Source organism: Malus sylvestris, chromosome 6 (genome assembly GCF_916048215.2).
Source record: "Malus sylvestris chromosome 6, drMalSylv7.2, whole genome shotgun sequence".
NCBI lineage: Eukaryota > Viridiplantae > Streptophyta > Magnoliopsida > Rosales > Rosaceae > Malus > Malus sylvestris.
This window is the reverse complement of record NC_062265.1, coordinates 581,662-696,593: the sequence shown is the minus strand read 5'-3', so window position 1 is coordinate 696,593 and position 114,932 is coordinate 581,662. Positions and strand designations below refer to the sequence as shown.

The window sequence follows — 114,932 nt, the reverse complement described above, 5'->3', positions numbered from 1 at the left end:
TCTAGACACCCAAGGACATAGAAGGAGAATATGCTCCATGGTCTCCACACATTCATTACAAACTGGGTAAAGGGGGGAAGTGGCACACCTACGTCGAAACAAATTGGAGTTAGTAGCACAAGCCTCCTTAAGAGCTCGCCAAAGAAAGTTCTTCATCTTAGGGGTAGCCTTACAACTCCATAGCCAAACCCAAATCTGATGATGAACACTACGTGAGGAGGACGGGCGATCAAGGTTTATGCATGGGTGTCTATTGTGATTTCTCCAATATCCGGACTTCACTGAAAAAGAACCATTTCTCTCATAAGGCCAGACAAGCTTATCAGGACTTAAAAGCGGCCCCACATAGATTTTAGAGATGGTATCGCTCTCTGAATCCGAGATAAAGTTTGAGAGAAGGTTCAAGTTCCAAGTCCTCGAACTCGGATCAATGAACTCCGCAACTTTGCACTCCCTATTGATGACCGAAGGATTAAGAGGAGTAGGGTGCCCCCCCCCCCGTTATTCCCGGGATCCAATTATCTTGCCAAAACCGAACCTTCATCCCTTCCATAATCTGCCATCTAGCATCCCTTAGAATAAGATCCATCCCCTCCAATAAACTCGCCCAAGCCCAAGAGGCCCTCCCACCCTTCTTAGCCTCCAAGAAGAAAGAATTCGGGAAGTATCGTGCTTTCAAAACACAAGCCCATAAAGAGTCCGGGTCATGAATCAATCGCCAACATTGTTTGGCTAGAAGAGCAATATTAAAATCATTGAGATTGCGGAAGCCCAAACCCCCTTCCTTTTTTGGCCGACTCAAGTCATTCCATTTAAGCCAATGTACTCCACGATCCCGATCCGCTCTCGCCCACCAAAACCTCGCCACAACTGCATCAACATCCTTGCAAAAACTCACAGGCAATCGAAACACATACATTGTGTACAGAGGAATAGTTTGGATCACTGCTTTTATGAGAACTTCCTTTCCCGCTTGAGATAGAAAACGTCGTTTTCAGCCCGTAATCTTCGACAAGATCCGCTCCTTAATAAACTGTAAAGCCTCTTTCTTCGACCTCCCCCAAATTGATGGTAAACCCATATATTTTCCTGGGTCTTCCACCTTGGGCATATCTAAGATATTACAAAGCTCCGAAGATAAATGGGCAGGAGTATTTGCCACAAAATAAACCACCGATTTCTGAAGGCTAATTTGTTGCCCGGACGCTCTGCAATAAGCATTAAGAAGGGAAGAAAGATTCCTGCAATTCTGGTTGGTAGCCACTAGAAAAATTAGAATGTCATCAGCAAACAATAAGTGAGAGAGCATAAGCCCCTAAGTAGATAATTTAATGCCCTCCAAATACCCCTACTGAACCGCCCTACTGATTAACAACGAAAGAACCTCACTGATAAGAAGGAACAAGTAGGGTGATAGGGGATCCCCCTGTCGAAGTCCCCTTGTAGGTTTAAAGGTTCGCCCCGGCCTCCCATTGATTAAAATAGAAAATTCCACAGTTTTAACACACTTCATAACCATAGCAATCCACATTTATTGGAAACCAAGATGCACCATAACTGCCTCCAGAAAGTCCCATTCAACCCGATCATAAGCCTTATTCATATCTAGCTTAATCCCCATTTCGAATTTTGTCTTTGTTCTTCTCATCTTAAGGAAATGAAAAATTTCATGAGCCAAGATAATATTCTCTTGAATTTGTCTTCCTTTGATGAACGCATTTTGATTCAGAGAAATAATTTGATCCAGCAAGGGCTTCAACCTATTCGCCAAAATCTTAGATAGAACCTTATAAGAATAATTACAAAGGCTTATGGGCCTAAACTGATTTACCCCTTCCAGGTTTGGAACCTTTGAGATCAAAGCAATATTAGTAGAGTTGATAACAGAAGGGTAGCCATCACCCCTAAGACAGTCAGTAACAATGCCATGTACCTCAGTTGCAATAATGTCCCAGTATGATTGAAAAAACAGACCTTGAAACCCATCAGGTCCAGGTGCCTTCGATCCTTCCATATTAAACACAACATCTTTAATCTCCTCATCAGAGATGGGGCTACATAAAGTCTCATTCATGTCATTTGTTACAACCGGATCCAAGCAGTAGAGAATATCCCCCCAATCTCGATTGCCATTCGACGTAAAAAGCCTTTGAAAATGATATTCCACCGTTAGTCTGACTCTAGCCGGATTTTCCTGCCAACCACCTTTCTCATTCCTGATTCGGGCTAATTTGTTTCGTCTACGCCTTTGGATTGTAGATTGGTGAAAAAAAAACAGTGTTTGAGTCGCCAGCTTGCAACCACCGAATGCAAGATCTTGACGCCCAGTATGATTCCTTTTGTGCCTCAAGCCGATTAATAATTGCAGTAACCTCATTGATTTTTTCCTTATTTTCCTCCCATTGCCGTTGCAGATTCCCCAAATGAGAGTTTAACCGTTGGAGCTCAAACTTTCTGGCTTTGAACTTGCCCGAACTCCAGCTAATCAATCCTCTTCTAGTGGCGTTAATCTTCCATTGCCACGTAGCGACCCCTCCACCAGCACTTCCCACATTCCAGCATCATGTTATGGTCTCCCTGCATCCCTCCTCTTTGCACCAAAAAGCCTCAAATCTGAACATAGGTTTACACTTGGGGGCCAGCGGGTTAGTATTTAATATCAGCGGGTAGTGATCGGAAGCCCTAACATTTTCATGAATAATCACCGAGTTTGGCCACCGAGTCTGCCAGCTTCCGTTAATTAAATCCATGTCTAACCTTTCCTGCACCAAGCTGCCATTTCTGGTCCCTCTCCAAGTAAATTTTGGCCCTGAGAATCCAAGGTCCACCAATTCCATACAATTTAAGAAGGACTGTAAAAATGGAATAGTCGACCAATGCCAAGGACTCCTTCCCGATTTTTCATCTTCAGATAATATCTCATTAAAGTCGCCCGCACAAAACCAAGGGGCACGCGTCGGGCTCAGCTCTTCCGTAATCCACTGCCAAAACTTAATTTTCTCATTTCTATATGGAGTGTCATAAACCCATGAAGCATTAAACCACTCATCCTAAAAAAATCACATCTCAGTATGGATCAAGTTCCTGTTGGATGATATAACATTGACCTCCAAACTGTCATCCCACCACAAGCTCAGACCACCCGCTGATCCAACCGGAGGAACATCCCACCCATTCACAAAACCCATCCTCCTACGAACTCCCACTATTCTATGGTTTTACATCTTAGTCTCCATTAAAAATACCACAAAGGGTCTATATTTTCGAATAAGCCCATGTAGGGCTCGAACTACCATGTCCGACCCAAGACCACGGCAGTTCCAAATCAGGTCTATCATGGTTGACTTGCGGCTGTATCAGGCCAGCCGCTACCGCCACCTTGATTGCTTCTTAATCGCTGACTCCGTATAGTTTCCTCCTCATTCACAATGTCCTCCAGATGAGGCCATAAATTCTCATCTGATACTGGAACCTCCAGTAGATTTTCCTCATAGGCTTCATTCGTCTCACTATGTCCAGATACACATCTTGTATGCCCACCTTTCCTAGCTCGTCCCCTTGAAGTAGCTTGTCATTTTGCTCTCTTTATCGGTCTTGAGGTTCTTTTGCTACTTCCTTCCCCAGCATTCCTCTTTAGGCCAATTCGTTGAAAAATGCTTATGTCCTCCAGATGGCCTAGAACAGAGTTATTCGGTTGCATTCCTTTGAGCAGATTCTGGTTCATCAGCTGCTCAGTTTGACTATACTGACTTCCATGATCTACCATCCCCGTGGGATATTGTGAGTTGCTCTCTACCCCTTTCACCCTTCTCTTCGCCTCTGCCTCAACCTGTCTTCTTCTGATATTCACCCGACGAGTACCAAGAGCCCTTCCTGATTGCCCTCATTCCTCAATTACACCCATACTCATTATAGGCAGCCCAACAGTGTTATGCCCATCCATCCCTTCCATATAGCCGTGAGCATGATCAGTGACCGTATTCGTAGCGCCCACAGTTGGATTAGCTGTCTCTCGTGAGCTAACTTGGGTAATTAGCGTATTCACAACCCCAATATGTCTCACACTTCCTCTATTGACTGTCACACTGCCCTCTTCTTCCCCATTATTATTTCCCCCCTCTCGTTGACTCAAAATCCCTTTCACCCTGTTGACTCCCGCCTGCCTCCTTTTGCCTTGAGCCGTATTAATCACCCTCGAAGCCTCTGGAAAATCCCTGATCATTTTCGTTCTAGTCCACTCCCCGTATCCTGCCCCCTCTCATCTCCTTGCTGGCGCAGAGCATTCAATACTAGGATGACCAATGATACCACAATTATAGCAGAAATTCTGCAACCGCTCGTACTGAAATTCAACCCAGGATTCCTTGTTTCCTACCCTGGTAACCCAGCACCCCGTTACTAGAGGTTTCGTGGTATCCACCATAATTCGGATTCGAAGGAAACCCCTAGCTTTGGTGATATCCTCAACCTCCAGTAAATCCCCACATTTATTTGCCAGGCGGTTTAAATTACCCTCAGAGCACAAACACGGAGGGATACCTTTCATCTGCACCCAGAAGAGCACCATGTGCATCGGGATTTCTTCCATTGCAAGATCTTCTGTCCACCTTTTCACAGAGAGGTTTTGTTTCATCACCCCCCAAGGCACCTGTTCCAGTAAACGTGTTGCAATATTCTCGTCTCGAACCAGGATCACATACAGGTTGTCTTGCACCCAGTTAATTTGAATCTCCCCAAACTCTTTCCACGCACTCTTCAAAATGTTTCTCACACCCCATTTGTTAAGCTCTTGATCCACCAGAACCTTTGCTATGAGTTTCACTCCAAATTCCATGTTCGAGAGCTCCATTCCACTTTCTAGTTGCACAACCAATTCCTCCACAGCATTCGCCATTTTCTCTTTAAACTTCTTAACTGTTCTTCTGTTTCTCTCCTCTCTATTATTTCTCTGTCTGCCTCCCCAATTGAAAGAGCAATAATCTTTTTTCCGACTGTATAAAGCAGAGAAAAAGTACCCAATGACGTTCAGACTGGTAGGAACAAAGTGAATGCTCTTTCTAATGTTTACTGCAGATCCACCCCCCGATTATGTACTCTTTTCGTTAGTCTCCACCATACAGCTTTAAACCAAGCATCTACCCCCTGATCAATTTTTGGCAGTTGAGACTCCATTAAAAGATCCAGACGTGTCTTGGGTTCCATTAATTTCCTTATTAAAGATCCATAAATAACCCCCAAGACCACAGAGATGGAAGTCCCATCCATATCGCCACCCTAAAGCCTGCTACTAATCTGTCTCCAAGTATTAAAACCAACTTGAGATCCAGACCCCAGTAACAACCAACTGTGTAGGAATAAATTCTATAGGAATCAAACCACCAATATCCCAAATTCTTGCAAATCCACCTACCTTCTAGGACAAGACCAAACAAAACGGAATACCTGTTGCCCCTTATGGGAAGATCGCCTCGCTCTGATTACATCCTCGCACAATCCGCGATGCCGCTTGGGATAGAGACAGCTCGAGTGAGAGAAAACTTGAATTAACTGCAAAACCCACCAACCGCATAGAAAAGCATTAATACCCAGATCCAAGTTTACAAGCCCATGGAGCCAGGGTTAACATCAACCAAATCCCTAAACCAAGAACGAAAAGCAAACAAATCCAAAACCCCAAACCGACAAAGAATAAAAGCAAGGGAACGAGATCAGTAGGATCACTGAGAAAAACTCTCATAGAGGAGAGAGAGCACTCACGGAGGAGAGAAAAGTATCTTACAGCATACCTAACCGCAAGATTGGGAGTTTTAGGTACTTAATCCAATTGCAAAAATCTTACTATATAGTTTGAACGAGTCATGGTGGACTCAGCAAAGTGACGATACACAAACAAAACTCCAACTACAAAATTTGGGAAGGAGACTGGTTCAAATAACAAAACAGGTCTACTCATGAAATATTCTTCATCACTTCGGTAGTTTCTGATAACGCTGATAACAAACTATGAAGAAGAACTTATGAAGAACTCAAGAAAGCTTTCGACGAGAGAGAATGTAGAGAGAGAAACTGTATTATCATTATATCAAACTATTACATCATACATCCTTATAAATACAATGACACATAACTGACTTCTAGAGTTCCCAATACAATTGTGACACCTGGCAATGTAAAACAATACTAATCTTTTATCCTAACATTCCCCCTCAATTTTATGCTGGGCATTGGCTAGCATAAGATTGTTACAATGAGAACTAAACAAAGGAAAACAGAGACCCTTTGTAAGAATATCAGCAAACTGTTTAGATGAGTTAACAAACTGCAACATAATGGTGCCTTGCTGCACTCTTTCCCGCACAAAATGACAGTCTATTTCTATGTGTTTAGCTTTAGAATGGAGAATGGGATTGGTTGCTAAAGCCATGGCTGATATATTGTCACAATGGAGTAAAGGAGTTGTGGAAGGAGATAAAGATAGATCCTGAAGTAACTGCTGAATCCACACAACTTCAGCAGTGGTAGTTGCCATTGCGCGATATTCTGCCTCAGTTGAAGAACGACTAACTGTATGCTGTTTCTTGGAACTCCAGGAAATTGGATTATCACCTAAAAACACAACAAAACCAGTGGTTGACCGTCGATCATTGGGATCCCCAGCCCAATCAGCATCTGTGTAAGCTCTTATATCCAAATTACCAGGTTGAAAACACAAACCAAGATGCAGAGAACCTTTGAGATACCGCAGTATGCGTTTGACAGCAACAAAGTGACTGTCAAGAGGAGAATGCATAAACTGACATACCTGATTGACAGAATATGCTATATCAGGGCGAGTGAAAGTCAAATACTGTAATGCCCCGACGATACTTCTATAAAGACCGGGATCATGGAATGGAGGACTACCATGATTTAAGAGCTTTTGATGTGGATGACAGGGAGTGGTACATGGCTTACTGTCAAACATATGTACCTTATGCAGCAAGTCCCTGATATATTTGGACTGATGAACTAACAATCCCTGAGGTTGATACTCAATTTGCAGCCCAAGAAAGTAGTGGAGGACCCCTAAGTCCTTCATATCGAACTCCCTGGTTAATTGACTGATCACAGACTGAACATGTACATCATCATCACCACTGAGTATAATATCGTCAACATATAACAGCAACACAACAAGGGAAGGACCATCACGTTTTACATATAAGGAAGGATCGGCATAAGAGGATGTGAAGCCCAAACTGAGAAGGAAGCTCGAGAACCTTGCATTCCAAGCACGAGGGGCTTGTTTGAGGCCATACAAAGACCTTTCTAATTTGCAAACAAAATCTGGATGATCCTTGTCAATAAACCCTTGTGGTTGAGACATATACACTTCTTCATCTAGAAAACCATGCAGAAACGCATTTTTAACATTTAACTGCTTAAGTTTCCAGCCCTTTGTTGCAGCCAATGAGAGCATTAACCTAACAGTAGTAGGCTTAACCACGGGGCTGAACGTTTCATAGTAATCAAGGCCGGCTTCTTGAGAGAACCCCTTGGCCACTAAACGAGCCTTATACCGAGCCACAGATCCATCAGGATTTCTTTTGACTTTATATATCCATTTACAACCCACCAAGTTCTTATGAGATGGGAGAGGAACAAGAGTCCATGTATGCTGTTTAATAAGAGCATCCATCTCTTCTGTCATTGCTTGTCTCCACTGAGATGATCGAGCAGCAATACTAAAAGACTGAGGTTCCTTGACATCTTCGTGAACAACAGCAGAAAAAACCTTCTTTTTGAAAATCCCTGACTTGGACCTTGTTTGCATAGGATGAGTATTAGAACTGACTACAGAAACATGTTGCAAATCTGGAACTTGAGAACTTGTTACATCAGGATGAGACTCGGACAGCAACAATGAAGATGCAGAACGTGAAGCAGAATTGCCTCCAGTAGGACCAAGATCACCAAGTTGCTGAAAATCGGACTGAGTAACTGATGGGTGAGAAGATATGTGTGGAAATGGTATTGGAATAAATGGAGGATGAGAAAAGGTAGTAGGAGGAGCTAGTGAAACTGGAATTGATGCAGAAGAGACAGTAGAACTGAAGGATGAAGAAGACAGACCATATGTACTAGGGAAGACAGATTCATCAAACAAAACATGCCTAGAGAAAATTAGTTTATTATCACTTATAGCATAACAAATATACCCCTTATATTGAGCAGCATACCCCAAAAATATACACCTAGTGGTCTTAGGATCAAGTTTATTGGTTCGATAAGGTTTTAAGGAAGGGTAACAAGCACAACCAAAAACCCTCAAGTGATCAAGTGTAGGTGGGGATTTATACAACACTTCAAATGGAGAGTGCATCTTCAACACGGAAGTAGGTAGTCTATTAACAAGATATGTACTTGTGGCACATGCATGAAACCAAAACTTAGATGAAAGAGAGGCTTTTTGAAGTAATGTAACAGCAGTTTCAACAAGATGCCTATTTTTCCTTTCGGCTAAACCATTTTGCTCAGGAGTGTATGGACAAGATTTTTGATGGACAATGCCTTTGGTGGTGAGAAAGTTTTGAAATCGAGTACTAACATATTCCCCTCCCCCATCACTTTGCAAAACTTTGACAGTTGCAGAAAAATAATTTTGAATATAGGCATGAAACTGAACAAAAATCTCAAAGACAGCAGCTTTATTATTCATGGGAAAAATCCATGTATATCTGGTACATTCGTCAATAAACGACACATAATAGCTATACCCTTCTATAGACTTGGTAGGAGATGGACCCCATACATCCGTGTGAATGACCTCAAGTGGAACAAAAGATTTGGAAGCCATTACAGGAAAAGGTAACTTTGTGAACTTGCCTTGGAGACAAGCAGTACAAGTTTGAGATGGGGAATTACAAGAGGAAGTAATAGCTGACTTACTAAGAGCTACTTGTATAACAGAATTGGTGGGATGACCCAATCGACAATGCCAAAGAGAATCATTTATTTTCTGTCCAAGAAAAGCTGCAGGATTAGTCTTTGGTGGTTTGAGAAGTGGAAGAGGATAGACAGCTTGGTTACTCAGTCCTTGATAGAGAACCTTGTTGGTGACCTTGTCCTGTATACACACAGAAAACTCATCAACAATACACCTACAATTGTTGTCTTTGCATAATTGATACATAGACAGTAAGTGCTGTGACAATTGTGGAACATGTAACACAGAATTTAACTCGAGTGTATGAGAAGGAGTGGATAAGCAAGCTTGACCAATATGAGAAATTTGTAAACCTTCACCATTAGCACCAGTCACAGTTTCTGATGAAGCATATGGAGTAGCAGCTTGCAGATTTGACAAATCAGATGTCATATGATTAGTTGCTCTTGAATCCAGCAACCAATACTCATGTGTGGGGGCGGATGGTGAGAAATTAGTGCGTGCAGTAAAAGCAGCCTGCGAATTATTGGGAGGAGACATCATTCCATTAGGATACTGTGATGAAGACATCATAGTAGGATGCTACATGGGAGATGAAAATGAAGGTGAAGAGTGAGGATGGGGCTGCAACTGTGAAGAATTCTGAGAATATGAATGCTGCGGAAACATCATAGGAGATGAGGAGAAAGTAGACATAGGCAGAGATCCAGTATTGTTCCTGTCAAAGCAAGTGGCAGCTGTGTGCCCTTTTCTGTGGCAGATTTGGCAGCCATTCTGAAAGCAGTTCAAAGCTACATGGCCCTTTTTATCACATATTTGACAAATCAGCAGTGGTTGAAAAGATTGTCCCGAAGCCATTTGAGATCCAGAATTCTGAAACTGAGACTGTGACGGAAGAGAGGGTTGAGCAAAGTGTTGATGTCCAGAAGGTTGTTGAAAACCAGTGTTAAACCTTTTCCCTTTACCCTTGTTTCGATAGTTAGTCCCCCTGAAATTGTTGTAAGTTCCAGAACCAGTCTGAGAAACAAAAGCAACATGACCATTGGGAAATGGCAATTGTTGAAACTGAGCCATTGGTGAAAATGAAGAACCACCAGTATATGGACCAGTATGAGAACCCAGATCAAAGTTTCCAGTATATGGACGAGAATTAGAAGATCCACCAGTTTCATAAGTTGTGTTGGAAGCATTAGCAAACATAGCTGCCATTAAATGTGGTTGTTTAAGACATTCTTCCAAAGTAGACTCCTCTGCCTTCAATTGAGACCGAAGTTCCTTCAAGGAGACCAAACTTTCTCTGCCCCGAATCACATACTTAATGGTATTGTAGTCTGTATGTAATCCTCTTAAAGCCACAATCACAATATCTTCATCAGAAATCACAACACCAGCAATAGCTAACTGATCCCTACATTCTTTAATCCTCTGCAAGTAAGCATCAATCGATTCTGACCCCTTCTTAATGTTCTGCATATCAATCTTCAGTTGAACAATACTAGTGCGAGACATATGAGCAAATCTTTCTTTCAAATGATTCCACATATCACTGGAGCTTCGACATCCAATAACACAAGATAAAGCAGCAGTAGATAGTGTGGCAGTTATCAAGGTCATAAGAGCTTTATCATGAATTTGCCAAACTTGATAGGCATCAGTCAGTGGAGAATTATGTACAATCGACTCATCATCAGACTCCAACTCAGTATATTTCTGAGGACAAGGAATGGTGCCATCAAGAAATCCCATAATTCCATTCCCTTCTAGTAACAAAGAAATCTAGAAATTCCAAGTAACATAATTGGAATCATCCAATTTCACAGTCACCGTGTTTCCAACACTAGGTATAAGTGACGAAATTGGAGATTGAGTGAGGGCTAATTGTGCAGCCGTAACCATAATGCAAGAACAAGAATCAATAGATCAAGAAAGCAACAGAGAAACACCTCAAGAATCACTCAGCAAGAAGTACCACATAGCAATAATTGTGATAGACAAAATCTTGCAAATATCAATACGGAGAAATCGAAAGAAAACACCTCAAGATGATCACGACGGCAGCTGCAAAGATCAACGAACAAATCAACCGTTGACGACTATAGAACAAACAACCAACAAGAAGAAACTCCACCGACTTAGAGCACCAGACTACACGAATCACGGCACGGCAGTAGCTGCACAGAACGACGAAAAGATCAACAGTCTCCAATGGCAGAACGAACAACCGACAAGAAGAAATGCCACCGACTTAGGGTTTGAGAAATCAACACTTCTCTGAAATTGCGAACAACCAGCAAGGATCCGATCTCGGTCACCGGAACAACCACGACCACGACGACTACGACTACGACGACGACGACGACGAGCGGAAGCACAGGAATCGTTAATCACAGGTGTTAACCATGGTAGGCGAAGATACCATGATAACGCTGATAACAAACTATGAAGAAGAACTTATGAAGAACTCAAGAAAGCTTTCGACGAGAGAGAATGTAGAGAGAGAAACTGTATTATCATTATATCCAACTATTACATCATACATCCTTATAAATACAATGACACATAACTGACTTCTAGAGTTCCCAATACAATTGTGACACCTGGCAATGTAAAACAATACTAATCTTTTATCCTAACAGTTTCGAAGTTCTAAAACCATCATCCATCAAGAACGAAGAAAATGGAAAAGAAAAAATACTCGTTATACATAACCATTAATTAAATAATTGAACGAAGGAAACACTGTGAACAATTATAATTACGCTTGCGTTCTTCCTTTGGAGGAATGAGCTGACTTTCAAATAACATATCTTTTTCGTGAAAACTTTATAATCACCGATCAATTTCTTAATTTTGATTGGAAGATTACAAAAAATCATTCAAATCAAAGTTCGTTTAGTCATCCAAATATATCAAATAAATAAATGATTATTAATAAATATGTTAATTGGTACATATATTGTTGATGTATATGATACACTTTGAATGACCAAACGAACTCCGATTCATATATTTTTTTTGTAAGAATGATCTTTTAATGAAAATTAAATATTTGGACAACTTCAATTATAAAATTCTATAGAAAAGATGCATTATTTGAAAGTAGTGGAGTGAGCCCATTCCCCCAATGGGGAAATGCAAGCATTTTCTAGAAAGTTATACATTGGTAACCTTTTATATATATGTTGTGACTATGTTAAATGACTAAAAATGATATAGTATTTAATATGATATAATAATTGTCAAAAAGAATAATGTAGGGGCAAATGTTATAATTTTGTAAATTATGTGAGGGTATACTTGTCATTTGAAAATTTCATTAAATAGGCACTGAACACTATGTTTTGAAAGCAAAAACATTTTTTTTAGAAGTATGATATACACCGCTTTTGCTTTTTTATGCTTTTCTACTGTCATTGACAGCAATTAATTGTTTTACCAAATACATTTTATGTTCCAAATTTTTTAATAAGCTGTTTTTTTTTTTAAATACCACAATCCCAAACCAACCTTTACTTCAATACTCCTTAAGTGTCGCATTTTTAGATTATGCTGAATTCATTTGTTTCTAATTAAGTGCTTGCAATAAGATATACTTTTGCTATTGTGAGTTGCCTACACATGCATATAAGCGCAATCTAACAATTAATTAGTGCATTGTAAGTTTATATACTCATTAGATTTTTTTTAGTTTATATTATAAAAAAATAATAATACAAGTAGATGAACACTTGAAAAAAAAATTCTCTACTTATAATATGATATGTGTTGTATCAACTCATGTTCCGAAAACATAAAAATTTAGAAATATCTCTCCGCCATGTCACTTACATTCTTTGAGCAATTTTAAGAAATCTTTTTAATTGAAAATGAAACTAATAGGTTTTGGTTTTATAAGTGTTTGTACCATACTTAGGGCTTCCGTATTTAGATCTCATATAAATACTAGGGGGACTTAAATGTAATTATGTAATAAATGAATGAGCAAATATGTAATAAGTAAGGAGCCTTTATTCTATAAAATGACTCCTCACTCTCCTCATTAAGGGAGGCTCTCATATTCAGACCAAGCCCCCTCCCCCTCTCAAAGCCTCACTCACATTACAGAGGCTCTCTCCCTCACAATCCTCTCAGAGAAATACAATATCAGTGTGGACGTAGCCCAAACATTGGGGTGAACCACGATACATCTTGTGTTATTTACATTTCTTGTAGATTCACGATCGGATTTACGTTGTTCCAAGACCCCTCCGGTTTTGTGCATCAACATTGGGCGCCGTCTGTGGGAAACGATACGAAAAGCTATGTCGGTCCTCTCTCAATTTTTCACCTCCGACGTGAATCTGCAGAAACCCAACGCCCACATTCAGAGACACACCCATTCAATCTATAGAGAGAAACTCGGATGCATCTCTTTTGAATCAGCTGACCAATAGTCTCCAATTCCACAAGCAAATCACAGAGACAGACAGAGCCTTATCTTTAGAGGATAGAGAGAGTAGTAGTAGCTACTAGCTGCGACTGAAATCTTTTCCCTTGAGATTTCTATCCATTAATTTCCCATCACCACCCACATTGGAGCTTTCCACTCTTGTAAACCCAATTATTCAAAGTACCATTCTTTTGCTCTGCACAACCACTCAAAGACTCAGAGACTCAGATATTCAGAGACCGAGTGAAGTACCTCCTCTGCTTCCATCGTCGATCCAAACTCGGAGTACAAGTACCTCATTTTTCTCCCTTTTTATTATTTAAATCCTGATTGGATTTCGGAACAAAAGATGAATGGGTGCGTCTCCAATTTCGAAATGGACGACGATTACTCACTTCCCACTTCCTCTGCTCTCAACTGACCAAAAAAATCAACCACTTTCGAGCTCCAGCAGCTGTAGGTTTCAGCACCGGCCCCCGCTTCGAGGCTGCCGATCCATACGCCGAGGAGGACCGAGGTCCAGAACTTTCTGCACTTCGCCAGGCCCAACAACAACAACGCCAGGAGGCTCCAGCATGTGAGATGTCGCTGACGTCATCGCCAAGAAGCTCTAGCGCGAGATTTCACAAGTGGTTTACAGGGGGTGAAGAAATAGGGGAGTGGCTTAAGAATCTTAACTACGGAGTGTTTGACCTTGGAAACAGACAAGATGAGCATTTCAATAAGGTTGTCATGGTTGTGGATGAGATCCTCGCTGCACAGGCTCGCTAGCCTGGAGTAGTAACAAACCCATCAGAACTGCCGAAGTGGAACTACGACGGCTCAAGCACAGACCAAGCCCATGCCATCCTGTCCATCCATCAGCTTGTCAAAAGAAACAGAAACAAAAGCAAAAGCAAAGAGAAGAGAAAAGAAGATGTCTGCCACCTGCTGGAAAAAGAAAAAAAAGAAAAAGAAAAGAAGATGTCTGCCACCTGCTAAAAAAAAAAAAAGAAAAAAGAAAAAGGGAGGCTCTCCTCGAGAACACATGGGGGACAACGCAAAAGAAAAAGAAAAAGGGAGATTTTGCTAAAGCCAAAGAAGATGCCCACACTTTCATCATGCATGTTCCTATTTTCTGAGAAAGCTAAGGGAAGACCTAGGAGAAAGATAAGGGTTCCTTACTTTAAAGTGATGTGATTTATTTTTCTTATCTTTCGAAGACATCTGTATAAACCCCATCAGAGAGTAATAAAAAAATTAAAAAAAAAAAGGGCAAAGCCCAAAATAATGGGCTGGAATGTTATGTGGAAGGCGAAGGCCTATATGCCCAAAAGAGTCAGAACCTCTATTATCACCAACCAGGTGATCAAAAGTATGCCCAATACTCCAAAAATTATTCGGCAACCTACCTCTATTATCACCAACCAGGTGATCAAAAGTACGCCCAGTACTCCAAAAATTATTCGGCAACCTACTTCTATTATCACCAACCAGGTGATCAAAAGTACGTCTAGTACTCCAAAATTATACATGAGTATCACTCATGTCATTCATACATAAACATTCATAAGCATCACTAATAACAATCATACATAAACATTCATGACCATCATTCATGAGCATCACTCATGAGCATCATTCATGTCAACATCCATGAGCATCACTCATGTCAATCAATATAAACATTCATGAGCATCACTCATGACAATCTAGCTTCAAAAGCTTCATTTACAGAGCTCCAACTTCAAAAGCTTCATTTACAAAAACTCCAGCTTCAAAGTTTCACTTGCAAAGCTTCACCTACAAAGCTTCAGTGTAGGGTATACAAATACCGCATCCGAACAACCGCCACTTCGGCCCATACATGGATTCAATTTGAAGTCTCCAGCCAACAGACTATATTGATCGAAGACTTGGGGGACTACATTATGTACCATATATTGGGCCTCAACTGGGCCTTATGAAAAACACTTGGGGGACTTAGCCCATTATTTATGTACTGAGGAGTGAGCCCTTATTCTATAAAAGGAACTCTCTCACTTTCATTAAAGAGCGCCCATTCTTCATGTACTGAGGAGCGAGCCTTTATTTTATAAAAGGGACTCCCTCACTTTCATTAGAGAGCATCGCCTCCAGTTGAGCAACCGCATCGCCACGAACATCACTCCTAACCCATCATTCATGTATTGAGGAGCGCGCCCTTATTCTATAAAGGGGACTCCCTCACCATCATTAGAGAGCATCAACTCTAGCCCATCACTTATGTATTGAGGAGCGAGCTCTTATTCTATAAAAGGGACTCCCTCACCTTCAACGCCACAAGCCGAGCCAACCAAGGCAACATAAAACAGAGCAACCTCGCAATATGTGCTACTTCTAGTTGAGCATTATTTCAGATTGGGCACCGCCTCATATCGAGTATCAGTCCTAAACGACATCTAGTTACTTCGGCCTACACATGGACTGAATTTCAAATCTCCAGCCAAAAGACTCTCTTGACTGAAGACTTGGGGGACTACTGTTTGTACCATACTTACGGCCTCCGTATTTAGATCTCATATAAATACTCGGGAACTTAAATGTAATTATGTAATAAATGAAGGGGCAAATATATAATAAGTGAGGAGCCCTTATTCTATAAAAGGACTCATCACTCTCCTCATTAAGGGAGGCTCTCATATTCAGAGCAAGCCCCATTCCCCTCTCAAAGCCTCACTCACATTACAGAGGCTCTCTCCCTCACAATCCTCTCAGAGAAATACAATATCAGTGTGGACGTAGCCCAAACATTGGGGTGAACCACGATATATCTTGTGTTATTTACATTTCTTGCAGATTCATGATCGGATTTACGTTGTTCTAAGACCCCTCATGTTTTCTGCATCAACAATAAGCAACATATATCATAGGGATACGTGTATTCTACTTTCTTTTTTATCTTTTTTTTTTATGAGAGGCAACGATATACATATTTATACTAAGACGTGTGGGTCTAAATTCGTATTAAAATTGATCGTTATTCAAGAGATTCGAACCTACCTCTTAAGATGAAGATAAATATCAGTAGACTATAATACTAAGTGAAGATAAATGTCATGCATGCATTCTCCTTTTGGCTCCAATAGCCGGCCGGCAATATTTTAAATTGTTCCATATTTACAATTAATTTGACATTTAAAACTATGAAGTGGATTGTTCCACAACCGGACTATTGATAACCTACCATTTAGGACAAGGCACAAACAAACATTAAGCATGTGACAAGTTTATATAGCTTGGGATTGATTCTATACATATTGAATTAACCAAAATGAGCTACACATATGTTGTATCACACTAAGTTGGCTTATTTAATTCGTAAGCTAACAAAGCACATATAGATTTACAAAGCGATCTCTCTCACTCTCTCTCTCCCTAACCTAGGTAAAGGAAATCTGTCCCTGAAATTTGAACTGGTCGTTTTGCTAGCTAGTATATATATACTAACATTCATTCTCCTTAAGCTGGCTAGAGAGGATTAATTAGTTTGATCATTCAAGTGTAAGTATTGCTGTTTTATAACGGGATTGAGATCGAGTACATACTCAAACGCTTCTTAAGGCAGCCATGGCAGCAGCAGCTGCGGGAGAAAGAAGTTTAAAACAGACGCCAACATGGGCTGTTGCCATCGCCTGTGCAGTTTTCATAGTTATTTCTATTATCATAGAACAAGCAATTCATGCTCTTGGAAAGGTATGTACCTACATATGTATATACGTCACGTGCAGTATATGCCAGAAATATTTCTTACTATTAGTTATTTACTAATATATGGTCATGGATAACTGTATATAAAATTTAATTTTACAATGACAGTGGTTCCAGAAACGCAATAAGAAAGCTATGCTTGAAGCTTTGGAGAAAATAAAAGCTGGTCAGTTCAAATTTAATTACTATCGTTAGATACACTATGCTAATTACAGTTGTTTTTTTTCTTCCGTATGTCGTATGTCTTCTCTGTCTAGACGCCACACCCACACCCCACACGCCCACTCACATGTTTATATATATTCTAACAAGAATTTAAAATTAATAGAAAACTTCATTTTAATTCTTGACAAAAATGATTTTTAGATTAAAACGATAAGTAATATCAAAATCTAATTTTATTCCCTTGATACATTAATAACCTCATTTATTAATTATATTTTTATTTTTTAATTATTTCTCTTTTTCTTCCTAATTTATAATGTATTAATTTCATTTCATTATATTTTTCATTTTCATTTCATTTATCCTAATATATTTTATTGTAAACATTTAGATAAAATAAATTTTGTTATACAATATATTTCAATTAATGTACTTTGTCTTCTTCATTTAGGTACATTAATTTCATTATAATAGATTTCAGTGCATACATTTATGTACATACATTTCGATACAGACATTTAGGTATATTAATTCAATATCATACATTTTGGTACTAACATTTCGGTACACACATTTAGGTACATTAATTTAATATAATACATTTCGGTGCATATATTTCGGTACATACATTTCAGTACTAACATTTAAATACATCAGTTCAATATAATACATTTTGGTACACACATTTCATTACTAACATTTAAGTACATTAATTGAGTCTTTCAAGTTTAAAGAATGTTAAATGAAATTAATAAATTAAAAAACTTGTTTTAGTTAAAAACTAACACTAGGTTTATTTTAAATTTAAATCTTCTTGAAGGATTAAAGTTAAAAAGCCCCTTTAATTACTTACATAATCTGATGACATGTTGTGATATGTGATGATATCTCTGTTAGAAACTGAAAATATTTGCCTATATGTATATTGTGTGTCCATGCAGAGCTAATGCTTTTGGGCTTCATATCTCTACTGCTTACTGTTGGAACACGATTTCTTCCAAAAATATGCATCTCAACCAAGTATGGTGACACCATGCTTCCATGTCAGTTAAACGAGTCTAAGTATAGTGAGGGCGGCAAGGATGAAGGTAATAAAGGAGGAGGCGACGAGGATCGACGACGAAAGTTACTGTCACATGCTGAAAACATGATCTGGCGTCGAGTTTTAGCCTCTAGTGCTGGAGATTCATCTTCTTGCGCAGGAGTATGTCATTAATTACATATTAACACAACTCGTAATGAATCATTCTTAGTTGCTATATAATGTGTACTCTTCAATTAATTTTTAAATATAATTTCCATATTGATTTGTCAATGCATGTACTGTGCAGGGCAAAGTACCTTTGATATCTGCATCTGGGATGCACCAATTGCATGTATTCATCTTCGTGCTTGCTGTTTTTCATGTTTTCTACAGTGTCGTCACTATGGCACTTGCGCAGGCCAAAGTAAGTTCCATCATATATGCATCACTTATTGGTGTGGTTATATACCCAGGTATTCGGTAAAAGAAACTTTTTTTTTTTTTTACGCGTAAGTGTCTAAATCTTTTATCTATATCTACTAATTAATAAAACACTCATTGTCAACCAAAATTCTATGAAATTACCAGTTTAACCTTCTAATTAAAAAGAAAATGAATAAGAAATATGGGGCAGAAATGTAATTTCATACAACCAAATTTTGATGTTTTTTTAAAACCTCACTTACATGTAATCCTAACAATCTCTAATTAAAAAAAAAAAACATCCCACTCCAACATTCTCTATCACTCTCTTCCTCTCTCCTTCTATTTCAAAAACAAAGATAAAAAAATTTCTCACACACTTTGTGTGTACCCATATGCTAGTAAAAGTATAAAGAGAATTCTCCTTAGCAATAAAAAAGAGTTAAATGTATATTATAACATATAATTAACGGATCGAGTTTTAGTTTTTTATATTTAAAAAACAAGGGTACTTACTCAATTTCAACTTTACTTCACGTTTTTCCCCGACTGTTTTTCTCACTTATTCTCTACTACAGAAGTTGTACCTTACACATGCATAACATATTTGGAAGCTGCTAGTTGTAACTTGCATAAAGAAATATGTTCTTTTACCAAAGTGCCAACCTAATTGCTGTTTAAATTCTCATTAATGATGTTAATTGTTTCCTGGAGATATATATGGTCCAAGTTCACTCGCAATATAAAGATTGGTCTGTCAGACAAATATAGCAAGAGGATGGAGGTAGTCTAACTTGCAAGTTTAAAAATACTTGATTAGCATATTAATTTTAAAAAAATTAAAATCTTATTTAATTAGCCTATATATTAATATTGTAAAGTAGTTGAATGGGATCATATAATATGGAATCATGTATGTCAAAACATTTTTACATTTGGCCTTTTCTATATTCTGTGGCTTGGTATCCGGCCAGCCGGCCAGTACTCCACCCGTATAAATTAATGGAAATCGTGATATGAGATGAGGACAACCTACCTCAAAAAGAAGATGAAAAAGAAACGATAAAGCAAGCGTTAATTACAATTATATATTTCTTAATTAATTAATTAATCAAAATCAAATCAACTAATCAGCTTTAACAATGCTCTTACTGTATGAGTGCCGACCAGATGAAGAAATGGAAAGCTTGGGAATCAGAGACATCGTCCTTGGAATATCAGTTTACAAATGGTATCAATATTTTAATATTTTATTTCTTCGCTTATTGTGCTTGCCAAGATATATATATATATATTTTTTTTTGGTGGTCTACTCTATAGGCCTTCTGGCCACAAAGAATATTAGAACATTTAACAATATTAATTACTGTAAACTAATGTGAGCAGATCCTTCAAGATTCAGGTTTACTCGACAAACTTCGTTTGTGAAGCGTCACTCTGGCTTTTCTACAATGCCTGGAATAAGATGGATTGTGAGTTGATTCACGTGTATAATATTTGAGTAATGTTATTTGGATACACTTGTTGAGAAAATCGTCCTAAATTACTACACACGCCCACCAAAAATCAAACGGAAAAACAAAAAGAAGAAAAAACCTTGATCAAAGCTTCACCCTTATGAGAGCCTCTTTCGTGCATTGTAGGTGGCATTCTTCAGGCAATTCTTTGGTTCAGTAACAAGGGTGGACTATTTGACCATGCGCCACGGATTTATTAATGTAAGTAATAATTAGAAGTTAAATGTAACATGGACACAGCTTGGAGAGACTTTTCAGTGTTTTTGGAATATGGGTCAGTATATTATGTGTCAAAATATAAGTGTAGTAGAGTTTTTTCTTTCTTTCAAGTGTTCCTCCCCTTTTATTATGATACGTGATGTTCCGATCCATATTCTGGATACTCTAAAACATTTCTCTACAGCTTGGCACCTTCCATGTAACTGAAGTGTCATTTCAACTTAATATAACAATGTGCCATCATTTATTATACAAACATCAAAATTTCAATTGTTCAATTCTTATCATTATCTAAAGATCATTTTAAGAAAATTTCATTTAATTTGTAGACCGTTTACTCATCCATATGGATCAAACAAAGTTGACAGTTAATCATGAGGGATATTATACTTGTTCCCATAGCCACCAATTTGTTCGACACATATTGATAGCTAAACGGTCTCCACATTACTTTTACCATATTAGACCTATGTGTGTTGGTAGGTATGGAAAAGGATCATCGCCGGATCCTTTTCTTGGGGATCCCATGATCGTGTGGCCGTTCATCGTACATCGTACGATCAGTTTTCGTTAGGTACTATTTATATTTAATTTTAAATTTCAAATGATTTCTAACCGCACGATATACGATGAAAGGCCACGATCACGGGATCTCCGGGATCCCCAAGAAAAGGATACGGCGAGGATCCTTTCCGGTAGGTTTTACCTCTATTAGAGAGATGATACCAAAAAAAAAAATTATATAAAAAAAATATGTTAAGTGTAGCATTATTATTATTATTATTATTATTATTATTTAGTATGAGCTCATTTGTCGAACCATGCTCTCTCTTTCTGGCATTAGCAGTATGCACTCATTTGTCGAACCTTGCTCTCTCTCTTTCTGGCATTAATAGGCTAGCTAATGCATGCATGCAGGCACATTTTGCTCCAAATAGCAAATTTGACTTCCATAAGTATATTAAGAGATCCATGGAAGATGACTTTAAGGTCGTCGTGGGAATCAGGTCTCTCTCTAAATATACGACGTCGTGTTTGTTAACTTTTTGATAATGTTCTTATGCTAATAACAATGATTTAATTTCTTTATTTTGCATGCAGTTTACCACTATGGATTTTTGCCGTCGTTTTTTTGCTTCTAAACGTTTACAGTAATCTCTCTCCCTCTCTATCTCTCTAAGCTTCTCTTTAGCACACACAGACCATGATCACGACCCGCACATTTTAATTTCTTATTGGCCATGAAAATCGAATATCGTTAAATACTGATCAATTGGTATCTTGTTCTACTTTGTTAATGCAACAGAATGGTACACGCTCAATTGGTTGTCGTTGGCTCCTCTTATTGTAAGACAATGATATCATCACATTAGCAATGATCGAGTTAATATATACTACATGTTGTTTGGTATTCAATTTGAAAATGATTTATATATATTTTCAAAAAAGATAAATGCGATTAAACTATGTTGTAATCACTAGTTCCAAGAAAGATACCAAACAACCCCTTAATTTTTCAAAAGCGGAAGTACAAAGCTCTATAGTGTGCTAGCTGCAAGTTCCTGTGCATATTCTCATTTTTTATATATGGAGATGATCTTATTAATAATTATTTAATTTTGTCCGTGCAGATTCTTCTTCTGGTGGGTACAAAGCTTGAGCTTATCATCGTGGAGATGGCTCAAGAAATGCATGATCGGAATACAGTTGTTAAAGGCGCTCCCGTTGTGGAGCCAAACAACAAGTACTTTTGGTTTAACCGACCGGAGTGGACTCTTCTCTTAATTCATTTTACATTATTTCAGGTAAGCTTAAAGTTGGTTATTTTTTCTTGTCAACATTACCTATCATCTTCTTTTAGGCAAATTATCATACAAAATTAAGTTTCTTAGGCATATCTAATGGAAGACCCTAAAGTAATAGGGTCTGTATCACTACTTTAAAAGACTATTTTAGGTTGTGGGAATCTTAGGGGTCCTAAAAGTATAACTGCTTCAATTGAAGAATTAGAATCTCTATAAGAATTAAATGAAAAAAAGAATGAAATTTTGAAAAGCGGTTGTTGGATCTCCAACAACAAAATATTCAGTCATCAAACAATAACATAAGAATTTTGACAAAAAAAAAAAACATAAGAATGCTCTTCTAAATTCGTGATGTGGTTTAATAATTGGAACAATTTAGTTTTTGGATTCTCTTTTAAAAGAAATATCCATGCCAGAAAGCGATTAAATCAATAATTGTTTAGTTGTTTGATTGCATACATTTCAATTCAATTTTATTTAATGAACCAAGATTTTTTGCTTGTTTAGTTTTTGGATGTGTCTAATTTTTTGCAAAAATGAGCTATGAATATGTACTATGATATGGACAATTCGATCGTTGAAATATATTACAAAGTGCAAAAATGATCTATGAATATGAATATGTACTAAGATATGGACAATTTGGATTGTTGAAATTCATTACAAAGTGAGGCGACAAAATTTGTGTCAAAATGTGTCAAAAGCTTGTGTCCTTCAATCTAACCCCATATGTATATAGTCGTATCAGAAGCTACCGCCCAATAAGATTTCTAAGAATTCATTTTTTGTTGCACAGAACGCATTCCAAATGGCATACTTCGTCTGGATATCTGTAAGTTACCACAATCCCATATAAAATTATGTTTATATCTTATTGCACCTCCCAACTACGTATACTATAACTAATATTTATATATGTATGGATGCAGTCTGAATTTGGGTTCACATCATGCTTCCACGACAACTTGCCTCTGATATTGACAAGGGTTTTCCTTGGAGTAGCCCTACAGATCCTATGCAGTTACATTACCTTCCCTCTTTATTGTTTGATTACACAAGTGAGTTAACTGCCCTTTTGTAACATTTCTTCATGCTTTGATTCGACCATATATTACCCTCTAAATTTGAGGAATTTGATTAAAAGTTTCAACTTTAATTTCAAAAGGAAAAAAAAAAAAAAAGACGTTTCTTTTTGCCCTTTATTGTTCAAAATTAAGAATTTTATTTGAGAAATTTACTATATAATATCTAGTAACCTATGTTTATGCATGCATGCATATTATGTTAAATTGCAGATGGGATCTCATATGAAGAAAGCAATTTTTGAGGAGCAAACGGCAAAGGCTCTTAAGAACTGGCAAAAGGCTGCAAAGCAAAGAAAGAAGTTGAGGAATACTAAAGGAGATGCTTCTTCCTCAGGATTTGTAAGCGGGGAAAATACGCCAAGTCGGGGTACATCACCCTTGCATCTGCTTCACAACCAAAAGCTCAGGTCCAATCAATCCGACCTTGAAAGCGTCCTCAATTCCCCAAGATCTTACCAATCTGACGCCGAGCTCTCGGAGATGGAAGGCTCCGCACATGACGGGAATGGTTTTAGAAGACTAGGAGACCAACCTGCAACAGCAATAGAAATGAAAGAAGGATCACATACTGTTGATTTTACATTTGCTAGTCGACCTTGATATTTTTGTCCTTAAAACTATGAATAATTAAGTACTCTTCAAATTTTATACAAAAGAGGATAGAGCGGATGTGAACATTCGAACTTTAACTTTGAGTTTATGAGTAAATACTCCAAGTCATTTTGATCGACAATATACTTGTTGATCAACCCTTAAAATTAGATGATGTTCAAAAGAACTTGTTTGTATAACTATATATATTAGACTTTGCATGTAGTTTAATATCCTAATGGATAGTTAGCTTTTTATATTTATTCTTGGCGTATTTACATATCGATCGATGTTCCATAGAATAATAAGGTAGTGATATTGACTATGAAAATGGTTACTATGAAAGGGTATGCGAAGGAAGGAGGGGAAGGGATGAGGAGGACTACAGAAGCAAACGGGCTTCACATTGCTAGGTTTTAGGGTTTCTTTTTATTTTTATTTTTTTTTGGGTTCTTAATTTCTAATTAAATTGAAAAATCGATTGTTTTAAATAATGTGGCTATCCATCTAAAGTTCCACATTGGATGCCATCTAAGATTATAAAACTATGGTACAAACTAATGAAAAGAATTTGAAAACTTTGAGTTTTAACGATAATGATAAAATAAAAGGTAAAATGAATATTACCAGGATTGACTTTTTAATATAAAAATGTGGTACCAGTTGATTTTCGTTAAAGTTCCATTTAATTTTTTGTAAGAAATTTTTGTCATATCTACTCGATCGTAGGTCCAAGAGACTAGCAGGCCGAAAGTAAATCACATGGGCACAATGACGAAACAAATTCACAATAGACTCTGAAGCACTTCCACGAAACAAATAAAAGAGCAGTATTGACATTGCATCAATGAACTCTACTAAAAACCTTTGTTTCCTATCCGATCCGTCCAAAAGTCACCGCGACGAATTTCAACTTCACCGGTGTTTTTACCCGGTCATAACAGTATAGGTCATAACAAAAAAAACCAAACCCAGCCCATAAAATAAAATTGAATGCAACAGCCCATAGCCCAACTTCAAAGCCAACCCCCGGCCCATCCGTGAGACCCAGAGCCCAACCGCGTGTAAACTCTTTAACAGCCCTCTCCTCTCCTCCTCGTCCTACTCCTCCATTCCTCCTTTTGATTTGCTCTTCTCCTCCCCCTTCAATTCAATAGAATCAGTGTTTTGAATTCTTGTCTTTCACTTCTTCTTCTTCCTTGCTTTTGATTTCTTCTGTTCAGTTCTTCACCAGCGAGCTGTGGGACCCAGTTGCGCAGCCGGCCGGCCGCCCTCCCTCCTTCTCTTCTTCTTCTTCGATAGTCGATGCTTGATTGATGTGGCTGTAAATATCAACATTTGCTGAATTGAAGAGGTAAATCCGTTGTAGGTCCAATTCAATTGCTTCGTTGCTTGTCTTTTTATGACCATCTTATTCTCGATAACGCCTTTGCTTTTTCTTCTTCTAAATCTACAGGTTGCCTTTGTGGCCGTGCTCGATTGCCTTCACAGTGCTAACAGCATATATATATATATATATATATAGAGAGAGAGAGAGAGAGAGAGAGAGAGAGGTTTTGATTCTTTGACTAGTGGGGAACCAGCGGCATATATCCTAATCGCATCATGGACCCCTCCATTATGAAGAAGCTGCTCGAAGACGATGAGGTTCTCTTCTCTCTCTCTGTCTCTGTCACATCTGTAGCTCTTAATTTAAGTCTCCACATATGTTAAATTCTGAAGCTTTTTATTTTTTTTTCTTTTTCTGGTTTGAATTGTGCGAAGGACGAAACCATGCATTCGGGGGCGGATGTGGAGGCCTTCCAGGCTGCCCTCAATAGGGACATTGAAGGAGATGCATCTGCTTCCCAGCCATCTGATTCCGACTCCGGTATCCTCCTTAACCTTATTTCTCACTCAAACACCTTAATCATACACCTTTTGCTGATTACTCTCAACACTTTGTTACAATTTTATTGCTTTTCATAATTTGTTAGCTTTGGTGTTCGTCTTTTGGAAAGCACGAGTATCTTGGATTGGATAGAAAAGCTTCAATTTTCCGCTTGATTTTTGTTTTGATTCTTATATCTCTTGGAACAAAATTTAGGTCAGATTTTCCGCTCTAATTGATCCTGCTTGCATGGTTCTTTTTATGTTAATAGTGTTCGGCACGAGTTATTCAAATATGATCTTAGGAAGGATAGTATTCATTTCCATTTTTTATTTTGTGCAGACCCCATAAATTGTAGACCGAAACTTGGGTCTGTATTTGTTAGGAATTTGTTTCGTGAATGTTAGTGTCCTAATTTGTTTAGGATTGTATTAGGGAAGCTAGGTGCAGAGATTCTTGTCCTAAAAGATTTAGGAAAGATTAAGTTTCCTTGTACAATATAGATTAGGAATTTGGATGACAGTAGAGTGAAACACTTTGAGAGAGTGTGAGGGGTGAGATATGTTAAGACCTGGATTTGTGACAGCAAATGGGGTTTTTTCTTGTAAACCAAAGGGGCTTTCATACTAGTGGAGTATCTCAGTAATCACCGGAGTGGACATAGGCAAGTTTAGGCCGAACCACTATAATTCTGTGTTCATGGTGTGTACCTTTTCTTTTGTGTGTGGTGTTTTGGTTGTTTGTTTATTCTTTGTGCTTGGTTAATTGTGAGTCATGATAGTCTATCGAAAACAAGGTCCTGGAGAAAGCATTTTTTTACAACAGAGTTGAGTTAAAGTTACTCTTCTCCCTCATTCTACCTTTGCTATTTGGCGTAACTTGCCATCTTTACTTCTACTTGGATCCTTGGTTCTTCTACAGTAAGTGGTTATCAATTGAAAATTGAAACCAAACATCTTCATCTTTCTGTCAGTGTCCAATAAGGTCAATACCTTGGAATTCTCATCTTGTACTCCTCTCAGCAATGCCTCTCAAATTTTCTTCTATATCTCACTTTTACTCCTGGAACTTAAACTTATGACAACTTATTTTGAATTAGTATGTTTTGGATTATCTAGGGCCCTATGTAATTGGCCAGACATTAAGGTGCATATTTTATAGATTTCATACCCAGTTGTTGATTAAAACACTTTCGTTTTTTAGAGCTTCCACCTTTTATTTATTTATTTATTTTTCCGAAACACCATATCCATGTTGGAATTATGACTTTTCTTATGGGTTGCACTTGCATGGAAGGATCGAATCATATTTTGAATAAATGATGCAGATTTTCTCTGGATTGGTCAAGATAGTTCTTTTAACCTAACTTCAAATATAAAAATAAGTTTTGTTTTTCTTTTCTAAAAGATGAAATGAAAAAAAGACAAACTTTTAATGAAGTTGTCTTAAGAATATAAAAGTAATCAGCTAAAGTAATTCATTCTTTAGTTACTTCCAAAGATCCAAAAGACCTTGAAGTTAAGCCGCTTTGAGTGAAAGTATGATTCTTTTTCACTTTTGTTTTAGGGTGATGTTATTGGCATTCCAAAAAACTCATGCACTCCTCATAAGTGTACTTTTTCTTCCTAGATATAGAAAGTTTGGTGTGCACTGTGAGATTTTTGGAGTGCCAATAACAACACCCTTGTTTTATAATCATCAAATGAAAAATCCAGAACAAGGTTCTTTTTCTTTAAGCCAATCAACATTCTTGGAAAAACACCGGAAATTTTTACTCATAATAACATGAATGCACTATATAACATAAAGAAAAGAACAGAACAAATCTGCATTACCCAACACACTACTTGAAAGAATACTAGTAATCAGCAAACATAAATGAGCTTGGACAAGTTAAAGCACTATAATCCAAAGTGGTATCAGGGCAAAGCTTAGGAGTCATAAATGAGCTTGGACAGAGAGACTTTTTTCATGGGAGAGAGTATTATCCAGCAATAAAATAAGGGAAATGATTTCTGCACTCCCCTTTTCTCTTTCTGCACACACTTGGTTATATTTGCCCCTTGATTCACCTTTGTTTTATTTGGTCCAAACGCCACAAATAAGCAGGGTGTTCATGGGGAGAAAAGGGGTGTGTTAAATTTATTTCCCTAAAATAAAGTAAGTTGCTATAGTTTGAACTTTGCCTCTACAGTGGCCATACCAAATGTTTTATTTACATTGATTGGCCCAAAGATTATGAGATCATAGCTTTTAGAAGTTCATTCGTCATGTTTCAAATTTTGAACAGATAGTTCAAAAACGATGATGGAACAACGTTCTTAGGGATTCCAGTAGTTTCTGTAGTATTAATGTGTTGTTTTTCACTTAAAAGTTAATGTTCTTTTAAAAAGGATGGTGATGAAAAAAATTACATGAAAAAATTGGGGATGTCTTAAGATAACACCATGCAAGGTAAAATGTTGACTTCTATTACTTTTTTATAGACCTAAAGAAACATTTTCTGAATAACAAGGGTTACCATTGTTCGTTGTATTTGTCTTAAATCATGTAAAGTTCATATATATGCATCTAAATGTTTGGGTAAAAATTATAGATAACTAATTAGGTAAGCATCATTTGATTCTTTATTTTAAATGTCCACAGGTTTTTAATAATATCTGTTAGTTCTCTCTTGATGATTCATGATGTCAATATTTCAGTGTAGAACCTTCAATATTTCCATTGACACTGATATTAATGTACCTTGACCATTAGTTCTATTTTGTCAATCTATTCAACTTCTACTTATTACATCATTAGCAATTTATTTTGGGCATTTTCTGACCCTAAAATATCAGAAGTGATTTGAAAAGTTTGTTCAACTGTTGTGCCTGTAATCTCTAGTTAATTGTCATGGAGTTTGCATATGTTCATACCCAGAATAATGTGTGCAACTGAATAATGCAGCGATTTTGTCTCAAGGAAGCAATAATACTTCTAGTCAGCCATTACCACAGTTCCAAACAACTGGTCAGGATGAAAGTACAGCATGCGAAATGCAACATGACCAAAAAATTGCACAACCGCGAGAACTGCATTCATATGAAATGGAGCTAAAGCAACAAGGATCTGTTGCTGAAAATATGCAGCTAAAAAGTGATGCCTCACAGGAACTTAGTCACTTTTCTTTGTCCCAGAAGCAACCCCAAGGTGATCTTCAACAAGGGCAAGCAGAACAAAAATCCCTCCAGGTACCTGAAACAACTGGCACGCCGATTTCTGGAAAAATTCCCGTCTCCAATCAGGAGCAGGACATTACACCTACTCCGCAAAGCGAATCTCAGTACTTAAAGCTTCAGAGGATGAGCAGTCAACAGGCAATGATCACTGAGCAGCCAAGCAACCCAATGAATCGTAGTAAACAAGTACCGTTTGGCCTGTTACTACCTGTCCTATTGCCCCAGCTTGATAAAGACAGGGCCATGCAACTTAATACTCTATTTGGCAAACTCAAGGTTGGTCCTACACTTCTATATCAAGGTGTTGGGTGTTTTATTAAACCTTCTGGTTTCTGACTGTGTCTCTATTCTAGAATAATGAAATCTCAAAAGACGCTTTTGTTCGGCACATTCGAAGTGTTGTTGGGGACCAGATGCTCAAATTGGCAGTAATGAAAGTACAATCGCAGGTAAGTGTATAATGGGTTTAATTAATATAATTTGAATTAAGTTATAATGTATCCTTTTTTGATAAACTGAAAACCAGCATACAAAAACTTTGCAGCCAGGTCCTAAACACCAGTTACTGCCTCAGGCTTCAGTGCAGCAACAGTCTCCTAAGATGCCATCCGCAACTGCAGGTTCCACACAGTTCCCTGATCCCCGTTCATTTGCACTTAATCAGAGAGGCACCAACTCTCCGACAGACCCATCGCACATTCCATCTTCAACAGTTCAACTGCAGTCTGATTCAAGCCATTCAGTCCTTGAAAACAGTGCTAAAAAACTGCGGGAGGCAGAACGTCAGTCAGACTCTCATGGAATGCAAGTCAGCCAAATGTCTTCTTCTAGTGTGGTAGCTGGGAATCAAGAAAGGGAGCGCTCATCTGGTCCTATGCAAATACTTAATAAGCAGCAACAACCGTTGCAGTATCCACAATCATCCTATTCCATGTATGGAAGTACTGGTGGTAATTATCACCCATATACGGGGACAAGTATCAATACATTGCCTCTCAAACAGCAACCTCATGATTCACAACTTAGGCAAATACCACAACATCAAAGCATGGGTTCAGCTCAGTCAGGTGGGGAAGCAAAGGGAGGGAACGTCATGGGTGTGTCCAATTTGGAGAGGCAAAATTTGATGAAGGACCCTAGTAGACTGCAGGGTGGATCTCTTTCGCACTTTACAAATAATTCAAATTTACAACAGAATATAGCTCCTTGGCAATCCTCAAATAAAGAGCCACATTCTGGTCCTTTGTCATCAATGCCTTTTGTAAAACAGGAACTGACTGATCAGACTGCTGAGCAGCAGCACAAACCCCCATTGTCTAATTCACAGGAATTGACTTCTGCTGCGAAACTTGAGCAGGGGAATGGGTCACCTGGAATTTCAATGGACGAGCCGTTAGATAAGCAATCTTCAAGAATGGGGTTTCCAGCATCTGTAAGCATTGGGGCTTCATCTTCTACAAGCACAGTGCCCCCGAATTCTGTTTCTTCTTCCATGACAACGCAAGCTGATCCCAACGTCTTGGTACTTTCATTCTTCTCATCTATGGTTCTCTGCTAAATATGCATTGTTATGGTGTGTTGCCGACTTATTATGTTTTTAATGATGTGTTTTCTGTAAAGTAGTACTCTATTTAAAACTAATTGTGGAAAAACAAGAGTTAATCTATTTTGTTACCGTGTCTTGTAATTTATCCACTTGTGCAGGCTTTGTTATATGTTAATCCATAACAATATGCTTTGTGGCCACATTATTTTGTTTTATTGTGCCTCTCTGATGCTGGACGAGTTAGGGAATTGAAATGGGATTGTTTTAACTTCATTTTCTATATTATTTAGTTTCCAGTTTGTAATAGCATTAAGATTACTTTCCTGTTCCTAGTAGATTTAGGATTACGTTATTAATGTGCTTTGTAGTTCTATAGACAGACTTGAATGATTGATTAAACAAATTTTCTCCCCAAGTATCTTGATCTCTGAGTCTTTTCCATCTTGATCTTCTTCTCAACAGTTCTGTTTCTAATCCTGTATCTTTTTTCTGGATTCTTGTCGGCCTATCTATTTCTTTCTGTCTTCTAGTCTTAAAGTTCCTGTGTTTCTCATATGATCGTATCTTGAATCATAGTTCTAGTTCTGTTCTGGAATCCCTGTCTATATTCTAAATTCTGGTTACTTGTTCTACTTCTACATCACAATCAGTCCCAGCCTTAAATGTAACATGAAAAAATGGTTGGATGGACTAATTTCATGTTGAATCCATTTTTGCCTCATTTGCTTTGTGCTGAAATGTATGTATTTTTTAAAATCATGCGTTACTTGATATGTTGATTGGCTTTTCATTTTTGTACTTATCTATTTATGCCAGTTAGGCCATCGAATACCCTCTGGAACTTCTCCTGCTGGGATTAGTAATAGAGCACCTCCAAAAAAGCCTTCTGTTGGCCAAAAGAAGCCTCTTGAAGCACTTGGTTCTTCACCACCTCCGTCTAGGTAAAATAAATCCATATTGTTGTGTCGTATCTTGTGGATGATTGATTTCATTGCTTCTTCAACATAACTTTCTGTTAAACCCTTTCACATTTGGATCTCTTTCAGTAAGAAGCAAAAGGTATCCGGGAACTTTTTGGATCAAAGCATTGAACAACTGAATGATGTGACTGCTGTTAGTGGAGTTAATCTTAGGGTACAGTATTGTGTCCTTTCAAATCATCTTACTATGGAGGATAAGCTAATTAAATGAACAGTTTCCATCTTTAAGTAACATGCTCAGAACCTTTTGAATTCTTGATTTAAACAGGAAGAGGAAGAGCAGCTGTTTTCTGGGCCCAAGGAGGATAGTCGAGCTTCAGAAGCATCTCGAAAGTTTGTGCAAGAAGAAGAAGAGAGGCTGATTTTGCAGAAGGATCCCTTGCAGAAAAAGTTGGCAGAAATTAGTTAATACACTATCTATCTTTTTATCATTGAGACGTTGAAAGGGCGCTTGGCACACCAAAAAGTCATTATGCACTTTTTATATTTGTATAAGGCATATTTTACCTTTTTGGAGTGCCAATTACAGTTCCCATGTTAAAATTCCATATTTGTTCCTATAACGAAGGAAATTGATCTGGAATTTATGCTGGTGGGTCTTGCAGTGATCAAATGTGGATTGAAAAGTGTAAGCTATGATGTGGAGCGGTGCTTGTCACTGGTGAGGTGCTAGCAGCTATATTCTTTTCTATTGTGATAAACTTCCATGTTATCTAATTCTAAGACAAATGAATCTTCAGTGTGTGGAGGAAAGAATGAGGGGACTAATAAATAATCTGATCAGACTGTCAAAGCAGGTTTGTTTTTTTATTTTTTCCTTCTGCTGAACACGAATTCTCTTGCATCATAATAATTCCTGACTTTGAGTGAATCTCCTTCCACTAGAGAGTTGATGCTGAGAAGCCAAGACACCGCACTATTATTACCTCTGATGTTCGGCAGCAAGTTATGAATCTCAACCAGAATGCCAGGGAAGAATTTGAAAAAAAGCAGGCCGAGGCAGAAAAACTTCGAAAGCTTAATGAAGTGAGTATCTTGTATGCATCCTACATTGCTATTCTAACTAGGCAACCATGGTGTAAACTGCTAGTGTGCTAAACACACACACAAAATATTTTTTTATGTGTAGGTGTGTTTTATTTTTCTTAAGTATTTAATATGACTACATACAGCCTGAGGTTAGCAATGGAGTTGATGGTGATAAGGACAAAGATGAGGGTCGTTCGAAATCATTTAAGGTATTAAAATCCTGCGCAGCATTTATATGTTTACCTCTACAATAAATAGAGAGATTAAAGAGAGATTAATCTTCTGTAACTTTCTATTTGATAGCCAAACAAAGAGGAAGATGACAAAATGAGGACAACAGCAGCAAATGTTGCTGCCCGAGCTGCTGTTGGAGGAGATGACATGTTGTCAAAATGGCAACTTATGGCTGAGCAAGCCCGGCAAAAACGTGAAGGTGGGATTGATGTAGCATCTGGGTCCCAGCCAGGTAAAGATGTAAACCGCAAGCCTACATTATCAGCAGGAAGAACTATGAAGGACAATCAAGAAGCAGAGAAAAGGAGCGGTGGAACTCCTGTTGCTTCAGCTGGTAAGTTTCATTAAGCTTGAACATATGTCTGATCTTGATTTTATAGTTTGTAGCATCCATAGTCATTACCTGGGATACTGCTGCATCAAACAAGATTCAAAGTACTATAGAGTATGCCACCATAGTTGGTACTGTACTACTGTGTCAGTGCTAATACGAGTTATATTGGCAAAGGTCATGAGATTGATGCTAGTAGAGAATGCCAACACCTTGTGATGCAGGAGCGTCTAAAAGGCTTTACAAGACTGCTAATAGGGCCAGCTAGCCAACTAGGCTAGGGTTCTAATTAGTTTGGGATTTTAGTTATTTTCTTCTCTTTTTCACTTCTTAGCCTCTTGTGTTTTGGTAGATGATAAGGAATGGGTACCATTCTTGTTCGTGTGTTTATTAACAACCACCGGAATGAAAAAAGTAGGTGGGTCCCATTTATTTTGGGTATGACAATATCTGAAAAATGAAGGTATGCAATAACCAAGGGGGGTTTCTTCATCCCATGCCATTCCTTCTCATACCCATTCCTTCGTTAAAACATACCCTAAGTTATATCCCTTATCCTTCTCATGGGTCATGTGACATTTTAAATACTTTGGAGGGGTAGGATTTATTAGGTGTTTTGGTTATTGCCCTAGTATAACTAATCTATTAAGACACTTTGTACATGCAGTTTTTATAAGTTTATTCCAGAAAATCATATTAAAAAATCTTTTCGGTCCCGTTTGCCCTAGAACTCAAGTATCTTCATTCCAACTTCAGTTTTGCCTTCTATCTCTATTTTTCTATTTATTGCCTGAATTTTTCCTCTGTGATTTGACACCACTACAACAGATGGCCATTAGCTTAACGCTTTTGCCCTGCGTCACCTTGGTTCTGCACAAGTAACATAATTTAAATAGTCATTGTATGTAAGTGCCTTAGTTAGCATATCCTGAGTTGCATTTACAAGCATATCCCTAGGTTTGAAATAATCAAAATACAAAAGCATATAAAGTGCTATATGCCCATTAAATTTTGAACACTGTGGAGGCTGTGGACAGGATATCACGGAAGCTTGAGGCTGGCGGTGTTTCTCTTCTAACTTGAGACCTTCTGCATTCTCTTTGCTAATTATATGTTCTTTCTATTCTTTCTTCTTTTTATATTTTGGACAATTATTCTCATTAGGCATGTGTGAGCTATATATTAATTTATTTAAATTATTTTCCGTAGCCGGGACTATTAGAAAATGTGGAAAGAACCAAGTTAATGTGCCTCAAACGAAGGTGGCTCGTAGTATATCTGTTAAGGATGTGATTGCTGTCCTAGAGAGAGAACCTCAGATGTCGAGATCTACTATGATATATCGCTTGTTTGAGAGAGTTCAATCTAACACCACTGGTGAATAAAGGTACAAGTTTGAAACCTTGTAGCAAAATGATTGGAAGGAAACCAAGTCTCTTTGAACCAACCCCGTCTATCAGAATGCAGCGGAACCTTGTGCTTTACGGAGTTGTTATTCTTCCCATTCATTTGGTTGTAAATGTAATTCTGCTGGTGTTGGTAAGTTTGCTGTACCATAAGCTTTTATTGTTGTTGGCAAAGCTGGCCGATGATGGTTTTACTATTCTTCCCTTTATTTGTGTTATTTTATCATGCTGTTCCAATACGTAACCCTCGTTTCATCTTCTGGGTTTCATCCAATTCGTGTTTAATTCAAGCTTTGATTAGTTTATTGGGTTTGGATCTGGAAATTGTGGAATACGAAAAATCTTATTTGAACAAATTTGGATTATTGCCCCGATACCATGATTCGAGTCGAAGAGCTGTGGAGTTGTGCTGGAGGTTTGATCGATGCGACTACTTTTACGAAGACGAGGTTGCACCTGTTTACAAATTGGAAGAGGGTATAGGCCTATAGGGTGCCTTATAATTTTCCCGAAACGACCGATAGTAGAGGCCCCGTAAATATAACAAACCAACGTATTCTGTGTTGTGTAGCAACAGTGGGGGGACTCACATCGGAATGTATTAACTCAAATGGTTGTGTTATTTTATTGAAACTTAACTAGTACGAAGCACGATGGCTCTTAGTTAAATACAATCACTACATTTAAGTGCATAGTCTGAAACATCACTAAATAATGACGAAAGTAACTTCCTTAAATAACCAGAAGATGCATGTCTCAATCGATGATGCCATATCCCAATTGTCTTGACTCTTGATCTTGTTCCTGTCACCACTACGAAGCCGATTGACACGCCCTGATGCCAAATCATCCACGTAGTACAATTGTACAAGAACCCACTCCGGGAAACCAGGGAGTTTGAAGCATGTTTCTTCTGTATGCCTTTTCAATGAGGGAATAACAAGAAGCTGTAGCGGACGTGTCTTAGGCCCTGTTTGGCACATCGTATAAGGCACCAGATAGTTCTAATAATACGTTATACGATGTTTGGTGGCTGTTTGGATTATATAGGCACTGGATTAAATAGTCTGGGCCTACCTTTTTTATCCGGTGTTTACCTGCTTGCTTATACTGTCCAAATTCACGGTATAATTTAGTCGGCCTTGCTCTCACTCTCTGCTCCCGAACTCGACCCCCTCTCTCTTGCCTTCTCTTGGCGTCGTCGTCCTCCCCATCACCTTCTCTCGCCATCGTCGTCCTCACTGTTGCCTTATCTCACCGTTGCTTTCTCTTGCCATCTTTGCTCTCCTAGTCCTCGTTGCCTTCCTCATCACCTACTCGCCGTCCTCCCCTGCAACTGGGTTTTCTGCAGTCGGGTTTTTTGCTGTCGTTTTCTGCGGCGGAGAGATGATGTCAATTTGCTGTTTGAATTTATTTAGGATTCTTCTGCAGTCGGGGAAGAAGAAGAAGAAGAGAGAGAGAGGGAGGGAGGGAGTTTGGGGGTGTGGCGAAGAGATCTGGGGAACAATTATTTGGGATTCTTCTCTGGTCGGGGAAGAAGAAGGGAGAGAGAGGGAGGGAGTTTGGGGAGTGCGGAGAGATCTGGAACAAGATTTCGGTTTTTTATTTTTTTATTTTAAGTTTAATTTTATTTTAAGTGTGATTCCTCCTATCCGATATAATACCAAACACAGTATAAATAATATGATCATTAATCCGATACTGCATCAAACGCCCGATTAATTTTGTCAGTACTATCCGGTGACTATTTATTCTATCTAACAAAAATAGTCAGTATAGTCCGAGCTGCCAAATAAGGCCTTAGAGACCATGTCCCATTGCCAAAGCTTTGGTTCCAAGCATAGTGACTTGTCGTTGGGCTTCGCATCGGATTATGTTGTAGCATTTTTCAATCCCAGGCACTGGTGTCGTCCTAAGAATGTCACTACTAAAACAACACAGGATCAAGTCCAGCAAGAAAACAACTTACGGTTGTGCTGTTGTAAGATAGTCAAACAGACCATTCTCTAGCCTCACCACATCGCCACTAGAGCAGAAAGCTTCAAACATAGATCAGTTCAATCCCATTTATCAGTCATCAACAGATCAATCTCCGCGGTCAGCAAAACAAAGCAATGGGAATGGAAACATAGGACAATTTCCTATGAAAAAGGGGAACTTGAGTCTTGCGAAAAAAGCGAGATCTTAGTCTTTTGGGATCAGCTTGTCTCATCTTCCAGATCAGCTGGTTCCTCTTCTCAGATTTCTGGAGCAGAGCTCACGTACACAGGACAATCCATATATTTTTGGGGGCCTGTTCTGTTCTGAATGAACAGCCAAGCAGAGGAACAAGGAATATCAGTTCATTGGCTTCTGGTCTGGAGAGGGGATCTACACATCAGCAGGGTAGAGCATAGCGGGGTCGCCAGCTTCCTCTCTTTGTCCCAAGCGATTCACAACAAACCAGTTTTCTGCTTCTTCAAGATTGGTTTGACTTTTGAGTACACCTTTTTTATTCATGCATAGAGTTTGGACCCAGGATTTTTCTTCGTTTTTCGATTTTCGTTTCACATCATCTATCATGTACAGTGCATCGTTTGCATCATGTTGTACTAAGTTAATGAACACATCTATTCAAAAAGATGCAAAGAATATGTGCAGAAATCACAATTGCGTGACAGGCGGGATTACTTACCAGTATACTACAACGACCTTGTTGCTTTACTAGTTAGTTGAAAGTTTTTAAATAAAAAACAAGTAACCATTTATGGCTAATTTATTGGTGGCTAATTTAACACCTAATGTAACAAAAATTTATCGTTCAACAAAAGAAAAAGGACGAAAGTTTTTAAATAAATACAATGCTTTTCTTTTACTTTTTTTTTTTGTTATTTATCTATTTAGCGACAATGGATCAAATCCAAATTTCGAGGTCGAAGAAATTAAAAATATCAAGACAAAATCATCGAGAATTATTAAAAAATAACACATACATGACCTAAGCAAGAAGAAATGTGGGCACCTCTTCAATCTTCACACAAAAATAGCAACACAAAATTCTCTTTCAATAAGAAATAGTCATGCAAACAACTATAAACACCCTTTCCACTCTTAAATGTTGTTGACCTTAGTTGCGAGCTTTCTTTATCTTTTGTTTCTTCCATCGATTCAATTGTTGGGACAAATTAAGACGAATTGATTCCGCGACACATTCGTTTAGCGGACGTTTACACCTTATATGAGGTTAGGAGCATCCCTAATTCAGTGGTCGTGTACACTCTAAACTGAAATTTATTGAACTATATATAGAGATCATATAACTATCCAATGCCATTTCTCGCGACCTTAAATTACTGTTAAAATTAGCGAGGTATTTTAAAGAGTTTACAGATAACAACCCACTCTTTAGCGTTATTCCAAATTGATATCAATCTTTTAAATACTTCAAATAACAATCCAATGGTTTGAAAATTCGATTTCAATTAGGTCATTAGCGTTAAGTAATGACATGGATAATAGATTGAAATCGGTTTTCAGGCTCACGTCATCTATGAAGTTAGCATAGACATGAATTTAACCAAGTTGGCTAGAGTAGTGTTCTCTATCATCTGCTTTCAAATTAAAATCTCCCTACTCGTAATAATTTAGATGAATTACGTGTATTATCCCCAACCCTAAATATAGTGTAACGATCCTGTTGTTTAAATGATTTTATAGGAGGATGGCATAAGTCAGCATTGCCACTTGGTTTTTTGTTGTTTGATTACCGACCATTGACTTGTGGTTCTCGTGGCAGGGTCTCGGCCTCAAAAGATTTTAAGGCAAAGAATCCCAATTTACGCGCCACACCGTCATGCGTTGCGCCAGTTGAGTAAAGGCCAGCCTTCCGTACATTTCCTCCCCGGTTCAAGACCGTTAGAAGCCTGTCTTGTACCTCTGCTGATGGTGACGACCATATTACATAATCTTTCTTCTTCTTCTTTTCCTAATTCCTTCCTTCTCAGGTCATATTCTTAGCTTTATATATAGGCGTTTTAATTCGTGACCTGAATTAATTTTGTATTATATATGTATATGGAGATAAAGAGAGAGCCAGTTTTGATTTTCCGATCCTTTGTTCATAATTTTTGATAATATAACAGTAGTTATATTAACAAATCCTCCGGGTTTGGTTGTTGTTTGAATTAACAAGAGATTAAATAATTAAGGTCACAATTCAAGGCAAGCTAGGTACCGCGGCGTAGGGTTGAGTTTGAAATGGCGGGTGGAGGAGGGGGTAATGCCGGCAGAGAGCTCGATCAGACGCCAACATGGGCTCTGGCCGCCGTCTGCTTCATTATCATTATTATTTCTATTGTTTTGGAAAAGGTTCTTCACATGGTTGGAGAGGTACGTACCATGCATGCATGCATGCATCCATATATATACACATACATATATGCAATTATTAAATTGTCATTTAATTTAATCATTTCAGTTTAAAATATCTTCATCTTCATTGTTAATTCCAACTTTGTATTAACGCAAGGACTCGATCGAGGTTCAAACAGCGCGGTTGATTTTATATTTCAATTTAATTTCTTATTCAAACGTTTTAAGGGTTTCATGCATGTACTTATCCCGTCTTTCAATTGCAGTTTTTTCATCATAAAAAGAAGGTGGGTTTGCTTGAAGCTCTTGAGAAAGTGAAAGGGGGTATGTAATACGTATATTTGATAATGTTTAATTTCTTGCCATTCTGACAATATAAACATCTTATGCTTTCATTTCACCTATTATGTATATATATGTGTTTGTAATTAAGTCCTGAATGAAATAATCAGTAATCTAATTTCGTTCATTTTGTTTCTGATTTGTCCTCTATTTTCATCAAGCAGAGCTTATGGTTTTGGGATTTATATCTCTGTTATTGACATTTGGGCAAAAGTATATATCTCAAGTGTGTATTCCCATAGAGGCTGCAGACACAATGTTGCCTTGCCCGTACAGAGACCCTGACGAAGAAGCAGGTGGTGGTGGGGGTGGGGGTGACCATCGTCGTAGGCTTTTATGGTATGAACGCAGATATTTAGCTGGTGGTAGCGCAGGTCCTGGCTGCAAAGCGGTAACACACCAAATCTATATTACTCATTTCTTTTTCTTTCTCCTCCTTTCATTTCAATTTAATAAGTTTATTACCCCAACAATTGATAAAACAATTTCTTCATAACAAATGAATACCTTCTTATACTCGAAATACACATATTTTACTTGAAATATGCTCAAAACATGCACATATTTGAATCCTTACCTTTGTTTATAACAGTATGTACAGCATAAGTGACACCCAATCTCTAATTTATTGAACAAGGTCACGAGATAAAATTTAACACACAACATTTTGTCGATAAAAAATGATAAACATAATAACGCTACTGCTAAATGTAATGCACTCATTTCTTCTACCTAATCGAAATGTTGGATATTTTTTTTGTGATGCAGGGAAAAGTGCCATTGATATCTTTAAATGGATTACACCAACTGCACATCTTCATATTCTTTTTGGCAATATTTCACGTTGTTTACGGTGCGTTAACAATGACCCTTGGAAGATTAAAGGTGGGTATATACATTTACCTTTCTATCTATATTTGAAATTTTCCTTACAAGAAAATTTTTGTTTTTCTGAAGATATGTTCATCAGATATTTAAAGTCATAACTTTTTGTTTGGAAGTTTTACTACTAAAATCCAAAATAGAATTAGTTTGAACCGTCATATTTCTAATGGACATGAAGATAGAGTTGAATATCAATCCTAATTAAATTCCGACAGATAGAAGTTAGGGCTTGTTTGGTATAGAGAAATTGACTGGAATAGAATATTTTTAAATTCCAGACAGCTTGAAGGTAAAGTAAAATGATTTAGTGCAAGGGGGCACAAATTTCGTATACATATTGAGAATCAAACTTCCCTTGAAAATAGATATAGTACAAGGGGGCACAAATTAAGTTCTTCTCTGATCCCTGGGATTATCGAATATGATTTCCAGATGATGCTGGAGATTGTATCACTTGATTGTTATTCAGTTCCTTTTTATTTTTTGAGGGAATTATATTGAATTCTTGTATATTTTCAGGAGTAGTATAATTCTGAATCTCCTTAACTTCTGCAGATTCGTGCTTGGAAGGTGTGGGAACGAGAGATGGAAAATGATAATGAATTCAATGGTAAATCATTCCACAACACAACCTCTACTAATTACAATTAAATGTCTTCCATAATTTGCTATAAATCATTATTATTCATATTTCTGACTACTCTGTGTTGAGTTCTAAAATTGGAACTTTATGTTTTAATCAGATCCTACAAAATTCAGGCTCACTCACGAGACATCGTTTGTGAGAGACCACACCAAGTGTTGGACTAAAACACCATTCACCTTCTATCTTGTAAGAATAGTTTACTAACTCCTCTTTTCAGAATTCTTTTCATGGAAACCGAATTTCAGTAATGAAATTAAGGGCTTACAATCATACGATTACGTATACCCTTTGATATAGGAAGTTTCAAGTATTCCAGCTTGCAATCTAATGATTAGAACCGTTTGTATTTTAGGCTCTCCTTCATGGATCATCATCCATCTAATGAGTCCTTGAAATGAGAAATCATTTAGGCTTTTAGCTATTTGATTATCATACTTGTCATTTCATTTTTCCGGCAAACTAGTTTTTGGATGACCAAATAGTTTCCGACATGAAATTCTTTTCATCCATAGATATGTGATCTTTGAAGAGAATTATTTTAACATAGACGGCTCCGACTACTGAACTGCATTTGAAGTAGCTCTAGGGAGGATGTGCGCATTTGTTTTTAAATGATGACAACTTTCTCCCACTTTTATGTAATCAACGCAGGAAGGAGCTTCAATATAACTTAATTTGGTTTGTTGTTTAACAAGATCATAACATACTCTTGACTATTGGGTGGTTCTTGAATATTGAATTTGTTCAGGTAAGCTTTTTCAGACAATTCTTTAGGTCTGTTCGTAGGGCTGACTACTTGACCATGCGACATGGGTTCATCGCTGTAAGCTTCTTTACTCTTAATTAGTATTAATTAGATTAATGCTTTTGATTATTTGAAATTAAGAATTTTGCACTTGAAATACTGTATTAAGCTTTAACAATTAAGGTGACTGGCTGCTGGTCTGTTGTTATAGGTTCATTTAGCACCTGGAAGTAAGTTTGACTTTCAAAAATATATCAAAAGGTCATTAGAAGATGACTTTAAGGTGGTTGTGGGAATCACGTAAGAAAATTACTACTAAAATTTCTTAATTTCTTCAAATTTGTGCAATTAATCTCAAATGTTTTCTTTCTTAACTATATATGTTCTCTTGACGCTGACAGTCCACTCTTATGGACTACAATGACTCTCTACTTGCTTCTCAATGTTCATGGTAAGTTATTCATATTGTGTGTGTATATATATATATATATATGTATGTATGTATGTATGTATGTCTCTTTCTTCTTTCTTCTTTTAGGTAATTAACTGAGTTTGCCTTTTCTTTGTTTCAGGATGGGAAGCTATGTTTGTGCTATCCATACTTCCTCTAATTGTAAGTATTCTTTAATATAGATGATTTCATTAAAATATTCATCCTTGCAACACAAGTAAAATATGAACTATTATTGGCACTTCAAAAAAGCTATCTCGGACAAATTGTCTTTGGATCGAGGAATATTTATGATGACTTGTTCTTTATGGGAGGTAATTGCCCTCTAAAAAGATAAAAAACTGACTAACTATTTGATTGGTTGAAGATAATCTTAGCTGTTGGAACAAAGCTGCAAGCAATTATAACACAAATGGCACTTGAAATCCAAGAAAGGCATGCGGTAGTCCAAGGAATACCTCTGGTGCAAGTCTCAGACGAGCATTTTTGGTTCGGCTGGCCTCAGTTAGTTCTTCATCTGATCCATTTTGTCCTCTTTCAGGTACATTTTGTATATGTCCTAAGTCTCTGCAAATTCTTTGTGGGTTAATTTTTCATAATAAAGATTTCTAATTTTGCATTATACTTGTGCAGAATGCATTTGAGATTACATATTTTTTCTGGATATGGGTAATAATCAAGCTAATCGCCCCTTTCTGTATTTTGGTTGTTTGTATATATATATTATATTATATTATATATGTCACCAACGACATTCTAAATTAAAAGCTTTCTCTTGAATCCTAATGCAGTACGAGTTTGGGCTGAGATCTTGTTTCCATGATAATTTCGTTCTCACAGCACTTAGAGTTGCACTTGGGTACGTCGACCTTCTCTCTTTTTTCTTCCTCGTTTCTAATTCTACAGCGAGAATGCACCAAACGAAGAATATCCCTTGATCATAAACTTCTTGCAATACATTATATATTTAGAGTAACTCGCACCTAACATATGCTTATATTGTTTGACTGTGAATCTAAAGAACATATTCTGGACAAACTAATTTGAAAAGAGAACATTTATGATTATCCTCAACATGTTCTATCCACGGTGCTATGGCGATATCTTATTCATTTCATGTGTAGAGCGCAGAATATCATTTGAATTAATTTGTAGTGAACAAAGAGAGTATCTTTACGTATACAAAATAATGAATAATGAACGGTATGTGAGCAGGGTAGCAGTTCAGTTTATGTGCAGCTACATCACACTTCCCCTATATGCATTGGTTACGCAGGTACAATCACTAATCATTGATTCCTCTCCGTGCCGTTTTTACTTTTTTTTTATGATTCTTCATGTGGAATTCAACTTATACCAAGACGTTACAATTGCATTCGCAGATGGGGTCAACAATGAAGAAGTCGATCTTTGATGAACAAACTAACAAGGCTTTAAAGATATGGCAAAAAAATGCTGCTGCAAAGAAGGCTGGTGGGAAGTCGGTAGGTAAAGCATCTTCGGGTGGCGACTCAGTAACAAAACCACCACCAAAGGCTAAGATGGACAAAAACGCATCAACTCCTGAACAGACAGCAAACATCACGGCCAGCGTAGATATTCAAGGCAACAACACTGACCTCCTATCAGGACCGTGATTTTCGCGATTGTGGCGGTGAATGTGGGAGAAATAAAACATTGAAAAAGTTGAGGCTCCGGCAAGCAACTTAAGGCCGGCAAGAATACCAAATATCCCTATTGTTTATGAGTGACTGTGCATATGATTTGTCACATCATGACATCTTGCAAATTCTCCAAAGTTAACATGAACTTAATCTTGTACAAGTAGCAGGCCAGAACAATCCATCAGCTCAAGACTTATGTGGTGAAAAGATCCCCTTCTCTTTCTATGTAATATTATTTCTTCATTCAATGTTTTGTTTTAAAACCAAAAGTATCAATCAACTACATTGATTTCGTGTTCTTTAAATTTTAGAGTTATTAACACAAACACCTGCAATTTGGCATGTTCTATTTTAGATCTTGTACTTTAAGAATTTACACGAATGATCCCTAATAAAGTTTTAAATATAGTAATTTAAATTGTCCGTTAGCTAGTGTTCTATGAATCATTTTCTAACATCAAGTTTAAAGAAAAAAGAAACGGTCACTCACATGTCACGTTACATTGGGCAAAAAATACATTAAGAGTAGAGGATAATGTGAGACTCGCAAACCTGACTTAAGGGGGTTTAAAGTTAGAGTAATTTTCAGGAGATGAAAGTCAGATTTATACCATCATTTAAAAGATAACAAATGTTGTAAGAATTGACGTCATATGAGTCTTCACTATTCACTGAAGTCTTTTGCACATGATGAGATAGTTTTCACTATTTTACTCCAACAAGTTTGGTGTATGGTTGTGTAAGTTTGTTTATGTTTTGTTAGTGAACTTTTCTATATGAAGGGGTAACTTTGAGACCCCAAACACGATTGAAAAGCCAACTCTACTTTTTCCTTTGTGAGCACAAAGCGCAAACAACAAATCATATAAGTTTTTTTCATTTTTTTTTCCTTTGTATCCATCTTCCATATTCAAAACAAGTAAAAATAGTAAGACGATGTGATATGATCTTGTTCCACTCCAACCCCTCCCCAACAAAGGTTCTCTTTCGCTTTTGCCTATTTAATAAAACAAAATATTTCATCCCATATTCTTTTGCCAAATAAAGAAAGAGTGTAGTATGGGTATTATGGTAAATTGAAGAAAAATAGGATATGGATATGGTATAGAAAGGGCGGTTGAAAAAACAGGTATATTTCCAACGGCCATGGCATCAGTAAGGTGCTTGACCGTTAATCAGCGTCTCAGTCGTCATCACTCTCATTCAAAAGGTGGCAGCGGCGGCAGCGGCAGCAGTACTAAAGGGCAAGTGGAACAAGTTTCAGTAGTACAAAAAGTGCTGCCCATTTCCTCGTCATTGATTTCTTGTTCAAGAAGATGTGCTGCCATTCTCATTAGTACTTGGCTGCCTATCACCCTCATTTCAGCCGCGTCTCCTCCTCCGCCTTCACTGGCGAGAGAGCGACGCAACAGGAAAATCATCCCCCTTGAAGACTACCGCACAACCCGTAAGTTACTTAGTTACTCACTTTCTCATATCTAACTGTTTCAATTTCTTAAATTTTGTTGTTGATTTTGAAGGATAATTATGTACGAAGTTGTATTTATCCATTGGTAAAATTGGTTGTATATATTTAGGTGCAATGGTGAACCCACAATTTATTCCGCACTATGAAAATTGCAAACTGAAAACAGTTACGAAACAAGTTTAACCCATCTTTGCTTGCTTGATTTCTTGTTCCTTCAGCAGCTGATGGATTAAAATATTATGATTTGGTTGAGGGAAGGGGTCCAGTAGCTGAGAAAGGATCAACAGTTGAGGTACATACATGCATTTGTGTTTCTAATTTAAGTAGATTGATTGATGTTAATTTTCTTATTTAATGAAGTACCTGAATGCAGGTCCACTTTGACTGCTTGTATCGGGGGATTACAGCCGTGTCAAGCAGGGAATCTAAACTCTTGGCCGGAAATCGTAGTATCGCGCAGGTTCTCAACTCTATTCTTTGTTTTGTGGGTGTGTTGTGTGTGTTCATATCATGCACTGCCTCTTTTTGAATGAATTACCAACGCGTAATTCCTTGTTTTGTACTAGCCATACGTGTTCAAAGTTGGAGCTACTCCGGGGAAAGAACGAAAGCGTGAGTTTGTGGACAATGCCAATGGTCTATTTTCTGCACAAGCTGCACCAAAACCCCCTCAAGCAATGTACTCGGTAACTGAGGGGATGAAAGTCGGGGGAAAGGTGATGGAATCCTCCTTTTATGCTTAAATACAACATATATATGTGGTACTTATTCCATCTAGTTTCATCGTTTCCATGCCTTCTTTTCTCACCTTTTAACTTAGAAGACTTTTTGTCATTGTTTTCTGGTATCCTTGCAGCGAACTGTGATTGTTCCTCCAGAGGCTGGCTACGGCCAAAGGGGCATGAATGAGATCCCTGTAAGCGCCTCTAAACATCGATCATTTGTTCCGCTTATTAGTCTTGACAGTTGACTCCAAGACCTTACCCTAGGGCTAGGCATCACAACATCTATCATTCTATTATTCATTCATGAGAGCATTTTCGTACTGCAGTGCTATATCGTTATTGTTTAATACACTGCTTAACTCCAATCTTTGTTAATTTTGGACAAAATCTTCAAAAAATTTGAAGCGTTGTTTGTTTCTTAGACAGTCCTGATCGATCATGTTAAAAGTGTACTAGCTAGCTTATAGTGCGACGTACATGTGCAAGTCACTTGCTGTATATAACAAAAATGTTGAGCATACGATATGGAATTTGACAATGAATGTTTTCCACACAAATCTGCAGCCTGGTGCAACGTTTGAGCTAAATCTGGAGCTTTTGCAAGTAATTCCGCCTGACGGAAAGTGAGCCCGGCATAGGTTGATTACGGTAGTTTATTTTCGCTCGACGATCTCCCGTCTCATGTTTCGGTGGGAGGATGGGGATGAGCTGGAAGTTGAAACCGCCATCTTCAAAGAGTAGGGATAAACTTGAGAGAGACTTGCGTACGCAACGGAAAGTTTGTAAAGGTCTTATGGCTCATATCATTGAATCTGCATTTTCTGTACGTAATCTGGACGACTTTAGCAATTTGTCATTGCTGTATGAAACTGGCTCGTTTGGTTAAAATGGTAACGCAAATTTGTGTCGATTAACTGTCAAAAATAAGCTCGGTCGACTCAACTGAGCTTTGCAGAAACCTACACCTTAAAAACATGCAGACATTTCGAGTTGCTAACAGAACAACTTAGTTTGAACTTCATCGTACCGAATCATTCGTGTTCTAACTTACGCGAATAAATATGATCAAGCTAAATTTAATCAAGTCCATCGCACTCGTAATACAATGCGTTTTCAAAACAAAACTACAAGCAACTAGTCTTGTGTTTCACTCACTTTAAAGTTCCGGAGAATATTATAACAAGCGCAAAATATGCCTATTTCTTATATCTCGTCAATAAAATCCAGAAGATCGTCAACCTCCTGCCTCAAGGCGGCAATTTTCTGCAGATGTGAAGCAACCCGGCTCTCGATTTCCCTTCCGCCATACTTCTTCTCATAGCAATCCACAACTGTAGAGTGTTTCACCATTAACCTTTCTTCTAAATCTTTCTCCTTCACAACTAGCTCCTCCACCTGTATGAGCAACCAAATAATAAATGCTATAATTAAAAGATGCACAGCAATACTGTGATAACACTCTGCATGCCATGAAAACCCGGTGTATCGACAAGTGTTCCAATTAATTCAGTGGTTGGCAGTACATAAACAAAAAGATATTATAATTACAACTAAAAGGCGAACCAACCTTGGGTAGTATCTGTGCAGCCTGGTGAGAAGATTGCAAGAATGCCAACAAGGGCTTCATCTCTTTTGAAAGCTCTTTCAACGAACCGTCAGCTGCTTTCCGAGCAGCTTTACAAGCTTGGACATCCCCTGTCCGGGAAAGATCACGTAATGATGCTTCCAGCTTATCATGTATAAGGAGGCATCGGTTGATGATATTTTGGATCTTCTGAATTGCTGCTTGCACCTAGAACAAGACAGTAATTACTGTTTTCTTATTGTAAATTATTTAAGAAAGAAATATACAAGACAAAAACTTACTTCATCCCACTGCAGTTTGGCCAAATAAGCCGGAGAAGACTTGGAGATTGACATGTCCACATGCATGTATACAATGCCAGCAATGAAAAGAAAGAAAAATCCAGAAATCAACATCAAGGGTTCAGTAAGCATTGCGAGGCTGTTGAATTTGTAATAGACCTGCAAAGGAAGGATAATAAAGTTGAGAGAAAATTGAGGACAAAGTCCTAACACATGTACGGAGATTCACTTCACTCTTAATTTCAGAAAAGAAGCATGAAAAATTATTATTAGACAGTCCAACATAATACATCATGCGGAAATTACAAAATCTATGAATTAAGATCTCAACATTTACGGAAATGATATATTACTAGGAACCTCAAAAGAGTAGCAGGATAACAGTGGGAAGACAGGGAAGATGACACACTACATGATAGGCAACACAGCAGCTGACCAACATTTTTATTTTTGACAACTTTTGCGATAAAGTGGATAAATAAACTATTAAAATGTTGATTGATTATACATCCTAATTACTAAAGAGAGGGTATCAGGCACCTAAAACAGAAACTAAATCTGACAAAGATGAAGCAGAAAGCTTGGAAAATATCCGCAACTGATACCACTACAAGCATCGCTAGACACTTACAATCTCATTTAAGCAATACTGGAAACTTAAATATCACGTCTTGTTTTCTATAGACCGCTAGAAATGTACATTGGTGTCGAAAACAATCAACATTAGAAACTAAGTAAATGTAATATTTTAGCAAAACAAAAATTAAAAAAACATTCAAATTTGATGTTCTCATAGTCATCTCCTGTTTTATGAGAAAATGTAATATAGTTACCTGGAATTTCTGATTATGCTCAGGCACAGCATTAGTCTTTTCGAGTACAACCACTGGTCTCCCAACAAGATCCAAGTGGGAAAATTTTGTCTGTAAGAGTCGTACACATATTTAATCAGAAACAAAAAAAGGAAAATGAAGCTTTTTTCCAAATAGAAAAAAAAAAAAAAAAAAAAAAAGATGAGGCAAAAGAGAAATAATAAATTATAACTTGGTCTATAATAGCAATAATACCTCTCGCCCTTGTTTCAGAGGAAATGGAGCAGATACAGATATATCTCTAGAGCCCTCAGGTAGAACAACCTGCAGTTCACAGTCAAAAATATAAAAAAAAAATGCAGGAAATTAATTCTTTTCACATAATCTGACTCTAAATCATGCTTTTTAAACTTTCTTCTGATATACCACATCCTACACATTAAAAGGAAGTAATATGAAAGCAACTCAGTATGACTGTCTAACAAATAAGTACACAAGTTGAAGAAAAAAGAATTAAAGGGTCAAAGGACATAGTATCAATAAATCATCACATTACCAACCTTCACAATGAGGGTGTCAATGACCACCTCATTCACGGGGCAACCAAAACTAATATTAAGGACACGTTTTCCATCTGATTCAAACAGATATTCATGAAGCGGCAAGCCATATCCGATGGTAAAAGCAGTTCTCCAACCACCAAACATAGGGTATCTAGGTTCGATTTCCAGTTCTGTCTGCAATCATACATACAAGTTGAGTACAATCAGGAATAACAACTGGGAATATTAGTCCATGCGAGGTAAAAAAGTTACCTTCTTAGAATCACTCCATAAGTTGGATGTTGAAACATTGCCTATTTCATCCCTATAGTAAACAGAATGAGCTCTTGGTGGCAATTTCGCAACAAGACGCCTAATGGCTGATTGACCTCTGACATGAGGTCTGGCTTGATAATCAAGTCTGCAGAAGAAATGAACAAAAATTAAATTTAAGCTCCCGAATGGCACAACACCAAATGACCAACAAGACAATTAAAAGTAAAAGAAAAAGGGACCTTGAGAATTCTCCCTTGCTTTGAGCACCTCCATGGACAAGCTTGTAATGCTCTGTTACTTGAATATTACCCCAATGGGAAATCTCTATCTCTCGCACCAACTCTTCAGCAACAGCAAAAGGTTGATTGCTCTCAAAATGAACAACTATAGGTGAGAAGGAAAGGGGAGAAAGATTCTCGTAAGGACCATATTTGATCTCTGAACCAACATTCTTTGTATTTTCTACTTTTGTATAAGACTCAATTCTCGCATCAGGTAATTTAACACTGAGTGTTTGCACCTTGACCGCATAAGGAGAGAGATAGTATGCGCTTTCCTGAAACACTAGGAGTTGAATGTCAGCCTGAGTAACTTTCTCTGGAAACGGCTTCAATGCATGGGTGAAAACAGCCAATACATCAAAAGTGAAGCTGTCCCCCTTGCCCAGTCCCTTTGGTAAAGCAACAGAATAAAATGTCAAGGCAGGAGGCATGTCTTTCGGATGAACGTTTTGAACTGGGTAACCAATACTAGAACCTTTCGCTTTTCCTTTGCCTTCGGTGGGGGTTGCCGTCAGATGTGCCAAAAGTTTAGCCTGCTTCTCGGGAAAGGCCAACAAAACTTCTGAAACCAAACTGCTTCCCTCATTCACCACCTGCAGAGCATGAAGGGCACACAATTCAAATTCAAGATATATGCAAACATGGTTTCTTATCTGTTATTCATTTTTTGAACAAGCAAAACTTTCCAAACATTCTTGGCGTGATTCCTACTAAACGTCGAATCGAGAATTCAAAATCTGAGAAACTAATTTCATTAAGTCTCAAATAAATTCAAGAACAATCGATCAAATGTTAACAATTCAATTAATGAAAAGGGTAGTGATGGGGCACCTTCAGCGTGGAAGTGATCCGCGCAATTTGTGATGTCAAATCAATCTGCAACCAACCAACCAACAACCAAAGCTCAATGTCAAATTCAAACACGAAGGAAGACCAAATACAACCTTAGAAAAAACAAACTTACTTTGATGAATGAAAACTAGAATTTTCGATTTAAAACGTGAAACAATAAATGAGAAGCTGGAGATCTCCAACAACATTGATCAGACAAACAGTAAAAACACAATCCAATTCATGGAATCAGGGAGGGAGACGAGACTTACGCGTCGGTCAACCTTGGAGATGACCAGATCCGACAACACAGGCGCCCACACGACGGCGAGTACCAGCAGAAACACATCCACTCTCAAACCCATTTCTCGCATCTCTCTCTTCTCTCTCTCTCTGCAAAGCAAATGCAGCAGCTGTTCGCAGAGGCTTTGGGTTTCTTCAGTCTCCAAACTACGATATTTCCGAGGGTGGGAGAATAGATGAAGGAATCCTCAAACCAGTTGAGCCCAACTCACTTGCACAAGGCCCAATTGGCCCAATTTTGAAGCAGAACACGTGCTGAAATCTGACGTGGCCGTCAATGATTGGGTGATGAAACGAAAAACGCACGTGATGGTCTTCTCTCCAAAATCCTAAGATAACGGGGAGGCGTAGGGAGGGTTGTGCAAGTGGGTGACTGTCCTTCTCTCTTCACTTGTCTTCTCCGCCATATCCTGCTAGGGTTTTGGGTTTTGGTTTCGGATTACGGTGGTGAAATGGAGACCTCTCTGAGATATGGCGGCGATGCCAAAGCTTTGAGAATCCACGCCAAGCAGAAGCTCCCCCTCGATTCCAAAACCCACTTGCAGGTCCTCTCTTCTCCCGATTTTCTTCAATTTTTAATCTCTCTCTGTTTTGCTTTCTTGGTTGATTGCTGTGCTGTTGAAATTTTCATGCATTTTTCTGTGGTCACTGAATATTAGTAAATTTCCCAGTTTGAAGCCATTCGAGTTGTAATACCATGTTGGGGAATTCAATTCAGTGCTCAAATGCTTGACCTTTTTTTTCTGTGTGTGTCAGGTTCATGGAGAGCTAGATACTAGATTTGGAGTTCCAACATTTTTTAGAGCGGTAGTGAGGCGCTTCTACCCCGATGTATGTCAATTTTTCCAATATCCAAGTTCTGGTTACAGCAATTTATTTAGAATTGCAGCTCAAGAACAATCAAATAGAATTATCTATTTGTGCAATTTATGGCCAGGCGAGGCTAACATCGATGTTGTTCCTTTTTTGAAATTTAATCATTAATAATTGATAATTGATATGCGTGGCGAATTGGCAATGACAATGCAATCAATTGTAGTTTTCAGCAAGCCTTGGAGTGGGATTGCAATATGATAAGCGCGAGAAACTGCATTACACTGTCCGTGCGAAGAAGTCATTCCCTGTGACAACAGATGGCCTGTTCAGCTTCAATGTTAAGGGAAGATGTCATCTTGACAAAGAATTTAAAGAGGTTGGTACTAGTTCAATTGCTTTTATTTTGACCTTTGCAAACACTTGTGCGGTTGTGCCCATTTCTTATATAATTGCTGAATCAAAACACACGTTCTCTTGAGACCGGCAAAATAAAATATATGCTCTCTATTCTCTATCTCTGCTCTCGAGCGTGTTTGTTATCCCTTCTTAGAGTTGGAAATTAGAACCTTTGTATGTTGATGTTGGCTCTAATTCTTCCACAGAGAAACTCCACAGGAGCTGCTGAATTTTCGTGGTGCATTTTGAACTTTCAAAAGGACCAAGATGTCCGGCTCAAACTTGGTTATGACTTGTTGGACAAGGTATTGTTACTTAGATCAAACTTGGTTATGACTTGTTGTGCCGGTCTTGTTTACGTTGTTGGAATCATTTCATATGAACTCATATATTCAACAATATATTGTTTCTTATCAATAGATCTTCTATTGAATAGATAATTACTAATATCATAAGACAACAGCTACGAATTTTACGTTTATGCTAGAAGATTAGCATCTTCTCTTTGTATTGCACTTTTGGTGGACTGAATGAAATAATGGAGCTAATTTGATCAATCTCAGTTCCCAATATCGAATACCCATCCCTGTAGTTTAGATGAATTTAATTAATTATCCTATTGTTTGTCAAAAAACTCAGTTCCAGTTTTGAATCATTTCCTTGTAAATTGTAGTTAAAGGCGACATTGAACTTTCCACTTAGTATTTATTATTTTTCCGCCTTTTTCAGGTTCCATATATGCAGATCAGGGAAAACAATTGGACATTCAATGCCAATGGTAATGGTAAATGGAATGTGAGGTTTGACTTGTGAGAAGGGGGAACTTTTGTAGGTCAGATGTGTTGTTGCAAAACGTTGTTGTACTGTATTTACTTATAATTGGCAGGCCATTGTGCTAAAACTTAACATTGAAAAGCAAAGTGCAACATTTAGTGGTCAATTATCCGATTCTTTTGGCTTATATTTTTTATATTCATAGCTTTTGCCATACCATAGTTGCTGAAAGTTCAATTGAGTTACCATACTGGAATCCACTGATGGTCAAAGCGCTAAACCAAAGAATCGGTTCGGTCTCAACAGGGATCAGACTGTATTTCGGACCGATTAGGTTGGGATTCGGCTGAGAGTTTCAATTTGGTGCAGGCAACTCAACCGGATTGTGAGTTTGGGCTAGGATTGAAAATTTGATTTGTAGCTGTATCCTAGGAAATAGAATGGTCTGGCTGGCGATGAAGTTTCCATTTTAATGTTTGGTGACGGAGTTTCAATTTGATTCTTCATACTTTCTGTTTGATTCGATTTCACCTCCATTTTGGAAGGGATGGGTTAGTGTTGGAGTGATAAGATGGGAAGTCTTGTCCTGCGTTTGGTGCACACAGGTACTGAGGTCATGTGTAACTCCCTAAAAGTCAATTAGTATTACCGTCATGTGGTATTATTCTTCACTTATACGTAAAAGATATTAAGTTCGATTATTGCCAAAGGCAATTCGAACTAAATTATTATGGTTATCTGATTGTAAGGTTAAGCCCACTTCCTCAACCCTTAATGTAAATAATATCATATATGGTAATAAAGAAATTCAAAATCTCGAAACTCATTGTTTCAAATTTTCAATTGAATCAATTGCCAAATCGACTGCAATCGCCATCCATTCGACTCAAGTGGATGAGAGAGAGTGGGACTTTAACAAACCAAATAACATCTCCAATATTCTAGTCGATTTCAATTTCTCTAATCATATCATATTCGTGCTGGAAATATTTTTGTGCATTATCCTGTTAATTATTATTGGATGAGTTCAATTTAATCTATCTATTTTTTATAAAGAGTACAGTATTAATTGATATAATATAGAAGTCGTACATATGGTAGGATAGGGTGCATATTTACTAGGCCTCGATAAAAACTCTGTCGAAGATTTCAACTCGGACAAAATTGTACATTAGGCAGTTCCTCGAACCAAACTCGTCTTTGATCTAGAGTAGATCGCAACTGCGCCAATCTGTGAGCAACCTTTTTCGACCCTCTCCACATATGCTTGATTCTGGTTTGTGGAATGGAGTGTAGGTAATAACGTGTCTCCTGAATTATAGCTCCCCACAAAGACATATCATCATCCTTTTGAAGAGAGAGCGCAGCAACAACCAAGGCTGCGTCTCCCTCCAATTCGAGCTGATTTTTTCTTTTTTTTGGATAAGTAAAATATATCGATGAGAAAAAGAGAATACAAGTAGCAAAGAGTAGCTAAAAATACAAACAAGCAACAAATAGCTGTCGCAATAAGAAAAACAGACAACAAAGCTAACATCTAAGCAGCAATAACAAGCACTAACTATTCATAATCATATTTCAATTCGAGCTGATTTGTACCCAGCTCTTGGGCCATCATAAATGCAGCACATTTATAATTTAGGGTAGTGAGCAAATTTTAAAATTTAAACTAATATGATGATAATTAGTATAATAATAAGCATTACCACCATTTATAATTTAGGGTAGTGACCAAAAATGCACTTATTCATGCCACCAAACCGTCCAAAGGATCCCAAATGGTTTTGAACCAAACTGCACTCCTAATTGAGCACATTTAACGGTCCAGCTGCATTCCAAACCACTTTGGGATACAAAGACGAATCATATCATACTATTGTCCACTTCCCGAACACCAGGGAAGGGGAGGGATAGTGGAGAAGCCTTGTCTTGTCTTTTTCTTGTATACAAAACAAATACATTCTCCTTTTATAATTATCCGGTACCATTAACTCTGTACGTAATATAATTAAATTAATAAGTGAGATAAAAGGATAGAATGCTAGTGGAGACTGGGGAGGAGATAGTGTTCTCTTGTATACAAAATAGCTCACGTAAGAAATCCACATATTTGAAGTATAAAATGAATAAAAACGTGCTTAGTTCATTTGGAAAGTGATCAAGTCATTGAATACACTGAAATAGTTGACCCCAACATGTTACAATATTTATACTTTGTGAATGACGTAGTCTTATCGTAAAAATTTCATTATCAGAACTGTTTAATTTCTTAATCTTCATTTAAAGATCATTTGTGTTCTCTTGTATACAAAATAGCTCACGTAAGAAATCCACATATTTGAAGTATAAAATGAATAAAAATGTGCTTAGTTCATTTGGAAAATGATCAAGTCATTGAATACACTGAAATAGTTGACACCGACATGTTACAATATTTATACTTTGTGAATGACGTAAAAATTTCATTATTGAAACTGTTTTATTTCTTAATCTTCATTTAAAGATCGTTCATATAAAAAATAAGTCAATTTGAATCTAATATCATTTAGCCATCTAAATATATTAAACAAATTGATGGTTGAATAGCATATTCACCCTTTGGCAAATAACTTGTTTTTACAGTCGTGGTTTCATAATTGTAAATTTTCAGTTGTTAATCATTATCTAAATATATCAAACAAATGAACGGTTCATTGAGAGTATGTTATTTGGCACTAACACCGTTATTTTGTTCTATATATTTGGAAGACTGCATATCTATGGTTCGAATATTTTCTTTTGTAGGGATCATCTATAAATGATGATAAGAAATTGAACAGTTCTGATTATATTTTAGTATCATGTATAGTTTGATATATCATTTGCTATGGTTTTTCAACCGAAATTAATAAATATTAACTCCAAATCGGCTTGGTTCATCCATTTATATGATTCTTCGATTAGAAATTTAGAAATGTCGAATTCTATTTTGATGTTATCATTGTGTGTCTGAACAACATTACTCGCTAATAAAATCGGAAGACAGCCCTGTAACTAGTGCATAGTTAGAAGCAGTAAAGAGTGATATCAAAAATATAAAAAAAAGTAGGTCAGTTTATCTCTATGATTTCATTTATTTTCTTGTTTGTCGTAATAGGAAGGATCCAGCTCCGACAAGTTGACAAGGAGTCAACAGCCAAAGCTGAATGTTACCTATAAAAACGTTTCTCGCACACTTTCGCAACTACCAACTAACTCAACAAACCCCATCTCTCGACATGACTCGCCCTTTGAGATTGTTAAGCGCCTTCAAGCCTTCCTCGCTGTTTTCCGGACCGGAAGATGAACCCTCGTCCTCCCCCACCATGGGCTCAGACTCCGCTTTAGTCCTCCTCGCCCTCTTCTGCGCTCTCGTCTGCGTCCTCGGCCTCGTCGTCATCGCTCGCTGCGTCTGGCTTCGCCGCCTCACCGCTGCCGCCACAACTACCACACCTCCTCTTCCTCCGCCACCGCCGCCAAATAAGGGCTTGAAGAAAAAGGTCCTACGCTCTCTCCCGAAGCTTACGTACACGGCGGACTGCACTTCCAAGTTCACGGAGTGCGCCATCTGCCTCACCGAGTTCGCCTCCGGGGACGAGATCCGGGAGCTTCCGCAGTGTGGCCACGGCTTCCACGTTGCGTGCATCGACACGTGGCTCCGGTCGCACTCGTCCTGCCCGTCCTGCCGTCAGGTTCCGGAGATCTCTAATAAGTGCCACAAGTGTGGGGGTTACTCTTAATTAATTTGCCTTTAACACTTAGATCCGTTGAAGGAGATGATGATTGAAATCATAATAATCCCACCATTCAAGGACTTTAATTAGACCTGATTTTGTTGTAATTGATTTGTGATATTTTATTTCCATTGTTTGTTGTACAGTGTACTCGATATAAAGTAAGTAATAAAAATTATTCTACCTAATTCTATTTTTCTATTATTTAATTTAATTCAATTTTTCATGTTCACTACAATTGATCATCTTATTCTCAATTTGTAAAGTTCAGTTTGTTATTTAAAAACTCTTTTCTTTTTTTTCTAGTGAAATGGTTAAAGTATTGAATATTTGTTTAATATAAGTACGGCAATTTTTTTTTTTAAGTTTATCTTTTCGCGTACCGAATTAAAAAGACATTTGATTTGATCTAATGTTAATTGTAATTAGCTGCTACAAATTAATTAACACTGAAAGTTACACTTACCAAAATAATGAGAGATACTCTCTCATGCAAACTTCTTTTGGACAAATGATTGATTTTTCGAACATGACTCAACGTGATTGCTATATTCATTTCAAAAAGAAAAACAAATGTGGGCCTATTGTATTTCAGTATTTGTATTAATACAACCCACTCCTTGGTATTATTCAAATCAGAAGCTACCACCAGTGAGGAGCTAATATTCTTCGTTCAGAATCAGTACAATATCAAGGTTTTTTTTTCTTTTATTTTAAGGAAACGATAGTGGATTCATTAATCAAAACTCATTACAGAGATCCATTACAAAAGCCAAATCAAGGTAACAAATTTTCCTCAACAAGTAAATCTAAGATTAAACTTGTATACCATTCACAAACTTGACTCAAAGAAAGACCAAACGTGCGAGCTTTTGGGCAACAACGTTAGCTTGGCGGCGAGTGTGAAAAAAAAGGTAGCCTCAATGATTGTTGGGAATAACACCTTGATGTCCTCCGCAATTTGTCTAACCAAATACAGATTGAGAGATGGATCATTCGGCCCTCACATTGAAAGTTTTGAAAACCCTACCTTTTTTCCATTTTGTCTTTTGTCTGTTTGGTTTGTGTTTGAATTTGAAGTTTCTTTACTTATTGCTGTGTTTTCACTTAAAATTTAAAATAAGCCAAATCACGCAAATCAATTACGTTGTATGAGTTATATGTTAAATTCTAACTTATAAATTTCTTCCAATGATACAAGGCAACAACTCAATGATATGTCTATGTGTTAATATTCGCTAATCCACTAACTTAGAAGGCATATTTATCCTAAAACAGACAAAATTAAGCAGATCCTCTATATTATGCTAACAGTTCTTTATTCACAAGCCATTTATTCCCTTCTTTTCGGAACCGTTGAGTAAAGCAAGCTTTATGACCCACCCAACTTATCAAAGTAACCCCATTCTTTTGACATCTTCCCTAGAACACCCTTTAAAACAAGAGAAATTAGCCACTCTAGTAACACAAGAAAACAAAAGTGAATAGTTGAAATAGAACGATTCACAATATCTTATCTATTATAAATATGTAAAAGTTATAGAGATAATCTTTACTAGTAACAGGAGCGAAGCAGATGTAAAATATCACATTGAAACTATAGCATAAGGGGATGACAAATAAAGAGGGAGGAATAGATACTGAAGTTATTAATCTTTCCTTTCTTCTCAGTATATCACTCTATCTTTTAACAGCAATCGGAGCGCTCTATTTATAGAGCAACTCCGTATTACTACAGTTTGAAATTTACAATACATCTTTTGAAAAACGATCTCCTTCATTTCCAAAGTCCACATCTCAACACTGCCAATGTTTTCATTAATCTGCCAATGTTGAAAATCCAATCTGTGTGGGTATTGAAAAATCTACCAATGTTTTCAATATCATTGTGGGCATTCACTAACCCACCAGCATTTTCAACATTATCTACAATATATAGATAGTGTATTGAACGCCCGAAATGTCAAAATTACCCCCCACGCGCGTGCTCGCGCGCACACACACATATACATGAGGTTTTCATTGTTTTGAAAATTGAGAATAGTTACCAAATAAGATTTCAGTTTTCAAAAGAAATGAATAAAAATTAAAAACTACAAACGAAATAGTTATCAAATAACCCATAAATGACTCAGATCACTTATTATCAATCCCTTTTGTGTTGGACAATGTATTTTGGTTTTTTATTATTTTTTTAAGTCAACTGATATTCTGATTAAAACCACAGATAAGGCCAAAGAAATGAATAACAGAGCAATGCAACTTTACAAAGCAGGCTCCCTCACGAGTCGTGCATCACCGAAACATCACTAACCTAGCCACAAAGGCACCAAAAGAAAGGCAGGCCGAGTTGAGCTTTGCATAACCTTGATTTACATTTCTCGGTGGATAGCAAACCATTACGCCACAGATCCTTAGTTGATAATTGTGTGTCAAGTTTATAAATTATACATACTTAACAGCACGATTAGTGCTTTGATTCCCATTTACTCATCCCCCGGGCCAACTTCTTTTTTTTTTTATTCCAAAATTTTTATTTACCCATTTATTGAATAGAAACAAATTTATTGAAAATAAATGAGTTAAATGGACCTGGGTTTTATGAATACAACTTTAAAATGACTGTTTATATGATGAATGAACAATTCATAGTCACCTTATGCTAGAGAGATTTTTCAGTATGATCGGCACACGAGATGATATATCACGTGTCACTATACAAATGGTATGATATGTGTGTTAAAAAGTTAATAATTTAAAAAATAAAAATTTCCACCACTTACATAAAAACACGTGATGTACCACTCGTGTTCCTGTCACAATAAAAAATTTCGCCTCATGTTGAGATACAATTACACCCTAAGCCCTCAAGTTAGTAGGACATGGTCACATGGGGAGAAAATCACCTTTTGAATTAAAAACATTTGAAGGTACCAAGTTTTATAGATAGGGTAGTTCAAATAATTTAAGACATTAACAATTTTACCAAGCCTATATAGTGTATCAATCCACAAGTTTGTCTAATTATCTTTATGTAGGGGAGGAGGGGAAGATTTGAAATTTGACCATAAATTGGGGGTTATTTGCTCATCTATTAAAACTAGATAGCAACGAAAAATGTAAACAAGAACATATTCGGAAATATAACAAAAAATTCCCTCTCAATTACAATTTGGTAATTTAAAACTAGTTAACTACGCCCGTTCATGCTCACTCAAAACTTTTAATCGAATTAAACACAGTTAAAAGCCAACACTGCCTTCAGTTACTTTAACAAGCACACAGTTAAAAGCAATAAGCTATGAATCTATGATGATAGGAAAGAAATATGGTATTGCTATTGAGACGAGACTATCTGATCTGATGAATACAAGTTTACAAAACAAAAGAATGCAAAATTTCGTCTGACAGCGTGTTCCCAAGGTGAATAAATGTAGTATCCTCGACTTGAACAATAAAATTATCAGTACAGAGAGTTTTCTGGCTAACAACTAATTCAATTAACCAAGTTGTCATGACAATGCTTATCTTTGTCCACATATCCATCACAGGCATTCTGTGAAGCTTGAAACTTGAGTCATCTCGATGAGAAGTTCCCACCGGAGATTTACTAATCAATAAATTTTGGACCAGAGGAAATTAAAACCCAGAAGCAAAGTATAGAACAATATTACCTCTTGAAAATTCCTTCTCTCAATTTCCCTGTTCTGATTCAGCATTCCATTTCTCATTGCTATTGCTTTCTAAGTTGGAGTTCATCTCAATTAACTTTTGTTGTTCTTCCTCCGCCTCTTGTGCTTTCACCTGATTTACAACCTTAGGCTTGTTGCTTGTAGATTGCTGATACATAACACCGCCTAGCATACATATTAACAGCCCCACTGTGCCAACTATGGTTGAATGCTTGTCCCAAATAATCAGATTAATCACAACAGTCAATAGCTTGTTCACTATACCAAGAACAGTAAATCCAGTTGCAGAAATTGCCCTTCGGCAAGAAAACCCAAAGAAAGAGATAGACAAACCAAATAAACATGATAACCCCACTGGCAAAAGCACATCAAAAGAATACCAATCTGATTCATCCGTGATTTCATGCTTAATCTTCTTCAATTCACCCATTACAAGTAGTTCCAGCGGGAACAGTAGGAGAGCCTCAAGATTGTTATACAATACAAGACCCCATGTGTTTAAGCCGATGGTCATTACCACATGCTTTATGTAGACAAAATCTATGGACATGCTTACCAAGTAAGCTAGAGCCCAACTATAAGCCGTGACTGTGAACTGGTAATCTGTAAGCACATAAATCACACTTCCTCCAAAAATAGTGGCTAGTGAGGCCCATGTCCTTATTGATGGCCATGGTTGGTGCAAGAAGAGAGTCTCTCCTATTGCAACAAAGATTGGGACAACTGAACGAAAGACAATAAAAGTGTCAACGTTAGCATGAAGAAGGAGCTCACTGTTGGTGAAGAGAGAGAGGTAGAATATAACTGCTGCTGGTAGGAAGCGCCACATAGTAAGAAGGTCAAGCGAATCATGTTCTAGCAACTTAAGCCAGCCACATACAAGGACCCCCATAGCACTTGTAAAATACTGTAAAGCAGTTAGGGCCCCAGGATAAGGAAATTTCACGACAGCCCACTTGTTGATAATGGAAAGCAATGAGGCAGATAAGCAGTAACCAGCAGCTATACCGTAGACTGAGATCTGCTGGAGTATAACACTGGACCAGTTTGTTTGGATATTACCAAAAAGAGTAGGGGCACTTGAACCACCCTGAGCCTGACGGCCCTGACCAACTTGAGGATTCTCCACAACAATTTTATTGGACATCTGTTATAGGATTAAAATATTTGTTAGTCCACACGATTTTTAATTCTTTTTTTTTTTCCCCCCAAAACTTGGAAACAAATGCTTAACATTATAACATATACATCAGGCAAGAATAGCGACACCTCTCTCACGGACACTTCAGCTTCATCCATCTTGCTGGATTCACCAAGGGCCTCCACTTGTTCAAGCAACTTCTTTAACTTATCCTCCAAAATAAACAAATGTTTGGACTTTTCAATTGACAGTGGATGTGGTAGTGCAGGTTCCACCTCTTGGTGACGGTGTTCTCGCTCACGTCTTACTCTTCTATCCAAATCCATCACCTGCGATATGACAAAGAAATACAGGTGAATATTTTTATTTTCATTGAGCATAAATATAGGTGAATAATTCCTGATCATCACCCAATGGAAAGAAGTGCAACTTACCAACATCTCACAAAACTGAGCAAGTTCGGCTTCAAACTTGGGCACATATGCATCATGCTGTGGTGACTTCTCAAAACTATAATAAGAAAATAAAAAGTAACACTTAAAACTAAAAGGGAGAAAATAATCAGTCCAATAGCAGGTAGAAAAAGGGGGTCCTTGAAGGAAAATAAAAGGCAGTAGCTGATGGATTTATGATGAAAAGGCAGTCAGTAAGTTTGTAAAATTCTGATGAAATGGAAGACAGCGTATTTAATGACCTCAGATTATCATCTGATTTTGAAAACTAAACTTCGAGTTTCAACAAACAGTCTAGATACTCTTATAAACGCTTAATGAAAGCAATTGTACACAAATGTATGAACCTGCTAAGTATGCATACATTGGAGCAACATTGAAGTATTGCAACATGCGACATGCAATTGGTTGAAGTATTTTGAAGTTTTTCCACACGTATGAATCTGTATGCATAAAATGGATATTTTGTAGCAAATCCAGTACAACCAATTAACTTAACATGAAAGAAGAAAAGATAATTCCTTTAATTGCATTCGATCTAGATGTATAAAAAAAGGGTAATATGACACCTCAAGAAACAATTCCCACAAGAAAATCCTAATCTAAATAAAATGTCCAGTTAGTCACCTTTCCTTCAACTTCGGGTCATGGATTTTAGGGCACTGTCCTGATAAACAAAAGATTTGGTGTCAGTGATGTGTTATACTCTCCAAAAATCCGAAAAGCAAATGATTCGGGAATCGAATCCCAATTCAGACATTTCTTGCTTGCTCTTTCTCAGCAACTAAATAGTTTGAACAGGTGCAATTCAACACGAAATTTAAAAGCAATGCACCTAGATCGCTTCGAGTATTGGCGAAGAGATGGAACGGACAAAACCGAACCAAATAGTGCCCGCAGACTTCCTTATCATCCCAAGTAATTTCCCTGCCCCTCTTTCTCTCTTCCTCCGTCAAATTACGAGCTGGAATTCATCAACCAAATTAGAAAATGTTTATAAACAAATTAAAGCAAGAGTAAGCAAATGATTAATGCAATTAGAACCACTAATTTTGTTTCGAAAAATCGTCAAAATACATTACCAAATTATAGCATCTAAATGTGAAGAAGCAAAAGCCAAAGGGTATGAAGAAAAAGCAACGAATAATTAGGGTTTATGGGAGATACCTGTGCCCATAAGTTCGTGTAGCGGAGAAGGAAATTCAGAAGGGTTTGAATTTTGAGGGAGAAACAATTAATTTGAGTGGGAGGGGAGGAAGTTGGGATTAGGGTTTATAGCAAACGCATAAGTGAGGAAGGAGCAGCGTAAGTAACTGCCATGGCTTTTGGGCCCTCTAGGCTTCTCAAGGTTTGATTTTGAATCTCAAGGAAGTAGAATTATGACTTTGAATCTGAGGGAGAAGGAGACAGCGTCAGCGACGGTGGTGGTAAACATACAAAAATCCTTGTTTGCTAAACTTTGCTTCGCGGTAATTTTTCGGAGAATTACTGTCAATTTCCCAAAACACAATTTCGAAAACACAAATTTAAATCACATTAAAATTATTTTTAGTGTAGATAATATCGTTTGTTTGAAAAAAGGAAGAAAAAAACAAGGATTAGTTGGGGAGACTTAGCAAAGCAGTCCAACTTTTTGAGGGGTCAAGAAGATTCATTGGGACATTTCTGCCTCTATTAACTATCATCGTACCATACATGTACAATACAAGGGAAGAGGATCCTCTCCTGAGTTCAGGATGAGAATCGTCTTGATCATGAAATTTTAACCGTTCAAATTTAATCTAATGATTGTAATTATTATAACTTTTAGAGGACCTCCTGTTTCGAGCTGTTGGATTAAATTTGAACAGTCCAAATTTCGTGATCAGAATAACCCCCATCCTGAGCTCAGGAGAGGATCCTCTTCCCAATACAAGCTTAAAATTTATCTCAAACTACTGGCCGCCCTGTGTTATTTTGGTAACTTTACTCCATTTTTAAATCTCTAATACTCTCTAAATGAGTTTTCAATTATAATTTAGAAAGAATTAAAAAAATCAACTCCACTGTTAAGATAAAAATTCACTAATATTCTTTATTTATCTTAAGATAAAAATTCATTTGGGAGGTCTTAGAAGGGCAAAAGGTGCTTTTGGTGAATCTTTATAATTAAAGCTAACTGATTTATTTAAAATTAAGTGATTTGATTAAGTATTTATTCGTGGCCCTAGATTTTTTTTTCCTTTAATAAATTTATTTTTATTGAGAATAAAAATTAGTTAATACCTAAAAATTATTCGGTTAAATCTCAGTGTTTCGCCGATGGAGATGTTTTAAGATTTTGAAAGATTTATATCAGTTAAAATCTTAGTGTTTCAAAGATGGAGATGTTTTGAGATTTTGAAAGACTGAAAGATTTATAAATCCATAAAGTTTACTGAAGTTTCATACATTTTATGTGAACTTTAGGTAAAATTACTAGGAGTTGGGGTGTAATTTTCTAACGCTTAAAAAACATTATAAAATCTCTCTAATTAAAGTTTTTCTTTTTAAAAATTGTCTTAAAATTCAATCATAATTGAATGGATATAGAGCTGTATGAGTTGAATAATATCTGTAAAGTCGTTTAAAATTTTTAAACTCGTAATTAAATACTTAGCTAAAATATCTTCTTCGTGTTTTTTTACACTATTTACTAGCTAATTTAGCCAAAATTAAAATAAATTGCTCTAATTCATTCTCAGATATCATACTGAAGCACTAGACCCAGTCATCCTCTAATGTAATGGCTTCCATTTCTTCTCTCCAATTCCAGTTGCTATCCTTCCAGGTATGTTTCTGAACGCGCTTGCATCTCCTCTGTCATACATGGCGCCTTTTGCAATCACGATACCAAATTTCACAAACTACTGGCCGCCCTGTGTTATTTTGGTAACTTTACTCCATTTTTAAATCTCTAATAGACTCTCTAAATGAGTTTTAAATTATAATTTAGAAAGAATTAAAAAAATCAACTCCACTGTTAAGATAAAAATTCACTAATATTCTTTATTTATCTTAAGATAAAAATTCATTTGGGAGGTCTTAGAAGGGCAAAAGGTGCTTTTGGTGAATCTTTATAATTAAAGCTAACTGATTTATTTAAAAGGGTAAACTATCAGTTTACCCCCTGAACTTTCACCTCACTTTCGATTTCCCCCCTGAACTTTTCTATTAGAAAATTAAGGACTCAAACTAATTTTTTTAGCCAATTTGCCCCCTACCGTTAGTTTTTCATATATTCCATCCATATTTCCGTTAAGTGAGACCATGTGCATAACATGTGAGTATAGTTAAGTCATTTCAATTTAAAAATGATTAAAAACTGAAAATAAATAATAATAATAATTTTCCCTCTATTTTTTCCCGCTAATTCCTATCCTCAATTTTAATTTTCCCTCTCATTCCTATGCATGAGAAATAACATATGGTGTTATTGTCTTCATAAGTAGCTAAGTTAATCTTTTTTTTTGAAGCATGTACTACCATTTTTATTTTCTCTAACAAATTAATAATTTGACAAATGCTCATGGTGTTATTGTCTCCAAAGCAGTGCATTAATATAAGAAACATGTCCATAAAAAAGACTAGGGTTTCTTATATTAATGCACTGCTTTGGAGACAATAGCACCATTAGCATTTGTCAAATTATTAATTTGTTAGAGAAAATAAAAATGGTAGACAATAACACCATATGTCATTTCTCATGCATAGGAATGAGAGGGAAAAATAAAATCGAGGATAGGAATTAGCGGGAAAAAATAGAGGGAAAGTTTTGCTTTTTTTATTATTTTCAGTTTTTTAATCATTTTTAAGAGTGAAATAACTTAACTACCCTCACATGTTGTGCACATGGTCTCACTTAACGGAAATATGGATGAAATATATGAAAAACTAACGGTATGGGGCAAATTGGCTAAAAAAATTAGTTTGAGTCCTTAATTTTCCAATGGAAAAGTTCAGGGGGGAAATCAAAAGTGAGGTGAAAGTTCAGGGGGTAAACCGACATTTTACTCTTATTTAAAATTAAGTGATTTGATTAAGTATTTATTCGTGGCCCTAGATTTTTTTTTCCTTTAATAAATTTATTTTTTTCAAGAATAAAAATTAGTTAATACCTAAAAATTATTCATTTAAATCTCAGTGTTTCGATGATGGAGATGTTTTAAAATTTTGAAAGATTTATATCGGTTAAAATCTCAGTATTTCGATGATGGAGATGTTTTAAGATTTTGAAAGACTATGAAAGATTTATAAATCCATAAAGTTTACTGAAGTATCATACATTTTATGTGAACTTTAGGTAAAATTACTAGGAGTTGGGGCGTAATTTTCTAACGCTTAAAAAACATTATAAAATCTCTCTAATTAAAGTTTTTCTTTTTAAAAAATCGTCTTAAAATTCAATCATAATTGAATGCATATAGAGCTGTATGAGTTGAATAATATCTGTAAAGTCGTTTAAATTTTTTAAACTCGTAATTAAATACTTAGCTAAAATATCTTCTTCGTGTTTTTTTACACTATTTACTAGCCAATTTAGCAAAAATTAAAATAAATTGCTCTAATTCATTCTCAGATATGATACTGAAGCACTAGACCCAGTCATCCTCTAATGTAATGGCTTCCATTTCTTCTCTCCAATTCCAGTTGCTATCCTTCCAGGTATGTTTCTGAACGCGCTTTCATCTCCTCTGTCATACATGGCGCCCTTTGCAATCACGATACCAAATTTCACAAAATTATTTGTTTCAATTTCTCACCGTTTTAATTTTGGCTTTGAATTCCGAATCATAGCCCTCGATTTGGGGCTCAAACTCAAACCATCGGACCCCTTCACTCCTACTGAAACTTAGACCCGAATTCGGCCGGGTTCGGGGACTGAAATCCAGTGAGAGGTTTCCACTGAGAGCCATTGACGGCTCGGTTGGTTCTGCTGGTGACGACCACACATCTCCTAATGGTGAGGTAGCGAAGACTGAGAACAAAATTACCATAACAAATCTCAAAGACTCAATCGGAAAATTGCAGGGAATGATCAGCTCCGTCACCCCATTGGTCTTTTCGGTAACATTTTCATTACTAATATTAGGGTTTCTCTTACGGGAATGTTTTTTTCTTGCTGGGTTTTTGTTTCAGTGTCTGTACAACGTGTACATTGGCTTGCGGTCTATGCATTGCGACTGGTTTAACTGTAATATGCTTTCTTTTCGGGATAATGATCAGATGCGACAACGAGAGGGATTCGATTTGGCAATTGGTTTGTGTATAGCAACTGCATTTGTGGTCATTGCTGTGAGAGTGTTTGTGGTTAGGAAATCTAAGTACGACCGCCCTGGCTCTGTCGCTGATCTTGTTAGACGCGGCCAGCTTAGGTCTGATAGAAGAGGCATGTATGATTTCAATCCTTATCACACTTGTTTTCTCATGGTCTTTGTATAATAATCTTTGATGAGACGATAACTGTGAAGACTTAAATTCCGATCGTTTATTTCACAGTTCAACGCCTCTCAAGTATGATGACCCGTTCAATAATCCACTGGTCAAGCTTGGTAAAGGAAATTCAACTGTAGAGATGTGCGGAAAGGTTTATCGCCTAGCCCCTGTTACGCTTACAAAGGAGCAGCAAGTTGTCCATCAGAAAAGGAGGTCGCGCGCTTACCAGTGGAAGAGACCTACAATTTTCCTTAAGGAAGGGGATTCAATACCGCCGGATGTTGACCCTGATACGGTTAGGTGGATTCCTGCCAATCATCCTTTTGCAACCACTGTTGGTGACATTGACGAAGACTTGGCACAAAACAATGTGTATCAAAAACACGGTGTTCCATTTCGAATTCAAGCTGAGCATGAAGCACTGCAGAGGGTAAGTATCTGTAATTCATCATCACAGTTTTCGGCACAAGGGGAAAGGAATTTCCTTTGCTTCGACTAATATTGCAATAATTCATCTTGACAATTTCTGGATTTTCATTTCGTAGGAGCAAAAGTTGAACAGGTTAGTGAATGACTCTAGCGATGATAGTGATTTTACGAATGCATTCAAGTCAGGTCCAAAGTCACCTGACCGTGGGGAAGAAAGCCGCATCAATAAGCAATCAGGTAACTTCAATCCACCATTATCAGAACGTGCCCCAAATTCATCTCGCAGTGTGCCACCTTATGAGGAAATGCATGACTGAATATGATCTTGGCTTGTGTTTGTATTTGTCGTCTGTCAAATTGCTACACAAGCTTGAATTCTGAGTTGTATGTAATTAGCAGGTCTAGATATTAATTGAGAATTTCAAGTTTTGGGATATGATGTAGCCAGTTCAGATACCGGTTTTAAAGTAAAGGATGAAATGTATATTGAACGGTGTTGTAGTTTCATCTCTTACTGTTCTAGTAGATCTCAGTATAACGCTCTACAATGGTGCGTACTCCCCTACTTTATCTTATGTGTTTAAATTTAAATTTACTGATTTCAGTGCTTGAATACAGCGAAGGTCAGTTAGTAGTTATGGTGAAACTGAATCATCCACATGTTTATTGTTGTTTTGACTTCGATATAATGATGGCCTTGCCGGCCCTAGAACGATTTGCTTTGCCATTTTGACATGCTTTGGATGAGAAGGAGCTACGAGAAGATCAAAGGGGAAGGTTTTGATGACCAGATAAAGGTCGAGTTTCTTGAAAATATGCACATGCCGCGAGCTAGCTAATTATATAAAGCATTAATTTGGTGTATTGAGCAATTGTTGAATCAATTTTTTTTTTTTTTTTTTTGTCAAACGATAAATTTGTTAGATTAAATGTTAGATTGTTGAATCGTTTGAAGCTGGGATTCAATAAAAAAAAACGACAATACAATTTCATTAGCTGGGATTCAATACATCTTCCACAATTGCACAGAGAGATAGGTAACAGAACAGGAGAACAACAATACAATTTCATTAACTGCCTTTCTATCTTTACAATCTGCTATTTATCTGTTAACGAGTAACTAACTACTAACAACCTTGTACGGATATCATCATCCTAATATGCCATCTGGCAATATCCTAACATTTAGATCTAGAAAAACGACAATACATTTACTTTTAAAACGGCCCCGGCCATCACGTTTATGTCGTTGATCCCGACTACGAAATTGATAACCTGCAGTCTTGTACAAAGATACGTAATGTTTTATCAGTTCCATCTAAGGCAAAAGCATTTTAAAAATAATGATTAACATTCTCTGCTGGGGAACATGATGAACTGAACCACTACTATTAAAAATATACCAATTTTTTCACAACTTCATCCAAGTCTCAGAAAATATTTTGAGGATGTTGTTCAGGCAATATCTCATGATTAACAATATGATTTTTCAAATTATCTTGACAACGCCTCTCCTCTTTCTCTCTAACAATTTTATATATTTCAATATTTTCTTCGCATCTGTATTTAGACTGCTTGTGCAAGAATTTAGTCACATTCGTCCCTTGTAGATTACATACGCAAAAGGAGGATTAGGAATTTTCTATTGTTTTTACACATATATATTATTATATAACTACATATATAATTAATCTTCATCTACCAATAGTGTAGTACCGTTAAATTTCATGAACAGTGTAGAACCGTTAAGTTTCATAAACAGTGTATTAAGTTTCATAAATAGTGTAGTACCGTTAAATTTCATAAACAATATCATAAGTTTCATAAACAGTTCATGCGAGTCAGTTTTTTTTATTTTAATTTTTTTAATATTAAAATTATGTCTTTTTCATTAAGTTTTAAGTTCTTTTGTCATTTTTATTAAAATTTAAGTCTTTTTTATTAAATAAAATTATAACATTGTTTTTTATTAAAATAAACTTAACCAAAATCTTTGAGTAAATTACATAGTAGCCCCTCAGGTTTGAGGTCAATTACAACCCCATACAACAACTTTAAAACATTTCACTTTCATACATCCAGTACCATTTTATTTCAAAATAACACCTCCGTTAGATTTTCCATTCATTAGTCTGTTAAATGCTGACGTGGCTGCCACATTTGTGCTGATGAGGCTGCCACGTGGCAAAAAAAAATAATTTTTTAATTTTTTTTTAAAAATACCTAAATCTTCTAAATTAAAAAAAAATAAAAAAAAAATAAAAACCCAGAATCTGAACAAAACCCCACCCCCGTGAACCCCTATCAGCCTTCTTCTTCCCTGCTCCCATCTTCCCCCACCCCATACCTGCACCTTTGAAGGAAAAAAAAAAAAACCAGAGAACAACCCAGATCCCATATCCCCGCGAAACCCATACCCCATACGACCACCCCCCAACCCAGATCCCATTACCACGCCCCCCCCCCCCCGACGCGAAACCTAAACCCATACCCCATTCGGGTGATGACGAAGGACCTTCGTGAAGAGCAGAGGAATCAGAGAGAAAGCTCTGCGGTACAGGCCGCGATGCAGCGCAGGACCCAAATTCACCGCCACGAAGACGACCAGAACGTTGAGCCCATTCCGACCCAACCCCCGACCCTCATCCCACTCTCCTCACTCTCTCTCTCAAACCCCAAACCCCCCAGATCCAAAACCCACACAACTCCGCCGGGTCACCACCGCCAACGCCTTCCTCCTCAGCGGTTTGACCCTCCTCCCACTCTCCTCACTCTCTCTCTCAAACCCCAAACTCCCCAGATCCAAAATCCCTACCTTCTTCCCGCTTTCTATTCGCCCCAACGCCAATCCTATATCCATCACTTTCTCTCCTCCTTCTGCTTTCTCACTCATTTCTCTCCCTCTCTGACTCTCTCTCCGGCAACCCCCCCCCCCCCCCCCGGCGAACCCCCCATATCCCAGATTTGTGCTTTTTTTTTTTTTTTTGCTTTTCTTTTCTGGGTTGAGATCCCATTAACCCCTTCCCCCACCCCCCGCGAACTCAGATCCACACAGTTCGGTGGTGTTGGGATTGGGAGTGGGGATGAAGATGGTGAAGGGAATGATTTTTGGGAGGTGGAATTTGTGGGATTGGGTTGCAGGGAAAAGGCGAGGCTCGGGTTGGGGGGAAGGAGGATTTAACGGGAGTGGGTCGTCGGGGGGGGGGGGGAGGTGGGATTTGAAGGGAGTGGGTCGTCGGGGGAAGGGGGATTTGAAGGGAGTGGGTCGTCGGGGGAAGGGGGATTTAACGGGAGTGGGTCGTTGGGGATGGGGGTGGGATTTGACGGGAGTGGGTCGTCGGGGGAAGGGGGATTTGACGGGAATGGTTCGTTGGGGGGTGGGGGGGGGAGGAGGAGGTTGTTGCGCTAGGTTTCTGGGGGGATTAATGGGGAGGTGGGTTTGGGATTAATTGGTTTCTGGTTTTGGGGGTTGCGGGTAAAGCTTTCAAGTTTTTTTTTTTTTTTTTTTTTTAATATTTAGAAGATTAGATTAAAAAAAAATTAAAATTTTTTTTTGCCACGTGGCAGCCTCATCAGCACAAATGTGGCAGCCACGTCAGCATTTAACAGACTAATGGATGGAAAATCTAACGGAGGTGTTATTTTGAAATAAAATGGTACTGGAGGTATGAAAGTGAAATGTTTTAAAGTTGTTGTATGAGGTTGTAATTGACCTCAAACCTGAGGGGCTACTATGTAATTTACTCAAAATCTTTTTTCATAAAAATTATCTTAAATCTTTACGTCTCCAGCAGTGCCAAGCTAAATATAGCCTCGAGCTCTTTTTCATTTTACTTCATCAAAATATATATTTTTTAAAGAATAAGTGCCGGATTATAATTTCATTTCCAATTATGTAGGAGCTATATTTTAGTCTTTTCAATATTTATTGATTTTTAGTATATTGAGAAAAACTATGGTATAACACTTGTACATTCTACTATTATGTATTATTCACATGATTCAATTAAGGAAAACTAACGAAAAATTCAAAAAAACTTCTCTTTTAACGAAAAACCCTTTTTAAAAGTATAGCAAAATAGTGACAGTTAAAGGTAAAAATATGGTTTTTCGTTAAAAGTGAACAGTACCGGAAATGTTTTTATTAAAACTCCCTTATTTAAAATAATTAAACTATTATTATGTATTACTCATACATTCAACATATGATTTCAGATATGACACGTGTAGAATTGAGAGCCATTTAGCAAGAATTTTTTTTTTTGTTGTTGTCGAAATTAGCAAGATTTCGCATAAGCTTTTAGTTCACACGACACCTTATCAAAATTAAATCTTAATTATTAATCAGATATGATTTCAAGTTACACGTATCAATTCGTGAGCAACTCTCCAGATTTCTGATTAAATTCTTATCGATGTGACAATTTTGTCCTTTAATCATTTTTCAAATTGAGTTATGTGTGTCGATTTATGAGCAAATATCTAAATTTCTAACTAAAATTTTATTAACGTGACACCTCTTATCTTCAACTTCACGTATCAACAAATAGTGTGCATTGAGTTCCATATATCACAACTTCCATCTGATACATTCCTCGGCAATTTCTCTCATCTCCAATAATTTGTCAACTAATTCTGCAATGGATGACCGCTCGAGGTCAAGTTTCAACACGAAACTGAATGGGTGGAGCGGGTCGCCAAATGATGAAAGAAGATAAAGGAAGACGATGCTAGACTACGCACGAATACATAACTGGTGTCCACTGCAACAACCTTGTGGGCTCATGATCATCTACAACAATCCCAGTGGGGGGTGGCACCCTCATGGCCGCAAATTCAAACGCCGAAAATCTGGGGAATGAAAAATTTATGCACATGTGTGATAACTGATGCAGTGTGCCACACTGACACACTGACTCATAGTTACCCACTACCCATACAACTTTTCATCTGGTGACCACTGCACAGTGACGAGCCATACAATTCTGGGCAGCCCTTTTTGCTTAAGATTTTTTTTGAACAAACGATATTATCTAATTTAAAGATGAGGGGGTGAGTTTAGCCTCACAATAGGCTAGCAACAATTTGGTTTAAATTTGTCTTTTGGGAAAATTGAATCTAAAACCTTTCACTTACAAATAAAGAGAAATATCATTAGACCATAGTATTAAGTAACATCTCGAGACTCTTTTGAGAGATTATGTTTGGCACACTATTGGAAAATTGGCTAATATTGAACGGAGGAGGATTCTCTTCTCTCCAAATTCTCTTCTTTTTCAGTTCTTTTCTATTTGAACGGTCACGAATCACGATTAAGTCATGTTAATATCTAATGTTGACTTTTTTATAAAGAGAAAAAAAAAAGAAAAAAAAAAAGTGAGTGAGGGGGGGATTGGAGGGGATGAGATTTAGAGGGAAGATAATTCTACACTATATATTGAACCCCTTGGCCTCGTTTCATAGAGAGGATTAGCTTGGATAAGACTATTCACTATATTAAAGACATTTTAAAGGAAGAAATGAATGACAACTCCCAATTTTGTCCAAATTAAAGATTACTCACGAAGAAAAGTCGTCCCTTTTCTTATCATTTTTGTGCGGACTAGTAGAGGTATATTTTCTTCATGATAATCAAATGAGGCCTTTAGCACTCCCTTGGAGATGGCCTAGTAGGTTTGACAAGATTTTAAAGGTCACTATTTAATTTATTCCATATTAAGACATAGGTTGCACTGGAGACTGAAGTGGCTGCCTAAGAATCTCCAGACCCCCCCTTCCCCTATTCCCGCCAGATATCTGACTCCCCATATAAAAACACTCGGCAAATCCAGTACTACATTTGGCTCTTGAATATGGTTTATTTAAATAAGGACATGAAAATTGAAGAGTCAACGACTCAACCCAGTCAGCTAAGCTTTCTTACTCTATAATCTCCAATCCTAAATACTCGAGCTACTTTATCATACACGCATCAAAATTGAAGAGTAAACCTGCTTGAATATTCAAATGCACTGCAATTGACAAGATGGACGTCCACAGTAACACTGCACGAGTTTGCAATTACTCGTTTTTGGCAGCCGCAACTTGTCTTGCACCAACAGAAAAGAACTCGGTGATGACTTCGAGGGGCATGCCTTTGGTTTCCGGAACCTTCAAGAAGATGAATACAAAAGAAATGACACAAACCGCTGCGTAAATCCCAAAGGCACCGGATAGGCCCATTGAATCAAGCATCACAGGTAGCGAGTAAGTGACGATGATGTCCCCAATCCAGTACACCAAGGCGCAGATGGCAATGCACAGGCCACGCACCCTTGTGGGAAATATTTCGGAGCACAGGATATTTGGAATTGGCCCATATGCCATGACAAAGACGCAGAAATAGACGATAACACAAGTGGTTGATAGTACTGCATGAAGAACTGAACCCAAGGTCAAAAGGTTGGTAACCACGAGAATGATGAGTGCTACTATCAACACTGGAATCGTAGTCAGCAGCAGCATCCTGCAACATGGAATGCACCAGTTAACATTTGAACTCTACACATGTTCCTTGTCACTTATTCCAATTAATAAGTGATGTAGCTAAAGATATGACCTTGAATGTGAGCCCCCCCTAACCGAAGAGTTTGAGCTCAGATTATAAAAACAAATAAAAGTAGAGAAGAATAAATCACCTTCGACCAGTGATATCCATGAGCTTTATGGCCAAAGCTATACAAGGAAGCATCAACAATGTTGTGAATGCACTTATAAGGAAGGATGAAGACGTTGAACTGAGACCCAAGTCTGAAAGAAGTACTTCAACGCCTGCCTCTTCAAGAATTTGAGGAGTGTAGTAGAGAACCCCATTTATGCCAGAAAACTGCACAATTATTTAACACTTCAGTCATTAGCCTTAACCCAGTGAAGATTACAAATTGAGGTTAATTACCTACTGAAAAAAGAGAGTAACTTAACTAATTGCCCAAAAAGGGAGATACTTTAACCGTGAATGTATTTAGAATTATTGTTTATAAAAAGATAGAGATAAAAACTTCAGAATTATCTGTAATGATTTACTACCTGCTGGAGAATCTGGATTCCCATTCCAACTAACAATGCATGCTTAACTCCTGGTTCAAGCAGAGCAGCCCATATTGGTCCTTTTGAAGCTGTTTCTGCTGGATGAACCATTGCAGGTCCAACAGGATGCTTATCCATGAGCTCTTTCGAATAAAGAGCCGGCTGACTAACCAGAGCAGCAGCCTGGATAAACTCACCTTCTGTAGGAACATCAGCACCAGGAAGTGACACAAGGGACCCACGACGGGAGCCTGGGCCTCCCTCCTGATGCAAATATACCCTTTTAAATCCTCCTTCCTTCTTTCCATCCTCGCCTTCTCTCTCAGACCACTTCCATGCCAACTGCCATCCGCCACCGATGCCTGTGCTGCCAGATGTCTCCCCTGTTCCTTGCATGAGACTGCTGTGCCGCCTCATGCTTAGAGCACTGCCATGGGAAGCAGGGGGCACTAAATCCTTTTCCAGACTTGTTGCCTGACGTGAAATCAATGGACTATGCAAATTGTCATCTGAGTCTCCCCCAGCACCATCAGATCCATAGCCCTCACCTTCCCCGTGCAAACTCTCTTCATCCCATTGGTCAGTCTTAGGCCGATCTGCTGTGCTGAACATGCTGCCAAAATTAGGGAAAAGCATGCTTCGGGTACTTGCAGTCTCTGGGAAATTTTCATGAACACTACCAAACAGAGTGACAAGAGGGTCCATTAAAGGCACGCCCTGGTTTACCATGCTTCCTTGGCGAGAAACAAGACTAATAAGAGAACCCTGTCCAGTGACAGGTCTGGCAACCCAGGAAAGGCCTTCTTCAGGTCCATATAACTTGATTTTATCTTTGTCAGCTGGATCCTGACTATCGCCAAGCTCATCAGCTGGGCCTATTATGTACTCTTCTATTGATGTTTCACCCCCAATTCCAAGACCTTCAACCAGCAAAGCCAGTTCACCTATAAACCATATGTGTTAGCAACATTTACAATAAAGGGGCATAGATTTACACAAATAGAAAAGCTTGACATTTCTATAAATGCTCAATCTTATATTAGAGTGTACTTGTCACTCTTAAAACTCCTAGTCTAGCACAATATCAACAGGTTTACGAAAACAATATTGATGTGCAGCAAACATATAACAATCTCAGCATTATTCAATGTTTGGATTCGATCGAAAAAACAAAAAACAAAATCAAAGAAACCTTTGGACCTTGTGCAAACATCTGCATACCTTCCTATACTCGTTTTTTCTATTGAAGTTTATATATAACAACCACAGAACTGCAGTATGCTAAACAGAAAACATCTGCGAAAATTTCTACATTTTCCTACAAGCATTAGTAAAAATTAATTAAATGTCTAAACCATTTTTATACAGCTGAAAACTAATTGCCTAAATAAAAAATAACACTAAATGGGAAACCAAAGGAAGTAATCAGGGCATCTCTGAGCAATCTTTTACACATAAAGACATTATGCAGCCTTTTGCCCATAAAGATATTATGCATCCTTATAGTCGGATAAGGCTTTGTTGTTGTTGTCATTGTTGTTACACGCTCTGGTTTACCAAACTAAATTTCAGTGAATGCTGCATGAATTATGATATGAATGTGGACAATATTGACGGTAAGGGGCATAGATTTACACAAAATCAACAGGTTATGCATGCAGACAGTTATGTAAATGCTTAATCTGAGATTTGAGTGTACTTGTCACTCTTAGAACTCCTAGCCTAGCACAATATCAACAGGTTTACAAAAACAATATTGAGGTGAAGCACACATATAACAATCTGAGCATTAATCTATACGTGGCAAAGCAAGTGAAAACAAAAAGTAGAAACAGCGATGACGAATCAGATTTTTATGTGAAGCAAACATCTAACAATCTGCGCATTATTCAAGAAAGCGTTTGGATTCGATAAAAAAAAAATAGAAAAAAAATGAAAGAAACCATTGGACCTTCTTGTGAACATGTGCATACCTTCCTACTTGTTTTTCTATTATGTTTATATATAACAACCAGAGAGCTGTGGTATGCTAAACGGAAAACATCTGAGAACATAATTTCTTCATAAGTAATACAGTTTCCTACGAGCATTAGTAAAAATTAACTAAAATGTCTAAACCATTTTTATACATGTGAAAAACTATTTGTCTAAATAAAAATAGCATTAAATGGGAAACCAAAGGAAGTAATGAAGGCATATCCGAGCATCTTTTACACATAAAGATATTATGCAGCCTTTTAAACGCTCTGGTTTATCAGACTAAATTTCAGTGAATGCTGCATGAATTTGTGATATGAATTTTAGTATGCAATACCAAGCGCCTTTCAATGTATGAGTCAACACTAATTAAGAAGTGGTCCACTGTAACAAGAGATGGATTCTAAGCAATCTGGAAGCGGATCTATGCATACAAACAAAATATGGCAAGCCAATAGCATGGAACAAACCAGAAACATCTTCAGTGCCACGTAACTGCTGGAGAACAATCTTTGCCTCAAGCATCCTGCCCTTACTCACAAGCCATCGAGGAGATTCAGGCAAGTAAAACACCGTTAACCCAAAGTAGATCAAAGAGGGGATGGAAAGAACCCCAAGCATCAATCTCCAGCTTGGTGAGTCCATCAGTGACATCCCAAAAACCATACAATAGGACAGAAACAGGCCGCCTGAACCAAGGAACTGCGGAAGAGTATTCAAGGATCCCCTTATATCTGGTGGGGCAGTTTCAGATATATAGAGTGGGATGAGAGTAACTGCTAGGCCGATTCCAAATCCATCTAACAGCCTTGCTATACATAGTACATAGACATTGGGTGACCACACCATTACCAAACCACTCACAAAATAAAAGACTGAGGATGCTATTAACATTGGCCGCCGACCAATCCAATCTGATATGGCTCCTGAGCAAGTTGTAATAATTGTTGCTCCGATGAGTGACATGGCCACAACAAGGCCTTCCAAAGAACTCCCCAAGTCGAATTCTTTCGTTATGTAAACAATAGCCCCTGGAAACATAGAGGCAAGAAATAACTATATATTGGCTCTAAACTGTGATTCAAATGAACAAACCATATAAAATAACTGTGACTGGGAAATGCTTAAAATTCACTTCAAACATGGGTTAGTTTTAAACTCGAAAAGATACTGATATCGAAAATCTGTAGCGGATAAGTACCGGCAATTGTGGCATTATCCCATCCTTGCAGGAGGTTACCAATTGTAGCAGCAATAGCCACCAGCACGGCTCCCTTCTTCATCTTTTCGCCAACGAATTATGATTAAAAACGAATGAACGAATGAGACCCCCAATCTCAAAAATTACCTGAAACGAAAATGTAGCCACATCAGAAAACTTGAAAAATCATTCAAACAAGACCCAGATCCAACTCACTCATAAGTAGCCACTCCTCACTCCAAAAGGGTAAATAGGTCTGCAATTGCATCTCCCATAAGCACTTCAAATTAAGATGCTTGATGCTTACCTCGTCCTTCAGGGGGTCAGAGAGAGAAAGAGAGAGAGAGAGAGTGTGTGTGTGTGTGTGTGCGCGCGCACTGCAATCTGTACTTCCAGAGCAGCAGGGTAAATATCCTAAAAATGGGTGATGGGTGAGGACTGGCTTCGGTGGCTAGCTGGCTGGTCTTAGGCGGAATCTTGGTATAGAGACAAATCCAGCCTCAAGTTTTGCAATATTTTACTGATATAATTTGCAGATTAAGATCCAGAATGGCTCCTCAGATTCATTTTCTCAATCGAGATCGATCCACAGCAATCTGGAGAGAAGACAGAAGAGAAACAGAGGGACAAAGAGATGGGTTTAAGAAGCAGTTGGCCAACAACCCTTCAACATCCGTCAGCCACTTCACTCACTCACTCTCTAACTACCAAACTGAGTTGGGTTCCGGATAACTCGGACAATTGTCAAACAATGGAGCAGGAGCACACCCACAACCAGAACAGAAAACCCACCAAATCAATACAACAAATGCCCTACTTCCAAAATTTCATGTATTAATTTAAAGGACAGATGAACATTTAAAAATGGTTCCTACTACTACCACTATAACAGTGAGAGAGAGAGAGAGAGAGAGAGAGAGGACCACTGTAACGGTGAGAGAGAGTGACAGAGAGTGTGTGTGGATGTAGATTGCTTCCAATTTTTTATTTTTTATTTTTAAATGATTGAAGCTGCCAAGTTCTTGACTTGTCCGGTTGTCCTATATTATTTTTATCTTTATTTCCCGGTCACCTGTTAATCAGTTACTTTGCTGCTGATATTTTTTGTTTGTTCGGACTTTTTCTCCGATTCCGCCTTTCTCCGCTTCCTTTGGATTCAGAAAATTAGTCGGGACTCGCAAAAGAAATTCCTTTAATATTTGTTTTGTCTGAAACTTTGAAGGGGACAAACAATGACAGATGCTTGTTTGACAAAAAAAAAAAAACAATGACAGATGCTTGCATATTGACGAAAAAAGCAAAAATAAAAGAAAAAAAAAACTAAAATTGGAAGATAGAGATGGGCGACGGACCGCAAATTCAATAAACTCATATCCGAATCTATCACGAATGATCTCCACTAGTTCCTCCTACCATTTTATTTCTAGTTCTTATTCGTATCAATCATCGCTTTAATCAAATAAAACAAAAAACATAACAAAATGAAATAATAAAAAAACTAGTTTTAAATGACACGAAATTGAACTTTTTTTTTTGTTCAAAAAAAATATTGAATAACTAAGATTGAAAGATAAAACGTGCATTGTAACAACCATTAGCTTTTTTTTTAATCTCTTCCATAAGTTTATTTTAATGTTATAATAATGTCAGGTGGACTAATTTTATGGACTTGGATTGTCTGCCCTCCTAGTTGTGTGTCCTTCCATGCCCTCCTATTTTGTGCGGTAATGGTTAAGTCACGTTAATATTTTATATTTTTATTATTTTTTGTCTTATTATCTTATTAAAAAATTAATATAAAATATTGACGTGGCTTAACCGTGACCGCACAAAATAGGAGGGTATGGAAGGGCACCACAACTAGGAGGGCAGACAATCCTTGTCCTAATTTTATAGCCTAAATTTATAAACAATGTGATGTGTTATTAATATGAAATTTGCACATTAATCAATATTTAATTAAAATCTTATTATCAACAATCACATCATATAAATTTTAAAAAATATGATCTAAATATATAACTTACCTAACATTATGCTTAAAGTTATTATCCACAAGTTTCCTTAATAAATATATAACTTTCATAACATTATGCTTAACGTTATTATCCACAAGTTTCCTTAATAAATTTCTATAAAAGAAAAGTTAACACACATCAAAGTACAACTTTTGAGATATGCATACATCCATCATGAAATTTTGTTGACATGTGGAAAGATATGAATTTTTGAATAAGGAGCTTGTTGTGCAGAAGCACACCACGGGCCCCACACGCACCCACATGTCGGTATTGGGAAGAGATTGACTCCGGATCTCTCCCACCAAGTTCTAGGGATCCGGAGATCCGGATCATTGAAATTTGATTAAACGGTTACAATTATTATAACTTTTAGAGAAGCTCTTGATTGTAGCCGTTAGATTAAATTTCAAGGGTCAGGATCTTCGGATTCCTAGGATTTGGTGAGAGAGATCCAGAGAGGATCTCTTCCCGTCGGTATTGACAATATTCCCACCACTTTAGCCGTCCAGGAGAAATAGGTATGAAATTTCACAAAAAGGCTTCGACGATATATGTGTGGTATCATTGCTCATAAAGTACTAAATAACTCTCCCTCTAGCTGATGTGGGATACAAATGTGACTCTAATCTCGGATTTGGATCCCATCCAGATCCAAATTGTGGAGATCCTAGGGATTCTCATATTCTAATCATTCATTATATATTGTGCGGTCAGAAATTATTTAAATTTTTTATTTAAAATTAAACATAAATAGTAGTTAAAGAAAACTGATCGCATGATGTACGATGAACGACTAGGATGTGAGAATCTCAACAAAGAGAATCCGAGGAGATCCTCATGAGCTTCCTTGTAAAGTGGGAGATGCTCAGACCATAGACTTTGTTCCGATCCTTACCTACCGCTATCTTCAAATTTTTGAGTTTCTTCATTCCTAGATCCTACCGATTGACGCTTGTGTTAATGATCTTCCAAGTGCTCATGGTTTTTGGGATTTATACATCTAATATACCAAGTTTTTTGGACTTGGATTGTCTGCCCTCTAATTTTGGTGCCCTCCCCGTGCCCTCCTGTTTTTGTGGTCATGGTTAAGCCACGTCAACATTTTATATTACTATTTCTTTTTGTTTTATTATTTTTATAAAAAAATAATATAAAATATTGACGTGGCTTAACCGTGACCACACAAAATAGGAGGGCACAGGGAGGGCACCAAAATGGGAGGGCAGACAATCCAAGTCCAAGTTTTTTAGGGTTCTAAAACCGCTTCCATTTTGTCGTGTCAATTCCTTTGCCTAGTTTACAAAATTATGATAAATTGATTAGGCACCATCAAAGCAAGAGTGTTTATTATGTTAAAACTGGATATATGGTTGCCCATGCTGCTGATGTATGAAATTTTTTCTTGGCTTGTATTGCATTTGGCTTATGGTCAAAGGTTGTATCATAACTAGCTTATCTCTAGTGGCAAAAGAAAAATATCTCATGTTATGGATTTGACTGCGGTGCTCCTAAGTAGTCGAAAGTCTTTGTTAGCAAAGAATTTTCATAAACCTTGAAAGCGCAATTATTTTATTAGCTTACTTCGTGGATTACGTAGGTTAAAACTCATGGGCATTCATAAGAAACTATAAATTAAGAAATTAAATTTTATTAAGTGCTCAAGTGTTGATGATTTTCTTTGTAATTATCATGTGTTATTATTATTTGTATATGCGTATTTCTCACACAATCATCTATTATATTGAAAGGAGATATTTTTTTTGTGAAGAATTGCATCACTATCAGTCTACTAATATCAAATTTGTTAATGACACAAAAGTGTGCATTATATGGGAAGTGTTTTTCACACATTCATTTTAACTTCTCACACCTCTTATTTGTTATCATCGGATTGAACAAATTAAATGAAATAAACGGTCAGGATTAAACAGAGGTGTGAAAGAAGATAAAAATGGTGTGCGAAAATCACTTTTTATCTATGTGTGTGTATATATATCAAAGTATCGAAGAGGGAAGAAGAGAATGCAGATAACGCTTTACTGCAGTAGCGGAAAACAATAATGTCTATGTACTATAGTGCAAGTTCCATCCAACGACCATCCTCTCCTCTAAGGCTTTAACACTGAACAATTTAATCCATTAACGCTATTGATTGAAAACAAAAAAATACAAAAAAAAAACAAAAAAGAAAAGAAGAGGAGATCTACCTGTCAAGGGGCATATGCCATAACTTGGTCTAAATTTGAACCAGGCAGACCATTAGCTAAAATCTACATGAAACGTGGGTACTGGTGAGACTCAGATTGAAGTGGTACCAAGCAAAACTACACAAAATGGCACCGCCCAATACGTGCCACGTTGTTTCTAAGTTAGGCATATGACATGGACATGGGAGACGGATTTGATTTGGAACCGTGATATTGTTCTCAATTGACTGATAGGTTGTTCTTTGGTCCAGATCCCACCCGCCCAAATTCAACAAGTTCATAGAAACCTTTTTCCTCACAGATTTACGTTTCAATATAAAAATCAATACTCCAGAGGACACATGTTACTACCATTTTTTGTTTTGGTTCATCACATGCTTCAACTTTTGAAGTTTGAATTATATTCCTTACACGAAAACGGCAATCAAATTCAATCACACCATCAATTACTGAATACATGCATGATATTCAACTAATACTAATTTCATATTTACTTATCTAAAATAGAAAAATCATGATTCAGAGAAGGAAAAGAAGGAATCGGTATGAATGAACTAGCATTCCTAGTTGATCTAATTCCCAACTCTTCTATAATTGGATTATATTATGAAATTCACGGAAGAGTCGATAATTATGTATTTATTTTATATGTGTTAGTAAACACTAGGGAAGTAAGGAAATAGAATAATTTTAATACCCATTTTTAGTAAATTATTTGTACCATATTTATTAACTGCCTCTCTAATAGAGGTGAATTCAACCTATATATATCGGAATGAGCAGAGCCACAAATTTAGATCAGAAGGGGCACCTCATAAAGTTCAGTATATTTTTGTTATATATGTGGATGCAAATTTCTTCATTCTTGATCTTTGATAAAATTGCACCTACAAAACAATTAACATCTTTGGTTATGGCCAAAAGCCTCATGCGCCCACGATGAATGGGGGGGGCTTTGGCCGAAAAACCTCCGATGCCAAAGTTAGAATTTAGAGAGAAAAGTGTTTAAAGAGTTTTTGGAGTTTTACAAGAGTGTGGACTTAGGTTTTTAGAGAAAAATGGGTAGTATTTATAGGGCATGGCCAGTCCCTTTTGGAGAAAAGGTGGCCGGCCTTTAGGATGCTTTTTGTGTGCATTTTGTGGTTTAATGTGTGAGTTATTTGGCAAGTAATGGATTAAATAGGTAATTAATCCATTAATTAGCCAATTAACACATTTTTGGAATGAATATTTTGGAGGTTATGTAATTTATGTGGAATATTTTGTAAGTTATGGAATGATAGCTAATTGATTAGCTAAAAGAGGGAAAAAGAGGTAAAAAATATATGGAATGAAATAGGTTTTGGGAGTTACCTTGTAAGAAGGATTTGATGAGATGGTTTTTGAATTGTTACCTTTTTTGGGCACTTTAGACTTGGTTGAGGGATGACTGCACGCTACTCGCGCTTAGGAATCAAATTGTACCTCAATGGTACTTTTGTCCTTTTTTGTCTAGAAATTCACATGTCACCTTGTGATTATTTTTGGCTCCACAATATGCCCCCACACTTGTTGGGTTGCTCGCAGAAAAGGGCAACAAGTGTAGAGATTTTCTTGCACTAGGAAACTTTGAATTGTTTCCTATTTTGATGTTGATTCTCTCTTTTAATAGGAAATTAGATCTTTCTAGGAAAGGGAAATAAATTTCTCTCAAAGCCTATTTAAGTCCACCTTAAGTGGGTTGTTAAATCAACTTTGGAGAGCGATTTATTCTACCCTACAAAAGAGAGAAAGCTTAGAGGATATTTGTTCCCCTTCCCCTAGCAATCTTCTACACTTGCTCGTGCAAAGGATGGTCTTTCATTGCTTTCTTCGTCTTCTCCGCGCCGCACCGATGCAAGAAAAACATAATTCTTCTTGTCTTCTTCTTGGGTGGTGCTGCCACGGGGCAGTCGCCAGGGTGATGCGGCACGTCTGCTGGTATGGGCCAGAAGTCTGCTTGTCATGTGCCAATGAGGTGATGTGGCAGGGGCCATTGCTTGAGCAGCTTGGCTTGATTGAAGCCAATGATTGGTTCGGCATGGGCCGAGGAAGTGGCGTGGCATAGGCAATTGTTTAGGTTGCCATATCTGGGTTGCCATTTGCTGCCTAGTTGATCTTCAAGCATTCGATCTTTTGAGCTATGTGGCTTTCTTGCACTGGAGAACTTTACTCATATGGGTGTCAGGGAATTAGTTTACCCTCTCGCACTGGAGATAAATTAGTTTACCCTATCGCACTGGAGAGCATTTAGTTTATCCTTTCGTATTGGAGAGCAAACCCATATGGGTGTCGGGGAATTATTTTACCCTCTCGCATTGGAAAGCAATTAGTTTATCCTCTCGCACTGGAGAGCAAACCCATATGGGTGTCGGGGAATTAGTTTACCATCTCGCATTGGAGAGGAATTAGTTTATCCTCTTACACTGGAGAGCAAACTCATATGGGTTTCGGGGAATTAGTTTATCCTCTCACACTGGAGAGCAAACCCATATGGGTTTCGGGGAATTAGTTTACCCTCTCGCACTGGAGAGGGATTAGTTTATCCTCTCACACTGGAGAGCAAACCCATATGGGTTTCGGGGAATTGGTTTACCCTCTCGCACTGGAAAGCAATTAGATTATCCTCTCACACTAGAGAGCAAACCCATATGGGTGTCGCGGAATTGGTTTACCCTCTCGCATTGAAGAGCAATTAGTTTTTCCTCTCACACTGGAAAGTAAACTTAGAAAGGGTTTTGAGTAGTTGTTGTGGACATCAGTTGAGCCAGGCTTATGAGTAACTTCTTGAATCTTCATTGAGAATAAAGAAATAAATCAACTGTGCTGGAAGGTAGAAAATGCATAACAAACTGGATAATCTTTGGCTTGCGAGGCCTTGTTCGTCGAGCTGCTTGAGACTTCGAACTTATTTGGAAAAGCCCAAACGGGGTTCAGGGGGTGATGGAGACTTCCCTTGCTTATGTAGGCTGTTTCGTTGACCTATCAAGATACTCATCGCATCGACCCTCATTTGTCAGCTTCTCAAGCTACTGCTTTCACTTTAGGCAGCCGTTGGTAGTGTGGCATGGTCCTTGATGGAATGCACAATACTTTGTATGATCCAGCCTGGTAAGATTGTCTTTCATGGGTGGCGGCAGTTCGAACCAAGGTTTGTTCTTGAGCTTGCAGAGAATTTGGCCGATTGGAACTGTGAAATTGGTGAATGTTTTAGGCCCTGAGTCTTCTTTGGTAGAGGAACGTTCCATGTGCTTCTTTTCCGACTCGTTTTTGTTAGACTGCTTGGCCTCATCCCATAATGCATGCTTTTCTACCAAAGCATATGAAGCTGCTAAGGTTAGTTCTTCTCTTATGATCAGTTTTTTGAATAAATGATGTTCGGTGGGAAGCCCATTTCTAAATGTTGTCGTTGCTATGTCCTCGTTGTAGCTAACAATCTTGGCCTTCTCAACTTTGAACCTCTTGACATAGTCGCGAATTGTCTCCCTAGGGTCTTTTACCATGCTGAAGAGATGGTCGGATGTCCTTTTGATTGAGCGGTTAGACGAATACTCCTTAATGAAAACAAAGGAAAGTTCGTTGAAACTCTAGATGGACTACAGCGGTAGAGTGTGAAACCAATCTTGCACCTCACCTTGTAGAGTTGTGGTAAAATTTTTGCACATAAGTGCGTCGTTGTTCCTGTAGAGGATCATGGTACTGCGGTAGTGCTTGAGATGTCGATCTGGATCTTCGTCTCCCTTGTACAGAGTGAAGTGAGGCATAGTGAACCCGCGAAGTGGATCTGTCCGCTCGATCTCATTTTTGAATGGTGACATCCTTATGTTGGTCATGTCTCGTCGAAGCGCATCGTCAACAGGCTCGTTACGTTGGAAATTGCGCAATCGTTCAGTTAAGAGCCTCTCAACTTCTTCTTGAATTTGCCTCTGCTGAGGCAATGGAACTTTCGACTACCCCCGGTCATGACCTATAGGTTTGGGCCACTCTTCCCTATGATCGACTCATTTATGTCACGGCTGCGGTACATGTGGCATGTTCCTGGCAGGCAAACAGGTTACTCGCAGGCTGTCGGTTAAACTTGAGTCCGATTGAGCGACTGCTTCTCTCCGTCTACCATGATGCCTACTCCAATGTGAGGTGGAGAATACTCATTGTGAGCTTAGCTGTGAATGAACACTTTGTCTAGAAGGTTGTCCATATTGATAATCGGAGTGTGACTTCAATCGTGAACGTATGCTCGTCTATGGGCTTGATCGGAAATGCACGTTCCTCCGCACTCTAAGACGAGAGTATACGCTATCCCAAGGACCCAAGTGGGATCGTAAACTGCCAGAACGTTCGGATCGTGGTTGGTTGATGGGCTGCTTGCTGGGACGCTGGTAGAGAGGTTCATCTGCCCTTGTCCTACTTCGGAACACCTCGTCGGAGGCACGTTAGATCTCGGTACGTTGTAAGAGTTGATTCACCAAGGTTGTTTGTTGTGCAAAGACGTTCGTTAACTCTATCATTTGTCGAGACAAGTGTTGTTCGCCATTTAGATTGGAAGAGGTTGGAAAGAATGTGCCTCCTTGAGCAGTGGAAGTGTGGTAGGCTCCAGGCGTGAGATTTGAATTGGGAAATGTCAAATTCGTGGAGAAACGTGGTGAAAATGCCCCTGGATCTATCGTAAGCCCATAAATTTGAAGCGGGGACAATTGAACTAATCTTGGACCGATTTGGGCTGCTTGGAATGTCACGAGAGCAGGCTGGGCCATGAGAGTGGGCTACTTGGCGGGAGCAAGCTAGGCTGCGGGAGTAGGCTAGGCCACGGGAGCAGGTTGGGCCGCGAGAGCAGGCTGCTCAGTGCGTGATACTCGCAAATGCGAAGCTTGGGCTCGGCTTAGCAACGTATTGGGCTCGCATTGGGCATCAAGTAACATGGCTCGGGCCGTGGCTTTGGTGGCGTGGGCCTTGGATAGCACAGCTTGGGCCGTGGTGGTGAAGCCATGGACCTCGCCGCGGGTGATTGTCGTGGTGGCCACCGCGGTGGTTGCCATGGTGGAGCGTTGTGGTAGTGGTGTCGCTCCCTCTAAGATCACATTTAGTCTCGTGGATCGTCGCGGTCCCATTTCTTGAATATTGGAATTTTCACTCGTGAAATTTTTAAAATTTCTAGCCATTGTATTTCTCTTTTACGTTTTATCAAAGAATCTGTGCAAATAAAAAATTCTAATAATAAGAACGTACGAAAAAATGCAAGTGGACTAGAAAATAGAGAAAAACCTTTTTATGCGAGAGTCTTCTACGAGTGTGTGACTCTGCTCTCAATGAAAGCACCAATTTGTGGATGCAAATTTATTCCTCCTTAATCTTGGACAAAATTGCACCTACAAAACAATTAACACCTTTGGTTAAGGTCAAAAGCCTCACGTGCCCACGATGAATAGGGAGGGCTTTGGCCAAATAACCTCTTATGCCAAAGTTAGAATTTAAAGAGAAAAGTGTTTACATAGTTTTTGGAGTTTTGCAAAAGTGTGGACTTAGGTTTTTAGAGAAAAATGGGTAGTATGTATAGGGCATGGCCGGTCCCCTTTGGAGAAAAGGTGGCCGGCCTTTGGGATGCTTTTTGTGTGCATTTTGTGGTTTAATGTGTGAGTTATTTGGCAATTAATGGATTAATTAGGTAATTAATCTATTAATTAGCCAATTAACACATTTTTGGAATGAATATTTTGGAGGTTATGTAATTTATGTGGAATATTTTGTAAGTTATGGAATGATAGCTAATTGATTAGCTAAAAAAGGGAAAAAGAGGTAAAAATATATATGGAATAAAATAGATTTTGGGAGTTACGTTGTAAGAGGGATTTGATGAGATGGTTTTTGAATTGTTACTTTTTTGGGGCACTTTTGACTTGGTTGAGGGATGACTGCACGCTGCTCGCGCGTAGGAATCTCATTGTACCTCAAGGGTACTTTTGTCCTCTTTTGTCTAGAAATTCATGTGTCGCCTTGTGATTATTTTTTGTTTCACAATATATTCAAACAAATATGTTTTCACAAATGAATCTAGTTAATATATCATAATGTAACATGTATGATCTAGAACTATCCTCTTAATCTAAGAAGCTCAAGTTAACAAAAACACAAAAATACAAAGCTCTTGCACAACACGGTGTAACAATTCACTAAAATATATAAAGGTAACATGCCATCGGACAAAGAATAAAAAAAAAGGTTATTCGATGGCACAATGTCCAAAAACTTCAAAGGTGTTGAATCAAAATCAACCGATCTCCAACATATAGACCGAACTCCACGCACATGTTCAACAGCAACCAACCGAACCAATCTATAAAGTTGTTCGATCAACCAGGTCCGAACTCCCTTGGCGACTAGATTTTGTTCAAACCAATATTTTTCACTTTATCTCAACCCTAAACATTACATAATCAATCCAAGCTGTATTCATACCCAACCAATCTCAAACTCGTTAATATGAATTTAAATTGTAAGTTTTAAGGTCTCCAGTATCAACTCTCCAACCTAGTAAACTCATACTACCAATATATTGAGGAAATTAATGAAAAGTAAAGAGAGTGGAGGGCGATGGATTAGTGACACTTTAATGTACGGTGGTTTCGTCCCGAAGCTATTGCATACGAAAAAAAGAGAAAAAAAAAAACAAGAAAACCAAGAGAAGACACGTACTGTCAGCTGAACTATAGAGGAGAAAGGATGTTTGGATGAGAAGAGAAAATAGATAAATTAGTGGGAGAAATACTTGGAATAATGGCTGGGTGGGGAGAGCAAATAATTTATACTTTTAAAATGGTGTTGGATGTGAAGAGATTGCCCGGTGTCAAGAGTTAAAATTGGGTGTGACTAGAAGCTTACAATAAAAACTAAAATCATACCATTGAACCTCCTCGTCCCACCCTTTTTAATAGGACTTGCACCTGAACTACGGCTGATAAAGAAAAGCTTCCCGACCTACCACTGACCAAGGGAGCAAAATCTTGCAACTAAACCGACCCAACGAACTGAACTCGACGATGAAAGACATCATGCCACATTTGATACCGACAGAAACCTTAAACCCCCAAAGTGATTAAACTGTCGATCGGAAAGGGGTACCCCCTCATTTTTTATCGAGAAAAAAAAAACCGTAACTTTATGATACTAACCGTCTAGTTTAGTGCTCAGACAAAATATGTATCGTCACAACAAATTAATTATAAGAATTATAAATAAAGTCCCCATATACCCTCATTGCTTATTATCTAGAAAAAGAAGTTCATGACTCGTAGGCCTTCCACCTCCACCCGGCATTGCTCCGCCAAGCTTTCGCCCATGGTCTAAAGCTGGAGGATTGGAAGGCTTTCACTGGTTACCATTTTTGTCCCGTAGCATCCCTTCCTTTCATTCTGGACAGTTCAAAAGAAATTTGATGACTTGAAGTTGTGTCACATATTTAATGAGCATTTTTTTAATTTATTTTATTGTTTTTGTTCAATAAGAAAAATTAAATAAGGCTCGCTAAATATGTGGCACAATTTTAAACCATCATATTGCTTTTAAATGGTCAAAATTAAAAGGAGGGGATGGGAGGAGACAAAAATAGGAGGGGACAATCGTCCTCCTTTTACATAACGAATTTTTCCTATACGTATTGTTGGTGGCGAAGATTTCTCTGGAGAAGGATCGTCTGACCTTAGCATAGCTCCCCAAGGGATTGACACTTTGGATGTGTAGTCGGGCTCTTGCTTGTTGATGTGCTACAAGAAGAGGACAAAATTAGTTCTGAAAGGTGCCTTTGTGGGGTCTTAGGTGTAGGTTTTGAGGCTCGCAATCAAAACTAACTGAGTGTTAGGCGTGTCACTGCTATCTCAATATAGTAGATGTAGAAGGAGGAGGATTGTATGTTCTTTTTCTTGCCTTGTAAACAAGGACTTTTAGTTCATAGTTTTGTATGTTCGAATGAAGGGAGTCCAAATCCCCTTAAGTCATTTGCTTGGTTGTTGATTGATTTTAATGATAACATATCCATTAAACTAACCAGATCCAAATACAAATAAGACTCTTAAAGTAGGAAAACAGGTGTAAATGACTTGAATACATACTGGAGAGTGCATTAAGTAATAGATCTACAAATTTAGAGAACACACAAAGAGCGTCGGGCAAGATTTCACCTTCTCTGTCAAGGTTGAACCTCTTACAATCACTTCTCTTTGAATTACCAAGGGTTTATATGCTAAAAGGGGATGGATGGTAAACAAGTTTACACAAGGGAATCGATACTACGCCACTAAGGGAGATAGCAAAGCTTTAAACTGGACAAGAGATAGCTTGTCGCTAAAAAGGATTGAATCTGGGTTGATTTTAGCTTTTGAATGCAAATCTGGCTTGAGAGCAAAGTTTGTATGTTTGTTTGTTTGATTGGTTGGGTGTCATTGTCTCTGTGGCTTCTTTGGCACCCTTGGGCTTTCCTTCATCTAAGTTTAATGTTCAAATATTAACCCAAACACGTATATCATAATCAAAACCGTTTATTTCTTAAATCATCATTTCAATATCATTTGTGCAAAAATTCAAATAAATTAGTGATAATTTAGTCCTACATATGTCATAATATTTGAAATGCCTAGCCTAAAGATGTCTAAGTAATGTTTCATGGACTGTCATTTTTTTTTTTTTTTGAGGTTTTCATTTGGGTGTTATTCACATATGAAGTTCTTTTACATGAAGCTCCAATATATAACCTCATGCTGGGGCAAGTCTACTCTAGGCAGTTGGCCATCATTAGATGAATATCAAAGGCACTGCAAGATGCGGAGAGATTTTTTAATGTGATCAGAATACAGGGTGGTATACCACGTGTTATTATACAAATAGTCAGATATCTGTGTTAAAAAATTAATAATTTAAAAAATAAAATTTCTCACCACTTATATAGAAACATATGGTGTATCATTCGTGTTCTGATCATAATGAAAATTTTCTTCAAGATGTGGTCATAGAATTTTGATGTCAGCTTAATATAAGATTGGGATTGGGTTCCTTTAATTGGCATGCATGCTCTCCAGATAGCTAGGTTCTTTCGAGGGATACATGGTGTTTATACCATACTTGACCAATCTTGAAACTACTGAGCATCGGTCAACGTTATACCGTCAAGGACCCAGAAGAGTTTCCCTCCAATCAGAAGGCCAATCACAGCGCGACACATGTCGACATCAGAAGCCAACCATAGCGCGACACGTGTCAACATCAGAAGCCAATCATAACACGACACGTGTCAATATCAGAATGAAACTAGAAACTAGAAACTCCCTTCTATAAATAGAGATCATTCTCTCACAATATTTCTGAATGTCATTTGTATTATATCATTCACTAGTACTCACTGAATGAGAGCTTGAACCTATGTACTTGTGTAAACCCTTCACAATTAATGAGAACTTCTCTACTCCGTGGACGTAGCCAATCTGGGTGAACCACGTACATCCTGTGTTTACTTCCCTGTCTCTATCCATTTACATATTTATTCACACTAGTGATCGGAGCAATCTAGCAAAGGTCACAAACTTGACACTTTTTGTTGTACCAAAGTCCTCACTGATTTTGTGCATCAACATTTGGTGCCTTCTGTGGGAACGACACTTATTCCCACTCTCTTCAGCTTTATTAAGCTGGTTTCCACCATTTGTACACTCTCTTTTGACCAGGCATCCCTCTCCAACATGGGGAGTGAAGGAAGCCACAACACGCAGAATGACACCCCTTTTGCACTTGGTGCGAGGCAACGAAAGAATGAAGGAAAGAAGGTTGCTCTTCAAGCTAAAGTTGATGAGCTAGAAGCTCAAAACAACAAGATAGCAATGAAGAATGAGGTCCTCCAGGAGCAGTATGAGAAGCTGTTTGAGACGCTCCATGAAATTAGGCGTACTCAAACACGCGAGCTCGTTACCCCTGTGGACATCAACCATCATCTGGGTGCCCCCCAACATGGAGGGTCACCTTCGTTCGACATGGGTATCCCTGATAAGGAGCGAGCTAATCATCAAAACATTAATCAACATGAGACTTCTCTCAACCCAGCTGCTTCGACCCGAAATAGAAGAAGTAGAGGAAGACGCCTCCTTATAGAATGAGTGGAAGGATCGAAAGCCGTCTTTCGTGACTGTCGAGATTTCCTAAAGCAACATCGAGACAATCTTATCCATGTAAACTCGAAGATCAATGACCCAAGGGTCTCTGAAAAACTCGATCCCCTCCCATGTCCCAGGCCGGCTACCAATTTGGGGAAGGGGCAACAAGTCTTAGAGAAACACGAAGATATAGGGGACTCAGAAATGTTTGGACAGACATACCTTGGAAGTCAATACGGCGAGTCCAGGGAAAAATCACATGCTTTTGATCAAACCTTCATACTTCCAAGAGGATATGGAGATTTACGAAAGAAAACTCCAGTGGTACATGACTCCACTCAGGACCCTCTTGTCCTACAACTTCTTAAGGAAGTAAACAAGTTGAAGGCCGAACGACAAGCTGAGATACCTGATTGGAACCAACCTAAGTCTGACCCTCTTACAAGGAGGATCCTCGACACCCCCTTCAAGCGAAGATAAAATAAAAGCTTGGTTTACAACTCTATATTGGAAGGGAGGACCCAATTGAACACCTTAACCTCTTTGAGTCCACCATAGCATATCGGATGCACACCGACGAAGAACGATGTCTTCTTTTCCCCTCCACCCTCTCTGGCGGAGCTCTAAACTGGTATTGCCGTCTTCCACTTGAGACAGTAGACTCATTTGAGGAACTGAGGAAACTGTTTATCTCTCAACACATATTCCAGACTGATTGCTTGCATTCTGTAGATGACTTGTACACTATTCGCTAGAAGCTAGACGAGTTACTACGAGAGTATGCCGGTCGTTTCAGCCATGAGTATTCTCGCTGCGTTGAGGCAGATGACAAGACTGCCCTCAATGTCTTCACGGTAGGCCTACGTGATTGTTTCTTCAAGTGCATAATCAATGCCAACACTTGGAAGACTTATTCTGAGGTGATGGCACATGCTTACAACCATGCCTCCGCCGAGGCAATGACATATCAAGGGAAACCCCCCACAACCACCCCTTATCAGCAAGTATGGAGTGAAAGCCAGATCTAACCAAATGAGAAAACCTCGACCTTCTAAACGGCAGCAGTGTCTCCCTTTGCCTTACTTAATACTTTGCCAAGTCAACAGACATATCAATCTCAGGGCAAAAGGAAAGATTTTCATCCTCACCAGTCTCATTTTAGTAAAAGGAGTCAATGACACTACTTCGATAACCATGGGTATTGCCATGATAATCCCCGACCCCAGACAGTCAACATAGTGGGTCAAGCACGTGTCAGGACAGCCCCTACCCCGAAGTATGAGACATACACACCTTTGAACGCCATATGCGTGGCCATTTACCCCAGCATAGCACACCTGATACCGAAGCTAAAGCCGAGGCACCCAGATTACAAGCCCACGAAGAACACGGGCACGTTTTGCTGCTACCACGAGCATAATGGCCATGACAGCGAGAAGTGTATCACCCTTCGTGATCATATTGAAGCTTTGGCACGTGAAAGAAAAATTGATCAATTCCTATTCACCCTCCAATGGGTAATCGTAACCAACTCCAGGTGAATGTGATATATTCCATAAGTGGTGGCACACCCATATCTAAATCTTCCAACAGGGCCATGAAAAATAGTAAACGAGCTTTAAGGTCTGACCACCGAGTGTTTCACGTGGAAGACATCAGGGGAGGTAAGTATCAAAAGCCTAACTGGGATCCCATATGTTTCTACCCTGAGGAAGAAAGAGGTATCATCTTGTTGGAAATGTGCCCTAAAGCCAATCATGTGATGATACTTTACGGACATTTCACATGTTAAACTAATCTAGTTTAACATATAAAGGGCATAGATTATTGTTTGAGCCGTCTCATATAAATGTTATATGCTTAAACGATAAAGTCCAAGGAATATGTGATTGGGAGAATGTAATCTAATGAAGTTAGATTCTTGAGACCATTCTTTCGTAGACACATCCTAAACGTTCCTGATCATAGGATTGCCAATTGGGGCATTCTGGAAACTGTTAGGCCAGCCACAATTGGTCTAATGTCTGGGTGCGTATGGCGGTACACTGAGAGCACCTTTCAAGTCGGCTGACAAAGAAAGAAAAAAGGGTTTCGTCGTCTTTTTCCCGCTTTCACCTGCGATTGCGAAGGGATTTGAGGCCGGTTTTCAATTCGCCTCTCTCTCTCCGGCGAGGTTTGACTTCGCGTGGTGGGAAGGCCTTCGCTATTCGCATCTTCCCGTCCAGCAAAGAAAGTGAAGGGGAGCGGACAGCAAGTTGGAGGACGCTGCGGAACCGCGTAATTGATCCATCTGCGCTATTCCCTAATTGAAGCAAGTTAGAAAGCCTTCAGAGCCTCAGCCCCTACCATTTTTTTCATAAAATGAAAGCTGACTAGCAATCGCTCGTTTTTAGTCCGTCAAGATCAGTACGTACTATGTCTTCTCTCAGGGAGAGTGATTAGTCTCTAGTCATTGGTGTGTGTGACATCAAGACAAGTACGGTAGGTGCTCAATAGAGAATGAGTTCACTGAACGCGATCAACGAAGAGTTCTCATATTCCATGTCACATAAGAACTCATGGTTGGGATAATGCAAAGTAGTCCTTTGACCTGAGGCATCATAGTTGTCTTGTGGTTAAGACCTTGATCTTTGATTATGTCAAAGTCATCCCACCAGGAGGGTGTCCACGGCATCGTTGGGGTCAAGCCGCTTAGCTATGGAGACAAGTGAATGCGCAACAAGGGATCTCTAACCTTCAAACCGTTTGAGGGAGAATACTCTCTGATATGATTTGAATCTCTGGCCAGAGTATGAATGAGATTAGGGAATGCGTTCCGAATCACATTCAAGGTAATCATATAAGCACAAGACACACATTGGATAGTAGACATGAGAAAATAAACTATCAAACCAAACAATGTGGTCAAGAGTATTAGATTAGAGAAGGACCGTATTGCATTTGTAATCTCGAACTGAATAGGTTCTCTAACCTCTTCTGATTAGCTTGGGTAACCATGATATGCTGCTAGGTGTCACTCATGGTTTGTGGAAGCCCTAAACGTGTATAATCACTAAAGGGAGAATTGAAAATAGTTTCAATTCACAATCGATGTAAAATGGTTTTAATCGCCCACTACCTCGCTAAAAGGAACCTAATGGATCGCACACCGTGAAAGGTGGAGATTGGAGATTAAACGGAAATGAGTAAGAATGATTAAATGGTTTAATCATTTATTTATGGCAAGGATTAATTAATATGTTAATTAATCAAACGAATAAGTTCGTTAAAGACTTCGGGATAGTTTTGGACCTTAAGGCCCAATGGGCTTCGAACGTCAAGCCCATTAACTTAAGTTGTATGACAATTTAATGAATGAAGATTCATTAAAGCCCAAAAGCCCAAAATCCCCTAAATGGCCAGCCATGATGAAATGAATTAGGGTTTTGGTTGTTTAGGTCACTTAAAGAAGTGACTATATAAATGATTTTATAGCCAAATATTCATTAAGTGTTAAAATGGGTTTATTTTGGGGGAAAATTGGTGAGAATTGTCTCTCCATTTCTCTCTAAAGAGGCCAACACCTTGGAGGGTACATCTAGCAATCCTACTACTCCAAGGTCACTCATTTCTTCTTCAATCTCTCCTTGGTGTAGAGACTTAGAGGTTCTCAATTTTGGGAACTTGGAGAACCTATTCTTCCATCCAAATCCATGGATCTAAGAAGCAAGGAATGAAGGCCCTATCTCTTTGGGTGATTAGCCTTTGCTTATGCAAAGAGGAATCTACAAAGGTATTAATTTCAACTCACTTATTTTTGAGTTGATTATTGGTTCACCAATCTACTAGGCTTTGAATTTCATGGTCATGTTTTGTTTTTGAGTACATACAAGCATGATTCCGCCTTTTAATTGTTAATTGCATGCTATATGATGTTGCTCAAATGAACATGTTTTTCAAAATAATTCCTTCAAGTGGTATCAGAGCCTAGGTCTAGTAGTTGGTGAATCCTTTTGTGTTTTGTAGTTCATAAGTTTGTGATCTAAAAGTTGTAATTGTTACAAGCTTTATTCTTGCTTCTTTGAAAGTAAATTTTGTTGGAAAATTTGCTATCTCAAATGTTGTAGATGTTGTTCATATGAGCATGAATATTGGAGCTAAAATTTGGTGCCATGCTTTTGGGAAAATTCGGCCAAAATCAAAGGGGGGATTTTTGGGTTCTTGTTTGACTTGTTAAAAGTGTTTTAATGTGTTCTTTGGAACCCCTAAGTACCCTAGTTTGGTTAGATGTTATTTCCCTTAAGTAAGAATGGTTTTGGAATGTTTTTGGGTGGAAAAAGTTCATGGAAAAATTTGGGTTTTTCATGGATGTTCTTCATTGTTCTTGATGTTCTTGTCAAGAACAAAAAGGTTTGGTGTTTTGATTCAAAGTTTTGAATTATTTCATAAAGTATATGTGATATGTTTTTAAATGATTTATTATGTATTTAAAGTGTTAAATATTTGTATAAATGATGATTGAAATAATTGTGTTTGAATTATTTCAAAAACATATCTTATCTTACATACACTTGCATGTTTTTGACAAAACTCACAAATCAACACACACACCAACCTTATCCCTCCCTAAAACCAGCCACTCCCTCAAAGGGAGTACTTTTGGGGCTTTTATGCAATTACATAAAGTTTTGATACTTTTGTGTATTTGCACTTTGGCCCAAAAGTTTACGTTTTTACGTTTAGGTCCAAAAACGCTAAAGGACAAATTGTTTTGTTCCTTTAATGATGTTTTTGCATTATTAAAAGTTTGGGTTCTAGTTGTATTTACATGAAGTTGTGACTTTTGTGTATTATACAAAGTGACCCCAAAAGTTTTTGTATTTGCAATATGGCCCAAAAGTTGAGGTTAATTGCAAGATGGCCCAAATAGGATGAGAACAAAATTGTTTTGTCTCTTTAAATGAGAATTGGATTTTCATTTTGTTTAGCTCCATTTAAATCAATTTTATGGATACAAAAACCAAATGAAAATGTTGCATTCAATTAATTAGTTAAAGTGTTAATTAATTAAAGGGTGATTATGAACCTAAGCCTAATATAATTGAGCTATGTGAAAGGCGTTTCAAATTTGTTTGAACCATGGGAATGTGTAGATTAAATTTTGGTTGTAATTTGATTTGATCAAATGTTGTAAAAGGGCTTAAGCTCTTCTTTACTTTAAAGTAATTTGTTATATGCAAATGTTGTAATGAGCATAAGCTCACCTTTACTTTGAAGTACTTCTTTCTTGCTTTATACGATATGCATGAAAATGAAGTAGTTGGGTCCAACGCCCATAAGACAACACGCCTTAATGTGATTAAACGCGTAACTAAAATCAATCTTCATTCCTAGACTGAGGTTCAACACAAGGCTCGTGTTGAATCTAAACAAAGGTTCATAATCATCCTTAGGCCCTAAGGCAACTATGTAGTCCATCAAATGAATGCAAAGTTTATGTTAGTAGTATCATATACTCTTGCTTTAAAAATCGTTTTAAAAGCATAGTGGGAGTATTATGTACAACTAAAACAATGAGATGGACCAATAGTTGTTATAGGACCAAAATAGTTTTAATAGAGATTAAAATGTATGTTTATATGTGATGAGACATAAAACCCTCAACCAAACCAATATTAAGTTGATAAGCGAGAGATGTTTAGAATATCTCTTCGTGGCCTTCCACCGTGGTGGGATCCAATCGTTTATGACTTGTACACCGGCTTCACCCTATCATGGGGGAGTACACAGTGCATGCTTATACTCAGGAGGAATCCATATACATATGATGAGGTGAGTGTAGGCAACGAGGATAGCTATATATCGTATCATCGTGAGGCTATTCTTGAACCCCTTCACACACTAAGCATGGTGGGAAGAACTTAACTAAGTGCAATGGAACCAATATCATATCATTGTGAGGTTACATTCTCTAGAGGCCAAATAAGATGGGTACTTGCATGAGTTGCAAATGAGTAAGCGTACTCTCTCATTATTATTGTTGCTAGCCATATATCGTATCATCGTGAGGTGGGCTTGGTAATAGTGAGCCTCCCATAACCTACTAGGAGTTTCATCCAAAACTCTCGAATTCCTATGAGGGATATGGAATTTGCCAAAAATAGTGGGTGGTGCTATTTTGATTTAAAGACCCGAATCAAATGGCTTAAAATCAATCAATCTATATTCGTTATGTATTTGATTACCAATATATTTGCAAACGCTATCCAACACTTGACAAAACCGAACGTTTAGTTTACGGACTTGGTACTACAAAACCATAGATTGTCTTTAAATGGCTTGTAAAAGTACCAAAGTAGTCTCATCCTCACAATCTTCCTATTGATAATGTATCATTAGAAGAATATGTTAGAAAAGGTCTATCATAAAGAGGACAACACTTTTAATGTCATAATTCTTCAATTACAAATTGTTGTATGAAGAAATGAGAGTTGCCTTGTACAACTCTTGAAGGTTTGTAATTATGTTTAGAACATAATGGTTGGTTGACAAAAATAGTCCATTAACATGGACTTATGATGATTTTGAATCATTGAATGTTGAAGTGATAAACCACTTAACGAGACGGAAACTAGGCAAAGACTTCACCTTTGTTTCCCTATCCTAATCGTTCACTAAGTTTATTGTAAACTATGTAGTGAAAAATAACCACATGCTCTCCAAAATTGTTTGATGTGATAACACAATTGAAAAAAGGTTTCAAGAGAGATAGTGGGAGTTTAGGGACCATGACTAATGTAGTCAAAGGTGAAAGTCAAATAAAGAAGATAAATAACTCCAAGGGAACAAACTTTCTTTATGAAAGGATGGACATTGGAAGGGGTATTTACAAGAAATGTCTTGCAAGTGTCAAGGACACACCTTTCGAAGGTGTTGTAAATTGTTCTTGAATGGTTCAAAACAGTTGGTTCTTCTACTTGAATGCATGATTCTGTATTAGTGACTATGTTTTACAATCGTTGTAAAAGTGTGGCTAATAAGAAGTAGAAGATAAATGAGAGAAGAGAAAGTACTTCACATTCGAAACGTGAATCAAATGTAGATCTCTGCGAAAGCAGATGGTACTTACTTCCTCATATGAACTACCAAAGAAATTGGAAAAACATAGATTGTCTTTGTATTCCAATTTTAAGGAACTAAATTCAGTCACTATGTGAAATGGATAAATGTTTTGTTTGACAAAACAATGTTCTTTATTAATCAATGATTGGATTATGGTAATCTAATTAATTATCTCTATAGTAGAGATAATATGGTGGTGTTAACTGTTTAGAAAATAATGATGCTTAAAACCCAAAAGGTTGCAAGGTAGTGACTAATCCCAACTAAAGTTGTGATACCTCTAAAAACATAAGTTATGAGTTGGTGAAAGATGGATGCTTTGGATCGTTAGATCCGGATCCAATACCTTCTTGTTAAAATTGTATAGAGGCAAAATGTTTGAATCTTTATTCTTTTGGAAAGAAGAAAGAATCACAAAGTTGTTGAGATTAATTCACTTAAATGTTAGTGGCACTTGTCCACAAACATAATATTACTCATGTTGAATTACATTCACCGAAGATCACTCTCGGTTGGACTATAGTTTATTTTGAATAAACACAAGTCCGAATACTTTGCAAAATGTTTCAAAGAATTCAAGTAATGTAAGTTGATGAGTAAGACGTCTAAAGTATTTACCTCCTTAGATTTGATCCAAGGAAAGGTAACACTTTAGATGAGTTTCCTTGAAAGATATCAAGGAAAATAGCATCATAAGATAATGTATTTCTCCATTAGGAGAAGAACGAACTTGAATAAGATTTAGTTCGTTAGATGTTATCTATTACCCATATATAGGATATATACTTCTAAAAACAATATGATTGTCAATGAGAAGATCTTCCAATATTTTCATGACTCCATAAGATGTAGTTGGAAAAGAAAGACAAATCTTAAGCATGTTAAAGATTTGGGATTGTGTGCTAACAAGCAATATTTGTTTGATAATAATCTTGTAGGATATCCTTAAAATAACTTTTGGATATCGCTTCTATAAACCAACTAACAAATGTTGTTTTGTTGGATAGTTCATTGTAATTCTACAATGTGATTTGCCTAAAAGCAAATGAACGAGAGATAGAACTCAAAGAATGGGTTCTTTGAGAGACAAGAAAGTAATCAACAAATATAACAACCTAGTTCCTATACCACAAGCTCCAAGGTAGTCGATAAGGATTTAAAAACCGTCTCAGTTGAATGGTTTTGAACTTTATGACTATGTCATAGAGTTGCACCTCTTAATTCGAAAGAAATAAGAATGAAAATCCTTATGACTACATTGAGTGCATATACGATATATACTCAAGGAAATGGTAAAGTACCATTTGACTCGAAATAATGAAACCTTCATAGCTAATTGGTAGCTTAAGGTGACTACAATCAAAGAGAATGGTTAACTTTAAAGGAACCATTTTTGACGTAGTCTTAGTTTCAATTAATTCGAAGATTGTTAGCTACAACTAAATGGTGATTCAATGTTTTGACATAATATGGGTTTCCGAAACCATTATTAAGATAGTCTTGATAATATATGTCTAAAACTATGAATCACAAAACATGAAAGTTGTAGAGATCCATCCATCATGGATCTTAGCAAGTTAGTGGGAGCTATTTGCATTTTATGAGAAAATGATCAAATCGTTTGATTTCTCATAAAGATGTAAATGAATCTTTTGTTTACTAGTTTTACAAAAGATTAGTGGGAGTTAATCATGTTCCTAAAATTTAAATATATATGATATATTAATTTTGGAAATGAAAAGAATACTTCTTCGTTAAAGTTATGACTTTAATACATTATATGAAGATAGAATGTATATGGGAGATATAGTCTATATACATGGGATGGAAATCTATAATGATATATTTCATGATATAATTGGATTATATCAATCCCTAATAATAGACAATGGATGCTAGGAAGTTTCTCATATGATGATAAACTTCAATAAGAAGGACGATTCTAGTGAGACTAGCAAGTTGCCCTTCTCAAAGGGAAAGTGCCCCTTTGACTCCCAAAGAAATAATGCGTAAATAGAATCCTTTATGCATACGCAGAAAGGTGATTTATGTATTTCATATTGTATGAAAAACATTGATATGAGTTGTACCTAGAACGGTACAAGATGATATCAGTGCAAGCCCAGGATCAGAACCATGGCAACTGTCAAGTGAGTCCTTAAGTATTTGAGAAATACTAAAGGATAAATTCCTCAAAGAATGAGGAAGAATCAAAGTAACGTAATGGAAGCGTAAATGTATTAGATTATGAATCTAATCCATCATTGGATGTTTCTTCATTATGAATGAAGAGATAAACAGATATCTCTTTATTATGACTAAAGAGATATTTGGATGGAAACATTAAAGTAATGACTTTAGTGTGTTCCATTATGAATGCAAGATATCTTGCCATATAGAAGTTTACAACAATGTTGTTTGGATGGGAAAGTTCATTTATGAACTCTCTATTCGGTTCCAACCAGAAAGTGTATGACACTAATGGGGCGATAGCTCAAGCCTGGGAATCAAGGTCTCATCAAGATCCGAACACAAATGAGAGACTGAACCACATGATTGAGAATCATGTATAATGGTGACGTTGTTATTCTCAAGGTTGCTTCTGTGGATAACACATATAGATATCCACTGCCTAGGCCTACTATTCAGCCATTTATGAAATGACTACAGAAGAGATATCATCATTGATGATCAAGCTGATTGGCTCTAGTGCAAGTGGGAGATTGTTGGAAATGTGCCCTAAAGCCAATCATGTGATGATACTTTACGGACATTTCACATGTTAAACTAATCTAGTTTAACATATAAAGGGCATAGATTATTGTTTGAGCCGTCTCATATAAATGTTATATGCTTAAACGATAAAGTCCAAGGAATATGTGATTGGGAGAATGTAATCTAATGAAGTTAGATTCTTGAGACCATTCTTTCGTAGACACATCCTAAACGTTCCTGATCATAGGATTGCCAATTGGGCATTGACAGTCCGTCAAGATCAGTACGTACTATGTCTTCTCTCAGGGAGAGTGATTAGTCTCTAGTCATTGGTGTGTGTGACATCAAGACAAGTACAGTAGGTGCTCAATAGAGAATGAGTTCACTGAACGCGATCAACGAAGAGTTCTCATATTCCATGTCACATAAGAACTCATGGTTGGGATAATGCAAAGTAGTCCTTTGACCTGAGGCATCATAGTTGTCTTGTGGTTAAGACCTTGATCTTTGATTATGTCAAAGTCATCCCACCAGGAGGGTGTCCACGGCATCGTTGGGGTCAAGCCGCTTAGCTATGGAGACAAGTGAATGCGCAACAAGGGATCTCTAACCTTCAAACCGTTTGAGGGAGAATACTCTCTGATATGATTTGAATCTCTGGCCAGAGTATGAATGAGATTAGGGAATGCGTTCCGAATCACATTCAAGGTAATCATATAAGCACAAGACACACATTGGATAGTAGACATGAGAAAATAAACTATCAAACCAAACAATGTGGTCAAGAGTATTAGATTAGAGAAGGACCGTATTGCATTTGTAATCTCGAACTGAATAGGTTCTCTAACCTCTTCTGATTAGCTTGGGTAACCATGATATGCTGCTAGGTGTCACTCATGGTTTGTGGAAGCCCTAAACGTGTATAATCACTAAAGGGAGAATTGAAAATAGTTTCAATTCACAATCGATGTAAAATGGTTTTAATCGCCCACTACCTCGCTAAAAGGAACCTAATGGATCGCACACCGTGAAAGGTGGAGATTGGAGATTAAACGGAAATGAGTAAGAATGATTAAATGGTTTAATCATTTATTTATGGCAAGGATTAATTAATATGTTAATTAATCAAACGAATAAGTTCGTTAAAGACTTCGGGATAGTTTTGGACCTTAAGGCCCAATGGGCTTCGAACGTCAAGCCCATTAACTTAAGTTGTATGACAATTTAATGAATGAAGATTCATTAAAGCCCAAAAGCCCAAAATCCCCTAAATGGCCAGCCATGATGAAATGAATTAGGGTTTTGGTTGTTTAGGTCACTTAAAGAAGTGACTATATAAATGATTTTATAGCCAAATATTCATTAAGTGTTAAAATGGGTTTATTTTGGGGGAAAATTGGTGAGAATTGTCTCTCCATTTCTCTCTAAAGAGGCCAACACCTTGGAGGGTACATCTAGCAATCCTACTACTCCAAGGTCACTCATTTCTTCTTCAATCTCTCCTTGGTGTAGAGACTTAGAGGTTCTCAATTTTGGGAACTTGGAGAACCTATTCTTCCATCCAAATCCATGGATCTAAGAAGCAAGGAATGAAGGCCCTATCTCTTTGGGTGATTAGCCTTTGCTTATGCAAAGAGGAATCTACAAAGGTATTAATTTCAACTCACTTATTTTTGAGTTGATTATTGGTTCACCAATCTACTAGGCTTTGAATTTCATGGTCATGTTTTGTTTTTGAGTACATACAAGCATGATTCCGCCTTTTAATTGTTAATTGCATGCTATATGATGTTGCTCAAATGAACATGTTTTTCAAAATAATTCCTTCACATCTACCCTCACAACGACTCACTGATTGTGGAAGCTCACATAGCCAACTTTGAAGTACGACGAATCCTGGTAGACACGAGGGCTTCAGTCAATATCATGTTTGCTGAAGCTTTCAGGGCACTTAATGTAGCTGAACATTTGCTTGATTGCTTGATTTCCCCTCTGATAAGCTTCTCCGGTGATATCGTGCAACCTTTGGGGAGCATACACTTACCTTTCACCATTGGTACAGGCCCTTACACAGCTACCATTACCACTAACTTCCTGGTGGTTGATTGCCCAACGGTATACAATGTCATCTTCGGACGCACAGGCATCAATGATCTCAAGGCTATGGTATCCACACATATGTTGTCGATGAAATTTCCAACCCCATATGGCAATGGTTACATCATAGGAGATCAATGCTAACCGAATGGGTGGTGACAAGGTGGTGCCAATCTTCACCATACTATCCGGATAATCTTTTGAGATAAAGACATTCTCCAACTAAGGTCTTCGCCTGGTCATATGAAGACATGACAGACATCTCTCCCGATATCATCTGTCATCGCTTAAGTATTGACCCCAAGACCAAGCCAGTGAGACAGAAGCGAAGATCTTATGACGCTGAACGATACGAGGCAATGAAGGCAGAAGTTGAAAAACTCAAAGGCATAGGCTTCGTCCGCAAAGTCAATTATCCAACGTGGGTAGCAAATGTTGTCTTTGTTAAGAAAAATCCGACAAAAAGAAAGTCTCATGCTCCAAAAGGTCTTGTGAAGAATGTGTGTCGATTACACCGACCTAAATAAAGGATGCCCGAATGATAGCTTTCCTTTTCCTCTCATAGAAAGATTTATAGACTCTACGGCAGGGTGTGAACTTTTGAGCTTCATGGATGCTTACTCAAGATACAACCAAATCCTCATGAACCCTCCAGACCAATAACACACGACTTTCACTACTGACAGGGGACTATATTGTTGTAAAGTTATGCCCTTTGGCCTAAAGAATGCATGAGCAACTTATCAGAGACTGGTCAATTCAATGTTTGCCGAACAGATTGGGAAGAGCATAGAAGTTTAAGTTGATGATATGCTAGTCAAGAGCAAACATGTTGACCAACACATCACTAACCTATCTGAAACTTTCCCCATTCTGCAGAGGTATCGAATGAGGTTGAACCCCAACAAATGTGCCTTCGGCGTAAGCTCTGGCAAATTCTTAGGCTTCATGATAAGCTAACAAGACATTGAGGCTAATCCCGAGAAGATCAAAGCAATCCTCGATATGAACGAACCGGTAACTTCAAAAGACATCCAAAGCCTTACTGGCAAGGTGGCAGCCTTAACTAGGTTCATCTCTAAGACCACAGACAAATGTGCTCCTTTCTTCAAAGCACTTAAGAGAAGTAAAAAATACATTACATGGACTGATGAATGTGTTGAGGTATTCAAGAACCTCAAAGACTACATGAGTAAAACCCCTCTGCTCTTCAAACCTGAAGTTGGTGACACTCTCATTATCTATATGTCGGTATCGGCTTCCGCAGTAAGTTCCGTTCTCATTCGAAATGATGGTAATGTCGAACGGCCTGTCTACTACGCTAGCAAGGCCTTACAAGATGCGGAGACACGATACTCCAACATTGAGAAATTGGCTCTAGCATTGGTCATGTCTGCTCGAAAACTTCGCCCTTACTTCCAAACACACTTTATCATCGTGCTTACCAATCATCCTCTTGGGCAGATACTCTAAAGTCTGGACACTTCCGGGAAAATGATCAAATGGGCGATAGCATTGGGTGAGTTTGACATCTCCTGCCAACCAAAGCCAGCTGAGAAGGGCCAAGTAGTGGCAGACTTCATCGCCGACTTCACATATCCTATTGACATTGTTTCTACGCCTAAAGAAATGGTTTTATTACCTTCGAAAGCTCAGAAAATATAACCAACGGCCCCAGCATAGAGTCTATATGTTGATGGCTCGTCCAACCAACAGGGTTGTGGAATAGGACTAGTCCTTACGACCCCTGACAAAGTGGCGATGGAGTATGCTATTCGTTTCAAATTCAAGGCGTTGAACATTGAGGCCGAATATGAAGCCCTCATAACAGGCTTACGTTTGGCCAAACATCTTGGGGTTAAACGAATTGATATCTTCAGTGACTCCCAATTTGTGGTTAAACAGGTCACTAACAACTTTGACGCTAAGGATAGCTCCATGGCAGCATATCTGGCACAAACACAATTGTTGCTCAAGCACTTCCACTACCAGATCACCCAAATTCCTTGAGCGACAAACAGTCATGCAGATGCTTTGGCTCGCCTCGCCTCAGCAGTGGAAGACAAGATTGGGAGAAAAATTCAGGTCGAATTGTTGGCAGCACCAAGCATCATGGCTGCGGAAGTGTGCAACTTACAACAGAGGGATTGTTGGATTACCTCTTTTTATAGATTCCCTGTTGATGGCACCCTTCCAAATGACAAAGTCCAAGCTAAGCAAATTCGATACAATGCTAACCGTTACTTGATCATTAATGACCAACTCTACAAGCGGGGTTTTAACCTACCATACCTAAGATGTTTTACGCCCGTAGATGTGGAAACTGTCCTTCGGGAAATACATGAAGGAGTCTGCGGAGATCATGCTAGATCTCGATCCCTAGCACACAAGGCTTTTCGCCAAGGATATTACTGGCCAACACTCCACCAAGATACCATCAGAATATCCCGCTCATGTGATAAGTGTCAACGCTACGCAACTATTCCTCACTCCCCTCCCAAACCGCTCATTCATATGATCAACCCTTGGCCCTTCGCCCAATGGGGACTTGATTTGATCAGCCTAATGCCTACAGGGAAGGGCAAGGTTCGCTATGCAATCGTTGCCGTTGACTACTTCACAAAGTGGGCCGAAGTAGAACCCTTGGCAACCATTACTGAGGTAAAAATAGAAGACTTCGTATGAAAGAACATCATTTGCAGATTCGGCATTCCCAATGCGATAGTCACTGACAACGGGCGACAGCTCAACAACAATAAGTTCAGGATGTTCTGCTCTAAATTCAACATCAACTTATGTTTTGCCTTCTCAGATCATCCCCAATCTAATGGACAAGTTGAAGCCATCAATAAAATAATCAAGCGAACTTTGAAAACCAGCTTGGACAAGGCTAAAGGTTGTTGGCCCAAATTTGTACCCCAAGTTCTTTGGTCATACCACAATTCGTATCGGAAATCAACAGGAGAAACCCCATTCTCACTTGCCTTTAGTACAGAGGCAGTTGTCCCAGTTCAGCTTCAGCAAACAACATTTCGAGTCCAGAACTACGTGCAAAGCGAAAATGACAAATAACTTACCCTCTACTTAGATCTAGTCGAGGAACATAGAAACCAGACTCACTTGAGGAATGTCGCCTACAAGCAGCGCATCTTTAACTACTATGACTCAAGGGTTAAACATCGTTCTTTCAAAGTGGATGACTGGGTATTGAAGAAAATATTACTCTACGACAGAGTCCCGAGTGAAGGAACACTTAGTCCAAACTGGGATGGACCGTTTGAAGTTATTGGCATCAGTCGCCTTGGCTCCTAAAAGCTTAGAAGCTCTGATGGCAAGACCATTAGCCATCCATGGAACGCTGATCACTTGAAGTACCATTACAAGTAAACTGACATTGTACAAGTGTTAAGCTTCAACCGTTCAGCATCCTATGTAACGAAGACTATTTGGCATGAATTCAATAAAGAGGTGACTTAGACAACTCGGTCCTAATCCTCTTACATTCCTAGCAATGAAACACTCGGGTTCAAAGCTTCAACATGAATGCTTCCAACATGAAACAAAGTCTAAGTAAATGTCAACAAGACTATACAAATAAACGAACAGCTTCACAGTATATTCATTCAATCATACATTCCAACACATTCATACATAAGCCAACTGTGCTTTGAAAGGGTTCAACATACTTTGTGTCATTCGACACTTGCTACAATGTGCCTAGACACCTTGCCCTTATTCTCACCAACCAAGTGATGAAATGTGAAGAAGGAACTCATCTTCATGCCACCAACTAGGTGATGAAATGTACAACCCGTACTCTCATTCATGCCACCAACTAGGTGATGAAATGTACAACCCGTACTCTAATATCATTTGGCAACTAGCCACTCATGCCACCAACCAGGTGAAGCAGGAACTCATCTTCATGCCACCAAACAGGTGATGAAATGTACAACCCGTACTCTCCTTCATGCCACCAACCAGGTGATGAAATGTACAACCCGTACTCTAATATCATTTGGAAACTTGCCATTCATGCCACCAACCAGGTGAAAAATGAACTCATCTTCGTGCCACCAACCAGGTGAAGAAATGTGATGAAAGGTGATGAAGGAACTCACATCCGTACCACCAACCAAATGATGAAAGCAACTCACCATTCATTCCACTTACCAGAAGACGAGTGGTACAACTTGTACATGTGAACTCCTAGAATTCACAAATAATAAAAAACCCTCAAGCTTGACAACTCAACTAGGGGAGCACTTATGCCCAACAAGAGTTATAGTCACCAACAAAGTCTTATTGCAAACCAACAACAACTTCAGTGCATGGCATACGAAGATCAAGCTATTCAGCCCTCTTGCATATGCTTCAAACATTTCCCCTTTATAACAATGCAAACACTACAACTCGTAGAAAGCTTCACACACTATTGATCAAGACAGTGTGAAGCAAAACCAATTTATAGTGCCAACAAAAGCTTCATCAATGGAGGGCAACCACAATTCTCAAAAGCTTCACACACTCTTGATCAAGACAATGTGAAGCAAAACCAATTTATGGTGCCAACAAGAGCTTCATCAATGGAAGGCAACCACAATTCTCAAAAGCTTTACACACTCTTAATCAAGACAGTGTGAAGCAAAACCAATTTATGGTGCCAACAAAAACTTCATCAAATGAGTTCAACCATAATTCTCAAAAGCGTCACACACTCTTGATCAAGACAGTGTGAAGCAAAACCAATTTATGGTGCCAACAAAAACTTCATCAAATGAGTTCAACCGCAATTCTCAAAAGCTTCACACACTCTTGACAAGACAGTGTGAATCAAAACCAATTTATGGTGCCAACAAGAGCTTCATCAATGGAGGGCAACCATAATTCTCAAAAGCTTCACACACTCTTGATCAAGACAGTGTGAAGCAAAACCAATTTATGGTGCCAACAAAAACTTCATCAAATGAGTTCAACCACAATTCTCAAAAGCTTCACACACTCTTGATCAAGACAGTGTGAACCAAAACCAATTTATGGTGCCAATAAGAGCTTCATCAATAGAGGGAACCACAATTCTCAAAAGCTTCACACACTCTTGATCAAGACAGTGTGAAGCAAAACCAATTTATGGTGCCAACAAAAGCTTCATCAATGGAGGGCAACTACAATTCTCAAACCTTCGAGGCAAATTCAAGACTGTTTGAAGCAAATTCAATTTATATGGTTCATCCAAACCTTCGACTACTACAAGGTGTGGCTTGCATCACAATCTCTTGCTCAATAGTGTGGAAACAAAATTTGTATATGTTGTCTCTCCCACATAGCTTCATCAATGGAGGAGGACAACTACATATTCTCAAAAGCTTCACACAATCTTGATCAAGATAGTGTGAAGCAAAATCAATTCGTGGCACCCAACAAAGCTACACCACAAAAACTTCACCAACAAAAGCTTCATCAATGGAGGACAACTACAAATTCTCAAAAGTTTCACATTATCTTGATCAAAATAGTGTGAAGCAAAATCAATTCATGGTACCCAACAAAAGCTTCAACTCCAAAGCTTCACCAACAAAAGCTTCACCCACAATAGCTTCACCCACAATAGCTTCACCCACAATAGCTTCACCTACAAAAGCTTCACCCATAAAAGCTTCACCAACAAAAGCTTCACCTTCACCCACAAAAGCTTCACCTACAAAAGCTTCACACTATCTTGATCAAGATAATGTGAAGCAAAATCAATTCATGGTCCCCAACAAAGTTTTAACCTCAAAGCTTCACCTATAAAGCTTAATATATATATATATATATATATATATTTTCGGAATTTCGAAAATTCAAAAAAAAAATGCCTAGGCCTCATCTTCTTTGGGTCTAACAACTTTCCTAACAAATATATATAAAGGATGAGTTTTGAGTTACCACTTAGAAAGGAAAATGGTGAAGTTTGGTTACTTTGGAAACTTGGCTACTAGCAAGACACCTCCTTCGTCAACTCTCTCGACTGCAGACTTGGGGGACTCCTACCATATGCTACTGCACCTTAATACTCGGAAGTCTCACGACCACTTAGTGACTTGAATTTTTTCAAGTCTCCAACCGAAAAGTTTTCCTCACTCGGGAAATTAAGGGAGCACTACCTTAACCTACATGCTTCACTCACAAAGCTTCAACATACAAGATTCAACAAAAGGAAAAATTCAAAGAACTTAGTGAAGAAGGCCTTGGTGTATTTAATAAAATACGTTGAAATGAAGCAAATCTTGTTTATTGATATCTCCGATAAATTACAAATATGTACATATACATGAATCAAAATAAACAAACAAGAGGGAACCTTCACAAAGGTTGCTCATGAGAAGTCTCAGCAGTCGGCAGAGCCCTAGAACGAAGAGGCACCAGAGGGTGATTATTCGAAGCCTTAGTACTAGGCAGAACCCTAGAAGGAGGAGGCACCGAAGGTTGATCATTTAGAGCTTCATTACGCGATACAGCCCTAGAAGACAAAGGCAATAAATGCCTTTGGAACAAACCCACAAACCTCTGATGATCAAGTAAAATCTGACCATCAGATTCCTGCAGCTGGTCAAGCTTCCTTTTCATGTTTGTAGCATAGTCATGTGCGAGCATGTGCAACTGTTTATTCTCATGTTTGAGTCATCTGATCTTCTGTTTGAGACTTATCACTTCAGTCGCCAATGATTCAACTTGGCGGGTTTGAGCAAATAGGCGTTGGGCCATATTAGACACAGAACCTGCACACTAAACACTGAGAGCCAGAGAATCCTTAACAGCCAACTCATCAGACCGTTTGGAAAGTAGTCTGTTATCTTTGGGAACGAGAAGGTTCCTGGCCACCACCGCAGCAGTCATATCATTCTTCATCACAGAGTCCCCAACGGTAAGAGAACCAGTAGGGGATAAGAAGGATGAGCACTATATGTTGTCTTGAGAAGGCATGGATGCCTCTTCACTAAAGTTCAAGTCAAAACGATGGTCGGATGGGCCAGACATTCTCAGAAATGAAGAAGGAGAAATGAGGTGCAATAAATCTCTGAAGTAAAGGGAAATTTCTTACAAGCAATAACTCTTTGAATGTATTTCTTGCACACAATTGGTGCCTTTATAAAAGAAAGGGCAACAGGGCCGCTGGTTCAAAAATCGAAGAGACACCACTCTCTGGATTCCGAAGAGGCACCACTTTTTACACGCAACATCAGCTCATCGGGTACTACAGATAACTTTGCCAAAGATTTCTAACAAAGTTTAGACACATAAATTTTGAAGGTCCAGCTACCTTACCATTACCCACAAGGGTAAAGGAATGGCACCACTACTTGATAACTGGAAAGTCCTTATGTGTGTCAACCTCCGTGTTCCGTGGCAAGGCAGACTGGTAAAAATGTCCAACCTTTACTTACATTCGAGAAAACACTCCCAACAGGATTGCTTGCTCAAAATTGAAGAGGCACAGCTCTCCGAATCTCGAGAGCCAGACTCCCAACATGATTGCTTTCTCAAAAATCGAAGAGGCACTGCTATCCGACTCTCGAGAGCAAGAATCACAACAGGATTGCTTTCTCAAAAATCGAAGAGGCACCGCTCTCCGAATCTCGAGAGCCAGACTTCCAACAGGATTGCTTTCTCAAAAATCGAAGAGGCACCGCTCTCTAAATCTCAAGAGTCAAACTCCTAACAGGATTGCTTTCTCAAAAATTGAAGAGGCACCGTTCTCTGAATCTCGAGAGTCAAATCCCCGACAGGATTGCTTATTCGAAAACCGAAGAGGCACCGCTTTCCGAACTTCGAGAGCCAGACTTCCTTGGATAAAGCTTGTCTGCAATCTTCACACGCAACATTAGCTTTCCAAATACCACAAACCACTTTTTCAAAGTGCTCTGACAAAGTTAAAACACGTGAAGCTTGCAACTCCTACTACATTGCTATGACCAAGAAGGGTAAAGGAATAGCACTACTACTTGTTGTTAGGGAGACTCCTATATATGTCGACCTCCATCCTCTACAACCAGGCAGACCTGCAAATAAAAAAAATGCTCAACTTTTCTTCACATCCGAGAGGGCACTTTCAGCAAAATCTCTCGAAATACTCAGCTTCTTTTTCTCCCGATAATACCTCTGCAAACAAGCCACACCAGAGCAATAGTATCTCATATCATCAGGGTTAAAAGCAAAAGTATCCCATATCATACTTTTTCCCTGTCTTTTCCTTTGGCCTTGTTCTTACCTGCAAGACAGGGAGAAAGAGAGCAATCAGTCAGTACTTGGAATCAAGCTTCCAGTCAGGAACTGACTGCCTGGAACCCCTTGCCTGATTACTTACCTGACATTGTTCTCAAGTACTCATCTTCAACATCTTATGCTTCCAGAGAACATACCACATCTGCCTGAGGAACAGATAGGGCAAGTGAGAAGGATACAAAGAAGCATGTGGAGATAAGTGCAACAGAACACGTGCTGATTCATCTATTACTTCATCAACAGCAAAAGTATCATATATCATCAAGTCGAACACACTCTTGATTTGATAGACTTATTTTGACCCTCAAATTCTTGAGTCGGCCTTATACTCTGGAGGAAACCAGGAAACCCTCCAACCCAGTTCAAGAATAAGCATGTGGAAAGTTACTTCTTCAAAAGTAAAAGTATCTTATATCATCTCATCTCCATTTGCTTCTCCTTATCCTTGTTGCTGTTTACGACACAATGAGAATGAGAACAATTAACCGAAAGCCGAAGTCGAACCTCCGATCCAGGTTGCTTGCTTAGAAGTCTGATTGCTTACCTTGTCTGTTACCTCTTTCGGCAAATTTCCTAGCTCGGCGACTTGGGGGACTCCGACTATAGGGTTTTGTATCGCACTTGACCAAGCCCGAAACTACAAGTAAGCTTCAAGTGAAATTGATACATTACCTTGTGCATCTTCATCGGTTAAAGATACCACCCCTGGATGAAGGAAAAGTACTTCCAAAGAAGATGCTACATCTACATATAAGACAGATAAGGCAAGTGAAAATGAGACCACACTTCAGTACTTAGAAGTTTCATGATTACTCAATAGCTTGGATCTTGCAAGTCCCCAACCGAGAAGCTTCCCTCACTCGGGAACTTAGGGGAGCACTGTTTGTACCATACTTAACCAATCTCGAAACTACTGAACACCAGTCAACGTTATATCGTCAAGGACCCAGAAGAATTTCCCTCCAACCAGGAGGCCAATCACAGCGCGACACGTGTCGACATTAGAAGCCAATCATAGCGCGACACGTGTCAACATCAGAAGCCAATCACAACACGACACGTGTCAATGTCAGAATGAAACTAGAAACTCCCTTCTATAAATAGAGATCATTCTCTCACAATATTTCCGAATGTCATTTGTATTATATCATTCACTAGTACTCATTAAAGGAAAGCTTGAACCTATATACTTGTGTAAACCCTTTACAATTAATGAGAACTCATCTACTCCGTGGACGTAGCCAATCTGGGTGAACCACGTACATCTTGTGTTTGCTTCCATGTCTCTATCCATTTGCATATTTACCCACACTAGTGACCAGAGCAATCTAGCGAAGGTCATAAACTTGACACTTTCTGTTGTACCAAAGTCCTCACTGATTTTATGCATCAACACATGGTATCTGCTTTTTGCGCAAATGATCTTGCAGTGACTTCGATATTCATGGCGCCACATCGGACACAGAGAAAACCCAGTTGATCTTTTAAGTTAATTAATTATGAGATTTTATCACAAATATTTTTTTATATATTTTATTAACTCATCAATTTAATTTTTTATATTTTAAACTCATTAATACCCTTTTTTATGGAAATAAATCCTATCCAAATCTCTTCCATCAAATTCACTCCATTAATCAATCTGGACTTTTAAAATTTGATTCAACGGTTAAAAATAAGGAGCCCATTTAAAAGTTATAATAACTTTAGCCGTTGGATCAAATTTCAAATGTCCTGATTGATTGATGTAATGGATTTGGTGAACCGTTTTTTATATTGATGAGTTGACAAAGCATAAATAATTATTGGAAACAAAAACCTTAATTAATTGCTCCCATGCATTTTGATTAAAGTGCAACAAATATTCAACAGTGAATATATTTTATCGACCCTACGAGGCTACAACGACCGTTGGACGTTATTTGGTAGCGATTATACAATTTATTGACCCTCTAAGATGGCCCACTAAAATCATTATACATTTCATTTTAAAACAAATTAATACAATTTTCTTTTTTATTTGTAAATCAGAGGTCTTAAGTTTGATTCTCGTCAAAGATGAATTTGAACTAAATTATTACTATCCTATTGTGAGACTAAGCCTACCCCCTTCCCTTAGTGTATATAATATCATTTGTTAAAAAAAAATTTAATACAATATTCTTGTAACTAAACATTTTTAGAGCATCTTCAAATGAGATGTCAAATTTTAGTTATTTATTTATTTTTGTCACTCTTTACTTGTAAGTAAGAGATCTTATGTTCGATTATTGTCAAATGCGAATTTGAACCACATTATTATGGTGCTCATTATGAGGCTTAACCCACTCTCACACCCCTTAGTGTAGATAATATCGTTTGTTAAAAATAAAATAGAAGAAGATGAGAGATGTCCTATTTAAAACATTAAAATGATATTTTATGACAATTTGGCAATTTGACATTTTGTACAATTTTTTACTCCACCATATATGCTAAATAACAATGTCATTCTATAATTTTTTTCATTTAT

The 114,932-nt window shown here is 37.9% G+C and overlaps 12 protein-coding genes across 16 annotated transcripts; 7 read left to right on the top strand and 5 right to left on the bottom strand.

The window, feature by feature from the left end:
* Positions 1 to 4,258: 4,258 nt before the first annotated feature.
* Positions 4,259 to 4,894, bottom strand: LOC126626742 (uncharacterized). The gene has a single exon (XM_050296139.1). It carries the CDS (start codon positions 4,892 to 4,894, stop codon positions 4,259 to 4,261), a length of 636 nt encoding a protein of 211 aa, XP_050152096.1.
* Positions 4,895 to 16,943: 12,049 nt separating this feature from the next.
* LOC126626740 (MLO protein homolog 1-like) lies at positions 16,944 to 23,922 on the top strand. The gene is made up of 14 exons (XM_050296138.1): positions 16,944 to 17,069; positions 17,193 to 17,250; positions 18,191 to 18,453; positions 18,581 to 18,697; positions 19,867 to 19,927; positions 20,083 to 20,168; positions 20,340 to 20,414; positions 21,351 to 21,439; positions 21,534 to 21,583; positions 21,739 to 21,779; positions 22,064 to 22,237; positions 23,034 to 23,069; positions 23,167 to 23,295; positions 23,533 to 23,922. The coding sequence occupies exons 1-14, from the start codon at positions 16,944 to 16,946 to the stop codon at positions 23,920 to 23,922; spliced, it is 1,695 nt and encodes a 564-aa protein (XP_050152095.1).
* A 1,079-nt stretch (positions 23,923 to 25,001) lies between these two features.
* On the top strand, positions 25,002 to 34,835 carry LOC126626401 (transcription initiation factor TFIID subunit 4b). Of its 2 annotated transcripts, none has more exons than XM_050295727.1 (15): positions 25,002 to 25,267; positions 25,370 to 25,560; positions 25,678 to 25,783; positions 28,733 to 29,280; positions 29,358 to 29,453; positions 29,531 to 30,526; positions 31,367 to 31,491; positions 31,597 to 31,684; positions 31,799 to 31,934; positions 32,136 to 32,191; positions 32,271 to 32,327; positions 32,416 to 32,556; positions 32,703 to 32,768; positions 32,863 to 33,127; positions 34,334 to 34,835. In XM_050295727.1, exons 2-15 carry the CDS (start codon positions 25,519 to 25,521, stop codon positions 34,507 to 34,509), a joined length of 2,898 nt encoding a protein of 965 aa, XP_050151684.1. In that variant the 5' UTR covers positions 25,002 to 25,267; positions 25,370 to 25,518; the 3' UTR covers positions 34,510 to 34,835. The 2 variants fall into 2 exon arrangements, with proteins under 2 accessions (XP_050151684.1, XP_050151685.1); XM_050295728.1 differs by having other exon boundaries at positions 25,003 to 25,267; positions 29,549 to 30,526.
* Positions 34,836 to 38,404: 3,569 nt separating this feature from the next.
* Positions 38,405 to 43,918, top strand: LOC126626402 (MLO-like protein 9). Its single transcript, XM_050295729.1, has 15 exons — positions 38,405 to 38,898; positions 39,147 to 39,204; positions 39,387 to 39,613; positions 39,991 to 40,107; positions 40,663 to 40,717; positions 40,851 to 40,939; positions 41,502 to 41,576; positions 41,710 to 41,798; positions 41,900 to 41,949; positions 42,071 to 42,111; positions 42,317 to 42,490; positions 42,583 to 42,618; positions 42,741 to 42,808; positions 43,165 to 43,225; positions 43,332 to 43,918. Exons 1-15 carry the CDS (start codon positions 38,767 to 38,769, stop codon positions 43,584 to 43,586), a joined length of 1,527 nt encoding a protein of 508 aa, XP_050151686.1. The 5' UTR covers positions 38,405 to 38,766; the 3' UTR covers positions 43,587 to 43,918.
* Positions 43,919 to 44,722: 804 nt separating this feature from the next.
* On the top strand, positions 44,723 to 46,694 carry LOC126626399 (peptidyl-prolyl cis-trans isomerase FKBP18, chloroplastic). Of its 2 annotated transcripts, none has more exons than XM_050295724.1 (6): positions 44,723 to 45,060; positions 45,303 to 45,373; positions 45,455 to 45,541; positions 45,648 to 45,797; positions 45,938 to 45,997; positions 46,371 to 46,694. In XM_050295724.1, exons 1-6 carry the CDS (start codon positions 44,760 to 44,762, stop codon positions 46,431 to 46,433), a joined length of 732 nt encoding a protein of 243 aa, XP_050151681.1. In that variant the 5' UTR covers positions 44,723 to 44,759; the 3' UTR covers positions 46,434 to 46,694. The 2 variants fall into 2 exon arrangements, with proteins under 2 accessions (XP_050151681.1, XP_050151680.1); XM_050295723.1 differs by having other exon boundaries at positions 44,724 to 45,060; positions 45,300 to 45,373.
* A 102-nt stretch (positions 46,695 to 46,796) lies between these two features.
* On the bottom strand, positions 46,797 to 50,873 carry LOC126626398 (dolichyl-diphosphooligosaccharide--protein glycosyltransferase subunit 1A). The gene is made up of 10 exons (XM_050295722.1): positions 50,687 to 50,873; positions 50,415 to 50,459; positions 49,542 to 50,176; positions 49,300 to 49,447; positions 49,045 to 49,221; positions 48,740 to 48,808; positions 48,506 to 48,595; positions 47,673 to 47,831; positions 47,374 to 47,598; positions 46,797 to 47,201 (listed from the first exon to the last, which is right to left on the bottom strand). Exons 1-10 carry the CDS (start codon positions 50,786 to 50,788, stop codon positions 47,010 to 47,012), a joined length of 1,842 nt encoding a protein of 613 aa, XP_050151679.1. The 5' UTR covers positions 50,789 to 50,873; the 3' UTR covers positions 46,797 to 47,009.
* Positions 50,874 to 51,058: 185 nt separating this feature from the next.
* Positions 51,059 to 52,869, top strand: LOC126626400 (outer envelope pore protein 21B, chloroplastic). The gene is made up of 5 exons (XM_050295726.1): positions 51,059 to 51,262; positions 51,474 to 51,548; positions 51,757 to 51,909; positions 52,136 to 52,234; positions 52,659 to 52,869. The coding sequence occupies exons 1-5, from the start codon at positions 51,170 to 51,172 to the stop codon at positions 52,740 to 52,742; spliced, it is 504 nt and encodes a 167-aa protein (XP_050151683.1). The 5' UTR covers positions 51,059 to 51,169; the 3' UTR covers positions 52,743 to 52,869.
* A 3,049-nt stretch (positions 52,870 to 55,918) lies between these two features.
* Positions 55,919 to 56,643, top strand: LOC126626397 (RING-H2 finger protein ATL80-like). The gene has a single exon (XM_050295721.1). The coding sequence runs from the start codon at positions 55,961 to 55,963 to the stop codon at positions 56,459 to 56,461; it is 501 nt and encodes a 166-aa protein (XP_050151678.1). The 5' UTR covers positions 55,919 to 55,960; the 3' UTR covers positions 56,462 to 56,643.
* A 3,125-nt stretch (positions 56,644 to 59,768) lies between these two features.
* LOC126626396 (GDP-mannose transporter GONST3-like) lies at positions 59,769 to 63,245 on the bottom strand. Of its 2 annotated transcripts, none has more exons than XM_050295718.1 (6): positions 62,908 to 63,245; positions 62,576 to 62,704; positions 62,368 to 62,407; positions 61,723 to 61,798; positions 61,396 to 61,617; positions 59,769 to 61,294 (listed from the first exon to the last, which is right to left on the bottom strand). In XM_050295718.1, the coding sequence occupies exons 1-6, from the start codon at positions 62,915 to 62,917 to the stop codon at positions 60,149 to 60,151; spliced, it is 1,623 nt and encodes a 540-aa protein (XP_050151675.1). In that variant the 5' UTR covers positions 62,918 to 63,245; the 3' UTR covers positions 59,769 to 60,148. The 2 variants fall into 2 exon arrangements, with proteins under 2 accessions (XP_050151675.1, XP_050151676.1); XM_050295719.1 differs by having other exon boundaries at positions 61,417 to 61,617; positions 62,908 to 63,243.
* Positions 63,246 to 64,403: 1,158 nt separating this feature from the next.
* LOC126626395 (protein MULTIPLE CHLOROPLAST DIVISION SITE 1) lies at positions 64,404 to 68,171 on the top strand. Of its 2 annotated transcripts, none has more exons than XM_050295717.1 (5): positions 64,404 to 64,549; positions 66,556 to 66,825; positions 66,985 to 67,151; positions 67,258 to 67,624; positions 67,740 to 68,171. In XM_050295717.1, the coding sequence occupies exons 1-5, from the start codon at positions 64,505 to 64,507 to the stop codon at positions 67,938 to 67,940; spliced, it is 1,050 nt and encodes a 349-aa protein (XP_050151674.1). In that variant the 5' UTR covers positions 64,404 to 64,504; the 3' UTR covers positions 67,941 to 68,171. The 2 variants fall into 2 exon arrangements, with proteins under 2 accessions (XP_050151674.1, XP_050151673.1); XM_050295716.1 differs by lacking the exon at positions 64,404 to 64,549 and adding an exon at positions 66,265 to 66,423.
* A 5,290-nt stretch (positions 68,172 to 73,461) lies between these two features.
* On the bottom strand, positions 73,462 to 78,792 carry LOC126626394 (monosaccharide-sensing protein 2-like). Its single transcript, XM_050295714.1, has 6 exons — positions 78,174 to 78,792; positions 77,867 to 78,013; positions 77,136 to 77,696; positions 74,689 to 75,632; positions 74,301 to 74,488; positions 73,462 to 74,128 (listed from the first exon to the last, which is right to left on the bottom strand). The coding sequence occupies exons 2-6, from the start codon at positions 77,946 to 77,948 to the stop codon at positions 73,684 to 73,686; spliced, it is 2,220 nt and encodes a 739-aa protein (XP_050151671.1). The 5' UTR covers positions 77,949 to 78,013; positions 78,174 to 78,792; the 3' UTR covers positions 73,462 to 73,683.
* A 6,358-nt stretch (positions 78,793 to 85,150) lies between these two features.
* On the bottom strand, positions 85,151 to 85,945 carry LOC126626739 (uncharacterized). The gene is made up of 2 exons (XM_050296137.1): positions 85,742 to 85,945; positions 85,151 to 85,666 (listed from the first exon to the last, which is right to left on the bottom strand). Exons 1-2 carry the CDS (start codon positions 85,943 to 85,945, stop codon positions 85,151 to 85,153), a joined length of 720 nt encoding a protein of 239 aa, XP_050152094.1.
* Positions 85,946 to 114,932: the final 28,987 nt, after the last annotated feature.

Excerpts from the sequence above, each read along its gene's own strand:
- LOC126626740 (XM_050296138.1), top strand. The coding sequence starts at position 16,944 with ATGGCAGCAGCAGCTGCGGGAGAAAGAAGTTTAAAACAGACGCCAACA. Across the intron at positions 18,454-18,580 it reads ATTCATCTTCTTGCGCAGGA|GGCAAAGTACCTTTGATATC; the intron begins GTATGTCATTAA and ends TGTACTGTGCAG. Across the intron at positions 20,415-21,350 it reads TGCGCCACGGATTTATTAAT|GCACATTTTGCTCCAAATAG; the intron begins GTAAGTAATAAT and ends GCATGCATGCAG.
- LOC126626402 (XM_050295729.1), top strand. The coding sequence starts at position 38,767 with ATGGCGGGTGGAGGAGGGGGTAATGCCGGCAGAGAGCTCGATCAGACG. Across the intron at positions 39,205-39,386 it reads TCTTGAGAAAGTGAAAGGGG|AGCTTATGGTTTTGGGATTT; the intron begins GTATGTAATACG and ends TTCATCAAGCAG. Across the intron at positions 39,614-39,990 it reads CAGGTCCTGGCTGCAAAGCG|GGAAAAGTGCCATTGATATC; the intron begins GTAACACACCAA and ends TTTGTGATGCAG.
- LOC126626401 (XM_050295727.1), top strand. The coding sequence starts at position 25,519 with ATGGACCCCTCCATTATGAAGAAGCTGCTCGAAGACGATGAG. Across the intron at positions 29,454-29,530 it reads TAATGAAAGTACAATCGCAG|CATACAAAAACTTTGCAGCC; the intron begins GTAAGTGTATAA and ends ACTGAAAACCAG. Across the intron at positions 33,128-34,333 it reads AACTCCTGTTGCTTCAGCTG|CCGGGACTATTAGAAAATGT; the intron begins GTAAGTTTCATT and ends TATTTTCCGTAG.
- LOC126626400 (XM_050295726.1), top strand. The coding sequence starts at position 51,170 with ATGGAGACCTCTCTGAGATATGGCGGCGATGCCAAAGCTTTGAGAATC. Across the intron at positions 51,549-51,756 it reads TGAGGCGCTTCTACCCCGAT|TTTTCAGCAAGCCTTGGAGT; the intron begins GTATGTCAATTT and ends AATCAATTGTAG. Across the intron at positions 52,235-52,658 it reads GTTATGACTTGTTGGACAAG|GTTCCATATATGCAGATCAG; the intron begins GTATTGTTACTT and ends CGCCTTTTTCAG.
- LOC126626398 (XM_050295722.1), bottom strand. The coding sequence starts at position 50,788 with ATGCGAGAAATGGGTTTGAGAGTGGATGTGTTTCTGCTGGTACTCGCC. Across the intron at positions 49,222-49,299 it reads TATGGAGTGATTCTAAGAAG|ACAGAACTGGAAATCGAACC; the intron begins GTAACTTTTTTA and ends GTATGATTGCAG. Across the intron at positions 48,596-48,739 it reads CTCTGAAACAAGGGCGAGAG|ACAAAATTTTCCCACTTGGA; the intron begins GTATTATTGCTA and ends CGACTCTTACAG.
- LOC126626397 (XM_050295721.1), top strand. The coding sequence starts at position 55,961 with ATGACTCGCCCTTTGAGATTGTTAAGCGCCTTCAAGCCTTCCTCGCTG.
- LOC126626399 (XM_050295723.1), top strand. The coding sequence starts at position 44,760 with ATGGCATCAGTAAGGTGCTTGACCGTTAATCAGCGTCTCAGTCGTCAT. Across the intron at positions 45,374-45,454 it reads AGAAAGGATCAACAGTTGAG|GTCCACTTTGACTGCTTGTA; the intron begins GTACATACATGC and ends ACCTGAATGCAG. Across the intron at positions 45,998-46,370 it reads GGGGCATGAATGAGATCCCT|CCTGGTGCAACGTTTGAGCT; the intron begins GTAAGCGCCTCT and ends ACAAATCTGCAG.
- LOC126626395 (XM_050295717.1), top strand. The coding sequence starts at position 64,505 with ATGGCTTCCATTTCTTCTCTCCAATTCCAGTTGCTATCCTTCCAG. Across the intron at positions 66,826-66,984 it reads TCACCCCATTGGTCTTTTCG|ATGCGACAACGAGAGGGATT; the intron begins GTAACATTTTCA and ends GATAATGATCAG. Across the intron at positions 67,625-67,739 it reads AGCATGAAGCACTGCAGAGG|GAGCAAAAGTTGAACAGGTT; the intron begins GTAAGTATCTGT and ends TTCATTTCGTAG.
- LOC126626394 (XM_050295714.1), bottom strand. The coding sequence starts at position 77,948 with ATGAAGAAGGGAGCCGTGCTGGTGGCTATTGCTGCTACAATTGGTAAC. Across the intron at positions 75,633-77,135 it reads TGGCACTGAAGATGTTTCTG|GTGAACTGGCTTTGCTGGTT; the intron begins GTTTGTTCCATG and ends TATGGTTTATAG. Across the intron at positions 74,489-74,688 it reads GAATCCAGATTCTCCAGCAG|TTTTCTGGCATAAATGGGGT; the intron begins GTAGTAAATCAT and ends ATAATTGTGCAG.
- LOC126626739 (XM_050296137.1), bottom strand. The coding sequence starts at position 85,945 with ATGACCAACATAAGGATGTCACCATTCAAAAATGAGATCGAGCGGACA. Across the intron at positions 85,667-85,741 it reads CCACAACTCTACAAGGTGAG|GAGTATTCGTCTAACCGCTC; the intron begins GTGCAAGATTGG and ends GTTTTCATTAAG.
- LOC126626742 (XM_050296139.1), bottom strand. The coding sequence starts at position 4,894 with ATGGCGAATGCTGTGGAGGAATTGGTTGTGCAACTAGAAAGTGGAATG.
- LOC126626396 (XM_050295718.1), bottom strand. Across the intron at positions 62,408-62,575 it reads CAATACTCGAAGCGATCTAG|GACAGTGCCCTAAAATCCAT; the intron begins GTGCATTGCTTT and ends TTTGTTTATCAG. Across the intron at positions 61,295-61,395 it reads TGTCGCTATTCTTGCCTGAT|ATGTCCAATAAAATTGTTGT; the intron begins GTATATGTTATA and ends ATCCTATAACAG.